This window comes from Gymnoscopelus microlampas, assembly GCF_963454915.1.
Source record: "Gymnoscopelus microlampas genome assembly, chromosome: 1".
NCBI classification, from domain to species: Eukaryota; Metazoa; Chordata; class Actinopteri; order Myctophiformes; family Myctophidae; genus Gymnoscopelus; species Gymnoscopelus microlampas.
Window position 1 is genome coordinate 60,405,292 of NC_139962.1, and position 144,179 is coordinate 60,549,470.

The window sequence follows — 144,179 nt, forward strand, 5'->3', positions numbered from 1 at the left end:
CAGGTCAGTCACACACACACCTCATGTGTGTATTAAAGCAATAAGCCACACCAGGTCCTGGTTCACAGCAGTGGTTCTCATCCTTTTGAATTTCAAAGACCCCCAGGTTGATATGCAATAGGCCATAGCAGTGGCAGAGGCCATTTTGTGGTGTGGGAAAAATGAATGGGCTTTCGAACTGTGGTGCCACACAATGGCCGCCACTGCCTATGCCCTATTAGGCCGCAGACACTGATTCGCTGAAAGAAAAATACATCTCTTGGACCCCAAGAGATGTATTTTGTTGGAGACTGGGCTAAAACAGCAGACAAATTGTGCAATGTAATAATTTGTAACCCTTCAGATCACACGTCTCCGCGCGTCCGTTGAATTGGTGAAATTAAAAGCAGACAAGACTGTTAAAATTAAGTGTATTTAATAATTAAGCAGTAAGTTAAACTAATTACAGATTGAATATAGAAATGTACTTAACAGAGATCTCTGGGCTCCCAATCAACTGTCCTTAACAGCAACAAGTTACTTCGAGGTCAGTTCATCAGGTCTGAGCCCCGCTATCTGTCCCTGGAGCCTATTTATAATATCCTATACATGTTATACTAAAAGTTATCAAAAGAAGTCGCTGTATGTGACCGCAAAAATAGTATGTGACCGCAAAAATTCTCTGCACTTGGGTGTTTTGTTTTTTGGAAAATGGCCGTTATTATGATGTGTAGGTTAGCAGCTACAGTATAAGGATGTGATTATTGCACCATGGGGTGTACTTCTTACTAGACTGCATGTTTGTCTATGTTTTTGTTATCATTACACTTCTGCTCTGCGTCTTTAATTTGGGCTTTTAGAAGTCTGATCTTTAGATCCTTCTGTGTTTCATCATCAACTTTAATTTTCGCTCTATGAGATTTTAAGTGGTGGACTACATTCAGTTGCCATTCTGTGTAGGGCATAGCCATAAGGCCTGGGGTGTCAATTAATTTATTTTTAACTGTAACGGGGAGTCCAGACATCACTGCTTGTTGAAAGACTATAGTCATTTGATCTCCTCTAGTCGGATTCGCTCCTGTATGATCTTGCCATGTTTGTTTGGCTCTGAGAATAAATTCATCTGCTGTCTCATCTGTTTTAGGTTCAAATTGTAGCTGACTACAGGTGGAGATTTGCACAGGGAACTTGGTACGGAGTACCGTTCCCCAATTGTTTCTATACACTCCCCATGGCGTGTCATTCAGAACCATAGATGTTCCGGCATCCCTCTCAATGTCATGCAGATCAGAGGGGCTAGTGCAAGAGGCTACTATAGCTCTGATGTCTCCCAAAGCTAATGTGTAACCTTGGGTCTGTGCATCAAACTGTCTAAGCCAGGGAGTGGCACCATTTCTAAGTTCAGGAAGTTTGTCTTTTAACATCTGCATGTCAGTCATAGTCCACGGTTGGTACACTGGGAGTTTGCCTTGCTTGGTTTGTACTAGTGGAGCCATAATGGCTGGCATTTTCTTATCATGTGTGTGGCGTCGAGGTGGAGAAAGGCTGTTGTTACGGGTATAGGGTTCTGTATGTGTACTGCTGCGGCCATGCAATGTCATGTTGTGTGTGGCTGTCCGTGCACCCTGACCTCTGTCATACTCTGTCATAGTGCCTTCTAATCTCACCTTTCTCTGCCTTCTCCGCTGGTTCTGCTTAAACCTGTAATCCTCCTCTTCCTGTCTTAACAACTGTTCTTCCTCACTCGCTGTCGGTCCTGTGTGTGACCTGTGACCAGCGCTTTCTATGTCTGACTCCTCAATGTATGATTTATGCATTCTATCTGTTCTCAGCCTCCGCTCCTCCTGGTTTCTCTCCCAACTCGTTTCACTGGCCTGATCCTTCTTTGACTGTTGCCTCATTTCTGACTGAATCTGTATTGTGTGTTCCTTTTCCTGTTCAGATGTCATGCGGTCCCTATAGTGAGCAACTGTATCTGCTTCAGTTTGTTCTAAGTCTATCATTCCTCCTTTCTCGTCTACTAGTGGGGCCTGCATGTGTGCGTTTGCGTATGGGAGTGGAATATTGGCTAACTCGCCTAACCCTGGATAGATTGAGGCTGTCGGGATGGGGTTAGGCCCCTTCTCTGAGCTGGCTTGTTTTTTGGGTGACATAATCAATTTGGATCGAGTGTGTACACTGTCATGTGCAGACACAAGAGAGAAAATCAGAGCCTTTCTATTCTCCATAAATTGTACTAATTCCCTAAATTTACCTCTTTTGATTAGAGATGCAGATTTTAACACTTCTTTAGCGGCCTCAAGTTTTTTCTCAGCCTCTTTGTACTCTTTCAGTAATATGGCTGTTATGGGCGTGACACTGTCATCTGTGGGGAAGATTTTCTGAGTCTGCCATTCCTCTTTTAGGGCGTCTAATTGTTTAGCTACTTTTTCCTTTTTATCAACTGAGGTTGCCATGAGGACAAACCTCCTGATTTCAAACCATGTTTTAACAAAATGATGAATCTTGCGTGTTCTTATGCTGGGCCAGCTAACTCTAGCCAACACCAAACAGTCACTTCTGGTTTCAGGTGATTTTTTTTATCTAGGTCTGTTTCAACCAACGCTTTTATAATATAATAAGATTCTCACTACAATTGCCAATTTTATGAATCCACACGTTACAATGTCTCCCTGTTTCTCTCTGAACTGCAAGTGCGGCCATATAACCAGACAGTTTCTCTCCTCTCTTTATCTCCCTCTGACTCCCTGTGTGAAACTTCCAAGGCCTGGCTTACAAAGTGATATACTACAAGCGACCTCGCTCAGTCTCTGTGTGGGTGTGTGCATGTGTATGTGTTTGTGTGGGTGTGTGGCTATATGGGCTCGAGTGTGTATGTGTGTATGTATGTGGGCTGGGGCGTGTGTGGGGGTTTGGGTATGTGGAGGTATAGGCGCGTGTGTGTATGTATGTGTGTGAGTGCGTGCGCTTGGGTGTGTGTGCTTGTGTACGGGTGTGTGTATGTGTGAGCGTATGTGTGGATAGTGCACAAAAGTACTCAACTTGTTTTACTCAAGTACAAATATCCCTACCAACGTGACAAAGTATACTCCTACCACCAAACGTTTAGAGTACAAGATTTTACTTGGATAAAAGTACAACCAATCTTAATTTCAAAGTATTCTCAAAGCGCCAAGAACACTAGTACTAAACAGTATGGAAACAACAGGTTAACAATTTCACACAACGCACAGCAGTGTCTCGTTCTGATTGGTCTTGCCCAAAGTGCGCATTCGACCTGGAACCTTCTACCACAAATCGATTATTATAGATATTATAGATTGTTGAGGATTTAACCCAATGTGCACCTTGTTTTAAATCAGTTGAGAATCACTGCTGTCACTAAACTATGCCTCCCACAATGTGCCCCACAGAAACTCTTCAATGATATACACTCTTAATTTTCTGATGAAGAGCGAACCACCCTCACAATATATCCCCACAGATAAAATAGTTACAACGTTTAATCATAAGTCATTTTGTACCATCGCACGGGACCTGCCACCCTTTATTCATAAGTCATTTTATACCAGTGTACGGGACCTGCCACCCTTTATTCATAAGTCATTTTATACCATTGTATGGGACCTGCCACCCTTTATTCATAAGTCATTTTGTACCATTGTATGGGACCTGCCACCCTTTATTCATAAGTCATTTTGTACCAGTGTACGGGACCTGCCACCCTTTATTCATAAGTCATTTTGTACCATTGTACGGGACCTGCCACCCTTTAACATAAGTCATTTTGTACCATTGTACGGGACCTGCCACCCTTTAACATAAGTCATTTTGTACCATTGTACGGGACCTGCCACCCTTTAACATAAGTCATTTTGTACCATTGTACGGGACCTGCCACCCTTTAACAACATTTTATAAAATGTGTTCTACGTTCAATCTGTTTATGTCCTAAATTTGGATTAACAACATTTGCTTGCGTGGGGAGACAACAGATTTGAAATATGTCCAATCACAGAATTTTTTAAAGGCTTCTGCTCACCTGATTTTTATGCCCGGGCTTATTGTCTCTCCCAGCAGTGAATGTTGATCGGTCAGTTGAGTCCTGTCCTTGGTTAGCTCCTTTTCACCAATCACGTCGGGAAGGTCACCATGTTGTTGGAGACTGGGCTAAAACAGCAGACAAATTGTGCAATGTAATAATTTGTAACCCTTCAGATCACACGTCTCCGCGCGTCCGTTGAATTGGTGAAATTAAAAGCAGACAAGACTGTTAAAATTAAGTGTATTTAATAATTAAGCAGTAAGTTAAACTAATTACAGATTGAATATAGAAATGTACTTAACAGAGATCTCTGGGCTCCCAATCAACTGTCCTTAACAGCAACAAGTTACTTCGAGGTCAGTTCATCAGGTCTGAGCCCCGCTATCTGTCCCTGGAGCCTATTTATAATATCCTATACATGTTATACTAAAAGTTATCAAAAGAAGTCGCTGTCGGTCCACCATGGTTTCTTCATCAGAGTAGGCAAGTGGTCCCCCCCTGGCTGATTTACGGACAGAGTGCCTTGCACCTATGGAATGCAGCACATCCTCCCTACAGATAACAGTCTGGGCATACTGTCTCAATGCATCGGCCGGCAGTAAGCATCTCCATTGGTCCAGGTTCTCTTCCCAGGGTGTGCAAGTGGCCCCACTGATTTACCGGTCCAGCCGACGGTCTTGGTCTCACCAGCCTAGTCTCAGCACCTGGTAATGTCAAAATAGACGCAGCGGACACCATTGTATTCTCTCTCTAACCGTGACGGTCCTAGACATAGAAGTGAATTGTGTCTTCTGGGAGATAACACAGCGTTCTGCCATGCGAATAGATCATGTTTATCACAGTGACTGTATTTCTAAGGACATAATTCCAGCAAGGCTATAATGATTTCATAAGTTAATAATGTGGTTTCTGTTAGGGTCTATGCGAACAACAATACAACAGTACAAATGAAGACACACACATTTGCTCTTAGTAACTGGGACTTGAAAAAACAGTAATAGTAAAAACGCACACATTGGCTCTTTAATCACTAGGGCTAAAAAAGGATATACATTGCCATATAAGGATATAAGTCATTTGCTCATAATAACTAAGGCTTAAAAAGGATATCAGTTGCCATATAAGGATATAATTTGCCAACAATTTACACTGTAAAATCGTCAGTGTTCATTTAACATTCAAGAGTGTACAAATGGAACCAAAAGACCCTGGTGGTCTCCGGATCTCATGTCGAGACCCAGTGGTTTATAGTGGAATTTGGAACAGTTCGGGGCGTTGTGTGACACAACGCAGAGTGGAGTGTCTACAACACTGAGCTGGGCAAATTGCTTTTATAAACTGGTTACCAAATATAGTAGCACGAACATCATGCTACAAGAATAATATCTACAAGAACGTAGTCCCGCACCTCTTGTACAAACAATGATGTTGCTTATTGTGCTTTGTTTTAGTGATTTAAAAAGTAATTTATTTGTTGCAAAACATTGCACACACACGGGACAAAATGGAGCAGTCCTCTTACCTTGCTGTTGAGGAAAAGCAAAATCACCAACAGTTATACATCCATGGAAAATTACGGTGAAATATTCTAAACCGCGTAGCGGCCCGAACTTTTAGTTTCTTATACAAAAATGTTTCCTACTATTCATGCACCGGTAAACTTAAGCAAAATGAATAACACATTATTAAAGTAAAATGCATGTGCATGCATGTGACGCGTGAAATAGCGTCCCAACAGTTAAAAAAATCAACACTACAACAATCAAGCAACGGGACTATCTGTTTTGTAATATAATTTATAATGACTATCTAGAAGAACTAGTTTCAGTGTGTTTAACTGAACCACAACAGACATAGGGCTATAGTTGTCCACCATCTAAGCAGAATGCATTATCTCAAAATTCTATAAGGCATGGCAGCCTTTTCTATCGCACGTTGACAATCTTGCACTTGATCCCCCAACGGAACCTGAATGAGGATACCTGCTTATCACCTCACTGACATGTATAATTGCTTTCAATGACCATACCTGTGCTTAACTCAATGTAGCGTTTATAGACCATGGACTGTTTTCTATATACACACATGTTTTTGGAGATTTTACGTTGTGTATTTGTTTTGTTGTCTGTTGTTGTTTTCTTTTGTGAGTGTTGTCTGTTTGTTTTTGTTTTGTTTTGTTGTTGTTTATATCTTATTCAATTTATCTTTTTTCTTACTGATATTAGTCTATCCTGTTACTTAATCATTTTCTTCACTGTTTGGAGATACTCTGTTTATTTGCTTATTTGCTTCAGTAATGACTGTACTACCTATGAGTATGTAAAAGAACAAAAATAGATAAACAAAACGTTTTTTTTTTAAAAGAAAAAGAATGCATTCTAGGTCTATTGTGCAGGTTAATATCAGTAAAAACCGAGCTCTTCTATCATCTTGCAGGTCCATCTCGACGCAGTGACCTGCAGTCTCTGGGCTACTGTTTGCTCCACTGGCACACAGGAACACTACCGTGGATGGCCTTGACCAATGCTGACCAGATAGCCAAAGAGAAACACAGGTGAGAGCACAAGTTGTATAACGACAGCAATTAAGAACTGATGGCGTAAAACGAGAGAGACAGAAATGGTAAAACGTTTTTTTTTTTGTCAAAATAGCCGATCTACAGCTTGCATGACGCCGTGTTCTTAGCTTGTAGATTGGCTGTTTTTGGGCTTAAGTGGTTAAATCATTATAAAACTCCTTTATATTTTAGGTACAAGGATGACGTCGCTGCACTCTTGAGTCACTGCTTTGGGAAGAAGAGAGTTTCAGGTGAGTTTAAATACGCATTTGTTTGTTTGATTGATTGATTCAATGCTTTATTAGTCAGACGTGTAAACAGCACGTGGTACAGTAAGACATTTAGGCTAAAAGGATAAAACAAAAAAAAAGTACTGGGGACTTGTTTCCATTGTGGTCCGATATGTATTCAATTCATCACTATATGTACAAAGGAGGAAAAAGGAGAAACGGCGGCAGTGAATGACACCTCCTTTATATGGGAATTTACCTTGTGGTCTGATGGATGTGTTTTCAGGCCAGTTTTGAAAGAAACCAGTGATACACGTCCTTTAATGGATGGTGGCAGGGCATTCCACCTTTTGGTGACAGAGTAGTTTAACAAGATGTTTGTGTGGTTGCCTGTATAATTGATACTGTGTGTGTGTGTGTGTGTGTGTGTGTAGCTGCTCTGCAGACCTATGTGAGCGCTGTGATGGCTCTGGACTATTCGGAGACACCAGACTACACTGGGCTGAAGGCGGGCCTCAGTGGAGCATTGCTGCAGCTGGGGGGGTCGCTGGAACAGCCGCTACATTTCTAGGTGAGACCACCACCCACCACACACGCAAACCTGCCAAAAAGCAGCGCTTCTCAAACTCCTTCACGTCAAGGACCCTCAAAATGATATGTATTTGGCTGCGGGGCCCCCCATGTCTAAAAAAAGGGTTTGTGCCAGGGACCCCCGGAAGCAAAGCTTTGAGTTAAAATGCATATATTCAAAGAATTAGCACTTAATGTTCACGATCGAAAAGAAATGGCAGATCTACAAGCTCATAAACGAGCTATGATTATTATTATATTCAATTATTGTGACGCTGTATTAAAGGGATAGTACACCCAAAACATTACTTTTTTTCTATCGATTAGTCACCCCATGGAGGTTTTTGTTTTTGACCAGTGGACCGGTAGGCAGCGGTTCCGGTAGGAGACACAAAGGAGACTCTTTGTGTCTTTTACCGGAACCGCTGTCGGTCATCAAATGATTGGCTTAAAAAATATCCTTGAATTGAAGTCTCCATGGGGTGACTAATGGGCCTTTTGCAAAACAATTTTTTTGACAGTACTCCTAGAGATTTTGTCCAAACGTCACGCAAATCGGTACACAGTATCTCTATAGTCATTAAACGAAACGGGTCTTTCAGATTTTTCATATTCCATCCTGATTGGCTAAGAATAGCTTCCAAAGTTTTCAGGACTGCTTCGTTTTGAACAAAATGCCTCAAATCATGAACACAGCATGCATTTTCCGTGAAATTTTGCACACACATTCCCACTATGCCGAGGAAGAAATTCCACTTGAAATTTTTTAAATCAGGCTCATGGTGGCGCTATAACAGGCCGATTTGTGTTTTTACCTATAATTGCACCGATCTGTGTAAAACTTTGTATGTGCACTCCCTAGAAGCCAAGGAAAAACCCTTGCCCTGCATTTTTCCACATCTGCCTTTTATAGCGCCACCAGGAGGCTGACTTATGTAAAACACGTTTTTGGATATTACTCCTTCAGATTGTATCTAAATCTCACACAAATCGGTATACACATGATCTCTATAGTCATGTGATCTGTTAGAGTTTTCATATTCCATCCTGATTGGCTAAGATTGACATCTAAAGCTTGCAGGAGTGGCCCGTTTTCAACAAAATGCCGCAAATCATGAACGCAGGGTCCGATTGCAGTGAAACATGCACAAACATTTGCACTACAATGAGGAAGAAATGCCACCCTTCCACATTGCCCTGTTATAGCGCCACCAGCAGGTCTAATTAGCAAAACACATTTTTGGAACAAAATGCCTCAAATAATGAATGCAGTGTCCGATTGCCATCAAAGGCCTAAGAAGAAATGCCACACTTTTCACATTATAGCGCCACCAGGAGGCCACGATAACCTACCTGACCTGGCGGAGACCTGTGCTCCGAGGATCACTTTTTCTAGTTTGTGTATGTTTTGTTTTTTTCTTGTTTCAGGTCTCGACTTGTGGAGCAGACGGCGTGTGTGCTATTGGCAGGATAAGGAGCGTCGTTGCATTTCAATGAAGTATTGCTGTCTTTCTAACGGCAAAAATGTTCCTTCAAAACAGCAACGTTGCCGTTCAACACATCAGCCTAAAACACTTTTCAACATGTGTATGAAACTTGGACATCAGTGTTGTTGTTGTTGCCGTCCAGATATTTGTGGTTCCATTCATGTTCATTATATGTACTGTAACCATGCTATTCCATCGACTGTTATACTGTAGGTGCATAGTGAACTCAGGCCACTTTGTGGCACAACGTATGTTCTATCTGCTGAATGTCACTGGTTCTCAATGTCAGGTTCGGGGCCCACCAGGGACCAAATGGACCCTTGCAGGTCTGTAACTCTGAGTGAGTGTGATCTGCTGCTTTTGAATTAGAATCCTGAATCGTAACAGTTGGTACATATGCGGAGACGATATTAAACTGGTGGTCCTTGAGAATCACTCTTCTATGTCAGCAGAATGTAAAGTACGTGAAGGACTGATATAACTTATGAATGCTGTTAGAATGTTTCTCTAACTTGTTTGTGGTGATTAAGTGGATTGTCCCTTTTACTGCGTGAGCGGCAGGTTTGGTCAATGTTTTCTACTCCATAATGTCATGCACTATACAGTTACTAAACACATTAACAGGACCGTTGGATGTCACATATCATTTTAGGGTGATTTGTTATGGTTTATTATTAGTGTTATTAAAGTTACAAGTGTGCTACAAGTTAGTTTTTAGGAATTTTAAACAGCTTTTTTTTTTTCTCCCGCTATTGTTGTGACTTCAAGATGTTCAGATTAAAATGTTTTACATGAATATACCTTCCTGTGTGTCTGGTGGTATCCCACACTGTGTGTTTGAATTACAGTATGTATAGAACATAATGTACATTTGCATGGCATTTTATCCATGTAGCCTGACCTTAGATCACTAGAATAGGTCACTGGTTCTCTTAACATGGGGTCTGGGGACCATGCAGGAGTGCAAATGGACCCTGATGGGTCTCTGAGGGTGAACATCTACAGTGTACAGAGAGGGTTTTAATATAACTCTCAGGGTTAAATTAACGGTAGGCTAAGTGATATTTTTCGGTCAAAACAAAGTTTTTTGTTAAAAGGTTATAGTAATCATTGCTATAGAGTGTTTGTTCAGTAACAGAAGTCTCCATGTCTCTTTAATAAACAGAAAATACATTTTCAGGTAGGTGACAACATTTCAGCCAATCAGGAGAGAGTACCCATTTATCAGCTTCATTGTTATAGCATTCCAGTTCCAATTGTGTGTCTGCTCATTTCTTTGTGTCATCACTTCCAATTTCACTTGTTTAATCTGTATCCTGACTGAGTTCTCTATCCTGATTGGACAACATTGGTATCCTGACCTGAAAATGTATTTTCTGTTTAATAAAGAGCTGGAGAGACATGGAGACTCCTGTTACTGAACACATACTCTATATAGTCATGGGATAATTAAAATATCTGGGAATACATTCCTTACCAAGACATTTCTTCACCAATGTTTGTAAAGGGGTCTTGTAACACATCTCATAAAGATTGAAATTCAATTTCCCTAGGGACTTTTTTGACAGCTGCTGAGAGATGGGGTAACCTTAACCTTATGCGGGAAAAACATTCAAAATGTAATTCTGTTTTAAGTAGCATGTGAGGGGTCAAACTAGTTTTTTTTTTTTTTATGATTCTGAATCCATTGCAACCATTTGTTTGGCACCCAAACCACTCCTTGGGCTAAAAGCTGCCAAAACGGCCATAATCATATTTCCTAGTACAGGGGTCTTCAACGTTTTCAGGCCAAGGACCCCCTAGCTGCAGAGAGAGATGAAGCAGGGACCCCCTCTATATTGTATAAAATGATTGTGTTTCAGATAAACGCGAAAGCGCGAGGCGTTGTGAGCTTGTAGATCTGTTTGGCTAAAGTTCTCCTCAGAAAAGGGATGCTAGGGTTCAAGTGGTTAAGGTAAAACAAAAACATATCACACAAAGATTTGGCGGACCCCCTGTAGTAACTCTTAGGACCCCCTAGGGGTCCCGGACCCCCTATTGAAGACCCCTGTCCTAGTATATAAATCATTCATGATGTGGTTTACGGTCGAAAGCAGGCTGACTGGATGAGACCTGCGTGGTATTTGACTGGAGGCTTATTCTCGTATTCATCCATCTCTTCCCAAGCTGCAGGCATGAAACTCAAGTTCACACAGAAGGTAAAAAACCTGCATGTTTAGATAAACCTGATTGAAAGCTGCTTGCGGATGTTGGAGCGGTGGGTAAAGTTATATATGTGAATTGCTCAGTGTGTAATAATCTGCTGAGCTGCAGTCTATATTTAGCACCGTGATGACAGCATAGCCTAATGGTTTGTCACGCCATGCCTGTTACTGCAAAGTTGTTGGTTTAAAATCCCTGGATTGCACTAGAAATTATTCTGAATGGATACAATGCTTTCCCTTGAGGGAGGCATTTCCCTTCTTAATATTATAATGTGAAACACGTTTTTTGATTGATTGTTTTTTGTTGATCAGGTATAAATGCACATCAAACTGGGGGTAATTGAAATAGACTCCAGCATGTTTGCATCAAGGTTTTATGCTCCCTAATGTCATGCACTATACAGTTACTAAACCCATTAATTATGTTATGGTTTATTATTAGTGTTATTAAAGTTACAAGTGTGCTACAAGTTAGTGTTTAGGAATTTTAAACAGCTTGTTTTTTTCCCTGCTATTGTTGTGACTTCAAGAAGTTCAGAATAAAATGTTTTTTTTTTTTTTTTTTTCCATTTATTTTTTATTGGATTTTTCAGAACATAAAAACAAAAATTTACAGAAAAGAAAAGACTAACACATTAACAACAAACAAACCGAACATACAAAACATACAATTACAAACATATAAGGGGAGGAAACTGTCTCTCTTCTACTTGGTCACTTATTGACTACTATGCATAGGCATAATCCATACACTTGGTCACATTTCAGAAAATAGAAAACAAAATGTCCATTAATGGGACAAATCCAACATACACTTTGTTCATTATGGTCAATCAAAGAAGATAAAGAAAATTAAATTAACTGAATTCAAATAAAATCTGGTCTTAATGTAGAGACATACATAAGCCATTTAAACCAGTTGTCCACAAAGACTTCAGTCCGACCTCTAAAGCTGAATGTAATTCTCTCCATAACAAATATATTATAGATTAAATCAATCCACTCATTTATAGTTGGTATAACATTTGTAAGCCATTTTTTAGTTAAGGCCTTTTTTGCCGCTACTAGTAATACCCTTAACAAATATTGATCTTGCTTAATACAATGCAGATCTTCTAGGTCAGCAAGATACATGGTTTTAAAATCAAAATTAATTTCGATTCCTATAACAGCTTCCAGGACACTGTGGACACTTCTCCAAAATGGGACAACAGAAGAGCAACCCCAAAAAATATGAAAATGGTTCGCCATCGTCTCCCCACAAGATCTCCAACAATCAGATATTGAATATCTTCTTTTCTGCGCTGGAGTGCAAAAGAAACGAGTCACATTCTTCCAGCTGAATTCTCTCCATGTGGGGGAATTAGTCATTTTCCATTGATGTTTGCATATCCTGTCCCATTCTTCCGTAGTTATTGTAAGGTTGCTCTCTGTTTCCCATCTTGCCTTAATATTCAGAGTGTTATCTCCTTTCAAATTTTGAAGGATCACATATATTTTTGATACTATCTTTTGATAGGTAGAGTCTTCATACGCATTTTGGAAAAGATCAATGATCTCTACTCCCAGTGTACCTTCTCTTCCTAATAGTTTCCTATTTATAAAGTCTCGAATTTGCATGTACCTGAAAAGGTCATGGTTCTGTAGATTAAACTTATCTTTCAGGTCCTGGAAGCTCATAACATTACCCTGCTTTAAAAGTGTACAATATGCAGAAAGGCCCTTCCCAATCCAACCTTTAAACCTCATGTCATATGTACTAGGCCTGAAGTCTGAGTCATGTGCAAACCATTTGAAAATTCCAATTTTATCCTTCAACTGATACCTCCTAATTATTTCCCTCCACACCCTCAATGAACCTGCTATCATCACATTTTTAGGATCTGACAGGTGCTTAATTAAGGATGGGTCTCCTACCAACATGTTAATAGGTAGACCCCTCCCCATCGAACCCTCCATGTCCTTCCATCTTGATCTATAACTCGGCTTACACCATCCAATCAGTGGTCGGATTTGAGCTGCTCTGTAGTAATCCCTCAAACATGGAAGGGCCAATCCCCCTTTTTCCTTTGGTAGTTGTAATGTTTTGAATCTCACTCTCGGTTTTTTCCCCGCCCAAATGAATCTAGAGATAACTTTATCCCACTCAGAGAAGTACTGCTCTGGTTTTCCAATAGGAACCGAAAGAAATAGATATAAAAGTCTTGGTAAAACATTCATTTTTACCGATTCTATGCGAGAGCTTATATTTAAATATGGAATTAAATCCCATCTATTGATATCGGCTAATATGTCTCTCCTGAGGGGGTCATAATTTAACTCTTCCAATTTGGATAAATCTTTTGGTAGTATAATGCCTAGATATTTCACAGATTGTTTATCCCACCCAATTTTGTACCTAGAGCGAAGGTATTGAGGGGGATTGTAATACATGCAGAGAGCCTGTGTTTTTTGTTCATTTAATTTGTACCCTGAGTATGACCCATATTCATCCAGCACAGACATCAATGCAGGCAAGGTCTCTGTCGGGCACGACAAATACAACAAAATATCGTCCGCGAACAAAGCCAATTTTTGTTCACCTGCTGGCATTAATATACCTTTAATCGAATTATTCTGTCTAATCCATTGTGCCAAAGGCTCAATAAAAATTGCGAATAGTACTGGAGAAATCGGACAACCCTGCCGAGAAGACCTCTCCAACAAAAAAGAGTCTGTGAGCTCACCATTGATTTTCAGTCTAGCTGATGGTCTACTGTAAAGGGACTCTACTGTCTTAATAAACACCTGGTCAAATCCAAATTTTTCCATAACTGTAAACAAAAATTTCCAACGAACTGAATCAAATGCCTTAAACGAATCAATGCTTATCAACATAGCTGGTATCTTATTCTGATTTATATGATTAATAACATGAATGGATCTTCTAATATTATCATGTGTTTGACGGGATGAAACGAAACCTGTTTGGTCCAAATGAATAATTTCGGGTATAATATTTTCAAGTCTTCGAGCCAAAATTGATGTGAACAGTTTATAATCCAAGTTTAATACACTAATTGGTCTATAATTTCCACAATCTGATTTGTCTTTACCTCCCTTTGGTATGACTGAGATAATCGCTTCATTCCATGATACTGGAATCTCGTTTTTTGTCAGAACCCAGTTGAAGGTCTTTTGTAAAATAGGTGTCAGAACCTCTTTCAGGGCTTTATACCATTCTGAAGTATATCCATCCGTTCCCGGGGACTTATTAGCTTTCAACCTGGTTATAGCCGAACAAATCTCTTCTTCTGATATTGGTGACTTTAAATTCTTGTTTTGATCAGCTGTGAGAGTTGGTAAATTTAGTGAGTTGAGTAATCTATGCATCTGCTCATCATTGGCGACAGGAGGCTGGGAGTAAAGTTTTTTATAGTAGTCTGTAAAACATGTCTTTATTTCCTCTAATCCATGATGTGTAGCCTTGGTACTTGAATCTGTTATTTTATATATTGTATTATCTGCTTGTTGTTTTCTGAGTTTATATGCCAATAGTTTTGTGTATTTGCTACCTCCCTCATAGTATTTTTGTTTAGTATACATCATTTTCTTCTGAATTTCTTGGTTATATAATTGGTCAATCTGATTTCTTTTGGTTGCCATTTCCACTTTGATTCTAGGATCAATTGAATCTTTATGTTTTGTTTCAAGGTTTTTCAACTCTATTTGTAATGTATTGAGTCTTTCTGTTCTTTGTCTTTTAAGATAAGATGCTAATGCAATCACCTTACCCCTCATTGTCGATTTGCAGCAGTCCCATAAAACTGATGGGGACACCTCACCATTATCATTGAATTCTAGATACTCCTTTATATCCTTCGTAAACTGTTCTATTCTCTGTTCATTCAATATACTTGGATTGAACCTCCAAAGCGTGTTCCTTTTTCTGTTTGTTGTAGCCAGGGAAAGATACACTGGGCAATGATCAGAAAGATCCATTGTTCCAATTTGACATTTTTGCACCTTATTTATATCTGTTCCAAATAATAAATGGTAATCTAATCTACTATAGCTCGAATGTGGGGAAGAAAAGTGGGTATAGTCTCTGAGTGATGGATTCATATGTCTCCAGACGTCCACCAGTCCTAATTCTGAAATTACTGAGTTTATCTTTTTTGTTATTCTATTAGATTGCGCTGGTCTCCTTCCTGATGAGTCGAGGGGGCCCAAAGTTATGTTCAGATCTCCCGAACACACAAGGACCCCCTGTGCCTCTGTTGCTATCCTGTCAAATATTTGCATATAAAAATCTGAGTCTGAATTTGGGGGGATATATATATTATAAAAGGTAAACATATTTCCATCGATTCTTCCTCTGATCATTACAAATCTCCCTTCTCTATCCTTGATGGTTGAAATATGATCATACATTACTTTCCCAGAGATTAGTATAGCTACTCCTCTAGTATGTCTTGAACCGTTTGATGATGCAAAAACATATTTAAATCCCTGTCTTTTGAGTTTTTCATGTTCCAGCCCTGTCATATGAGTCTCCTGAAGGAAAGCTACATCTATGTTTTCTTTTTTTAATTTTGAGATTGTTTTCCTCTGTTTAACCGGATTAAGAAGCCCATTGACATTCAAAGAGATGAAGTTTATCATGTTATATCAGTAATTAGATGCAACCAAATATTTCCAGTGCTATGTTGTATAAGATAGTAACCATCATGAATATGAATCACATTAAACAAAACAAAATAAAACAGAACTCCCCTTATTGAAACAAAAAACAAAAACACACATGTATGACAACACAAAGCTTCCTTGTGTGACAGGTCTTTAAACCTGACAAATCCCCTGTTGGAGGGTGGAGGGTAAAAGCCCTTCCAAAAGGTTGGGGCCCTCCCTAGTGGTGGAATGCCAAAATCACACCCACATTCCATTCCTACTAGAAAAGTCCAACTAAACTAAATCAAAACGCTAATCCACTCAATCATTGATCATAAAGATAAACGAAAATCAAAGGACATGTTGCCTTACTTAAATTACCAAGAACGGGTAACCTCTGGTGTTTCATGCTTGAACTCCCAACTCTTCTCCTATTTGCAGCTGGTTGCCTCCAGTCACAGCTGGTTGCCATGTGAACGCCCTCTGTATGACCCCTTCTACGTCACCGTCAGGGTCCTCCACTGGAACGGTCATTGGGATACCCCTTCGGATCATCTCTTGTGCTGCTGCCCTGGCGTCTTCATATGTCTGTGTCCCGTTGCTCCATTTAATTCGGATTTTTGTGAATGGTGTTTGGTATCCTATGCCATTCTGTTTGAGCACTTTTCTGATTTCTCCATAAGATCTGCGTTTAACCATCACCTCGTTTGGATAGTCATGGTCAAAGAAGCACTGCTTGGCATTAACGTGAACCTTGTTTTTCCAGGCCAGTTGTAGAACAGTTTCCTTAACCTCAAATTGCAAAAAGTTCACAATAATAGACCTTGGTTTGTCACCAGGTGCTGGCTTCTTTGCCAAAGATCTATGGGCGCGCTGGATCTGGAGAGGCACGTCTTTTAATGGGAGCTGTGTAGTTAACATATTTTCCACAAACTTGATCATTGAGTCTCCTTCTGATTCTTCATCCACTGAATAAATTCTTATATTATTTCGACGGGACCTGCCTTCCAAATCGATAACCTTTTCCCGTAGCTTGCGTTGTTCTTTTAGCAGACCCAGGAGCACGTTCTTGGTCACGGTGCCACTCGCTTCCACATCCGAAATGCGCTGCTCTGCCTCGGCTATTGATTGACCGTGAGACTGGAGCGTCTCCCCCACCGTTGTTAGCTTGCTGTTGATTTCTTGTTTTAGCGCCGACATCTCCTCCTTAAAGTCCTTTCTCAAGTCATCTTTAAGCTCAGAAATCGACGCCAGTATTTCTCTTCTGAAGTCGCGGAGATCTTTTGAAAGCGAGGTCATTTCGTTACCGTGTCCGGAGGTTTCCCCAGCCGCATGGGAGCCGCCATTATCCGCACTTTCTTGTACTGTATCCATCGGGGTTCTTTTTGGAGTAGTTATTGGTTCAGTTACCCACTGTTTCAGATTCCTTTGACTTCTCCTAGATTTCCCCCCACTCATATCTTTTCCATTCGAAAGTTTCTTATCACCATTTATTCGAGTGGGGAGATTAATTTTAACTTGATTGAGGGAGAGCAAACGATTACACGTCTGCCTCAGACATGGCTACTACCGGAAGTCAGAATAAAATGTTTTACATGAATATACCTTCCTGTGTGTCTGGTGGTATCCCACACGGTGTGTTTGAATTACAGTATGTATAGTGCATGATGTACATTTGAATGGCAGTTTATACATGTAGCCTGACCTTATGGTCACTGGTTCTCTCAACATGGGGTATGGGGACCTCCCTGTCTCTCCAGCTCTTTAATAAACAGAAAATACATTTTCAGGTAGGTGACACATTTTCAGCCAATCAGGAGAGAGCAATTTATCTGCTTCATTTTTATAGTGTTCCAGTTCCAATTGTGTCTGCTCTTTTCTTTGTGTCTTCACTTCCCATTATAAGGATAAGGATAATTCCTTTTAACAGGTCGTTCATGAAAGTCCTTGCGGTCTTGTTTCCAATGAGAACCTGTGAGCAATTAGGGGTTAAGAGTCTTGCTCAGGGACAAATTTCATTTCATCGACTCATATGCTGGCGTGGCCTGGAATCGAACCTGGGGCAACCAGGGCCTCTGGCTCCCTAGGCGGGCTCACTAACCACTCAGCTATGGCCGCCCCATGTTGTTTAATCTGTATCCTGACTGACTTCTCTATCCTGATTGGACAACATTGGTATCCTGACCTGAAAATGTTCTGCTAAAGAGCTGGAGAGACTCCTGTTACTGAACAAACACACGAGTACTATCAGAATATAGAGCTATTTAACACTTATTTTAACCAAAGAAAATCACTTACTTAGAAAATCACTTACCCTTACCTTTAGAACTGATGATTCTACAGTGTATTGGGGTCTCAGAGATGGGGGAGGGCATAAAATGGGGGGAGGGGGGGGTGCTGGGGGGGGTGGCCTAATGCACATCAAATGGGGGTAATTGAAGTTGAAAAGGTTGAGAATCACTGGAACAGTCATAGATCAATACCTGATCATTTGGACCTGTAGCCTTCAAGATGACTGCTTTCTCTATTTTTTTTTTAAATAAACAAGACATAATGAAAAAGACAAATAAAAAATAAAGACGAGATACACAAAAAACACCACAAAAAGAAACTCAACATGTTCAGTTTCACCAGAAGTTTTGTTTCCAGTGCTAATGAAACAGCCTGTTTGGGGATTAGAAAATGTTCAGCCTTTGACAGTCAAACCACAGCACACTCCTAATGGCCATAATTACATTTAACTTCACTCAGTTACTATTAATTCCAAGAGCTGCATAACCTACACAGTATTTGGGTGTTTCTCAAATGGGGGTACCCCTAGAGGTGTTCAGAGGTACTGCAGGGGGCATGTGAGAACGTGGGAAGTGAAAATAACAAGAAAAAAGAAAATAAAGATATGTTTAATGCTAAAACATTGACAAACTTTGAGTAAAGCTGCTGATCTGTCGAGTGTTAAGCCACGTTTAATCACAAACTTCAAATTCAACTGTTATTGAATAGAAAGACATTTATTTGCTGTTATATGCTTATATGTTTTATTTTGAACATAAAAACTGGACTTACTTACTGAAATGTTATGGTCACAGTTTAATATAAATCTGCTCAGGACAGGGGTCATAATTCAGAAGAATCAGACAATCAACTTTATTGTCCCATCACATCACAGGTTCACAGATGAAAAGTAGTGGATGATTATTATAATTTTTTACCCCTCCATTTTGTAGCCTACTTTTTTCATGAGAAGGGAGAGGCTCTGGTAGAAATACTGTAGAGTAAGATCAAAAAAGCACTTCCTATACAGTATTTGCGTCAAGGTGCCAAAACCCAAGAAACTCAAGAATGTTTTTTATACAATGGCAACCCCTTCTTCCATCTTACTGTGAGCACCACACCTGCAATTATGAAGCTGATTAAAGCAATGACCCCCAGCCCTATACCTGCCTTCACCCCATGTGCATCAGCAGAATCTGGGGCATGCATCTTGATCAAGTCCTCAGCATTATCTGTCTCAGTGCTTATCCATGATTTAGATGAACTCAGTTTGATCCAGGTTTTGTTCCCTTCTGTCATCACTGCGATTGTGTTGTGTAGCAAGCTCATCACTGGAGGTTTAGTGAAAGGAGGTAAACGGATTGACAGCGAATAGGTAGACGGATTGTTTAGGAACTGTTCTGACTTGACGCAGTAGAGAATCTCACAGCCGTCAATGACTGCGGCTTGATGCTGGCTGAACTGGGGAGGACAGTGAGTCTGATCTCCTGCCAAGGGGTTCGTTGAGTCACAGCTGAAAAAACCGCCAAAGGGCACCGTGTTTTGGGCACGTTCATAATCATCACTCAAACAGATCATTAGATCAGCCGAAAGAGTCAGGAATTTAATTGGGGTGAAGTATTGAGGACAGCTCCTTTTTTTGGTGATAGGATTCTCAAGGGAGTTGCCATAGAGACCTCCAAACAGAAGCCCTTGGTCCACTTCAGGATCATTGGAGTAGCACCAGTATGTACGGACTTTCATAGAGACAAGAAAACCTGACGTATCAGTGTGTAATAACATTGATGTGTAATGTGCACCGCAAGAGTAATCACCTGTAAGTGGGTTTTTCTGACGCGGTTTCTCGCAGTCTATAGGATTTATAGCATTTGTCTCACATGTCTGGTAGACTCCACCAAAACCGAGGTGTGTGGCTGCCCCCACACAAGACTGGTCATCAACGTTAGCCTGAAAGTTAAAGTTTGGCGAGTCAATGTCAACACAGCCAGGGTGGGTGTTGACTGTATAGTAGCGCTTTATGGCCTGTTGCAGATAGAGAGCCACCTTGTTAACGGTGGGCTCTGGCAGATCGGGAAACGTGTTGGTGTTTATGACATAGTGTAGTGGCAGCCCAGACCGGTCAATAGCAACAAGGTTATTTTTGGTGCCTTCTTGCCACACGTCAAGACTCATGTTAGGGTAGAAGGGTGCACCTCCGTGGCTCTCGATGAAGGAAGAAGTGACGCTATTGTCATATTTGCTCTGCTCCGATGAGTCATGTTTGAACCCAATATCTACACTAACTGAAAACAATAGCAAAAACTTATAGCCAGCTGCTGCTTTGACAGAAGTCATTTGGGAGTCACTGCTTGAGACATAGGACGACTTGATGTAGTCGTCTTTAACTAAGGTAGCCCCAGCATCAACACTAGTTACCACATGGGTTCCATAGTCGGCCACTATCTTCTCTGACAGGTAGGCGGCTTGTCTGCTTTGGTTATTTGCAATGGCGTCTGCAACGTTCTCTACTTGTCGAACAAAGTGGGGATCCAGAGTGAAATCAGGATAAGCTTTAACTGTGTAAATGTTGTTCCGTATCTAGGAAAATGAAAGCATGAGACAAAGGGAAAATGTATATTAGTAACTACATAATTTACCACATTTGCAAGACCACATAAAAAGAAAAAGAAAAAAGAACATAAGTGAACTCACTTGTACTCTGCATGTGTCAGAGCGGTCTTTGACTTGGTTGGTTTTCATCCTCTTATGTTCAGCAGAGAATTTAGCAGTCACTCCATGTTGTACACCTGTAAGACATAAGATTAATTACCTATCATTAATGAAATAACAAAAACTAGAATTGAAATTATGGAACTAGAACCAGAATGAAAACAGTTTAGTTTACTATGCTAAAATCATAGATAATTCCTTCGTTTTTGTCTTTGTCAATTCATTTCATACATAAGCCTAGTATTTTTGGGTAGATCTATCTTGTAATTTTGTAGCTGTGCCAGTTTTATAACACATTACACGGCTTGGTTGAATGCTTGATTCTGATTGGTCAATCACTGAATTCAGCGGTGTGTTATTTCTGGATAATGACCGATGAGGGGTGCGGAGAGGAATGCAGCCGCTCTCTCTGAACCTCCAGATGAGACGCAACTGATATATACTTCTCCATACAAAGGTGTTTTACCGGATTTGTGATGCTGTTGAAAAAGCGCTCTCTCCAGTACAGGTAGAGTTGAATGGTGATGGTCCTCTGTATGTTAATGACCTTGGCCTTGACCTTGGCTTGGTCATTGTTCTCACAGAACAAGTTTGTCTAGTATTCTGACCCTGCCTCAATGCATTAGAAGCTGCTGCCAGCCACTTTTTTTTTTTTTTTTTTTTTCTCTCGTTTTTTTTTCCATTAAAAGGAAGTATTAAATGGCGTTTTCTAAAATCACATCGTGGGCCAGATTTGATGACGTTGCGGGCCAGAATTGGCCCGCGAAACACCAGTTTGACATCAATGTGCTAGACAGACGGCCGCTGCACCTGGCATAAACCTTATCGAATACTTTAATTACCGTAAGTAAGGAAATACTACGTTTTGTTGTTACATTTAGGTCAATGTATTTATTGAGTAGCCGTGTAATAAGCGGGGTTCAATCATCCTGTCAGGGTTTATTTCTCAACAATGACCGCTGCGCAGTCAATTATCCCTTGAATAAATGTCTTGCTCTATACAAATAGCCCATATTACAATAAAAAACAAAAACTAACACAAACGTAATTAAAAACTAAACTAATACTTTGCAATAAAAAATAATAATAAACTGGCAAACGTGCTTCAAAATGAGTAAAAACTCAACTGAAAACAAGTTGAAATAATAATAAACGGTAAAAAAATAATAATTATAATAACCTTGGTAAGACGCCTCTACATTGATGGATTCAGCTGTGGAGCTGCTGTGCTCCAGCCAGGAACTGATGATCTCTGCGTAGGTTTGAACATTTGTCACTTTCCGGGGGATGACAAACACCTCGTCAGGGACCAGGTAGTACCCGTCCTCGGTGGTCTGGCACTGGGTGTAGCTGAAGTTCATCACCCGACCCATGTCCAGGTTCCTCAGGTTGTCCCAGCCTCCGCCAGGCAGGACCTCCAGGGCTGTGATGGAGGGGGCGGTGGAAGAACGGCAGTGTTGAAACCAACTGGCACGGAGAGGGAGGCGGCCAGGGGAGCAGACATGTAGGAAAAAGAGAAGCAGCAATGTTGCTGTTCTCTGGGCCATGACTGAGTGAGAAATGAGCAACCTCTTTTTTATCTTCACTTAAATATGACACATACAGTATGGCACGCCCACTTAGGAGGGCGTGCACAACATCCCCTATGTGTAAATGCATTACTTTCCATTTCAAAGAAAACGTTTCCTTGTGTTTGTTTGTACTTGGACTGACAAGATAAATACGTATAGGCTAAATGTTAATATTGTTTATACATTTATACTATACCTTATTGTAATATCCTCTTTTAGTCTATTGCTGCTGGTTAAGCTCTGTAGCTGTTCTTCTAAAAACAGCCATGCTGTCAGTATTTGTAACAATTAGAGAAACCACATAATGGGGACATTTTAAGTGCTTTAATAACAGTTTGATGACATAATGAATAGGATGGATCCCACTGCTGTATTTCTGTTGTAATAAAACAAAGAAGCTACCTGAAAAGCTGTGTTTTCCATTTCATATCGGGTTCTGCTTGATTCATGGTGCAGATGTTGTTTATGGGGAGGGATTTGTCTCAAAATTATTTGTGAAACCAATACCATGATGCACAAATATTCCATGACTAACAAATGTATTTCCATGATTTACAAATGTGTTTTGCATTCTACAAACACAAATTATTTATTTGTGATTTTTATAAATATGAATTCATAATTGTTGTAAAAAAATATTATAATTATACTTGTGTGTGAATCTATCATAAAATATCATTTGTAAATCATCAATTCTGCGTGTGAATTGTTGAATCTGCATTTGTGAGTACACCAACACACGCATTCAGTTTTGAGACTTCACACTCTTTGGGTGAGATTCACTCACAAGTCACAAATACCTGCAGATCCACACGTGTGCTTGGACTGCCCCTTGGACTGCCCATAACCCCATGGCAATTACAGCCAGGTGGGCACTGCCACTAATCCCTTAGACAGGAGGGATTTCAGAAAAAAAAGAGGCATTTGTGGGTGAAAAATGTGAAGATGAATATTTTACATAATTCAAGGACGCTGAATCTGAATAACATCGTTCCCAAACAAATGTTATTGTTTTCAACCTTCTAATTTGCATTAAAGAAATCGCTGCCAATGTTGAACAATTTCTTCAATAACTCTATAACAAGGCAAGCAAAACTGAAAAATAAAGTGTCTATATCTATGTTCTGAGGGTCAGACAATGTATGTGTGTAAGGTGTTTTTTTTAATGTAATTTGTGGTAAGCCTAGTCTAAAAAAAAAAAAGAAGAAAAAAAAAAAGAAAAGCCAATTTTACATCAAGGTGCCCAGATGTCCCTAGTGCCCAGCTATCCTGTTATCCCTGCATCATACAGTACCACAAACAGCCTAACACGTTAACTTTAAAATGAGGGCAAAGTAACTACAATTTCATTTGACAGCTTCAGTCCATGTAGGACTTTCTTCAGTGCAAATTTCTGCCTTATCAAATAAAACAGATAAGGCAGGTGAGGATCAAAATGTACTAAAATATGTACCTGAAAACATTTGAGGTGAGAACAGCTGATGCAGTAACATGCATGCTTCAGCAGTAACAGACAGAGGTCATCAACATGTCCGTACACGGACAAACGTGTCCGTGGCAAGACGTGTATGTCCGTGGCACATTTTATAAAAGTCAACGGCATGTGAGGGACCACAGTGAGAAAATGGTGCAGGAAAAGAGCAAAAACAGAAGGCATGTCATCTGTTCAGAAGGAGCTATTTGCCACCAAGGCAAAGGAGGGCAGAACTGGACGAGTAAAGCTGGTGTCGTTAGCTGAGAGACAGTGTTTCAAAGTGTCCACTAATGACAATAACAACTATAATAACACTCAATCAGACTGGTTCCTTCTCCAACCTAAAAGTTAGCTCACCTCTGATCAAAGTTAGGTGCCTTCGCATTAAACTATTGTGACACTGCATTCAATTAAAACCCTGGCATGCCCTTAAATCACTCATCATGTAGGCCTACATATTATACATCATATGGTTAATAGAGATTGCTGGCTTTTCAAAAGACTCCATTAAGGTGATCGGGTATTCTCTGTTCATGAGAAAGTCCATGGCATGCACACGTAACAATGGAAAAAACACACCCTACAAGCTACACTTGATTTGTTTTGATTTATTAGACATAATAATTACATGTTAAATGCTTCTCACGGAAACGTCAAGGATACATGATGAGTGATTAATGAAGGGCATGCCAGGATTTTAATTGAATGCAGTGTCACAATAGTTTAATGCGAAGGCACCTAACTTTGATCAGAGGTGAGCTAACTTTTAGGTTGGAGGAGGTCCTAGGCTGTGGATGGAGGGTTTTGGTTTATTACACATAATAATGACATGTTAAATGCTTCTCACGGAAACATCAAGGATAAAATACTAATGGAACACTGCAACAAGGAAACTTGAGAGACGAAAAAGATATGCACATGATGAGTGATTTATGAAGGGCATGCCAGGATTTTTATTGAATGCAGTGTCGCAATAGTTTAATGCAAAGGCACCTAACTTTGATCAGAGGTGAGCTAACTTCTAGGTTGGAGGAGGTCCTAGGCTGTGGATGGAGGGTTACCATGGATTATGATTGTGAGTGTTATAGACACTTTGAAACATTGTCTCTCAACTAACGACAACCAGCTTTACTTGTCCAGTTCTGCCCTCCTTTGTCGTGGTAGCAAATAGCTACCACACACACACACACACACACACACACACACACACACACACACACACACACACACACACACACGCATGCACACACATATATATATATATATATATATATGCCAAGAAAATGCAATACCAGGTCAGAGTATTTAATAATGATGCAGCCACAGGTTAAGATGTATCACTGTAAGTAAGATCAATTTACTTCTACAGGGCTCACTGCCGAGGCTTACCAAGGGACAGGGGGGACTGGCTAACCAGCCCAAGTAGTCAGGCGATATTAGCAGAATATTTTCCAATCTTGGAATAAATTCCTTACCAAAAAAGATATTCACCAATGTGTTTGTAAAGGTGTCTTGTAACACATCTCACAAAGACTGAAATGCAGTCCCCCTAGGAGAATTTTTGACAGCTCCTTAAAGTTGGGGTACCCACCATAACCTTGGTTAAAAAAAAAGCCCCCCAAAAAAAAAATCAAAATTTAATTCTGTTTTAAGTAGCATATGAGGGGTCAAACTAGGGTGTTTTTATGATTCTGAATCCATTGCAAGCATTTGTTTTGCACCAAAACCACTCCTTGGGCTAAAAACGGCCATAGCCATCCTTTTCCAGGTATACTTTTTGTGTAAAAAGCCCATTGAGATTGGGCCGTTTTTAGCCCAAGGAGTGGTTTTGGTGCAAAACAAATGCTTGCAATGGATTCAGAATCATAAAAACACCCTAGTTTGACACCTCACATGCTACTTAAAACAGAATTAATTTTTTTTTGTTTTTTTTTTAAACCAAGGTTATGGTGGGTACGGTACCCCAACTTTAAGGAGCTGTCAAAAATTCTCCTAGGGGGACTGCATTTCAGTCTTTGTGAGATGTGTTACTAGACACCTTTACAAACACATTGGTGAAGATTTTTTTTGGTAAGGAATTTATTCCAAGATTTTTTTTGTATCCCCTGACTAAAGGCAGTGGCACCCCAAGCCACAGCACACAAAAATGAATAGGGTAAAATAATCTAAATATCACACAAAAAGGAATGGGGATACCACCACCACTGGAGCGGGCGTTGCCTGGTCCGGACTTGGGGCCTCAGCAACAGAACCCTAGGCAAAGAGAGAACAATAGTGAGGACCAGTATAATACATTAGGCTAGTTAAAATACATTTCACAGTAGTCAGTGTATGACCGGGGGTTTCACGCAACATACAGTAATCAGTAAAAATAAGCCCGACACCAGGGCTGACAGTCAGGGGGTGAAATGCCCGAGGCAAAGCAGCAGCGCTGGGTTTCCTCCTCACCAAGCCCTGGAAACACAAGCAGCAGTGTGTTAGCCTACTATTAAATAGTACTTAAAGAGTCTACACCATGAATTTTTAACTTTTTCTTCATTTTTGTGTGTTTTTGGTCTCCCCCACCTCTCTTCTGTTCCAACAAATACCCGACTTCGAGCATGCAGGCTTTCATAGGCTTTTATGTAAATTGGTCTGAAAACAGTCCGTCAGATTTGTTCCCCCTGCCTACGTCACGTCTGGGAACAATTCCTCCCGTTTTTCAGTTCCAAACAAAAAAAAAATAGTAAAAAAAAAAAAAAAAAGTTTTTATTTTATTTTTATTTTCATATTTTTTCATATTTTTTCATTGTTTTTGTTTTTCCACACAGAACCAGGAGATAACATGCATACAAACTGGCTACAATTGCATCATATGAGACAACAAGATTCCCTGAAAATGTAAAAACCTCTGTTCAATCCTTATATATATATATATATATATATATATATATATATATATATATATATATATATATATATATATATATATATATATATATATATATATATATATATATATATATATATATATATATATATAAAATTTAAGACAATGGATTAATGGAGTGTATGAGGTGTGTCAGACAATGAAACAATTAAAGTCAACGGTAATGTGAGTGACCACAGTGAAAATGGTGCAGGAAAAGAGCAAAAACAGAAGGCATGTCATCTGTTGAGAAGGAGCACCGAGGCAAAGGAGGACAGAACTGGACAAGTAAAGTTCATTTATGTTAGTTGAGAGAAAGCGTTTCAAAGTGTCCAATAATCAAATAATCAAGGTTTTATACTCCATAATGTCATGCACTATACAGTTACTAAACACATTAACAGGACCGTTGGATGTCACATTTCATTTGGGGTGATTTGTTATGGTTTATTATTAGTGTTACTAAAGTTACAAGGTGCTACAAGTTTTAAACAGCTACAGTTTTTTTTCCCTGCTATTGTTGTGACTTCAAGATGTTCAGATTAAAATGTTTTACATGAATATACCTTCCTGTGTGTCTGGTGGTATCCCACACTGTGTGTTTGAATTACAGTATGTATAGAACATAATGTACATTTGTATAGCATGTTATACATGTATCCTGACCTTAGATCACTAGAATAGGTCACTGGTTCTCAACATGGGGTCTGGGGACCACGCAGGAGTCCAAATAGACCCTGAGGGTGTACATGTACAGTGTACAGAGAGGGTTTTAATTGAACTCTCAGGGTTAAATTAAAACCATTTAACTGTCAGAGTTAAATTAAAACTGATGATTTTACAGTGTATATTTGGGTCTCAGAGATGGGGGGGGCATAACATGAGGGGGGGCTTTTGGCCTAATTGCACATCAAACTGGGGGTAATTGAAATTGAAAAGGTTGAGAATCACTGGAACAGTCATAGATCAATACTTGTTTTTCACTGTTCATTTGGACCTGTGCCTTCGAGATGAGTATTTTGGACACATTTATATACCTAGGGTATTGTATCTGTGAAACTAAACATTTCTGTATTTTCAGTTTCACCAGAAGTTGTTTAGTTTCCAGTGCTAATGAAACAGCCTCTTTGGGTATCACATTGACAAACTTTGTGTGATCTGTCAAGTTTTAAGCCAAATGTATCACAAACTTGACTAGTAGCCAACTGTTATTGAATAGAAAGCAATATTTATTTTCTGTTATATGCTGTTTTACTTTGAACATTCATAAAAACTGGACTGAATGTTATGGTCACAGTTTAAACTAAATCTGCTCTGGACGGGGGTAATAATTCAGAAGAATCAGAATCAACTTAATTGTCACATGTGACTTCAATGCAAGACTCGGTCAAAAGGACACACCTTACACATTCCATGAAGACACAAACCGGAATGGAGCATACCTTGCCGCCCTACTCCTGGAACAAGAACTATTGGCTGCAAACACCATGTTCAGGAAAAGAACTGGCAAAAGATGGACCTTCCAGGACCGGCCTACTGGTTTGAGACGTCAACTAGACTACATACTAGTGAGGCGAAAATGGAGGAATTCCATCTTGAATGCGGAACCCTACAACACCTTCAACTCTGTGGGTTCTGACCACCGGGTGCAGTATCCATGAGAGTGAGGCTGAGCCTTAGGATCCCAAAACCGAGCCCCAGGGTACGCCATGACTGGAGGACTTTCTCCACAAACCCTGAACTAAAAGCTAGATACACAGCAGAGGTAATGGACCGTGTTCACATACAAGATGTTAACTCACTTCAGGAACCTTCTTGGTACACACCAGACAGTGGAAGATGCCGAGAAGGAAATACCTGCAGTCCTGAGGGATCTCAACATTGATGACGGCCCTTTCACAGCTGGGGAATTTGCCAAGGTCAAAGCCTCCCTGAGGCAGGGGAAGAGTGCTGGACCTGACAGCATTCCACCAGAGGTAATCAAGAACTGCAATCTTGATGATGTCATCTTGGAGATCTGCAACCAAGCTCTGATGGAAAAAAACATGCCAGAAATATGGTCTCTCACACATCATGCCGGTACCAAAATCTGGGGATCTCTCAAAGCCTGACAATTACTGTGGTATCAGCCTGACCTGTATCATCGTGAAAAAGTTCAACCGCATGATACTGAACAGGATACGGAGTGCTATCGACCCCCACCTCAGGGAAAACCAAAACGGGTTTCGAGAGGGGAGAACCACCTTAGCCCAGATCCTTGCGTTACGGAGGATCATTGAGGAGGTAAAAAGGAACAACCTGGCGGCGGTGCTGTGCTTCATCGACTTCAGGAAGGCCTTCAACACTATCCACAGAGGAATGATGGTGAGAATACTTAAGGCCTACGATGTTCCTCCCAACCTACTCCGAGCCATTGGGACCATGTACACGGGAACGAGAGCCCAAGTGACCGACGGTAACAGCGAGGAGTTCAACATCCAAACCGGAGTGCTGCAGGGTGACACCCTAGCCCCCTTCCTTTTTATAACAGTACTGGACTATGCTCTGAGACAAGCTATGAAAGGAAGGGAGCATGAGCTCGGCTTCACTATCATGCCCTGAAGGTCAACGAGACACCCTGCAGAAACCCTGACAGACCTGGACTACGCTGACGACATCTGCCTGCTATCTGACCACGTAAAGCAGGCACAGGAGCTCTTGTCCAGAGTGGAGTTAGAGTGTGCTAGGGTTGGCCTCATGCTAAATGCAAAGACAACCGAGGTCATGACCTATAACATCCCCCAAGAACATCCGCCCCTAACAACAACAGAAGGCACTGTGCTAAAGGAGGTCAGTGACTTTAAATACCTGGGCGCATGGGTCGGCTCCACAGAAAAGGACCTTAAGGTAGGAAAGCACTGGCCTGGAGAGCTCTTAATGGCATGCCCAGTGTGTGGAAATCCAACCTCCCCCGACGCATCAAGATCAGTTTCTTCTCTGCGACTGTGGAGTCCGTTCTCCTCTACAGCTGTGAATGCTGGACACTAAAGCAAGCCCTACAGAAGTCCCTGGACGGGTGCTACACGAGAATGTTACGTGTGGTACTGAACATCAACCAGGACGAGCACATTACCAACAAGCGTCTGTACGGTAGCCTGGTAAACCCTCCCTCCAGAAATCTCATTTCCATTTGATTTCTGGAGTGAGTCTGGCATGAACGCCCATTCTGCAATATTGGCTCTGTACGCCAAACTGACGAGCCTATTAGCGTCGTCGCATATCGTTCTGTGATTGACAGCGACAGTTGGCCAATCAGGTGGCGAGTTTGAGTGAGCCCGAATGAAGCCGACTGCAGCCTGAGTGCCGCCGACAGAAGACGAACGGCAGCCATTGTTGTTGTCCGAGTACCTTCACTTCTTAGTTTCGTTCTTAAAACGGTCTCAAACTTCTGTTTTGAGGCACGGAATTTACTATTAAGATATCGTTTGGATAGAATTTAGTTGTTTAACTTCATATATGTGGTCAATTAATCATGACAGAGCCTATTTAAAAATATAAATTTAGAGAACCGGCAGGGGCGGGGAGTGACACGCATGTATCCCAATAAGGCAACGTATTTTGGGCATGGCCGTCTCAAAAGTCCCGTTGCGTCACATAGTCTGGAGGTGGTAAAAATGAACTGCTGATTGGCTGAAGGGGAAAAACGATCATTGGCTGAAGGGGTTGTCAGTCAACGGTATTACTCCCGGGGTTAGGGTTCGGGTTAGGTATAGGGTTAGTATAGTAAACGTCGGAGGCATGCGCTGTCGGAGGAATGGTCTGTCGGACTAACGTATTGCACCCATTACTCCCGCCCAACTCCAGCCCGCAGCCAATATTGCAGAATGGGCGATCATGCCAGACTCACTCCAGAAATCAAATGGAAATGAGATTTCTGGAGGGAGGGTTTACCAGGCTATCTGTACGGGGCACTACCAAGTGTATCAGAAAAGATAGCAGTCAGGAGGATGGATAGCCGGCCACTGCCACCGGCACCGAGAATTCCCGGTCAAAAAGCTCGTACTGTGGGAACCCCTCAAGAGGACGTCCCACACCTACCTACGTGGATGTACTAAAGAAAGATGCTGGTGCAGAAAGCACAAAGGAGCTGGCCAGATGTATGGAGAACCGAGATGACTGGAGACTCCGATGGAGGGCTCGTCTGAGGACGACGTAGAGAGAGACATCACAGGTTTACAGGTGAAAAGAAGTGGGTGATTATAATTTTTACATTTTTTTGTAGCCTGCTTAAAGGAGAGGTAGATCAGCTGTAGAGTAAGCAGGATTAAAAAAAGGATAGGAACAGATCCAATAATGAAAAAGATGCAGTAGGCCTATATAGAAATAGCAAATTGCAATTATTTTGAATTATTCTTTAAAACGTTTGTTTATCATTTATTCATCACATCATATGCTAGCTATGGTAAAGGGTGTACTTGGATTTAGAAATCGAACCCCACTGATCTACTGTATATCTCTGCTGTCGGGCAGAAACCAGCCAACTCCAAAATGTTCATTTTTCACGAAATAACAAAAACAAAACAAAAAGTGGAGTTAGGAGGTTTTGTTCATCATTGATAAGAACAGCTGAATGGACCTCCAAGCTCACAATGAGGTTGGAGGTCAAAAGGGGGTGGAGCCTGGAGTCAGCTAAACCAGCTAACTCCACCCCCCTTTGGTGGACTTAGCTGGTTTAGTAGAAAGTTTGAGAATCCAATGGAGTTAGCTGGTTTTGTGTTCAATAGCACTGATTTATGGGAAAAAATGCAAAAGTGTCAAAATGGAGTTAGCTGGTTTCTGCCCGACAGCAACGATATCATATGTGCCACAACAATAACATAGCTCATGTTATTTGCCTGATTAATGCATCTTTGGATAACACCTAGCCTCTAAGAGAGATGTGCAATTAAGCACTTCCTATACAGTATTCGTGTCGAGATACCAAAACACTCAAAAAGACACTCAAGAATGTTACTCTTGTGTATTTATGATACGATGAACAATAAAACATCTTGAATCATTCAAAATAATAAAGTTCACTGTATGATCTTAAACAGAAATGATTTAGATTCTTTGTGAAGAAAAAAATAAACAGTTCAATTTCCCAGTGTTCATTTATCCTCTCACTGTACAATACATGTCTGTGTAGGCTACTTGATAAAGTTAATTGTTGCTCCCAAGCAATGGAAGAGTCTCTTCCTCCCTGTGGCTGTCTTTTTTACACAATGGCAACCCCTTCTTCCATCTTACTGCGAGCACCACACCTGCAATCATGAAGCTGACTAAAGCATTGACCCCCAGCCCTATACCTGCCCTCACCCCATGTGCATCAGGAGAATCTGGGGCATGCATCTTGATCAAGTCCTCAGGATTATCTGTCTGAGTCCTTATCCATGATTTAGATGAACTCAGTTTGATCCAGGTTTTGTTCCCTTCTGTCATCACTGTGATTGTGTTGTCTAGCAACCTCATCACTGGAGGTCTAGTGAAAGGAGGTAGACGGATGGACAGCGAATAATTACCTCGGAACAGTCCTGACTTGACGCAGTAGAGAATCTCACAGCCGTCAACGACTGTGGCTTGATGCTGGCTGAACTAGGGAGGACAGTGATTCTGATCTCCTGCCAAGGGGTTTGTTGAGTCACAGCTGAAAAAAACTCCACAGGGCACCGCGTTTTGGGCACCAAGTTCATAATCATCACTCAAACAGATCATTAAATCAGCCGAAAGAGTCAGGAATTGAATTGGGGTGAAGTATTGAGGACAGCTCCTTCTTTTGGTGATAGGATTCTCAAGGGAGTTGCCATAGAGACCTCCAAACAGAAACCCTTGGTCCACTGCAGGATCATCGGAGTAGCACCAGTATGTATGGACTTTCGTATAGAAAAATAAAAACCTATACTCCTCTGTGCGTAATAACACATTGACGTGTAGTGTGCACCACAAGAGTAATCACCTGTAAGTGGGTTTTTCTGAAGCAGTTTCTGGCAGTCTGAAGGATCAGCTGCCTCACATGTCTGGTAGACTCCACCAAAACTGAGGTTTGTGGCTGACCCCACACAAGACTTGTCATCAACATTAGCCTGAAAGTTAAAGTTCGGCGAGTCAATGTCAACACAGCCAGGGTGGGTGTTGACCATATAGTAGCGCTTTATGGCCTGTTGCAGATAGAGAGCCACCTTGTTAACGGTGGGCTCTGGCAGATCGGGAAACGTGTTGGTGTTTATGACATAGTGTAGTGGCAGCCCAGACCGGTCAATAGCAACAAGGTTATTTTTGGTGCCTTCTTGCCACACGTCAAGACTCATGTTAGGGTAGAAGGGTGCACCTCCGTGGCTCTCGATGAAGGAAGAAGTGATGCTATTGTCATATTTGCTCTGCTCTGATGAGTCATGTTTGAACCCAATGTCTACACTAACTGAAAACAATAGCAAAAACTTAAAGCCAGCTGCTGCTTTGACAGAAGTCATTTGGGAGTCACTGCTTGAGACATAGGACGACTTGATGTAGTCGTCTTTAACTAAGGTAGCCCCAGCATCAACACTAGTTACCACATGGGTTCCATAGTCGGCCACTATCTTCTCTGACAGGTAGGCGGCTTGTCTGCTTTGGTTATTTGCAATGGCGTCTGCAACGTTCTCTACTTGTCGAACAAAGTGGGGATCCAGAGTGAAATCAGGATAAGCTTTAACTGTGTAAATGTTGTTCCGTATCTAGGAAAATGAAAGCATGAGACAAAGGGAAAATGTATATTAGTAACTACATAATTTACCACATTTGCAAGACCACATAAAAAGAAAAAGAAAAAAGAACATAAGTGAACTCACTTGTACTCTGCATGTGTCAGAGCGGTCTTTGACTTGGTTGGTTTTCATCCTCTTATGTTCAGCAGAGAATTTAGCAGTCACTCCATGTTGTACACCTGTAAGACATAAGATTAATATAGATAGTTACCTATCATTAATGAAATAACAAAAACTAGAATTGAAATTATGGAACTAGAACCAGAATGAAAACAGTTTAGTTTACTATGCTAAAATCATATAGATAATTCCTTCGTTTTTGTCTTTGTCAATTCATTTCATACATAAGCCTAGTATTTTTGGGTAGATCTATCTTGTAATTTTGTAGCTGTGCCAGTTTTATAACACATTACACGGCTTGGTTGAATGCTTGATTCTGATTGGTCAATCACTGAATTCAGCGGTGTGTTATTTCTGGATAATGACCGATGAGGGGTGCGGAGAGGAATGCAGCCGCTCTCTCTGAACCTCCAGATGAGACGCAACTGATATATACTTCTCCATACAAAGGTGTTTTACCGGATTTGTGATGCTGTTGAAAAAGCGCTCTCTCCAGTACAGGTAGAGTTGAATGGTGATGGTCCTCTGTATGTTAATGACCTTGGCCGTGTCTTCACGGCTTGGTCATTGTTCTCACAGAACAAGTTTGTCTAGTATTCTGACCCTGCCTCAATGCATTAGAAGCTGCTACCAGCCACTTTTTTTTTTGTATTTTTTTTTTCTCTCGTTTTTTTTTCATTAAAAGGAAGTATTAAATGGCGTTTTCTAAAATCACATCGTGGGCCAGATTTGATGACGTTGCGGGCCGGAATTGGCCCGCGAAACACCAGTTTGACATCAATGTGCTAGACAGACGGCCGCTGCACCTGGCATAAACCTTATCGAATACTTTAATTACCGTAAGTAAGGAAATACTACGTTTTGTTGTTACATTTAGGTCAATGTATTTATTGAGTAGCCGTGTAATAAGCGGGGTTCAATCATCCTGTCAGGGTTTATTTCTCAACAATGACCGCTGCGCAGTCAATTATCCCTTGAATAAATGTCTTGCTCTATACAAATAGCCCATATTACAATAAAAAACTAACACAAACGTAATTAAAAACTAAACTAATACTTTGCAATAAAAAATAATAATAAACTGGCAAACGTGCTTCAAAATGAGTAAAAACTCAACTGAAAACAAGTTGAAATAATAATAAACGGTAAAAAAAATGAAATTATAATAACCTTGGTAAGACGCCTCTACATTGATGGATTCAGCTGTGGAGCTGCTGTGCTCCAGCCAGGAACTGATGATCTCTGCGTAGGTTTGAACATTTGTCACTTTCCGGGGGATGACAAACACCTCGTCAGGGACCAGGTAGTACCCGTCCTCGGTGGTCTGGCACTGGGTGTAGCTGAAGTTCATCACCCGACCCATGTCCAGGTTCCTCAGGTTGTCCCAGCCTCCGCCAGGCAGGACCTCCAGGGCTGTGATGGAGGGGGCGGTGGAAGAACGGCAGTGTTGAAACCAACTGGTAGGAGGACGGAGAGGGAGGCGGCCAGGGGAGCAGACATGTAGGAAAAAGAGAAGCAGCAATGTTGCTGTTCTCTGGGCCATGGCTGAGTGAGAAATGAGCAACCTCTTTTTTATCTTCACTTAAATATGACACATACAGTATGGCACGCCCACTTAGGAGGGCGTGCACAACATCCCCTATGCGTAAATGCATTACTTTCCATTTCAAAGAAAACGTTTCCTTGTGTTTGTTTGTACTTGGACTGACAAGATAAATACGTATAGGCTAAATGTTAATATTGTTTATACATTTATACTATACCTTATTGTAATATCCTCTTTTAGTCTATTGCTGCTGGTTAAGCTCTGTAGCTGTTCTTCTAAAAACAGCCATGCTGTCAGTATTTGTAACAATTAGAGAAACCACATAATGGGGACATTTTAAGTGCTTTAATAACAGTTTGATGACATAATGAATAGGATGGATCCCACTGCTGTATTTCTGTTGTAATAAAACAAAGAAGCTACCTGAAAAGCTGTGTTTTCCATTTCATATCGGGTTCTGCTTGATTCATGGTGCAGATGTTGTTTATGGGGAGGGATTTGTCTCAAAATTATTTGTGAAACCAATACCATGATGCACAAATATTCCATGACTTACAAATGTATTTCCATGATTTACAAATGTGTTTTGCATTCTACAAACACAAATTATTTACTTGTGACTTTTGTAAATATGAATTCATAATTGTTGTAAAAAAATATTATAATTATACTTGTGTGTGAATCTATCATAAAATATCATTTGTAAATCATCAATTCTGCGTGTGAATTGTTGAATCTGCATTTGTGAGTACACCAACACACGCATTCAGTTTTGAGACTTCACACTCTTTGGGTGAGATTCACTCACAAGTCACAAATACCTGCAGATCCACACGTGTGCTTGGACTGCCCCTTGGACTGCCCATAACCCCATGGCAATTACAGCCAGGTGGGCACTGCCACTAATCCCTTAGATAGGAGAGATTTCAGAAAAAAAGAGGCATTTGTGGGTGAAAAATGGGAAGATGAATATTTTACATAATTCAAGGGCGCTGAATCTGAATAACATCGTTCCCAAACAAATGTTATTGTTTTCAACCTTCTAATTTGCATTAAAGAAATCGCTGCCAATGTTGAACAATTTCTTCAATAACTCTATAACAAGGCAAGCAAAACTGAAAAATAAAGTGTCTATATCTATGTTCTGAGGGTCAGACAATGTATGTGTGTAAGGTGTTTTAATGTAATTTGTGGTATGCCTATTCTAAAAAAAGAAAAAAAGAAAAGAAAAGCCAATTTTACATCAAGGTGCCCAGATGTCCCTAGTGCCCAGCTATCCTGTTATCCCTGCATCATACCACAAACACCCGTTACACACGTTAACTTTAAGATGAGGGCAAAGTAACTACAATTTAATTTGACAGCTTCAGTCCATGTACTGTAGGACTTTCTTCAGTGCAAATTTCTACGTTATCAAATAAAACAGATAAGGCAGGTGAGGATCAAAATGTACTAAATTATGTACCTGAGAACATTTGAGGTGAGAACAGCTGATGCAGTAACATGCATGCTTCAGCAGTAACAGACAGAGGTCATCAACATGTCCGTACACGGACAAACGTGTCCGTGGCAAGACGTGTATGTCCGTGGCACATTTTATAAAAGTCAACGGCATGTGAGGGACCACAGTGAGAAAATGGTGCAGGAAAAGAGCAAAAACAGAAGGCATGTCATCTGTTCAGAAGGAGCCATTTGCTACCAAGGCAAAGGAGGGCAGAACTGGACGAGTAAAGCTGGTGTCGTTAGCTGAGAGACAGTGTTTCAAAGTGTCCATTAATGACAATAACAACTATAATAACACTCAATCAGACTGGTTCCTTCTCCAACCTAAAAGTTAGCTCACCTCTGATCAAAGTTAGGTGCCTTCGCATTAAACTATTGTGACACTGCATTCAATTAAAATCCTGGCATGCCCTTCAAATCAATCATCATGTAGGCCTACATATTATACATCATATGGTTAATAGAGATTGCTGGCTTTTCAAAAGACTCCATTAAGGTGATCGGGTATTCTCTGTTCATGAGAAAGTCCATGGCATGCACACGTAACAATGGAAAAACACACCCTACAAGCTACACTTGATTTGTTTTGATTTATTAGACATAATAATTACATGTTAAATGCTTCTCACGGAAACGTCAAGGATACATGATGAGTGATTAATGAAGGGCATGCCAGGATTTTAATTGAATGCAGTGTCACAATAGTTTAATGCGAAGGCACCTAACTTTGATCAGAGGTGAGCTAACTTTTAGGTTGGAGGAGGTCCTAGGCTGTGGATGGAGGGTTTTGGTTTATTACACATAATAATGACATGTTAAATGCTTCTCACGGAAACATCAAGGATAAAATGCTAATGGCACACTGCAACAAGGAAACTTGAGAGACAAAAAAGATATGAACATGATGAGTGATTTATGAAGGGCATGCCAGGATTTTAATTGAATGCAGTGTCACAATAATTTAATGCAAAGGCACCTAACTTTGATCAGAGGTGAGTTAACTTCTAGGTTGGAGGAGGTCCTAGGCTGTGGATGGAGGGTTACCATGGATTATGATTGTGAGTGTTATAGACACTTTGAAACATTGTCTCTCAACTAACGACAACCAGCTTTACTTGTCCAGTTCTGCCCTCCTTTGTCGTGGTAGCAAATAGCTCCTTCTGAACTCAGGGGTCATCAACATGTTCGTGGCAAATATATATATATATATATATATATATGCACACACACACACACACACACACACACACACACACACACACACACACACACACACACACACACACACACACACACACACACACACACACACACACACACACACTTATTTTCCATTATAATGTAAAAACATATTCTAAAATACACAATTGAATCTTTAAAAAAATGTGTTTGAATAATTTGTGTGACTCATGAAGTATGATTGTGCAAGAAGGCGGTATAAATTAAGGTATAGCCAACTACGCCACCTAGGGGACTGCACCCTAGGAAATAGTGTTTAGAATCTAATTACATTAAACCACCTGAAGACAAGGATATCACTCCCCACAAGGTTCGTAAATAATAAAGGCAGATACAGTATGTGGATCAATGCAAATGGTACTCAGTTTTATTCTCACACACACACACACACACACACACACACACACACACACACACACACACACACACACACACACACACACACACACACACACACACACACACACACACACACACACACACACACACACACACATATGCCAAGAAAATGCAATACCAGGTCAGAGTATTTAATAATGATGCAGCCACAGGCTAAGATGTATCACTGTAAGTAAGATCAATTTACTTCTACAGGGCTCAGTGCCGAGGCTTACCAAGGGACAGGGGGGACTGGCCAACCAGCCCAAGGCAGTGGGGTAACCGTCTTCCATGCCGACATCTCGCCACTCCGACTAGTGGCTTCCGCGTGCGGTTAGGGTTAGGGTGAGGGTTAGGTATAGGGTTCGTTAACGTCGGAAAGGCGACATGTCGGAAAGCCGCCATGTAACCGGCAGTGGCACCCCAAGCCACAGCACACAAAAATGAATAGGGTAAAATAATCTAAATATCACACAAAAAGGAATGGGGATACCACCACCACTGGAGCGGGCGTTGCCTGGTCCGGACTTGGGGCCTCAGCAATAGAACCCTAGGCAAAGAGAGAACAATAGTGAGGACCAGTATAATTAGGCTAGTTAAAATACATTTCACAGTAGTCAGTGTATGACCGGGGGTTTCACGCAACATAATCAGTAAAAATAAGCCCAACACCAGGGCTGACAGTCAGGGGGTGAAATGCCCGAGGCAAAGCAGCAGCGCTGGGTTTCCTCCTCACCAAGCCCTGGAAACACAAGCAGCAGTGTGTTAGCCTACTATTAAATAGTACTTAAAAATCAACGACGCAACAGGAGAGAGAGAGATTTAAAACATACCGCGTCAAGGCAAAACACACAGTTAGTGCCTGCGGACACATTTTGCGTGGTGCAGTGACACATCCACCGCCAGGGGTAGACAACCCGAGGGGGGAGTGCTCTCGTGGAGAGACAGACACTTGGATAGTTGCACAAGACTAAAATTACATAAAAAAACGATCAATTTCATGACCATAACATAACTAAATCAACAAGAAACATACCTGTGCTGATGCATGGTGGACAAACAAACAAAACTGAAGCCCAACGGGCCAGCTTTGTTTGAGGAATTTACATGTCATTGAGGACACGCACACACCGGTGACAAGCGTGGCAACGGCACTGAAGCCCAACGGGCCAGCATTAGAACCCGGTCAGTGAGGACATGCACATAAATGAGGAGACAGCTAACACGGGCAGAGTGTGTGCTGCTTATGTACAGTAGGCTACTGCAGGTAATCAGCCCACTGATTAGTATGAGGAGGATGGGCCATGGGCAGTGTGGGAGGTGTTGTGTATTTGTATTATGGACATTATTATTGAACAGAAACCATATGAAGATGTTTTACCCAGTCTAGCTGTTGCCATCTTTGCTGGGCCTGGCACCTAAAATATACCACAGAGACAACACTCATCCTGCTACAATTGCATCATATGAGACAACAAGATTCCCTGAAAATGTAAAAACCTCTGTTCAATCCTTTGTGGGATACTAATATATATATATATATATATATATATGTTTTAAGACAATGGATTAATGGAGTGTATGAGGTGTGTCAGACAATGAAACAATTAAAGTCAACGGTAATGTGAATGACCACAGTGAAAAATGGTGCAGGAAAGGAGCAAAAACAGAAGGCATGTCATGTGTTGAGAAGGAGCACCGAGGCAAAGGAGGGCAGAACTGGAAGTAAAGTTGATTTATGTCAGTTGAGAGAAAGCGTTTCAAAGTGTCCAATAATCAAATAATCAAGGTTTTATACTCCATGATGTCATGCACTGTATATACAGTTACTAAACCCATTAACAGGACCGTTGGATGTCACATATCATTTTAGGGTGATTTGTTATGGTTTATTATTAGTGTTACTAAAGTTACAAGGTGCTACAAGTTAGTTTTTAGGAATTTTAAACAGCTACAGTTTTTTTCCTCCTGCTATTGTTGTGACTTCAAGATGTTCAGATTAAAATGTTTTACATGAATATACCTTCCTGTGTGTCTGGTGGTATCCCACACTGTGTGTTTGAATTACAGTATGTATATAACATAATGTACATTTGTATAGCATGTTATACATGTAGCCTGGCCTTAGATCACTAGAATATGTCACTGGTTCTCTTAACATGGGGTCTGGGGACCATGCAGGAGTCCAAATGGACCCTGATGGGTCTCTGAGGGTGAACATGTACAGTGTACAGAGAGAGTTTTAATTTAACTCTCAGGGTTAAATTAAAACCCTTTAACTGTCAGAGTTACTGATGATTTTACAGTGTATATTTGGGTCTCAGAGATGGGGGGGGGCATAAAATGAGGGGGGGCTTTTGGCCTAATTGCACATCAAATTGGGGGTAATTGAAAAGGAAAAGGTTGAGAATCACTGGAACAGTCATAGATCAATATTTGTTTTTCACTGTTCATTTGGACCCGTAGCCTTCGAGAGGAGTATTTTGGACACATTTATATACCTAGGCTATTGTATCTGTGAAACTAAACATTTCTGTATGTTCAGTTTCACCAGAAGTTGTTTGGTTTCCAGTGCTAATAAAACAGCCTGTTTGGGGATCACATTGACAAACTTTGTGTAAAGCTGCTGATCTGTCAAGTTTTAAGCCAAATGTATCACAAACTTGACTAGTAGCCAACTGTTATTGAATAGAAAGCAATATTTATTTGCTGTTATTTGCTGTTATGTGCTGCTTTATTTTGAACATTCATAAAAACTGGACTGAATGTTATGGTCACAGTTTAAAATAAATCTGCTCTGGACGGTAATAATTCAGAAGAATCAGAATCAACTTTATTGTCACATCACAGGTTTACAGGTGAAAAGAAGTGGGTGATTATAATTTTTACATTTTTTTGTAGCCTGCTTAAAGGAGAGGTAGATATACTGTAGAGTAAGCAGGATGGAAAAAAAAGGATAGGAACAGATCCAATAATCAAAACGATGCATACAAATAGCAAATTGCTATTATTTTGAATTATTCTTTAAAAAGATGGTTTATCATTTATTCATCACATCATATGCTAGCTATGGTAAAGGGTGTACTTGGATTTAGAAGTCGGGGAAATTGGGTCCTGACGCCCAAAAAGTTTGAGAACCCCACTGATCTACTTACTGTATATCTCTGCTGTTGGGCAGAAACCAGCCCAACTCCAAAATGTTCATTTTTCACGAAATAACAAAAACAAAACAAAAAGTGGAGTTAGGAGGTTTTGTTCATCATTGATAAGAACAGCTGAATGGACCTCCAAGCTCACAATGAGGTTGGAGGTCAAAAGGGGGTGGAGCCTGGAGTCAGCAAAACCAGCTAACTCCACCCCCCTTTGGTGGACTTAGCTGGTTTAGCAGAAAGTTAGCTGGTTTTGTTAGAAGCGCTTTTTAATACTTTTCATTGGTTCCATAATTTTTTTTTTTACCAACACACAGACTTAAAGGGTGTTCAATAGCACTGATTTATGGGGGAAAAAATGCAAAAGTGTCAAAATGGAGTTAGCTGGTTTCTGCCCGACAGCAACGATATCATATGTGCTACAACAATAACATAGCTCATGTTATTTGCCTGATTAATGCATCTTTAGCCTCTAAGAGAGATGTGCAATTAAGCACTTCCTGTACGGTATTCGTGTCGAGATACCAAAACCCAAGACACTCAAGAATGTTACTCTTGTGTATTTATGATACGATGAACAATAAAAACATCTTGAATCATTCATACATGACCTACATCATCGAAAATAATAAAGTTCACTGTATGATCTTAAACAGAAATGATTTAGATTCTTTGTGTAGAAAAAAAAATCCTCAGTGTTAATTTATCCTCTCACTGTACAATACATTTCTGTGTAGGCTACTTGATAAAGTTAATTGTTGCTCCCAAGCAATGGAAGAGTCTCTTCCTCCCTGTGGCTGTCTCGTTTTGGGCACCAAGCTCATAATCATCACTCAAACAGATCATTAAATCATTAGCCAGGAATTTAATTGGGGTGAAGTATTGAGGTATAGAAAGAGCTGTCTCTTTCTTTTGGTGATAGGATTCTCAAGGGAGTTGCCATAGAGACCGCCAAACAGAAACCCTTGGTCCTCTGCAGGACCATTGGAGTAGCACCAGTATGTACGGACTTTAGCCTCGTTGACATGGCGACGATACTCACAGACGTCATGATAGCATGTAAAAAATAACCAGGTATAGGAAACTGATTCACAATGCCTAATAGTATAGTCTTCTGTTTTCACCTCAGTGCGTAATAACATTGGCTTGTAGGGTTCGTGGCAAGAGTAATCACCTGTATGTAGGTTTTTCTGAGCCAGTTACTGGCAGAATGTAGGGCTACCACTATATGTCTCACATTGCTGGAAGACTCCACCAAAACTGAGGTTTGTGGCTGCCCCCGCACAAGACTTGTCATCGACGTTAGCCTGAAAGTTAAAGTTTGGCGAGTCAACGTCGACACAGCCAGGGTGGGTGTTGACTGTATGGTAGCGCTTTATGGCCTGTTGCAGATAGAGAGCCACCTTGTTAACGGTGGGCTCTGGCAGATCGGGAAACGTGTTGGTGTTTATGACATAGTGTAGTGGCAGCCCAGACCGGTCAATAGCAATAAGGTTATTTCTGGTGCTCTCTTGCCACAGGTCAAGACTCATGTTAGGGTAGAAGGGTGCACCTCCGTGGCCCTCGATGAAGGAAGAAGTGACGCTATCTTCATAATTGCTCTGCTCTGACGAGTTATGTTTGAACCCAATATCTACACTAATTGAAAACAATTGAGAAAACTTAAAGCCAGCCTTGACAGAAGTCATTGTGGAGTCACTGCTTGAGACATAGGACGACTTGATGTAGTCGTCTTTAACTAAGGTAGCCCCAGCATCAACACTAGTTACCACATGGGTTCCATAGTCGGCCACTATCTTCTCTGACAGGTAAGTGGCTTGTCTGGCTTGGTTATTTGCAATGGCGTCTGCAACGTTCTCTACTTGTCGAACAAAGTGGGCATCCAGAGTGAAATCAGGATAAGCTTTAACTGTGTAAATGTTGTTCCGTATCTAGGAAAATGAGAGAAAGGGAAAATGTGTATAAGTAAGTACATCATTTCTCACATTTGCAAGACCACGAAAAAAAGAAAAAGAAAAAAGAACATATTAAGGGAACTCACTTGTACTCTGCATGTGTCAGAGCGGTCTTTGACATGGTTGGTTTTCACCCTCTTATGTTCAGCAGAGAATTTAGCAGTCACTCCCACATCGGCACCTGTTAGACATAAGATTAATATAAAAGGTTACCTAATACCTATCATTAATGAAATAACAAAAACTAGAAGGCGAGAGGGAATGCTGTCAGACGGGCAGTTTGTGGGTCGCAGGCAACTGACTGTATCTGACAGTGGAGGGAGCAGTGGTGGAAAAGTACTCAAATTCTTTACTTAAGTAAAAGTACCAATACTGCAATATAAAAATACTCTGTTACAAGTAAAAGTCAAGAATTAAAAATGTACTTGAGTAAAAGTACAAAAGTATTGGCATCAAAATGTACTTAAAGTACCAAAAGTAAAAGTACTAAATATTTGAAAATAGCAGATCTACAAGCTCACAACGCGTCGCAATGCGGCGCGTTGTGAGCTTGTAGATCGGCTATTTTCAAACAGCCTATGTATAAAATATGTATAAAATAGGTCTAAAGTGGTTAATGTATGTTTCATTATATACTAATTTACATCTGAAAAGTAACTAGTAACTAAAGTTCTCAAATAATTGTAGTGGAGTAAAAGTACAATATTTGCCTCTGAGATGTAGTGGAGTAGAAGTAAAAGTATTGGAAATTGGAAATACTCAAGTAAAGTACAAATACCTCAAAATTGTACTTAAGTACAATACTTAAGTAAATGTACTTAGTTACTTTCCACCACTGCGGATGCGGCAAAGGGAAACGACTCACGAGTACAGGCTACTAATCCTACATACTTACTGCTAGTAACTCCATTCATACTTTAAAATGTTCATCTTACTGTGGACATGTTTGCCTGAAAAGGAATCTTTGAAATGTTGCATAGTTTAAGAATTGTACTCCTTTAAAAGTTCAGAGATTTATAATGGAGGCGGATGGAAGGTTTTGGGACCTAAAAAAAACACTTTCACCTAGAAACTCCTTTCACAGTTCAAAAAAACCACCTTACTGTGGACATGCATCCTTGAGATGTTTTACTTTGAAATGATTTGTAGTTTTTGAAATATTTGACTTTAAGCGCCCCATGCATTGTCAATGGCAATGGATATTTAAAGGGAAAAGGGTACAACATTTGATAGGCTAAGTTGACAAAACAAGTCAGAACCTCTGTGGTGCAATGGTTTAGATACAGGACTTGCAACCAGAAGGTTACCGGTTCAAATCCAACTAGGACAGATTTCCAACTATTACCTGACTCTTGCACCTTTATCTGATCTTTCAGTGAAGAGCGTGCAAGAGACCATAGTAAGTATGTAGCATGGTGGAGCAGTGGTTAAGATTCAGGCTTTGCATACTGAAGGTCCTGAGTTTAAATCCCGCAAGGACATCTTTCTAACTTTTACTTGGGGCTTTTACCTTTATCTAATCTTTGAGGAAATTCCACGCAAGTCAATAACATAACAAAATTTGATAGGCTAAGTTGACAACACAGGTTAGGACCTCTGTGGTGCAGTGGTTTAGATACAGGACTTGCAACCAGAAGGTTCCCGGTTCAAATCCAATCGGCGCACTTTTCAAACTTTTACCCGACTCTTGCACCTTTATCTGATCTTTCACTGAAGAGCGTGCAAGAGACCACAGAAAGTATGAACATCAAATTTCTTTTTTGGGCCTTGAGTCCCAAGACTCAAGACCCAAAAGAGTCTTGAGTCGAACGCATTAGATCCAAGTAGACATCAAATTTCTCTTTTGGGCCTTGAGTCTTGGGACTCAAGGCCCAAAAGTACCCAAAAGTACCAAAAGTAAAAGTACTAAAATGTTTGAAAATAGCAGATCTACAAGCTCACAACGCGTTGCATCGCGACGCGTTGTGAGCTTGTAGATCGGCTATTTTCAAATAGCCTAGGTATAAAATAGGGCTAAAGTGGTTAATGTATGTTTCATAATGTAATAATTTATATCTGCAAAGTAACTAGTAACTAAAGTTATCAAATAATTGTAGTGGAGTAAAAATACAATATTTGCCTCTGAGATGTAGTGGAGTAGAAGTAAAAGTATTGGTAATTGGAAATACTCAAGTAAAGTAGAAATATCTCAAAATTGTACTTAAGTACAGTACTTGAGTAAATGTACTTAGTTACTTTACACCACTGGGAGGGAGGGATATGGGATCAAACTTATGCAAGGATACATGACACAGTGAAGGGACAGCAGGTGTGTGAGCTGACCTGAGGGTTGTGATTTTATCAATAAAAAATGTTTAAAAAACTCTCGCAGAGCGTGGGTGAAGGCACAAAAGAGGGTAAAGTGTGAGGATTTATGAGGGAATTAAACACATTCAAAATAACTTGGGCTTTATGGCAATTGTTTTAGACTAGGGTGGGGAGATGTGTGTTTTGGCACGTTTGACGGCTTTCTAGTAATTGGACAGGCGGCCTCGTAGGATCTCTAGTGAGACATGCAGTTTATTATTCCGCCATTTTCTCTCTGCTTGCCTACGTGCGCGTCTGAGAGAGCGGGCTGAGTCGTTGAGCCATGGCTCAGAAAGTGCTTTGGTGCGTGAGATCTTGAGGGGGGCAACAGAGTTCAGGATATCAGTACATGTGAGGTTGAACCTATAGAAACCCTCATAAAAGCCTCATAAATCCTTGCACTTTCAAACTGGTCAAATGAGTACCTCTGCACTGAGAGCACCGATGTTAACAAGGGCGTGGAGCTATGAGCCGTTAAAAATGGCAGAGAATTGTGATGGAGTTGTGTGGTTAATCGCACGTGAGTAGCGTGCGGGGGCAGAAGAAATAAGCTCTGTGCAGGGAATAGAAACCGAGAATAAAATGGGAATGTGGTCGGAGATGGTTTTAGATAAGGGGCACAATACAATGGGGGAAACGGATAGTCCATAGGGACAGAACAAGGTCCAGTGTATGGCCCTTTATATGAGTCGGGACAGTGACGGACTGGGTGACTAACCAGAACAGCTGGGCTACCGGAGTCCACAGTTAAAAGGACTAACCCCTTCCCTCAAAAAGTGCAGTTCGCTGGGCTCTTTTTACAGCCCTGAAAATTCACCTTTCAGGAGGCCAAGAAAGGAGGTAGTACTATTTTCCTGTTAGACAGACGACCCCCCCTGTTCTTGTACATATAGTTTTTTATTTCCCCCTTTTTTATTTTTTTGTTGTACATAATGTTATCTTTTTCAGTTGTTTTGTATTGATATTTGAACTCTGGTGCCACTATATATGTCTATGAATTGAATATCAAGGACCTCGTTGGAAACAAGACTGCAAGGACTTTTATGAACATACCTTTTAGACAAAGTAACTGTGCTGTTTTACATTTTTGCCTAATAAAATATTCAAACAATCAATCAATCAGGTTAAAACAATCCAAGAGATTTAGGACGTCTTTGACTAAAGGTTTTGACTCGCAACATACATGAACATTAAACTCGTCTGATAAAAGTATGTGGGGGGGCGGGTATATCACTGCACAAAAAAAAGGGTGACAGATTCAATTCGAAAGACTGCAGTTGGAAGCTGGAGTAGCTGGGATAAGGCACGTCTCAGGGGGCAGAGGAGAGTTTTATGCAAGGGATAATGCATGGGGAGGTAGTCATTATTGAAATTTAAAGCCCGACAGGGCGATTAACCACCGAGGCGAAGCCGAGGTGGTTAATCGCCCTGAAACACTGCTACACCAGTGGGGCTACACCAGTGGGTCTAAAATTGGGGTCCAGGGACCCTCATGGTTCCTTGAGGGTGTTCCAAATGTCCTCTTGCGGGTGTGTAACTCTGAGAGTGTACAAATGGACCCGTAAGGGTCCATTTGGTTCCATCCCTTCCTGAACTCTTTCTCAAAACTACTGTCTCGTTTCTCATTAGCTGTTAGCTGTAGTAGCCTAGTAGTACTAAATAGGTTAGATTTTTTGGCAGGTTCCCAGGTGACAGTGGAGTGACAATTCAAGGACATTTAAGATCTTTTTTATTCCTAAAAAAAATAAGAAAGAAAAGAAAAAGACCATTACTGCACCAAAGTAATCAACAAACTATACTATAAAATCTGGTCAAACACTGGCCAACATTTTGAAAACAAAAAACGTCTCGCAAAGTGAGGCGTTTTGAGCTTAGATCTGCTATTTTCACAATATTTATCTGTGGAACTGAGTCAAACAAAAGTCAAAGAAAATTCCAGTTCAAATATGAATATTTGGGGGGGGTCACAGCCTGAAAAGGTTGAGAAGAGGTAGAGAAGTCCTGGGATGATACACTGCATAACCTCTACGTCCAACTGATGAACATCGATGGTCAATAACTAGGTTACACCTAGTGCTGCACTCTCTCCCCAAATGATACAAGGTGCCGTGCCACCCAGACAGGGAAGGGTCTACCCAGTTGTCAGTGCCAAAAGGCCGTCGGGAAATAGCCTGGGATCCAGCCTGCTTCACTACGTTCGGCGGATTTTTTTTTCTCACTTCGTTTCTCAGTCTGGAAAAGCCTCCTATCTACAAGAACAGGGCAGAGCCTCACAGCATCTGTCTAAATCATTGGTTCTCAAAGTGGGGTCCGGGGACCCCCGGGGGTCCTTGAGGGAGTTCCAGGGGGTCCCCAGCTAAATGATGGATAGTATAGGAACCAAATGGACCCTCATGAGTCTATAACTCTGAGTGTACAAATGGAACCAAATGGACGGGTCCATTTGGTTCCATTTGTACACTCTCAGAGTTAAATTAACATTGATCGGCTTTGCCGACATATCAAAGACTATAAAAATGGGACTCAACGGCTCCCTGCTCGTCACTCAGCATCAAGGGTTGGATTGGTCTAACCCAGTGGTTTTCAACCAGTGGTCCTTGGGGGGGTACCAGGGGGTCCCCAGCTAAATTAGTTAACATAGCGTCACAATCATTTTAACTATTTAGCTTTGGCCATTAAAAAATAGCAGATCTACAAGCTCATACCGCGGCACCAAGTGCCGCGCTATGAGCTTGTAGATCTGCTATTTTTGAACCCCATGAGTATGCAAGCCAACAGTACATTTACACAATCGGTATTATTCAGTAGAACCAATCCTTTCCAAGCCCTCATGTGTTGACAATGCATATCAGAGTCACTACAAAGTAAACATTCTACATAGATGTACATTTCTGCCTATTTCTCCCATCTCCTATCTCCATTCAGATATTGACATTCTTTACTAGAATGTAGAGAGATATCCTGACTATTATGGCCAGTTTTAAACCGCTCAGAGCTTCCATTGTGAATCTACACATGAGTTTATATGCCTCAACCCCCAGACAGCCAGGCATTCTTTTTGGTTGGGGTTATGTAACAATATCTATTACACGGCTTGGTTGAATGCTTGATTCTGATTGGTCAGTCATCAGTCATTATTTCTTGATAATGATAATGATGCTCTATAACGGACCGCTGTCCGACTCAGAGCACCTGCTCATGTCAACCTGCGCTGCTTGGTTTCATGCTGTAATCCAACATGACAGCCATGTAAAAAACAAACTATGTCAACTAAACGTTGCTCTCAAGAATGTTTTTGAAAACATTTGAAGTGAGAAATAGACGATGCAATAACCGAAAAGTGATTCCATTTGATCCACCACACTTCCTTGTTTATCGTGCCGCAACAACGCAAGAATACCAAAACACAGTCGCCCCGGGGCAAATAGGCAAATCCAGCGGTAGGTAGAATGGGGGCAAGTGTGTTTTGGGTTACCTTAGACTACTGTCATTTGTTTTCCGAGGGGAACTTGTCCGCCCAGTCCAATACTTATGGAATACTTTCATTGCCGTAAGCAAGGAAATACTTCGTTTTGTTGTTACTTTTGGGTCACTTTATTTATTAAGTAGGAAATGTAAAGCCCTTCAGGGTGATTATCCACCTCCGCTCCGCGTCAGTGGATAATCACCCTGTTGGGCTTTAAATTACAATAATGACCACCTCCTCATACATTATCCCTTGCATATACATTTCACCACTTTTGCAGTAAAATAATTTCCTGTATGGAAGGCCTTTATTAGAGATGAGGAAAAACACTTGTTTGGTCTTGGTAGAGACATCTCCGTCTTGTCACTCACTAGCCTAAATGTCACTACACGTAGATCTGCTATTTTCGGTGACGACACTCACACACAACTACTGTAAGTATAAATCATGCAATAATAGAAAATAATACCTTTTTCTTTCTTGGCCATCAGAAGCTTTGAGGAAGTTCACCTACAGTATACATTGTAGTAACATTATCATGCATAATGTACATATTGGTGTTTTACAATCACACATCTTTTGACTGTTTAAATATAACTTTCAGACATACAGAGATTAGATTCAAATGCTGAGAACTCACAGAACTCACAGCTTCCAAACAACACATTGAACTCCTCTTTTCCAATGATCATTTTATTGGTAACTTATCGGTTGTATAGCTGACATTTAAACATGAGATCCTATACATTTAAGATGTCACAGAATCGGCAATGCTTTTTTTTATTCCACAGCAAGCATTGAAGGGGCTGAGAACCATCGATGTTATGCGTAAAACAAAAATATAATAATAGTTTCTGTTAATATTCTGACACAAAATTAAGTAACTTCATCAAGTTGCATTAAATTTCACAAGTTGGATGCAGCCAATAATGACATAAAAAATATCAAATGGGAGCAGTTTGTTACAATGAATGCATGACAGAGATGAACTGAAGCATTAATTAGCAGGTTTTTTAAACAGAAACATAATTTATTTACGTTAGTGATTGGGCGACCCAATTACCGAATTGTTAGCATACTGTATACCACATGGAAGCATTCCTGGCTGGCCGGACTATTTGCTTGCATTTCAATCGCCTACTCTATGTTTCGTGTCTCTGTACACTGTTTACCTATCAATGTCAGAAAAAAACTATAATGATGGATAACATTGAACTATGTCTAAATGAAGTAAAAAAAACAACAACAATATAAAAAATACAGCAATAAAACGCTAAAAACATTCAGATACATGAAACCAGTGCAGTCAATGTTGACTTGAGAGACATCTAAAAATAGAAAATATTTACAGGACAGAGGTTCTAGAAGTGGAAAGGAAAGTATTCCAATCAATCTTGAGACATCTAAACATACACAATATTTACAGGAGAGGTGTTCTTAGAATCATATAGCTGCCTTTTAGTGAGATGCAGTGATATAAGTGTTAAGGTCATGTTACTGTGTTTTATATTACCGTTATTACGGTGAATTATGCTTGGGCAGAAATGTGACGCATAATGTTTGGCGATTGTTGTTAATATTGGTACTATAGCAAGCAGACACAAAGCCTAGCAGAGACGTATTTACATTTTGTACCATTACACGCCAACCCTTTCACAGGAGCATACTTTAGGCTTGAATGTGTTACAGCATTGGTTCTCAAAGTGGGGTCCAGGGACCCCCAGGGGTCCTTGGGGGGGTTCCAGGGGGTACCCCAGCAAAATGTGTTAATATAGCATCACAATAATTTTGACCTTTTATACTTTTGGCTATTCAAAAATAGCAGATCTACAAGCTCATAGCGCGGCACCGAGTGCCGCGCTATGAGCTTGTAGATCTGCTATTTTTGACGAATCGTGAAAATGTGTGCAAATCTTTGAATATATATATATATTTTTTAAGCGAACATTTGTAGCACAAATCTTTGCTACTGGGGGTCCCTGGAACAAAATATTTGAGATGGGGGTCCGCGGCCAGATACATATAATTTTGGGGGTCCTTGACATGAAAAGGTTTGAGAACCACTGTATTACAGCATCACTGTGTGTTACGACTGGATTTACAAGAGGCAGCTCATGTTGTTCGTATCGTGGCTGTCGAGCAGACATTTATTATTTTCATAAATGAATGCCCCATGGTATACTTCGTCGTACAAAAGTAAAGAAAACAGCCTACCTGCAAGCTCACGACACTCAGTTGTGAGCTTGCAGATCTGCTATCTTCTGCTTCTTTCGCGACATGTTCATATAAAGGACATAGTTTTCCTTTAGAGACATGCTGTGCTGGTTGAAAGTGGTTACGTCTGTCAGTGGGTTTTATAAATATTTAAAAGGTGAAGCGATATTCTTTGCTAAAATAATTGTTCTTTAATAGCTCTTTATTCTGATAGCAATCACTCCTATAGAGTGTGCGTTCAGTAACGGGTCGATCCGTCTCTCCAGCTCTGTAGTAAACAGGAAATACATTTTCAGGTCAAGAAATCCAAGAAACCAATCAGGAGAGAGAATTTACACCGGATAAATAAAAGTGAAATTAGACGCGACGAAACAAACAAGTGAGCAGACACACCAATGATACCGGAACACCGGCTGATAAGTGATATTTGTGGGGTTCTCTCTCCTGATTGGGTAAAATTGGTATCCCGACCTGAAACTGTATTTTCAGTTTAATAAAGAGCTGGAGAGACGGGGAGACCCCTTTTTACTTGAACAAGCACTCTTTAACGATGATTATAACGATCAGAATATCTTCCCTTTATAACAAAAAAATATTTTAGTTTGAACCCAAAAATATCACTTACTATATGATGAGTATGACTAAATTATCGCTATATTGGATCCATTTCGGACACGGGTTCTTTTCCCGCCCACTTTAACCGTTTTGGGGGGAAATACAAGGCTTCCAACCGACAGTGCCAGGTTAAATCCTAAACGGTATGGAATGTTCCAGATGTGTTTGTGTGTTTACTGAACGTGACAGTTCTCCTCCTGGCCCCCGTCTGGGTCGGCTTTCCCGCCATCCTCACAGCCGTCAATCCCAGGGGTTACCATGGCGACGGAGGAGGGACTCTGGAGGGACAAGGACCCCAACACCTGGAGACGGAACAACAAGGGACAGAAAGAAACATTTAAGAAACAGAAAAGTCACGTTCTGCAGAACTGCAGTGGCTCTCAAATCGTTTTCATGTCAAGGACCCGCACCCAGTGCCGCGCTATGAGCTTGTAGATCTGCTATTTTTTTTTGGAAAAATCGTGAAAAATGTGTGCAAATCTTTAGTTTGAATATATACTTTTTTAAAGCGAAAGTTTTTAACACAAATCTTTGCTTCTGGGGATTTCACAAATGTCTTCTAAATCCTAAAGTACTTTTTTGATATATTTTTTTTACTTATGTTGCTATATTATCAATGGTTTTCAAACATGTCAAAGGCCCCCAAAATAATATGTATTTGACCGCGGACCCCCTCCCATCTAAAAAAAATATTTTGTTCCAGGGACCCCCAGAAGCAAAGATTTGAGTTAAAAATGTATATAAAAGATTTGCACACATTTTCAGGATTTTTCTAAAAAATAGCAGATCTACAAGCTCATAGCGCGGCACTCTGTGCCGCGCTATGAGCTTGTATATCTGCTATTTTTTAAATAGCTAAAGACATTAGTAAAAGGCACTTCCACATTGCTGGAGTGTGGAAGTGCCTGGGACGGCCCCAGATGACTTGGAAGGGAAGCCCCTTTATAGTCATCGTTTGACGTTTGGTTTGCTAAATATAGGCTGGTAATGGGACATAATATCCGGTGGCGAGTATGTCTGTGGTTAAAGACGGCTTTGGGAAAGTTGATTAAGCTTTTTTGTGGCCTTCCCACACTCTGGTACACACACTGCACTGTTTCTCAACCAGTGGTTCACGGACCTCTAGTGGTCAATGGCATAATTTCATGTGGTCCAAAAAAGATATTGTTAAATATTGTACTTTTTACTCCAGTCCAGCTATTTGAAAACTTTAGTTACAAGTTACTTGGTAGGTTTAGATTAATATTACAAAACATACAGTAGCTAATTAACCAATATTTTATACATACTTCATATATTTGAAAATAGCAGATCTACAAGCTCACAGTGCATCACATCGCAACACGTTGTGAGCTTGTAGATCGGCTATTTTCAAATGGCCGAAATGTATATAGGGCTGAAGTGGATAATGTATGTTTTGTAATAATAATCAAAGTAACTAAAGTTTTCAAATAATTGTAGTGGAGTAAAAGTCCAATATTTGCCTCTGAGATGTAGTGGAGTGTGGAGTGGGGTGTAGTGGAGATGTTGTGAGCTTGTAGATCGGCTATTTTCAGCGCGCAACCAAGTGTAAAATGAGCCGTCAAGGCACCGCCAAAATCATTTTAGTCGACTAAATCAACTGTAGATTTAGTCGACTATAATCTTATGATATTTAGTAAGACTAAAACTAGACAAAAGAGTAAGAGTATTGAAAATTGGAAATACTCCAGTAAAGTAAAAATACCTCAAAATTGAAAGCACTTTTTTACGGTGTATAGTGTTGTATATCGTCTCCGTCAGGTGGAAACCTGATATGTCCAAAACTATATACTGTACTTTTCAGGATTCAAATTCAAAAACAGCAAAAGTAGCAGATCTACAAGCTCGAATGATCCACTACTTTTGTGTGAGGCTGTAGTATGATCAAGTAGGGCGTTCATTTGCAAAAACAAACGCAAAAAGTTAAAATATGGAGATAAGAGGTTTCTGCCGGACAGTGACGATTTGATGTTCATTATTAATGGAGTCTTTTACATGTCAAGGACCCACACATTGATTTGTATTTGGCCGCGGACCCCCATCTGAAAATGTTGTGTGGCAGGGACCCCCAGAAGAGAAAATACAACAACCCCTGGACCCCTGGGGGTCCCCGGACCCCACTTTGAGAACCAATGCAATAATGGCCTTACCTTATTTGAAAAGACGTTGTGGCAGGGAGACCCACCATAAGAGAAGATTACTTACTCTTTGAAGATTTTTCACAACTTCTAGAGAAAATATCATTGTGGAATAGCCCGATCTGCAAGCTTGCAATGCCCGGACACAAGTGTTGATTTCGTCGACTAAAACTATGACGAAAAATGTTCGTCGACTACCTTTTTCCACTGACGAAAACTAGATAAAAATGACTAAGCTAAGCTACGATGACTAGAACTAAAGACTAAATATATTGACAATTTCGTCAACAAATAAAAACTAGACTAAAATGTTAGTGAGGGACGAGTGGAGGAGAGATCCGGTAGAACTAAAAGACAAGTCATTTTATGTTTGGTTACGATCGGGTGTAGCGCTCTGAAAATAGCAGATCTACAAGCTCACAACGCGTCGCAGCGAGCTTGTAGATCGGCTATTTTCAGCGTGCAACCAAGTGTAAAATCAGCCGTCAAGGCACCGGCAAAAACAAATTTAGTCGACTAAATCAACTGTAGATTCAGTCGACGATAATCTTATGATATTTAGTAGACTAAAACTAGACAACTAAAACATTTCAGATGACAAAAATATGACTAAAACTAAATGGAATTTTATTCAAAAGACTATGACTAAAACTAAATCTGCTGTCAAAATCAACTATGTCCGGACCCCACTTTGAGACCCACTAGGAGGGAAGTCTCACCTTGTTGTCAGATGAACGAGGACTACGTCTCTTCACCGTGGTTCTCCTCATGATGAACGGACTGGCCTCACCCAGAGGGATGTCAGCGAAACCTGACCCCACGCGCACACACACACACACACACACACACACGTTAAAGGAGCACTCACTAGAGCACCGAAGTCTGACGTGATTTACACATCCTACCTGGTTTGCGGTTTTCCACCCCCGTTCTGAATCCCCATAGGCGTCTTTAATATCGCGTCAAATAAGAACTGTGTTCCAAAAATAAACAAATGACCCCGGCGGTTTGACTCTTATGGATATGAAGCATCAACTGACGGTGAGAAAACGATAATGTTACTTCCGCCGAATTAGTTACATTTTTGCCAGAAACAGACTGTATCAAATATGAGTGACTGACTATCATAAACGATACAGAGCCTCCTCTCTGACAATATCGCAGAGACAGTTTGTTTATTTTTGGACCACAATTCTTATATGAGACGATTCTAAGATGACCCAATGTTATTCTCCATAGAGAAATGACTTTACGAACCAGGGGATGAACGAGTGACGTCAGGACCTCTGTACTCTCGTTGCTCACTTTTGATCAGTATTCTAAACCACTCTTATCTCATTGTTGTCATACAAGGACGTAGAGCCTTTGTCCTACTCCTCCCGCCAAACACTCCCCGCTGACAGGTGCCGCCCCCCCCCCCCCCAGCCCGTAGGAGTACGTGCAATGGCCAATTGTGTTTGTGTAGACGCTCGACAAAGCCGGATGCACCACGGTGGATTCGAACCCACAACCTCCGTGGTGGTGGGCAGTGACTTTACCACTGCGCCACCCGAGCGCTACTTTTGGTACTTTAAGTACATTTACTACTTTTATTACATTTATTACTTTTCTTACTCAAGTACATTTAGAATTGCACTCTCTTACTTGTAACGAAGTGTTTCTACATCGCAGTATTGATACTTTTACTTAAGTAAAAAATGTTGAATACTTTTTCCCACCAGTGCTCAGTACTGACCTCTTTGCACCAGCTCGGGAAGTCCTTCCGGCCGGAACTCGTCGTCGCCCGGCTCACTTCCTGGCGGTCGCGGCGTGGTCGCCGTGGAGACGTTGTCTCGGATCCTCTTGGCGAGGTCGTGCAGGGCCTCCTGGGCTTTGGTCGGGGTGTTCTTGACCCCGTGACCCCGTTTCCTTGGAGACGACCTCTGAGGAGGGGGATGGCGATCGCCCCCGGCCACCGCCGCCGCCGGAGCCGTGTTTTCGGCGTTGTCGTCCTCCAGCGCCCCCTGCCGTTTGGAGGCCGACAGCCTCTCTGAACGCCGGCGTTTGGCGCCGCTGGCGCTGCCTGTCACGATCATGACATTAACCCATTAATACCTGGAGCGCATCTGTGTCACTTTAGATTTCTTTGGCTATTCAAAAATCTTAATACATTTTTTTTTTTTTTTTTTTTCAAAAAACTGTTAGGATTTAGAATACATTTTTAAGAATGGCCTCAGGTCTTAATGGGTTAGACTTTGTAAAGTAAAAGTGCACAGGGCAGACATGACAAATAACCTAAATACACAAAGATATCACTCAAAATGACTGGTACCAATAATGAAAATAAATAATACCCATAAGGCCATCATCATCCATCATCATCCTACATCATCCTATAATTCTACAGAGCTCTGTGAGTGAGTGAGCGTGTCCCCAAAATCTCTTCTGCCCGGTTCTCCTCAGCGGCTCGAGTAATGGATCTGCATTTTGCACACAGCCATTGACCATTACCATGTGCACGGAACAGCGAAGCCCGTTTTTCGCTTTCCCCAAATGTCAGCTGTTTATTAGCGTTTTTGTGTTCGCTGGCTCCCGGGTTGCCAAATGATGTGCGTGAAACAAGCGCCGCTGTTGCCACATCCGTGAAACAAGCGGACCATGACGCACTTTGGGTGCTCATATCCCTATCCCTGGTATACTTAAAATGGTAAAAAGTTTCTTGTTAAAAGGTTACAGCACTATATTGTGTATGAGGGTTTGTTCAGTAACAGGGGTGTCCCGGTCTCTCCAGCTCTTTAATAAACAGAAAATACATTTTCAGGTAGGTGACAACATTTCAGCCAATCAGAAGAGAGTACCCATTTATCCAATTTTGCCTGCTAATTTATTTGTGTCATCACTTCCAATGTCACTGTATCCTTGTCTGAGTTCTCCATCCTGGTATCCTGACCTGAAAATGCATTTTCTGTTTAATAAAGATCTGGCGAGACATGGAGACTCTTGTTACTGAACAAATCATTTAGCCTACCTTTAATTAAATGTGTGGGACAAAACTAAAATAGCAGTTCTACAAGCTCACAATGTTTGTAGCTGGTAGATCTGCTATTTTTGAAAATGTATTCATTTTTCAACAGATGAATTCACACAGATGAATGGAAGCGATTATGCACGACTGCAATCATCACAAATAATTGCGATCAGGCAATAATAATAAAAAATAGGGCTGGGACTCGATTTAAAAAAAAATCTAATTAATTAGAGGCTTTGTAATGAATTAATCGCAATTAATCTTATTTTAATCGCATATCAATATTTTACCTGAGAACAGTAAAAAGCAAGTTTTCAAATGGATTTTGGCATACGTCTTTAAGTACATGTACTGTACTTAAGTACAATTTTGAGGTATTTGCACTTGACTCTCGAGTATTTCCAATTTCTAATACTTTTACTTCTACTCCAGTAACTCCACTATATCTCAGAGGCAATTATTGTACTTTTCACTCCACTACAATTATTTGAAAACTTTAGTTACTAGTTACTTTGTAGATTTCGATTATTATTATAAAACATACAGTACCATGTAACCATGTGAAAATAGCAGATCTACAAGCGCAAGGCATTGTGAGCTTTACGGAGGCTGGTAGAGTGTGTTGTTGTTACTGATGTTTTCAAGTAGTTTAATTCATTATTAATAAAAATCGCGTGCATGTGACCCCCCACCGCATCGTGGAATAAAGTCCCGGCCCTAATAAAAAATAATGATAACTGTAATAACAAAGTAATAATTCGTGACAGGCCGCACCGTTAGCGCTGCCCGGCTGGATGCCGACGGCGTTAGCCTGTTGGCTAGCCGTGAGGTGCTCCAGACGCGCCGTCAGGCTGTCGTTGGTCTCCTCCAGGCTGTGGACCCGGAGCATCAGGCTGCAGTATTTCTCCACGCTCTCGTCCGACTCTCTGCTCTTCTCCTCCAGCGCCTCCCTCGCCTCGTCCAGCTCCTCGCTTCGGTCTTCCAGAGAAGACCTCAGTTCTGCCGCCGCGCGCTCCTTCTCCTCCAGGGAGGTCTTCAGGTCGTCGGCCTCCCGGGTCTTCTCCTCCAGGGAGGTCTTCAGGTCTTGCACAGCCTTGTTTTTCTCCTCTTTCTCCTGCTTCAGCTGTTCCACTTCAGCCAGCGCCGCCTCACTGCTGCTGCCGCCTGCTGGAGCACAACAGAAGATGCTTTTAAAAAAGGGAGAGTTTGTGTTTTTTTTTGGCACAATGATCACCCTCCTCGCCAAGCTTCCCTTTGTGTTCGTATAGAGTCTATACGAACACCTTGGTGCAGCCTGTTTGGCTGAGAGTCTATGCTATTGACTCTCAGCCTAACACAGTGGTTCTCAAACCTTTTCACGTCAAGGACCTCCATATCAAAACATTTTGTTCCAGGGACCCCTGCAGAAGCAAAGATTTGCACAAATGTGCTATATTTTTCAAAAAATAGTAGATCTACAAGCTCATAGCATGGACGCTCCATTATGGAGTGATCGCGCGCCGAAAATGGCTCGTTTTCACCACGTAAAAAAAAAAAAAGGAGATCCGGAGGTTTTTCTCAAGGAGATATAATGGGAGTGGACGGAAGGGAGTTTTTTTGGGGACGGTGATCCATCTGTCCCTTCCATTTATGAGGCACCGTGGGTGATTCCAAAGTTGCGCTAGCCCACCCCTTGTGGAGAAAAAAAAAAGGGGGGAAAAAAATGCCTCACAGAGATCTCCGGTTACGGCACTCAACGTGCGTCTTTGCAAAACCGAGAATTCGCGGTTTTGGCACTCAATGTGTTAACTCATTTTCCTGGGGACCCCCTGGTACCACCCCCAAGGACCCCTGGGGGTCCCCGGACCCCACTTTGAGAACCAACGGCCCAACAGACTGCACCGCGGTGGATTAAAACCCCTAGCTGCAGGTTACTTTGTTTGTTTGTTTTGAGTTAATGCCCAACTGTCCAAAAGAACAGATCTACAGTTTTGTGTGTGTGTGTGTGTGTGTGTGTGGAGCAGGGCCAGACTAAAATCGCACTGGCAGATTCGTCTGGTCCCAGGCTAGTGTTGTGTGTTTGTGTATACTTGTGTTGTGTGTTTGTGTTAGCCATGGTTCACATGACGCTTGTATACAAGCGTCATGGTGCCATGTCCCCCAGGTTTATCGGTTTATTTATTTTTGTTACATTGCCAACTCTCACATGTACATAAACGTTCAGATTTCAAATATAAAGTGCTTACCCCCGAGCCACGGATGTTACAAGGCGATGCGACCTGCAACAAGTACCCTTATCGCCCGTATTGTTCAATAAAAAGCATTTTAATCCGATCGCCGGCCATTTTCTCCAAATTTTCTCCTATACTTTCAACCATGCGACACCTAATGGTTGGGAGGTGTATTGCACTCTGATACATTACAACAAAAAAAGAAACCAAAAAAGAAAATGGCCGGCGATGGGATTAAAATGCTTTTTATTGAACAATACGGGAGATACGGGTACTTAATGTGGTCCGCATCGCGAGGTAACATCCGTGGCTCGGTGGTAAGCACTTTATATTTGAAATCTGAACGTTTATGTACATGAGAGAGTTGGCAATGTAAACAAATAGAACACCGCGAAAAACCAGGGGGACATGGCACCATGACTGTCATGGTATGACAGTCATGTTTCAGGGCTATGTTTGTGTATACCTGTGTTGTGTTTGTGTATACCTGTGTTGTGTAACAGCGCGTCCTTCTCTTCTTCCACTTGTTTACAGCGGTTCATCCACAGAGACATCTTACTGTTGGCAGCGTCTCTCTCTTTAACCACACAACTCACCTAAAGACACACACACACACACACACACACACACACACACACACACACACACACACACACACAGACGAGGCTATAAGATGGGAGACAGAGACGGATGTGTGCGTCTAGCCGACTAGTCTATTAACCACTTAAACCCTCTATACTTAGTAAATTAATTTGACCAGGGTCAGCTCTGTACTTGGTCCAATCTCTTTCCCCTCTAAACCGGATATGGGGGGTATGGGGGTTTCAGTTACAGTGTCTTGAGAGTTGAGACAACTGAATTGAATAACCCATCATCACAGAATGCCCTCTTTTTTCTACAGCATTTAATACAATATTTAATACAATATTTGGTTATTTTTTAATATGATCTTATTAACCCATTAAGACCTGAGGCGATTCTTAAAAAAAATCTAAATCTCAACAGTTTTTTGAAAAAAATATGGAAAATATTTTTTCAAGATTTTTCAAAAATAGCAGATCTACAAGCTCGTAGCGCGGCACTCGGTGCCGCGCTATGAGCTTGTATATCTGCTATTTTTGAATAGCCAAAGAAACCTAAAGTGACACAGATGCGTTCCAGGTATTAATGGGTTAAGCATTGCTCAATGCCTTTTATATGCTCTTTGGCCTTATAGATTGACGTATATTCAGTTTTGTCTGTATTCTGAGTGTTCCCTTATATTTTAGATAAGTCATGTGGTTGGTTATTATAATCATCTTTTAACCCATTAAGACCGGGAACGTGTTTGTGTCATTTTAAGATTTCTTCGTCTCTTCAAAAATAGCAGATCTACAAGCTCATCGCGTGGCACAGAGTGTGGTTCTCAAACTTTTTCATGTCAAGGACCCTCAAAATGATATGTATTTGGCCGCAGACCCCCATTAGAAAATATTTTTTTCCAGGGACCCCCCAGAAGCAAAGATTTGAGTTAAAAATGTTTGCTTTAAAAATATATATATATTCAAAAATAGCAGATCTACAAGTTCATAGCTTGTAGATCTGCTATTTTTGAACAGCCAAAGTATAAAATATGGATATTAAGTGGTTACACAGATGCGTTCCCGGTTTGAATAGGTTAAACGTCAGTGAAATCGGACGGACAGACAGACAGAGTTTACCTGCTGACAAACAGAATGGTTGTAAGTGTGCGCCTGTTGATAAGACAGGTTGTGTGTGTGTGTGTGTGTGTGTGTGTGTGTGTGTGTGTGTGTGTGTGTGTGTGTGTGTGTGTGTGTGTGTGTGTGTGTGCGTGCGCGCGTACCCGTTGTGTGAGCTGCGAGACAGTCAGGTCGCGCGCCTCCCTCTCCTCCTGCAGGGTTAGCTGCCGCAATCGTTCCTTCTCTTCGTCCGTCCTCCGCCTCTCCTCCTCCGCTCTCTCCTTCTCTCGTTCCGCCGAAGACAGAGCGGCGGAGAGCAGCCTCTCTCTCTCCTCCTCTTGTCCGTCCAGCGCTCTCTCCAGCTCCTCCAGGCGACTCCGCAGTCTCTCTCTCTCTTTCTCCGCCTCCTCCAGCTGAGCCTGAAGACCGTCCGCCGTCTCTGTCCGTCTCTCCAGGTTCTGTTTCTCCTCCAGGAGAACTCGCTTCTCCTCCTCCAACTGGACAAAAAACATAAAGAGGAGGAGGAACCACAGAGGAAGAGTGAAGGAGGAGTAAAGAGAAAGGAGAAATCAGTGGTGTACTGTAGCTAAGTACTGTACTCAAGTAGAATTTTGAGGTACTTTTACTTTACAGAGTATTTACAATTGTCTATACTTTTACTCCGCTACATCTCAGAGGCAAATATTGTACTTTTACTCCACTACAATTATTTTTAAAACTTTAGTTAGTAGTTACTTTTCAGATATAAATGATTACATTATAAAACATACATTAACCACTTTAGCCCTATTTTATACATAGGCTATTTGAAAATAGCTGATCTACAAGCTCACAACGCGTCGTACCGCGGCGCGTTGTGAGCTGGTAGATCTGCTATTTTCAAACATTTTGGTACTTTTACTTTTGGTACTTTAAGTACATTTTGATACCAATACTTTTATACTTTTACTCAAGTACATTTTTTATTTCTGACTTTTACTTACTTACTCTACATTGCAGTATTGATACTTTTACTTAAGTAAAACATTTGAGTACTTTTTTCCACCACTGGGAGAAACATATGTCAGATCAGTGATTCTCAAGAACTTGCAGATGAGCTACTTTTTGCTACATTTGAATCCTGAACACAGTTTTGATGTTTCCACCCAACAGAGGCAGACATATCACAGCTACAGGTGCCAACAACACCACTAGCTGGTGATATAATCACAATATTTGACCATTTCTCTCATATCATTGATTACGAATCAAACAACAGGACATTATATAACATATTGTTAACATTGTTCTCGTACCTTTCTCTTCTCCTCTTCGTTCTCCTCTAGCTCAGCCTTGGCCATCTCAGCCTGAAGGAAACACAGGTTTAACACATTATGAATGAACATAAAGAAACACAGGGTTTAACACATTATGAATGAACATAAAGAAACACAGGGTTTAACACATTATGACATGAACATAAAGAAACACAGGGTTTAACATTATGAATAAACAGAAGAATGAATTCATTTAGCCTGAAAGACACATCAGCTCAGGGATCACCTCCTGCTGAATGTCATACAGCGCCCTCCTCTGGTAGGAAAGTATCATGGCTGTTTTGTTTAAAATGTGATCTAAACTGACACCAAGTTAGAAATAGAGTGCTAGAGCACCAATTTGATTACTGATAATTTGACCCACATTTGATCAAAAAGCACAATATATTCTATTGAATTTGAAAAACCCAGATTTTATAAAAGTGTAGATTTGAGAAAATTTTACTTGCAAGCCAAAAAAAAAACAAAAAAAAAAAGACTAAATAACTAAAACGTTTAATTGTTGATACAGATGTTGTAAAAAAAAAAAAAGGCAAATAAGGGGGCCTGGGCCGGCGGTCCAGGCACACTAGGCTGCAATGTAGCCTGAGAGCGTGTCGCGGGTTCGAGTCCCGATCCCGACGGCCTTTGCTGCGCGTGTCACTCCCCATCTCTCTCCCCATTTCCTGTCAGTATACTGTCCTATAAATAAAAGGCATAAAAGCCCCCCCCCCCCCCCCCCCCCCACAAAAAAAAAGGCAAATAATGACTGATATATATATATATCCGCCGAAACCGTTATAGTGGTCTGCCTCTAGTTAGAATAATCTATATTTAAATCATTGTGTGTGATTGAATACCTGTAAGACAGCCTCTTCCAGGCCGTTTTCAGCCTCCTCTCTCTCTCTCTCCAGAGCATCAATTCGGTCCTGCAGGGTGTCACACTTCCTCTGGGCATCTAGAGACGCACACACACACACACACACACACACACACACACACACACACAGAGTTATGTTTACATTTGACTGAACGTTGCACCGTTTTCACTTGGAGATAAGAGGTTTCTACTGGACAGCGACGATATATAAAGACCGAGCGAGAAGCTGGGTAGAACATCGAACCTTTCAGCAGCTCTCCCATCGTCTTCTTCTTCCTCTCGTCCGACTCCATGCGGACTTTCAGCTTCTCGATGCCGTCCCTCATCTGCTGCACCTCGTCCTGGGTGGAGTTGAGGCGAGACGCGATCTCTCCTTTCTCCAGCAGAGACGACTCCAGGGACTGAGACAGACGACTCACCTCTCCTTCCAGAGTCTGGGGAACAAACAATAATGTTGTGCAATAATGTCTCATTTAAAACACTGTAGCTGTAAATGTTTAGTCACGTGATGGTGTCACACAAAAATAGCCGATCTACAAACTCACAAGGCGTCGCAACGTGACGCCTTGTGAGCTTGTAGATCGGCCATTCTGGAACATTTTGATAATGACGTGCCCAAAACAGGGATACCAGACTGAAAGTTGTTAAAGGGCAAGACCTCTTTGGTAGAGGTTTGGGTTGTGTAGTTACCTTGCCATGATTTAACTCCAAAGGTGGACAAGAAATCTAAAATAATTGCTCCATTGATTAGATGCTCCTCATTGACTTACATTGTACGCACACTTGTGTGCTGTCGCTGCTGTTGTATCCTACTGGCTAACCTGCCAGTGAGGACAGGCACTTAAATAATAATGCTAAAAAGGATAGCACCAGAAGCCCTAAGGGCTTGTTTCCATTGTGGTCCTGTGTATTCAATTCATCAAGACATTATAAAGACATACAGCACTACTAGGGATCATCAATACTAGGAGCAATAAAAGTATATTTACAGAAAAACAGTGAGAGTTTGTTTATTTTGGCAAGCTAGAAGACGTGTCTAGGTCCAGTTGCAAATTGCAGACAGGTGCTCTTTTATGGTGGTTTTGAAGGAGGGTAAGGACTAGGGAGTCACACTTTCTGATGGCTGGTGGTTGGGCATTCCACATTTTGGTGGCATAATAGTAGAATGAATTCATCCCCATGTTTGTGCCGAATCTGGGGGGAATGAGATCACTGGAGCTTCCTAGGGCTGTCACGATTACAAAATTTAAGTTGACAATTAATTGTCATACAAATGATTGTGATTAACGATTCAATCGTTTCTGTCGTTGAAAACTGGAGCATATGAATACAAATTACATTTATGTTTGCCGTTTAATCTTCGGAATCAAAAGTAACTTGACTTTACAAAGAAATTACTGACATATTTAATACATTTATAAATTGAAAAGAAATGTAAAGAAAAGCTGAAATAGCAGGTCTACAAGCTTACAACGTTGTAAGCTTGTAGATCTGCTATATATTTTTTTATGTATTTTTGATCATGGAAACGATTTTGACAATTTTGCTAAAATAATTGCGATTTATCTCAAATAATTGCGATTAGACGACAGGCTTAGAGCTCCCTATGGTGTTATTCACTCTTTTGAAGCAGGGGCGTAGCCACGGGTGGGCATAGGTAGGCCTGGGCTCACCCATTTGGTTTTTCTGCCCACCCAAAAAAAAAAGGAAAAATATATATGTAATTTTATTTTTTAATATCATATTTAGCCATTTTGATAACAGTGTATATAAATTGGTATCCGAAATCCATCACAAACCCGCCAAAAAAGTATCAAAAAACGCAAAAAAAACCACACATTTTCTTGCGCGCATGCACTTTTGAAGTAGTTTGACAGGTACATGGGCACTGGTCCCTTGAGTATCTTGAAGACCAGGTCCATTGCAAGATGCTGTACTCTGTCCTCTACCCTGAGCCATCCCACCCTAGCATAATGAGCAGGGGTTTCATATTCATTGTTCACCTGTATTTTGGTCAGCATGGTCTCAGAGGTGTAGCTGGCGGAGGTTTCGTCTTCTCTGACCGTGTGAAGTCGTTTGACAAGTTCCTCCATCTCTCTGCTCTGCTGGGAGATGCTCTGCTCCAACAGCGCCACCTGCTGTCCCAGCTGCACAACAACACACACCACCATGCGTCATCAATGGGCGATGTATCCATATTATCTCTCTATTATGATATGAGACTAGATATATATTTGATGTAACTGTAATGTGAATTAATGCAATTTAATGTTGTAGTTTTTTTTATGCATTTTGTAATGTTAAAGGGATAGTTCAGCCCCCAAATAGGCTCTATGCACAGCAGCCATAGTGTGAAGACATTCACAGGTGTTGCCAATGATACTAATGAAGGCTCTGTTCCATTCTGGTCAAACAGTCAGGGTGCTGATGTTGTGCAGGTTGACTCAATGAGCCCCTTGCGGATGTGTAACTCTGAGAGTGTACAAATGGAACCAAATGGACCCGTACAGGTCCATTTGGTTCCATTTGTACACTCTCAGAGTTATGGGGGTCGTGGAAACCACTGTGCTGCACTAAATGGAACAGAGCCTTCATTAGTATCATTAGTAACACCTGTGAAGGAAGTGATAATATGGCTGCTGTGCATAGAGCCTATTACTTATTTTCTATCAATTACAAACCCCATGGACACTTGAATTCATGGAGATTCTTTGTTTTTTGTCGCATTCCTAAGCCGCTACTTTGATGAGCGGCGGCGGCTCCGGTAGGAGACACAAAGTGTCAACTTTGAGTCTCCTACCGGAGACATTAGCGTCTTTCTGCTGGTCATCAAATTATTGTCTCAGGAATGCGACAAAAACAAAAGAATCTCCATGAATTCACACGTACTGTAGCAACATGACCTATTGTGAACCTTTCTGAATAGGGCTTAAGTGGTTAAATAAAATGAAGTCGACTTTGTGTATTTTAAATGTACTCGTTTGCATAAATGTTGTCAAACAGAAACTTGAATCAAATCAAAGTTTTTCAAATCGATTAGAAAATGAAAAATAAGAATATGTAGTATACTATGCATGTTTCAAGAAACACAAACGGCACCTCCTGGTTCTCCTTCTCCAGTTTGTCCAGGCTGGTCTGGGAGGCCTGGTAGCACCTCCTCTCGGCGCGGCGGTCCTCCTCCAGGCCGGAGAGGAGCAGTCTGGTGTGTGCGTTGCTCTGCTCCAGGCCGTGGACCTGCTCCCTCCACTGCTCGGCCGCCTGCTGCATCTCCTCGCGCTCCTCCATGCAGGAGGCCAGCTCCGACCGCAGCTCGCCCGTCTACACATTACACACGTCTTCTGGTCAAGCTCCACATAAAATGCCTTTTCTCGTAATAGACCATATACACACGGCGGCCATTTTGCTATTAAGCGGACCTATTTTGGGCGGGAAACCCTTTTTGTAACTACACCTTTCAGGACGGGAACCCCTTTTTGGGGTTCTTGTTGCTATGTACAGTATATAGCAACATACATTTGTTGTAATTTTTGTGGGGCGGCGCCCCCTATAAGTGAGGTTTGGACACTGACCAATCCTGCACCGTGATTGGCCAATAGTCTACAACGCAGTCTACAACGCTAACCCTTCCACAGTCAACGCAAATCTATACTTTTGCAAAGTCAGCCAATCACATGACAGCTAGTGTCATCACCACTAGCTGTAATGTGATTGGCTGACTTTGCAAATTCAGGACTGTGATTGGCTAGCGAAACACATGACACATGTGCAGCCCTATGAATAGCAGTATGGACTTAAAAAAACACATTTATGTTTTTTTAAGTGAGTCATGTTGTGATGACCACACACCGCCCACTTCACACTGTATGTGATTTTCTTTTTAAATATTTGAAGTTTTTCAGAAAACTTAGGTCAGGATTTAGAAGGCGTTTTTAGAATCGGCCTCAGGTCTAAATGGGTTAATGAAATGCCACCCCGTTGCCACCCCGTTTCTTCAATGCAAAATGCCAAAATGGCCGCCGTGTGAATATGGTCTATACCAGTGGTTATGTCAAGGACACCCAAATTGACACTTATTAGCCCGCGGACCCCCATTTCAAAAGATAAGGCATGAACCCCCATAAGAGACGGCTCTAGCAGTGATTTTCAACCATTTTCATTTCAAGGATCCTGAGTTTGACATGCATGAGGCTACGGACCCCCATTTAATGACATTTCTATCTCTTGGATCCCAATTTATATTGTAAAATCTGTTAATTTAACTCAGAGAGTGTACAAATGGGGTTCCATTTGTACACTCTCTGAGTAACAGACCTATAAGGGTCCATTTGGTTCCCAACTATCGATCATTTAGATAGGGGGACCCCCTGGAACTCCCTCAAAGACCCCTGGGGGTCCCCAGACCCCACTTTGAGAACCACTGCTCTATACCAGGGGGTCTTCAACGTTTTTCAGCCCAAGGACCCTTTAGCCGAGAGATGAAACAGGGACCCCCCGCTACATATTGTATCAAATTGTGTTGCAGATTAGATTTTTTCATAGATAGATTCATAGACTTGTGAAGCCATCATGGTGGATTCATGTTAATGAGTATTTTCAGACATTTTACCAGTTAAACCGTCAATAATTTCTATACTTGGTCTGCTCTTTACACCAAACTACTTTGCCGAAAATAGACGATCTGCAAGCTCTGTGGGCTTGTAGATCAGCTATTTTTGGCTAACGTTCTCCTAACAATAGGGATGCTAGGGTTCAAAAATAATCCTATCACACAAAGATTTGGCTGTAGTAACTCTGAGGACCCCATAGGGGTCCCGGATCCCCCCCCTGTTGAAGACCCCTGCTCTATACAGTAAATTGCTTTATTCCTTTATACCAGGGGTCTTCAACAGACAGGAGGTCCGGGACCCCTAGGGGGTCCCCAGAGTTACAACAGGGGGGGGGGGGGGGGGGGGCGCCAAATCTTTGTGTGATAGGATCATGTTTTTTATATGAACCACTTGAACCCCAGTATCCCTATTCTGAGGGGAGGCATGCGTTAATCCGACAGACCTTTTCTCCGACTATGTGGCATCCGCGTGCGGTTAGGGTGCGGGTTTGGTTCGGGTTTACTGTTTAAAGGTGTAGTGAAATGAAAAATATGTTTTTCACACTTTTAGAGCATATCCGTGGTCATCATATGGGCATACCTAACAATAGATGCCCAAAAAAATGAAAAAAAAACATTTTTGTGTATTTTTATATCTAAAGTCCCTAAAAAGCCAATCTTAATTACTTCCTGTAAACGAAAACGTGCTGCGTGATGACATAACGCAGCCTTCATGAAGATAAATGAATCTTGATTACATGCACCTGTTTGATTCCCATAGCTGCACGTTCTTCAAACACAGCTGATTTTAATTACAGAGATACTCCGTTTTGAATCTCAATGGCCACAGTTACATGGACAGTTGTATTCGGAATGAATACACTTCTATTCGGAATGGATGAATGGATGAATTCATTCCGAATAGATTTGCTCATGTAAACACCCCAATTGGAATAGAATATTCCATTCCAGTCTGACCCGAATGCATTTTCATTCGGAATAGGAGGGGTGGTATAGACCGTTTGAATCGGGTTAAATCAATCGAAATTGACCATGTAAACACTTTATTCCAAACGCTCCTGTCCGTTTGGAATACATGCATTCCTTTGCGCATGTCTGTGCCTAGTAGGGCTGTCAGAATTGTCCAAAAATGACCTATCAAATCTCTAATTCAGCCACGGTTGGTGCTGAGAAGCGCTCGCTCCTGCGGGATAAAATGAATGATTCTAATAGCGTCATTTAATAAGCCTGTAATGGTTAAGCCCAGACTTGTCCAGGAGAACGGACGCTCAGAGGATTGCTGGCCTAGGCTACACTTATATATGGATCTTTTTCTAAACAGGTATTTTAGTCCTCAGTTTTTAAAAAGAATCCCTGGCCACATGACAAAGTTTTAAAAAAAAATCCCTATCCACACGTAAACGCAGAAACGCATTGATCATAGATTGTAGTGTTGCGCTCTCTCTCTCTCTCTCTCTCTCTCTCTCTCTCTCTCTCTCTCTCTCTCTCTCTCTCTCTCTCTCTCTCTCTCTCTCTCTCTCTCTCTCTCTCTCTCTCTCTCTCTCTCTCTCTCTCTCTCTCTCTCTCCATTTATTATTATAACGACCATGTGCGAATGCGCGATGACATCATCGTACGGTACCTACATGAGAAATGTGACAAATACTATAGGCTAGCCTACGTTTTACCGTGTCTGGTACCAATACAAAAAAAGAAACTGGTCTGAACTTGTAGATCTGCTACTTTTGCATTAAAACGGCGATGACAAAGGAACACAGGCTTGCACCGCATACAACGCTGCCTGGCCAGGAGTCGGTGCGTTGCTTACCGGCCTGCCTATACGACCGATAGACCTCCGCCGCGGAGGCACAAGGGGGCTATTGCCTCCTCCCATGCCCACCAGGGGAAGCTCTGCTCCGGGTAGTGGCCCCTGGTCCATGCCCGGGCGTAGGCGGGAACCACTTTGCGCATGTCAAAAGTTATATTCTGAATGAATGCTTTGGTCGTGTAAACGAGGAATACTTTTATTTAGGTCCCATGTAAACAGGTGAGTGGATCAGATTCCTCTATTCAGAATGAGTTCATTCGGAATGAATTCATTCTGAATGAATACATGAGTGTCCATGTAACTGTGGCCATTGAAGATGAGTGTATTACTCATTTTAAACTTCATCTGCACACTAAAATATGTATCTCAAAACATTATAGGTTAGAAATAAGCCAGGTAGTAGCAAACGTGCTTCACTGGCCGGTGGCCGTCTCTCTCTCACTTGTAAACAAACACTACTGTTGCGCACGGCTGAAGTGATTGAGATCCAACGTCCCATAGCCTGAAGAGATGGGACCTTCTGATTGGTTTAGAGTCGGTTGAGCCGGCGTTTCAGGCTGAACCTTCAAAATAAAATGACCGAAAATGTCACTGCAGTGCGTCTTTAATGTCGGAGCACTGCGCTGTCGCCCATTCTGAGAGGAACATTAGCCAAAAATAGCAGATCTACAAGCTCACAACGCCGCGCAGTGATCTGCTAGTATCTGCTATTCAAAGAGGTTTGGTGTAGAGGGGAAAACAAAGACTAAATATTGACGGTTCAAGTGGTTAAATGTCTGAAAATACACATTAAGGCTCTATTCACAGCAGCCATATTATCACTTCCTTCACAGGTGTTACCAATGATACTAATGGAGGCTCTGTTCCATTTAGTCTAGCACAGTGGTTTCCACGACCCCCATAACTCTGAGAGTGTACAAATGGAACCAAATGGACCATTTGGTTCCATTTGTACACTCTCAGAGTTACACACCTGTAAGGGGCCATTTGGAAGCCCATGGGGGTCCCTGGACCACAACTGTAGACCCACTGGTGTAACAGAGTGTTTCCCAACATGCACAATATCAGCACCCTGACTCTGTTTGACCAGAATGGAACAGAGCCTTCATTAGTATCATTGGTAACACCTGTGAATGTCTTCATAATATGGCTGCTGTGAATAGAGCCCATTGAACATACACTGATGATAGTGCTGGCAAAGTCTATGAAGCTGTCTAACAAATCTATGAAAATGTTTAATTTACAACACAATGTTATACAATATGTAGTAGGGGGTCCCTGCTTCTTCTCTCTCTCAGCCAAGGGGTCCTTGGTCGGAAAACGTTGAAGACCCCTGCTTTATACAGTATCATGTAAACATCATGTATGGTACCATCGCACAGGGAACCCAACGCCTTTAAAGGCCCTGTCGGCAGGAACCACGCTCACTCTGTGTGGAGTCATATTGGTTCCTGCACACTGCTCAGTGCTGGAACCACAGCAAGACTGACACACACAACCACGTCACACACACACACACACACACTTTTGTAGATTATTTCACAAACTACACTGTGATATAAGCCTAGATATCCTGTGGGATTTTGAATATCTTAAAGGGATAGTTCACCCCCATGGAGGCTTGAATTCATGGATATTTTTTTTGTTGTATTAAAGGAGGAGTTCACCCAAAAAATACTTATTTTCTATCAATTACACACCCCATGAAGCCTTGATTTCATGGATTTATTTTTGTTTTTGTGGCACTCCTAAGACAATAATTTGATGACCGTGTGTATTTCCGGTAGGAGACACAAATCATCTACTTTGTCTCTCCTACCGGATACATTAGCCGGTAGGAGACGGGAATCAAATTATTAGCTTAGGAATGCGACAAAAACAAAAAATAATCCATGGATTCAAGACTTCATAGGGTGTGCAATTAATAGAAAATACCGGTAAGTCATTTTTTGGGTGAACTCCTCCTTTAACTCTGAGGACCCCCTAGGGGTCCCGGACCCCCCTGTTGAAGACCCCTGGTTTAGTTAGTTAGTAGTGAAGTATAAATCCTCACCTCGGTGTGGAAGGCCTGTATCTGCTGCTCCATGGCTGAGCACCTCCTCCGCTGGCTCTCCAGCTCCGTCTCCAGCCGGCCCTTCTCCTCCTGCAGGGCCTCCAGTTCACTCTCCATGCCCAGGATGTGGCGCTCCAGGTTGGCCTTCTCGGAGCGAACCCTCTTCAGCTCGCTCTGCTGCTGGAGGAACCTCTCCTCCCAGCCACCTGCACGTCATGGACCACGGATCACACAGTCACCAGAGAGCCACAGTTGAACACCCACCTCACACTAGTGAGGTGGGTGTTCAAAACACACACAAGTTCAAACTTAGCCTAGTTATACAGTAGCTTAAAGGAGTAGTTCACCCAAAAAATGACTTATTTTCAATCAATTGCACACCCCATGAAGCCTTGAATCCATGGATTTATTTTTGTTTTTGTGGCATTCCTAAGCCAATAATTTGATTCCCGTCTCCTACCGGCTAATGTATCCGGTAGGAGACACAAAGTAGATCATTTGTGTCTCCTACCGGATACACACCCGGTCATCAAATTATTGTCTTAGGAATGCCACAAAAACAAAAATAAATCCATGAATTCAAGGCTTCATTGGGTGTGCAATTGACAGAAAATAAGTCATTTTTTGGGTGAACTCCTCCTTTAACCTTAACCCATTCAATCCGGGGACGCATCTCTGTCATTTTTGAGCGGTGTAGCCACTCTTATAAGTGGGGTTGGGAATTCGTCTTTCCCTGTACTGTGATTGGCTGACTCTATTCACACCCTTTTCGCCGCACCGTGATTGTCTGACTCTTTTCAGACCCTTTGCTTTGATTGGCTAGCGAGACACATGGTGAAATAATAACCTCTAAATAGCACCACGCACTTCAAAAAATCATTTTTTTAAAAAGTGAGCTTCCATCACTGTGATGACCACTGTTGTTTCTAAATAACACCGCTCACTTCACACTGGGTGTGATTTTTTGATTTCTTTGGCTATTCAAAAATAGCAGATAGATGCCGCGCTATGAGCTTGTATATCTGCTATTTTTGAAAAATCTTTAAAATTGTGTGCAAATCTTTGAATATGAATATTTTTGTTCAACTCAAATCTTAGCTTCTGGGGGGATCCCTGGAACAACATATTTTGAGATGGGGGGCCCGTTTTTTGGGGGTCCTTGACATCAAAAGGGTTTGAGAACCACTGGTAATACTGTACATTCAAAACGGTTCAGAAGGTCACGGTGTCCAGCTCCAATATATTTACCCGTCTCCATCTCCACACCTCCTGGCCTCTCCATGGCATCAGAGAGCTGGGATGTGGCCGTCTGCAGCTGTAACGTCAAATCCCCCTTCTCCTCGGAGAGCTCACAGACCTATAACGTATGAACACACAGCACCGCGTTAAGTGTCACGCATCTGTGTCACTTCTTGATTTGAGCTATAAAAAAAAGCATTATTTTACACTTTGGGCTATTCAAAAATAGCAGATATACAAGCTCGTAGCGCGGCACCGAGTGCCGCGCTACGAGCTTGTAGATCTGCTATTTATGAAAAATCGTGAAAATGTGTGCAAACGTTTGAATATATATATTGTTTTAAAGCGAACATTTTTAACTCAAATCTTCGCTTCTGGGGGGGTCCCTGGAACAACATATTTTGAGATGGGGGTCCGCTGCCAAATACATAATTAATTTTGGGGGTACTCGTCGTGAAACAGTTGGAGAACCACTGATTTATATAGCAACATATTTTTTTTTTAAAAAGTAGGATTTAGAGGACATTTGTAGAATCCCCAGATGCAAAGATCTGAGTTAAAAATGTTTGCTTTAAAAAATATATATACGTTAAAAGATACATATTTTTTTAGATTTTTCAGAAAATAGATCTACAAGCTCATAGCGCGGCACCGAGTGCCGCGCTATGAGCTTGTATATCTGCTATTTTTGAATAGCCAAAGTATAAGATAATGGTTAAAGTGGTTAACATCTAAAATTACGTATGCTTTCCCGAAAGAATACATTTCCTGTAAGTTTCTGACGCCTAACCGATATATCCACCAGGCTCCGTTTCTAATATGGTAACATCGTCAGTCAGTGAAATGCTGTTTTTTTTTTCATACCTGATCCGTGAGTTGTTCCCTCAGCGCCAGCGCGGCGTTCAGTTTGTCCGACATGTCTTCTCTCTTCTCCTCGGCCGCCCGCACCTCGGCCTCCAGGTCGTGGACTTTGGCGTCCAGCTCGGCGCCGAGCTCCTTCCTCAGCGTGAGGTCGGAGGTCAGGGCGTCCAGCTGAGAGCGCAGCTTCCGCAGCTCCGCTTCCAGCTGCGCGACCGTCTGTCTGCTCTGGTCCAGGTCACACTGTGTGACCGCGTGGTGACCGCTCTGGTCCAGGTCACACTGTGTGACCGCGTGGTGACCGCTCTGGTCCAGGTGGTCACTCTGGAGCTGGGCGCCGTCTGCGGCTGATCAACACATGCAACATTGACATCGTTTAGAACAGTGGTTGTCAAACTCAAACCTTTACATTTCAAGGACCTCCCCCCTTAACCCATTAAGACCCTGACAAATGCCTTCTACATCCCAACAGTTTTCTGAAAATCGTTCGTTTCTATGTGGTGCTCAAACTTTTTCATGTCAAGGATCCCCAAAAAATGATATGCATTTGGCCGCCAACCCCCATGATCTCAAAATATTTTGTTCCAGGGACCCCCCAGCAGCAAAGATTTCAGTAAAAAATGTTCGCTTTAAAATAATGTATATATATTCAAAGATTTGCACACATTTTTTTCAAGAGTTACAGACTTGTAAGGGTCAATTTAAAACCCCCTAACGGAACTCCCGAGAGTCCCTGGACCGCACTTTGAGAACCACTGGTTTAGCTCAAGGACTAATGCTGTCACAATAATGACATTTTAATTAGCGATTAGTAGTCTTAATTTTTTTTTTTCAATTGAACATGGAAACATGGAAAATATAAATACAAATAACACATTTCTGTTTGCCTTTTAGGATTTGTAAACAAACATTGCACAATGCACAGGGAAGATGTGACGAATATACAAAGAAATGACAAATGACAATGACCGGTAGAATAATGAAAATAAATAATCTATTACGTCATGTCCTGCCTCCCTATCCCGTTTCACTCTGAAATATGTCACGATATGGAAGTTAGATACTATGCCTGCCCTGGACTTTAAGGATAAGGCGTACTAAACATTTACTTGGTCTCTTAACAACTACAACCTACTCATTATAGGTTGCAATATTGGCATACTTCATCAACTCTAATGTTACACCTACATGATGATGACTGTAAATGATGACACATGTCAACGGTAGTTATAACATGGTGATGACAGGCCATGGAGTTTGGAACCACACTTACCACTAAGTTCCATTACTTTAGTCTCGGTGTGGTCGGACTCCTCAGAGAGCTGCGGGAGGAACTCCTGGCTTGAGCTTGTATGTGGGCTAACTCGTAGTTGGACCTTCTCAGTGATGTGGTCAAGACTAGCTTGTAGATGGGCTTTCTCTTTGGTGATGTGCTCCATGCTAGCTTGTAGTTGGACTTTTTCTTCAGTGATGTGGTTGAGACTAGCTTGTAGATGGACCTTCTCCTCAGTAATGTGGTCAAGACTAGCTTGTAGTTGGACTTTTTCTTCGGTGATGTGGTTGAGACTAGCTTGCAGTTGGACCTTCTCTTCAGTGACGTGGTCCATGCTAGCTTGGAGTTGGAAGTTATCTTCGGTGATGTGGTCCAGACTAGCTTGCAATTGGACCTTTTCTTCAGTGATGTGGTCGATGCTAGCTTGTAGATGGACCTTCTCTTCAGTCAAGTGGTCAAGCCTAGCTTGCAGTTGGACCTCCTCTTCGGTGATGTTCTCCATGCTAGCTTGAAGTTGGACTTTTTCTTCAGTGATGTGGTTGAGACTAGCTTGTAGATGGACCTTCTCTTCAGTCAAGTGGTCAAGACTAGCTTGCAGTTGGACTTTCTCTTCGGTGATGTGATCCATGCTAGCTTGCAGTTGGACTTTTTCTTCAGTCAAGTGGTCAAGACTAGCTTGTAGATGGACCTTCTCTTCAGTAATGTGATCCATGCCAGCTTGAAGTTGGACGTTCTCTTCAGTGACATGGTCCATTCTAACTTGTAATTGGACCTTTTCCCCAGTGATGTGGTCACGGTCAACTTGTAATTGGACCTTCTCTGCAGTGACACGGCCCATGCTAGCTTGCAGTTGGACCTTCTCTTCGGTGATGTGGTCGATGCTAGCTTGCAGTTGGATGTTCTCTTCAGTCAAGTGGTCAAGACTAGCTTGTAGATGGACTTTCTCTTCGGTGATGTTCTCCATGCTAGCTTGTAGATGGACTTTCTCTTCGGTGATGTTCTCCATGCTAGCTTGTAGATGGACTTTCTCTTCGGTGATGTGGTCCAGCCTAGCTTGTAATTGGACCTTCTGTGCAGTGACATGGTCAATGCTAGCTTGTAGTTGTCCCTTCTCTTCGGTGATGTGGTCCATGCTAGCTTGTAGTTGTCCCTTCTCTTCAATTAGCTGATTCAAGTGAGTTTCCAGTTGAACCTTCTCTTCAGTTATTTGTCTAAGGTCAGTCGCCATCTCATTTCTCTCATGATTGAGTAGCTTTAGATTCGCCTCAAGATGGACTTGTTTCTCAGTTAACCGTGTCCTCGCTTCAATTTCCTGCTGTTTCTCTTCAGTTAGCGTGTTCAGTTTAGACTCCAACGTAGCGACGTTCTCCTGAAGGAGGTTCACTTTGTTGGACTCTTCCAAGGTCCTCTCCAACAGCTCCTCTCTGGCAGTGACAAACTGAGACTCCAGGATGGAATTCTGGGACTCGACATCTAATAGCCGGGCCTCCAAGACAGAAACCTGAAAACAAGCATTCAGGATTTAGAATGATGATTAGGATGATGAATGAAGATATTTAAAAAAGTGTTCATTTTGCACTGCGAATTGGACTCCTATGAAGCTGGTCTAAAAACGTCTTCAAGTGTGCGTGCGGTTCGGGCCGGTTCTGGAGAACCACTCATCGGATCAACTTAACACTCGACACTGAACGGAATTTTTAGATAGATAACGTTTATTTTAGGGATGTCCGATATTATCGGCCTCCCGATATTATCGGCCGATATTAGCATAAAAATTGATATCGGGAAAATATCGGTATCGTTTTTTGGAAAAAAAAAATGTTGTTTTTTTTTTGCTTTATAAATAAGTTACAGGAGTTCTTACTGTATATGGTGTGTGTGATATGAAATTTGAGCTTACCCTAATCACAATAATCCCCGCATATATCCGTATCGGTTGATATCGGTATCGGTAATTAAGAGTTGGACAATATCGGTATATCGGTTATCGGTAAAAAAGCCAATATCGGACAACCCTAGTTTATTTGTTTGTCTACTTATATAACAGCATGAGTTGGGAAAAAGTCCCATGTCCCGGACTTGCTTTTTCCACCACACGACGATATTCACCACACGATGGCTGAACAGATTTTAGCAAAGTGCTTCTTCTTTGCCACTAGAGCGATCGAGTCACATTTGACATCCCCGCAGGTGATGTCATCGCGGATGGGTGCATTTTCAGAATCAGAATCACTTTATTGCCAAATGTATCACAAGGACACACAGGAATTTGTTGTGGTGTAGCACAGCTCAACGGATAGAAAAACAGACAGCACAACAAGACAACATACTCAGGATATGATACAATTCTAAAAACTACAGTGAACATTTCTAAAAGGCCAAATAAACACTGTGTTTGTACCTGGGCCTGACTGTCCTCCACCTGGGCCTCCATGGCAGACCTCAGGGCCTCCAGAGAAGATACGGTTCCATTCAGCTCCTCCACCTGACTCTCAAAGGCATTCATGGCCGTCTCGTTGTCCTCTAGATCCATCTGTAACATCTCCATCTGAACCTGCATAGGAACAACATGCATAGTATTTGGACATTATTTCCAAACAGTGGTGTAAAGTAACTACGTACATGTACTCAAGTACTGCACTTAAGTACACTTTTTGAGGCATTTTCACTTTACTGGAGTATTTCCAGTTTTCAGTACTTTTACGCCACTACATCTCAGAGGCAAATATTGTACTTTTACTCCACTACAATTATTTGAAAACTTTAGCTACTAGTTACTTTTCAGATATAAATTATTGTTTTATGAAACGTATGTTAACCATTTCAGCCCTATTTTATACATAGGCTATTTAAAAATAGCAGATCTACACTGTACAAGCTCACAACGCGTCGCATGGCGGCGCGTTGTGAGCTTGTAGATCTGCTATTTTCAAACATTTTAGTACCGGTACTTTTACTTTTGGCACTTTAAGTATATTTTGATGCCGATACTTTTGTACTTTTACTCAAGTAACATTTTGAACACAGGCCTTTTACTTGTAATAGAGTATTTTTATATTCTGGTATTGCTACTTTTACTTAAAGGGCAAGACCACTTTGGTAGAGGTTTGGGTTGTGTATTTACCTTGCCATGATGTAACTCCAAAGGTGGACAAGAAATCAAAAATAAATGCTCCATTGATTAGAAATTGATAATTCTAAATTTGCTCCTCATTGACTTACATTGTACGGTAAAACAGCTCTCAAAGTCACTCTATAAGCACATAAACGAACACGAATAAAGCTGATTCAGATAATCAGGGGGCGGCCATAGCTGAATGGTTAGTGAGCCTGCCTAGGGAGCCAGAGGCCCTGGTTGCCCCAGGTACGATTCCAGGCCAGGTCAACATATGTGTCGATGAAATGAAATTTGTCCCTGAGCAAGACTCTTAACCCCTAATTGCTCACAGGTTCTCATTGGAAACAAGACCGCAAGGACTTTCATGAACAACCTGTTAAAAGGAATTATCCTTATCCTTAATATAGAACATCACCAAACCCAGTACTGTTTTTTTTTTTTTAAATAAAAATGTTAACTTCCTGCTGATTTTACTATTTGATGATCCGGATCCGCAAATCCAGTCCAGGTTTTCTTCTTAATAAAAATAGTAAAATCATCATCATCATTCATCATCATTTCTTGTCCACCTTTGGAGTTAGATCATGGCAAGGTAAATACACAACCAAAACCTCTACCAAAGTGGTCTTTCCCTTTAAGTAAAACATTTGAGTACTTTTTCCAACACTGTTTCCAAACAAACTAAAGTCAAGTGGCCAAAAAACACAGGCTGATGAGTCTAACGAGGAAAAATATACGTATGTGTATTATCATTGGTTCTCAAAAATGTTCATGTCAAGGACCCCCAAATAATGATTTGGCCGTGGACCCCCATTTGAATGATTGTGTGCCAAGGACCTTGATAAGAGAAGATTTGTGTTGTTAACATTTTTCGAAATTATACCATATCAACAATACAATATCATATCTAGAAGCTCAGATGTGCCATTTTTGACTGGCCAAAGTATGCAATAGGGTAAAAGTGGACCCCCTGGAACCACCTCAAGGAACCCCGGGGCAGTGTTGATTTCGTCGACTAAAACTATGACGAAAAATGTTCGTCGACTACCTTTATTCACTGACGAAAACTAAATAAAAACTAAATAAAAACTAAGCTACGATGACTAAAACTAAGACTAAATATATTGACAATTTCGTAAAAAAAATAAAAACTAGACTAAAATGTTAGTGAGGGACTAGTGGAGAAGAGATCCAGTAGAACTAAAAGACAAGTCATTTTATCCAAGGAACCGACTTTCGAGTACCACTGCTTTACAAAACCCATGAAGCACACACCTTGATCTTGTGCATGGAGACGCTCTTCTCCTTGAGGGAGTCTGAGGCTTTGTTCTGCTCTGCCTCCGCCGCGTTCAGCTTCTCCTTCAGACTCTTGATCTTGGAGTCCCTGTCCTCCAGACCGCGGGACGCGGCGGACAGCGTGGTCTTCAGCGTCTTGATCTCCGTCTGACGAGAGGACAGCCCTCGTTTGGCGGAGCTCTCTGCCAGCTTGGCGGCTTCCAGCCGATCCTTCAGGTTCTGCCGTTCGTTGAGGGAGTTCTTCAGCTCCGACGCGTGCTTCTCCGACTCCCTGCTCATTCTGTCGGTTATAGGGTTAGAAAGAAAGGGAGGACGTTATTATCAATGCTGGAAAAAGTACTTGGATATTTTACTTAAGTAAAAGTACAAAAAACATTATAAAACATTATGAAAATACTGTTACAAGTAAAGGGCCTGTGTTCAAAATGTTACTTGAGTAAAAGTACAAAATGATTGGCATCAAAATATACTTAAAGTACCAAAAGTAAAAGTACTAGCATGTTTGAAAATAGCCGATCTACAAGCTCACAACGCGTCGCGATGCGACGCGTTGTGAGCTTGTAGATCTGCTATTTTCAAACAGCCATGTATAAAATAGGGCTAAAGTGGTTAATGTATGTTTTATAATATAATAATGTATATCTGCAAAGTAACTAGTAACTAAAGTTTTCAAATAATTGTAGTGGAGTAAAAGTACAATATTTGCCTCCGAGATGTAGTGGAGTAGAAGGAAAAGTATTGAAAATACTCCAGTAAATCAAAAATATCAAAAGATGTTACAGTACTTGAGTACATGTACTTAGTTACTTTACACCACTGGTTGGTTATTAGTCCCACGGGGGGGGGGGGGGGGGGGGGGGGGGCTGCTCAGGTGTTTATGATGAGCGCTCGAAGAAGAGCGGTTAGGGTTTGAGTGTCACTTTGACACATAAGACGGGGCCAGGACGCGAACCGAGGACATTCTGTACATCATGACATTTTTGTGGACGATTAATTGTCAAACTAATAATTGCGATTAAGGATTTAATCGTGTTTTTGCCATAAAACTACATAAAATACACAATTACTTTTCCGTTTAACTTTCAGGCTTTCGAAAAAAAAACGGCACATGGCAGATATAACAAATAACTTAAATACACACAGACTGACAATGACTGGTACCAATGATCAAAACAGATAATGCACCATGGACATAATATTTAATAATTGTATGCTTTCAGACGATCTACGTGAACTTGTAGGTCTTCCATTTCCGCAATTTTCCAGCAGATGAGTTTATACATGAATGGGAAAGATTCTGACGATAATGCGAAATAACTGCGATTATCTCAAAATAATTCAGGCTATAGAGGGTTCCCACAAATTTTTACCAGTGAATTTCCAAAACATTTCCAGAATATTTAACCCAATTTCCAGGCCTATATAACAATTAATCAATTCAGCGCAATAATGAGTCTCTTACTCCTATGTACAATGCCCAAGGACAGGCAGTGTAGCAAAAATAAAGCATAATTCTATTCCAAATGTCATGCCAAATTTACTAACTAAGCATCACGCTGCAGCACGTTGTGAGCTTGTAGATCTGTTCTTTTTGTCACGTCCGGTATGCATTAGGCTGCAATCACACAGCCCATTCTGCAAAAAACTACTTATGTTATTTATTTCCTGTTTGTTATACATGTTTGTTTGATTGATTGATTGATTGATTTATTGATTGTTTTGGAAAATGTTTTTTATTAACTAAATCAAAGCCCAAAACAATGCATAGCCAAATATATCTTCCAGGACCCTTGATAAATTCCAAACCTTTTCCAGGACTGGAAAAAGTTTTTTTCTAATTTCAAAATATTTCCAGGAATTTCATGACCGTGGGGGACCCTGGCTATAATATAATAATTGTGAGAGGCCTAACCTATCGGTGATCTCTTGGACGTCTCTCTCCAGAGCGGACATCAGGCCACGTCTCTCTGTGAGGGTCGTCTCCAGAGCGTCTTTAGACTTCTGGAGGTCGGTGAAGGCCTGGTTGACGGCGTCCAGCTCACTCCTCAAGGCAGGGAGCGTCTCTGCTGCAGCTTCGCTGGTGACGAGTTCCTCTCGGAGAGAAGAAATCTGACCCAGAAGATCGTCTTTCTCCTCTGCCTGGGAATGCTGGAGGCTCTGAAATCAGTTGATTTAGTTGTTAGTCAGGAACGTAGAGACACAAGTATTGCAATATCTGTACATTTTTTAGAAACTAAAACAAAAATAGGGGTACAGTTAAACTAATTGATTATATTTGTATAAAATAATACATTTTCAAAAACACATAAAATAGCAGATCTACAAGGTCACGACGCATCGCTGCTGAATCAGCTTGGAGATCGGCTATAGAACACCGAAGTCTGACGTCACTGCCAGTAGAGGGCCAGTAGAGGGTGCTGTTCCAGGGTTCGTGGCTTTATTTTTTGTGTTGAAATCCCCATTTGGGAATCTTAGATCACGTCATATAAGAACTGTGTTCCAAACATAAACACACCACCCTGGCGTTTTTGTCAGGGGGGTGGCTCTGCATCGTTTATGATATTCATTCATATTTGATGCAGCCTGTTTCCGGCGAAAATGGAATTAATTCTGCCTTAAAAGTCTTAAGAACTACTACTTCCGGGTCTGAAATCACTGTCCCCACAGCAGCCGCGTTCATGCGAAATGTAGTCTTTGGGTTGTTTGACTCGTTTCTAGTGTTTATATTGTGTTACTCTTTGGGTAAATGTGTACATTTACACCTTCAGTCGATGCTTCATATCCATATGAGTAAAAATGCAAGGGTTTTTATTTTTGGAACACAGTTCTTCTATGAAGCGATCTAAGATTCCCCAATGAGGATATCAATACAAAAAGTAAAGCCATGAACCTGCGGAAAGTGCCCTCTACTGGCAGTGACGTCAGGACTTCGGTGCTCTATTTACGAAGTATAAAATAGGACCAAACTCATCAATGTCGTCAATTAATAAAACATCTTATTAGAATGTCTTTGTGTTGATTTTCATTTTACAATCAACAAAAAAAAAACTTGCTTCTTGGTTATTCGATTATTCAAAAAAGTATAACAACAGCATAATTGCTAAGAAGATAATTGACCGTCGCAGCCCTAAACATTAGGCAGATCAACGAGCTTGTAGATCTGCTATTTTTTGAAAAATGTTGAAAAAGTGTGCAAATCTTTGAATATTCAAATTCAAATCTTTGCTTCTGGGGATTCTACAAAATGTCTTCTAAATCCTAACAGTTTTTTGAAAAACTTATGTTGCTAAAATATCAGTGGTGCTCAAACTTTTTCAACTTTTTCGTCCCAAAATGATATGCATTAGGCTGGCTGCGGACCCTCCCATCTCAAAATATTTAGTTCTAGGGACCCCCACCCCCGCAAAGATTTGAGTTACAAATGTGAGATTGAGTTACGGTACAAATATATTCAAAGATTTGCACACATTTTCATGATTAAAAAATAAATAAATAGCCGATCTACACGCTCATAGTGCGGCACTTGGTGCCGCACTATGAGCTTGTAGATCTGCTATTTTTGAATAGCCCAAAGAAATCTAAAATGACAGAGAGGCGGTTATGTCACAAGAAAGAGGTGGTACTTTACCTCCGCCTCCTCCTTCATCTGCTGAACTTTGAGCTCCAGCTCGGCTTTGAGTTTCTCTAGAGCAGAGAGGTTCTCCTCCGCCTCCCTGCTCCTCCTCTCCTTCTCCTCGGCTTGCTCCTGCAGCGCTCTGAGCTCCTCCTCCATCCGTCTGAGGCTTTCTGAGGAGGCCTGAACGAATGGAATGTCAACGTAACTTAACTACTATTACTGTAAACTGTAAGTGCAATTGAGGTACTTTTACTTTACTATTTTTTACTTTACTATTTTCAAATTTTTTTTTAACTTCTACTCCACTACATATTGGCGGTAAATGTACTTTTTACACCATTACAGTTATTTGAAAACTTTTGTTAAGACATCGGGTGCCAAACACGGTAAAAAAAACGTGTTTTCAAATAGTAGCGCATAGGTGCCGAACACGGTAAAAAAACGTGTTATCAATCTTTTTGTTTTTTTGTTTTTTTCTACAAGGGGGGGGGGGGGGGGGGGCTAGCGCAGCTCTGGAATCACACACGGTGACTCTGAGAAGGAAGGGACAGATGGATCACCGTGCCAAAAAACATGGCTCCCGTTCTATCTCCTTGATGAAAACCGCTGCAGCTCCGAAACGTTTTACGTGGGAAAAAAAAAAAGTCATTTTCGATGGGCGATTACTCCGTAATGGCGACTCGCGTGAGAGATGTTATTGTTCCAGGCGTTAGCCAGGACCATCGATCGTCGTGCACGCATCCATTGTCCATTGTCCACAGCTATAAACAGCACAGCGTTACAAACGGTGAGATCTCTGGCACTCAAAGTAATCTGTTTTAATAAAACGCAGGCACCCGATGTGTTAAGAGTTACGTTGTAGATTTTCATTATTATTATTTCAAAACATACGGTACATTAACCAATTATAAGCTCTTTGGCTATTCGGAAATAGGCGATCTATGAGCTCACAACGCGTCGCAATTGGACGTGTTGTGAACTTGTAGATTGATTGATTGATTTTTTTTTTAGGCAAAAAAAAATGTAAACATAACAATTACATTTATAATACTTTGTCTAAAAGGTCCGTCCAAAAAAGTCCTTGCGGTCTTGTTTCCATTGAGGTCCTTGGTATTCATTTCATAGACATATATAGTAGCAACCAAACAGTTCAAATATCAATATCAAAAAATCAAAAATATGTTGATATTGAAAAAAAAACAATTAAACATAAAAAAAAAATGGCACTTAAAGTTTATTTTGAGGAAGTTTCCTACAGTATGTGTGTAGGACCACATTGGAAACAAGTGTTTCAGTACGCTTTCATGTGTATATCCTGGGTTTAAGTTGTATTGTGTTCACTTATATTTCTTTTGCCAAAATCAAATCAAATCAAATCATAATACTCCTGTATACCTCAGCCTCCCTGGTCTTCTCCTGGGCTTGCTCCTGCAGCGAGCTGAGCTCCTCCTCAACGCGTCTGAGGCTTTCCGAGGAGGCCTCCAGGGCTCTGCTCTGCTCCTCCTGGGCGGAGGTCAGGGTCTGGACCTGCCCCTGCAGCTCTGCCGTCAAACCCCTCTGCACCTTCAGGAGGGACTCTAACGAGCTCACCTGAATGAAGGGAAGTAACCCATTAATACCTTAAAATAATAATAATAGTGTGTGAGCACACACACACACACACACACACACACACACACACACACACACACACACACACACACAAAATAGCAGATCTACAAGCTTGTAGATCTGCTATTTTTGAATAGCCAAATAAATCTAAAATGACACAGATGCGTTCTCGGATTGAATGGGTTAACTCAACGTTCTCATTAATTCACAGACATTCAGGTTTGAAGGGGTATTTCACCTTTTTTTTTACACTGCTAGGGTCATTTAAGTCATTTAATGTCTACTCATTAGGCCTGTTACAATTATTACATAATCAACACATTTTCTCATGAGTGTCATAATCGCTTCGATGTTGAAACCTTTTCAAATATAAATAAAAAATAAATGTTATTCCCAAAAATAGCAGAAATGGCTGCACATTTTTTTGAAAGTATAAAATGATTAAATATGTCTGTAATTTCTCTGTATATTCGGTGTAATTTTTGATTACGAAGCCTAAACGGCAAACAGAAATTAATTTGTATTCACATCAAATCGTTAATCGCAATAATTTGTGTGACAATCGTCAACTTCAATTTGTAATGGTGACAGCCCTACTACTCATACTTCTGCGTGCACTGTGGTCCGTTCCGTAATCCATAAGGGAAAAAACAACAGATTCAACAGTTTCACAAACACATGGGAGACCACGGGAGGTTCCCCCACTGGAATGAATGGACATGGGTTATATGGAAACCAGGCTTGATTTTGTTTGTTCCAACCTGATCTTTAGCAAACAGGAGCTCCTGCTGCACTGTCTCCACACCCAGTTTGACATGTTCCACCTCCAGGTTGTTGGCGGTGACGGTCTCCTCACAGTGTCTGAGCGCTGCAGCCTTCTCCTCACTCAGCCTGAGAGACGAGACCAGAAAACACCTCATTCATTCATTCATTCATGTACCTGCAGGTCATTGAGGTGAAGGTTTGGTTAAGTATTGATGTGTGGGTAAAGGATCTTATTCAAGACAATATAAAAGGAAAGCTTGAATAAAAAGAGCTCCACTTCCTACCTAGTAGGCTACTTTCTGGTGTTATGCAGGTAATCAGTGTGTTGCCAGATTTAGCAAAATAAACAAGTGGCCAGGTAGAAGCAACTCGGCTCAGTTTTACCACTTTACATCGGCTATTTGAAAATAGCAGATACACAAGCTCACAATGTGTCACATCACGGCATGTTGTGAGCTTGAAGATCTGCTATTTTCAAAAAATATTGGGAGAAAAATATTTTGAATATTTTTGAAATACAAATCTTAAATATAGCTGCAAGCAGCGATAATACGGGGCCAGGAGAGAGAAAGAGAAATGATAATTCCTTTAACAGGTCAGTTCATGAAAGTCCTTGCGGTCTTGTTTCCAATGAGGGCCTGTGAGCAATTAGGGGTTAAGAGTCTTGCTCAGGGACAAATTTCATCGACACATTTGCTGACCTGGCCTGGAATTGTACCTGGGGCAACCTGGGGAGCCTCTGGCTCCCTAACCACTCAGCTATGGCCGCCCGAGAGAGAGAGAGAGAGAGAGAGAGAGAGAGAGAGAGAGAGAGAGAGAGAGAGAGAGAGAGAGAGAGAGAGAGAGAGAGAGAGAGAGAGAGAGAGAGAGAGAGAGAGAGAGAGAGAGAGAGAGAGAGAGAGAGAGAGAGACAGATACTGGAGAGAGAGAGAGAGAGAGAGAGAGAGAGAGAGAGAGAGAGAGAGAGAGAGAGAGACATGGAAACTGGAGAGAGAGAGAGAGACATGGAAACTGGAGAGAGAGAGAGAGAGAGAGAGAGAGAGAGAGAGAGAGAAACGGAATAGATTGGAGAGAAAGAGAGGGAGAGAGACAGACATGGAAACGGAATAGATTGGAGAGAGAGAGAGAGCCATGGAAACGGAATAGATTGAAGAGAGACATGGAAACGGAATAGATTGATGATTGAGAGAGATGGAAACAGAATGGATTGATTGGACATCTCAACCTATTGCCATTAACAGGAATCGAACTCTCAATCTTCGGACTAATAGGCTGCAACACTAGCTATAGTGCTATAGCTTTGTCCAGGCTGATGTTGTCTGTTGAAGATCATAAACTCTTATATTCTGTCATGAACCAAGCCAACACTAAGACCACTCGTTTAGTGTGGCAGCGGTGGCCTAGTGGTTAGAGGGGCGGCCTTGATACCGGAAGGTCCCTAGTTCGATTCCCCAATTCATCACATCAATCATGAATCACCGCTGAATAGCCCTTGAGCAAGGCTTCCATGCAGGGTCCGGCTGGAAACAAGCTTCGTGCTTAGTCCGACACCCTGGGTAAACAACAAACTTTGCTTTGCTTTGTTCACAAACCATTTACCAATAGAGAAATTGTATGTCTCCTCGCAACCGAAAACAGTGAAAGCAGCCGATCTACAAGCTCAGAAACACGTTGCTATCTGAAAAGTTTTGAGATTGTAGATCGGCTATTTTCAGAATGAATATGTCATACATTGAAAAAACGTACTCTCACATGAGCATTTCAGGTTATCTTTACCATTTGCACATGTATTCATTGATACAGTCATGTTGTTTGCAATTCAACTTAAATGAAGTCTGCATCAAGTGAGGCTTGAACTGGCGACCTTGAGATTGTGAGGCACTTATTTAAGGGAGACGCCATTGGACCAACAGTTAAGGAACTGTGAAAAAGGAGATCACACAGATGATACAGTTTCACGCAAAGAGAGAGAGAGAGAGAGAGAGAGAGAGAGAGAGAGAGAGAGAGAGAGAGAGAGAGAGAGAGAGATAGATACGGAATAGATTGAAGAGACAGAGAGAGAGACATGGAAACGGAATAGATTGAAGAGACAGAGAGAGACATGGAAACGGAATAGATTGAAGAGAAAGACATGGAAACGGAATAGATTGAAGAGAGAGAGAGAGAGCCATGGAAACAGAATAGATTGAGTCATGTTTTTTGCAATTCAACTTAAATGAGTCTGCATCAAGTGAGGCTTGAACCGGCAATCTTGCGGTCATGAGGCACTCTTAGGTAGCTGCATCACTACCTATAGTGCTATAGGTTTGTCCAGGCTGATATAGTCTGTTGAGGATCACAAACTCTTGCCTTCTGTCATGACCCAAGCCCCTGTTTCACTAACACTAAGATCACTCGTTCACAAACCATTTACCAATGAAGAAATTGTACATCTCCTCAGAACCAAAACTAGTGAAAGTAGCCGATCTACAAGCTCACAAACCATTAAAAGTTGTCAGATTGTACATCGGCTATTTTCACAATGAAGTATGTTATACATTGAAAAAACAGACTCTCATTGCAATCTGAAAAGTTGTAAGATTGTAGATCAGCTATTTTCACAATGAAGTATGTAAAAAACACTCAATTAAGTATTTCATGTTATCTTTAACAATTGCAGATGTAATCATTGATAGCCATGTTGTGTGAAATGCAACTTACATGAAGTCTGCACCAAGTAAGGCTTGAACCTGTGACCTTGAGGTTGTGAGACATACACTTAAGCGGGAAGCTATCTGACTAACAGACAATCCTCTGAAAAAAGAGATCACACTGATGATACAGTTTCACGCAAATAGCTGAAAAATCCTGGGTTTAAGTGTTTTTCAAACTGCTCAAGATTGCGGACAATCTAAGGGCGGTGCTTACTGGTCAACGTGATAGATGTGTTCCTCATTAGTCAAGGCACATGTGTAAGCAGGTCTAATGGCTGTCGGCCAAACGAGGCATGACTTTTGCCTGTTTAAAGTTTGCATTTTCAAAAAATTGCTATAGCGCCCCCGTTTGACCAATTGGAGTAAGATTGGTTTCAGTGATATTTGGAATGGCCCTTTACATTTCTGCAAAGTTTCAAAGAATGGTAAGTCTGCATGTATGTGTTAGGGGCAGATGAATAATTGTCATAAAACTGCAATATTCATTGGCTCATTAAAGCTTCATTTTTTCACTTATGGAAAATATTTTGCAAACGTGTTTTGGCATAGGTCCAAAGTTCATGTGTAAAAAGTTTCGTGTAGATTACTCAAAAATCCCAGGAGGAGATAGGTTTTAACTGTTTTTCATATAATTCAAAATGGTGGGAGATCTAAAGGTCAGAGGTCAAAAGTCAGAGTGTGAAAGTTGTTAGGCATGAGGAGACGCATGTGTGCATCGAAGTTTCATGGCTGTAGGTCAAACAGGGCATGAGTTGTACCTGTTCAAAGTTGGCATTTTCAACTGAGTGCTATAGCGCCACCTTTTGACGAAAGATTGTGAGATTTATTTTTTGATCGTTTTTCCTGACCATCTATCATATGGCCGAGTTTCATAAAAAGCGACTGCACGGTTCAGCCAGAACTGGCAAAAACGGCAGAAGAAGAAGAAGAAGAAGAAGAAGAAGAAGAAATGGAAATATAGCTGCAAGCAGCGATAATATGGGGCCAGGAGAGAGAAAGAGAAATGATAATTCCTTTAACAGGTCAGTTCATGAAAGTCCTTGCGGTCTTGTTTCCAATGAGTGCCTGTGAGCAATTAGGGGTTAAGAGTCTTGCTCAGGGACAAATTTCATTTCATCGATACATTTGCTGACCTGGCCTGGAATCGTACCTGGGGCAACCAGAGTCTCTGGCTCCCTAGGCGGGCTCACTAACCACTCAGCTTTGGCCACCCCTGAGAGAGAGAGAGAGAGAGAGAGAGAGATAGAGAGAGAGAGAGAGAGAGAGAGAGAGAGAGAGAGAGAGAGAGAGAGAGAGAGAGAGAGAGAGAGAGAGAGAGAGAGAGAGAGAGAGAGAGATACGGAATAGATTGAAGAGACAGAGAGAGAGACAAATGGAATAGATTGAAGAGACAGAGAGAGACAAATGGAATAGATTGAAGAGACAGAGAGAGAGACAAATGGAATAGATTGAAGAGACAGAGAGAGAGACAAATGGAATAGATTGAAGAGACAGAGAGAGAGACAAATGGAATAGATTGAAGAGACAGAGAGAGAGAGACAAATGGAATAGATTGAAGAGACAGAGAGAGAGACATGGAAACGGAATAGATTGAAGAGAAAGACATGGAAATGGAATAGATTGAAGAGAGAGAGAGAGCGCCATGGAAACGGAATAGATTGAGTCATGTTTTTTGCATTTCAACTTAAATGAGTCTGCATCAAGTGAGGCTTGAACCGGCAACCTTACGGTCATGAAGCACTCTTAGGTAGCTGCAACACTACCTATAGTGCTATATCTTTGTCCAGGCTGATATTGTCTGTGGAGGATCACAAACTCTTGCCTTCCAAGCCCCTGTTTCACTAACACTAAGATCACTCGTTCACAAACCATTTACCAATGAAGAAATTGTACATCTCCTCAGAACCAAAATTAGTGAAAGTAGCCGATCTACAAGCTCACAAACCATTAAAAGTTGTCAGATTGTACATTGGCTATTTTCACAATGAAGTATGTTATACATTGAAAAAACATACTCTCATTGCTATCTGAAAAGTTGTGAGATTGTAGATCAGCTGTATGTAAAAAACACTCAATTAAGTATTTCATGTTATCTTTAACAATTGCAGATGTATTCATTGATAGTCATGTTGTGTGAAATGCAACTTGGATGAAGTCTGCACCAAGTGAGGCTTGAACTGGTGACCTTCAGGTTGTGGGGCACACATTTAAGCGAGAAGCCACCAACAGACAAGAACCTGTGAAAAAGGAGATCACAGAGATCATACAGTTTCACGCAAATAGCTGAAAAATCCTGGGTTTAAGTGTTTTTCAAACTGCTCAAGATTGCGGACAATCTAAGGGCGGTGCTTACTGGTCAACGTGATAGATGTGTTCCTCATTAGTCAAGGCACATGTGTAAGCAGGTCTAATGGCTGTCGGCCAAACGAGGCATGACTTTTGCCTGTTTAAAGTTTCAATTTTCAAAAAATTGCTATAGCGCCCCCGTTTGACCAATTAGAGTAAGATTGGTTTCAGTGATATTTGGAATGGCCCTTTACATTTCTGCAAAGTTTCAAAGAATGGTAAGTCTGCATGTATGTGTTAGGGGCAGATGAATAATTGTCATAAAACTGCAATATTCATTGGCTCATTAAAACTTCATTTTTTCACTTATGGAAGATATTTTGCAAACGTTTTTTGGTATAGGTCCAAAGTTCATGTGTAAAAAGTTTCGTGCAGATTACTCAAAAATCCCAGGAGGAGATAGGTTTTAACTGTTTTTCATATAATTCCAAATGGTGGGAGATCTAAAGGTCAGAGGTCAAAAGTCAGAGGGTGAAAGTTGTTCAGCATGAGGAGACGCATATGTGTATCCAAGTTTCATGGCTGTACGTCAAACAGGGCATGAGTTGTACCTGTTCAAAGTTGGCATTTTCAATTGAGTGCTATAGCGCCACCTTTGGACGAAAGATTGTGAGAATTATTTTTTGATCGTTTTTCATGACCATCTACCATATGGCCGAGTTTCATAAAAAGCGACTGCACGGTTCAGCCAGAACTGCCAAAAGTGGCAGAAGAAGAAGAAGAAGAAGAAGAAATGGAATAATGCGAATAACAATATGGGTCCATGCTGGAAGCCTGGCCCCATAATAATGCCAATAACAAAACGGGTCCATGCTGGAAGCCTGGCCCCGTAACAAGACCGCCATCAGCTGGCAATTTCTGGTACTGAGGAACTGTTTGCACTCTCCCCTTGAGTGAGGACATATTTTGTTGTGTTTCTCATACAAACATTTTTGCATTATTGTTTGATGTGTATAACACTTTTTTTCATAATGTTACTTGTGTTTATTATTCATATTACTATTAACTTGTTCTTTTAGGTTTAAAAAAAACCCCCTAAAATTACATGTAGGATTATATGTAGGATAGGCTACTTTACCAAGTCACATGTAAAAGAAATGTTATTCAAAATACTTTTGATTACCAATATATATTAAGACAAAATTACATTGAAACATTTCTTATTTTCAATGCAAGTTTCAACAATGTTAGGGGAGATAAATCAGAATGCAATTTAATTGTTCTGAGAGGATATTGATGACAGAGTAAATCAGATCTCCATAAATATCAATCTGGGAAATATAGACGTAAAATTAAAACTTTAGATGAATGTGTAAATAAGGACATTTTAGAACCTTCACATTATCATACACGAGAATCTAAATCAACTTTATTGTCTCAACATGATTACAGGTCTAAATGAGTGGGTGGAAAAAAAATTGGTAATCTCTCAACATTGCAATTTCAGGAAGAGTTCGAATAGAATAAATGTTACAAATACACTGTTTTGTATTGAAGAAAATGCAAACAATTTGTATTTCAAATGATCTTTGTATAAGATGAACCACTCAGATCATATTTTCTACCTCATTACTCCACTAGGAAGCATAGAACAGTATCACTACTCATCATCGTGGTTAGAGACTAAACACTTTAGAAACTCATTTCTCCAGTCCATAACTATAGAAATGATCCCTTTTAGTATAGTCTTAATGAAACAGTGGCTGAAAGAGGCAAGACACTTGTTGAACTGTTGTTCACACTTGTGGTTGCTCTCATTGTCTGATTATAAACTACATTTGTCTGTCCTAGACATTGGAGTTCATATCAATACAGAATGTACTAAATTGTTTCTCCTTTATTGAACAAGTGAAGACGGTGTTCAGGTGTTTGTTTGTTTATTTATTTAATCTGTATGCATAGGCTACTCTACCAACACACCTGTCACAGACATTTTATTCAAAATACTTTTGATTATTAAGACAAAATTGCATTGAAACATTTCGTATTTTCAATGTACCTTTCAACAATAATAGGGGAGATACATCTGCATGTAATTTAATTGTTCTGAGAGGAGATTGATGACAGAGTAAATCAGATCTCCATAAATATTAATCTCGGAAATATAGACACAAAACATGGAAGTTCAAACTTTAGATGAATGTGTGAATGAGGACCTTCAGAACTTTCACATTATCATACTGTACCTGAGAATCGAAATCAACTTTATTGTCTCATAACACGATTACAGGTCTAAATGAGTGGTTGAAATAAAACCACTCAGATCATATTTCCTCCCTCATTACTCCATCAGGCAGCATAGATTAGTCATCAATGACAGAAAACATGTGAAGTAATTCATTATTTAATGTCTGTTTAATGCTCAGGAGGAAATATCACAAATCAGCATCATCATCAGCATCATCATCATGGATAGCAAGATTAAACGCTCTAGAAACTAATTTCTCCAGTCCAAAATTATAGAAATGATCCCTGAAAGTATAGTCTCGAAGAAACAGAGGCTAACTGTTGTTCGCACTAGTGTTTGCTCTCATTGTCTGAAACTACATGGATCTGTCCTAGGCATTGGAATTAACACATGCATTGCCAGGTATTAATCAATTAATTCATCCACCACTGCCAGCGGTTTTACCTTATTTTGAGTCTTTTTGACGATCCACTGATCTCTTTTTTGAACCCGGATGTAAACAAACGATGTCTCCATGGAGACATTATTCATTATTTATTATTAATGTATTATTATATTTCTAATTATTTATAAATACCAGCTCAGTGCAGTGGCCTTGTGGTTGAAGTGTCTTCCGGCGGCCTCGGTCCGCGAAAAAAAATTGCCGTGAGCGTGTTTTGGGACGAGCGTTCCGGTTACTACCGGAATGGTAGGCTCTCATCAATGAGTATAGAGGATATGCGTGTGACATCATCATCAAACCCGGAAGTTATGCAGGAATGCCTACTGAGTGTCAAAAAAATACTTTCTGGCCTTGACAGCCCATGCATCCAAACAGAAAAGTCATATCTGATTGCATTAAACAACATTAAACAATGTTAAACTCATTTTGCATGTTTCTTTGCCACACGATTTGCCACTCGATGTGCCATTCACTTTAAGCATGCGCATATCCTCTATTGTGGAAATAATCTGAATACTACTATGGGGATATAATCCTATAGGCTATACATAATATAATGGAAATAACAAAAATAAATATAAGGCAGCTATTTTTATTTATTAAAAACATAAATTAATAAACCTAAATTAATGAATGAATCCCCTCCTGGAGGGCCCCCTTGCGTGGAAGTCCCGTTTATGGGTTCTCATAACCCAGCAACGGGACTTCCACGCAAGGGGGCAAATTACACCACTGCTTGGATATCAGATATTTTGGGCAGCAGTAGCTTGTGTCTTTGGTCCTTTCAATGTGAGTTTAACGCTAAACGCATGGACAATAGCACTGTGTCTTGCACTGATCTTAAAGGGAATGGCAGCGGGTATTCTGATTGGATTGATTAAAGTAACGCCCAATGACTAATTCAGGGCTGTTTATCGCAGATTACCACACCCATAATAGCAAAATGGCATTGGTCACACCTCCACGTCTTAAATGAAGGAACAAGACCTGCCGGTAACTAAGACGTCCTTAATAGAGCCCGAGTCATACTAGTCCAGGGGCCAAGCCATATTTTGGTACCACCTAAGGTGACCGTAAAGTTTTTGTATTTTTGTCTTCCTACATGTCTCTAGTTTATATTTTGGTATGATAACCCTTCCAATCTTGTAGCTTAATGGCAGTTATCACTACCTACTGGCTAATGTATCCGGTAGGAGACACAAAGTAGAATCTTTGTGTCTCCTACACCCGGGCATCAAATTATTGCGACAAAAAACAAAATATATCCATGTATTCAAGGCTTCATGGGATGTGCAATTGATAGAAAAAAAATTTTTTTTTGGGTGAACTCCTCTTTAAGTTTCCCAGGGGGACTCTCTACCCATTCAGCTATGACCACCCTAGACCGAAGGAGGGTCAACTTTTACAAGCTTATGGAAAGCAGTCTTTTTGCAAACACCAAAAATCTGAGAAGTTATCAATTGCACACCCCATGAAGCCTTGAATACATGGATATATTTTGTTTTTTGTCACAATAATTTGATGCCCGGGTGTATTTCCGGTAGGAGACACAAAGATTCTACTTTTTATACCAAAGTCTATGGTCCATTGGTCCCCAGCAAAAGTAGTTAAAGGGATATTTCACTTTCATCAAAACGTTTGGTCATTTGATCGTCTACTGAGCCCCCCCAGACAGTTTTTAAGTTGCTTCAGTATTTAGATATTAGATTTGTATTTTTTATTTTACATTTTATCAGACACGCTCACTTCCTATACAAACCTGTTACAACTTCAAACTCCATGTTTAACGTGGAGTAACGTTAGATTCATCAAAAACACCTGTCCTTCTTCTGGAGACTCATCCTGCCCTCCTAATATGTAGAGGCCCTGTATTGTTTTCAAACTTTTTTCATTTCTTATTTTTCAGCTTGTATATCTGCTATTTCTTAATAGCCAAAGTATAAAGTGGTTACACAGATGTGTTCCCGGTTTTAATGGGTTAAACAATTGGTCTCCCATGTGTCTCCCTGCTCTTCTATTGAGACATTTAGATTGTGTCAAAGGTCATTTCTCATGATTTTTTACCTGATGGTCAAGATTCAATTTATCCCCTGAGCAAGCAGGCAGGCTCTAATTAGCTCGATAGTCAAACATTCAGTACTTGGGTTCAAATCTGGGGTAAAAGAGGAAAGTTATATAGTGCAGCCTAAGACATATTTGGGATTTAATGGAAGAACAACCAAAGACAACTGTACTGTAGTAGATTGCAGCTCATTTTATTCAGACAGAAATATTTCAGGTTACATGCTATTATACCACAATATACTGTAAGAACACTGTGCCCAGGAACATACTGAATATATTGTAAATGTATAGTTCTTTTTTTTTTATTGCCCCCAAAACATCACTTCAATCACTTAAAATAGCTGTAGCACTTGTTGATTCAGGGCCCTGAATCCAACATACATTTGATGCAGCTCAGCTATTAATCATCCATGTCTGTATTTCCCTACATATATGTATATATAATTGCAGTGCAGTCCTGAAAGTGGGCATTTTAAAGTGGAACATGTGTTCATCATCGCATTTTGTTTTCTCAAACAAATATGTGACATGGCCCCAAACCAGTGGTGGAAAAAGTACTCAAATTCTTTACTTAAGTAAAAGTACCAATAATGCAATATAAAAATACTCTGTTATAAGTAAAAGCTTATAAGTAAAAGCTTATAAAATAGCCGATCTACAAGCTTATAAAATAGCCGATCTACAAGCTCACAACACGTCGCGATGCGACGCGTTTTGAGCTTGTAGATCTGCTATTTTCAAATAGCCTATATGTATAAAATAGGTTTAAAGTGGTTAGTGTATGTTTCATTATATCATAATTTATATCTGAAAAGTAACTAGTAACTAAAGTTTTCAAGTAAATGTAGTGGAGTAAAAGTACAATTTTTGCCTCAGAGATGTAATGGAGTAGAAGTAAAAGTATTGGAAATTGGAAATACTCAAGTAAAGTACAAATACCTCAAAATTGTACTTAAGTACAGTACTTAAGTAAATGTACTTAGTTACTTTCCACCACTGCCCCAAACACTGATCTAAACACCAGGGAGGTGATAGATCTCTGGAGATCCATGTACTTCTTCACCAGTCACATTCTCAGGTGGCAACACTCCACTGTAAATAGAACACAAATGGACACGTTTTAAACTGCTAATCATAATGGAATGCACACAATGTAAGTTATCCACTCTTAAGTTCTATTTTGGTTCACTATCCACTATCCACTATATTAAGTGGTTAGGATGTGTACTTAAATATTCCATGTACCAAATACCATGTATGAATTACTTTTATTCTATAAATATTCATGTATGAACGCTGTACAGTATGCTTTATTTTATTATTGTATTAAATGTGGTTACCTTTTCATAGGCAATTGCAGACTTGTATCCTATGTTCATCGTTTTCATTCGTGTAGCCCTTGTTTTTAATCCATGAAGTAATGTGATTTAATTCTTTAGTTGTCATGACACCCTTGCTTATAAGCATCTTGGACCATTCCTGTACCAACTTTGTTTCGTGCTGCTGAAAACTCTTTTGAAAAACGGCAAGCCTGGTTTTGCTCTCCTTGTTGTTCTGAAAGTTTGGGAAGTTCTTTTTGCTATTCAACTCATGTCTGGTCATTGAACCAAGGATTGTAAGTTTGAAGGTGCCCACAACATCATCCTTGCTTAAAGCCTTAGCCACCAGACTTCTGTATGATGCTGATGTTGTACTGGGAAACTCTCGATGCACCTCTTTTGGCACAGTAGCAGTTAGAAGGCTATGGCCATGATTTTTGTACACACCAGCAGCAATCTGGACCATAGTAGCATTTTTTTTTTTTTCATTTTTTGTCAGAGGTTTTTTAGCCACCCAAAGCGGGGTGCTGCTTCGACATCTCGCCACTACTCTCCCCACGACTCCTGGCTTCCGCGTGCGGTCACCCACTTCAAGCATGGCATTAGCTAATTTGCTATTCTGGTTCATTTCCCTAGCTTTCAATATACAGCTCACAGCTGGTTGGTGATCTGCTTGGGTGATTTGTCCAATACCTGGTAGCTTAATTAGAAATGTTTTCCTATCTCCGTACACTTGTATTTTTCCAACCACTTCTTGGAGCACCTTTTGGTTTTCTTTGATCTTTTGAACTTTTGCAGTCCCCCCCTCTGCCATATACCAGTCCCCTCCTCTGATTGTTTCAGTCCACTCTTTGCGCTTGATAAAAGGCTCCCATTGGCCAGGGTGTTTGAGCAGAGCATCAGCCTCCACGGATCGGAGGCGTTGTGCTTCAGAAGTGATCTCTTCATCACTGGCCGCTGGTTTCCTCCCTCGCGCCAAAGCGTGATACAGGCAGCTCTTGTCTTTGCTGTTTACCCCCACTGTCTGGTTATTGATTCGTACATCGTAATGACCGTCTGGGTGTTCAGCACTCTTTGGTCTGTGGACCAGTTCAACAGTTTGACTGGCAGGTTTACTGCCTGGATTCAGCTCCTGGAATTTTCTAAGTTTGCCATGTCTGTCTTCTGTGAGGATTACAACCTTAGTGCCAGTGATTTCTGACAAGACTCTGATATCGAGAAGGGTACCCGCCGTTGTGGGTTTCCTTATTATTTCAGCATATGACTGTGAGCGTTTAACTGCATCTACTGTTTGTTCAGACTTATGGTCTACAGGCTTGTATGCAATGCTTCTGTTGTTCCTTCCAGCTTTGAGTAATTCCTCTGTTCTCTTAGTCTTTAATCCAGTTCTTACATGACGACCAATTAAGCCATTTACTTTGCCTTGGGCATAAGAAACAAGGTGACTGGAGAACTTCTGGCGGAACACTTCCACAAAAGCTTCGGCCAGTAAATCATTGATGGTGCCGGCTAAATCCTGCTTGAATTCTTTCAGCATCTCAGTGTCTGACACAGACAACTCATTTACTTTCACTTTCTCTGAAAAAACGTTTTCTTCTTTAAATGTATGCAGCTCTTTGTTAAGTTTTGAGAAGAAACTGCTGGAGAGGCCCGTCATTGCAGCACTGGCGTCTGCTGCCAGTACAACCATGTGGATACCTTTTAAAGTCGTCAAAATTGCACGTGTAGCAACTTTTCCCGATTGTTTAGCTGCTGCTTTAGCTTTGTCCATCACATTTACGATGGATTTGTTAAGCTGGTTCTGCCAGCTGAGGTTTTCATAGAATGGTCGTATTGCACATTCACTTAACTCTTTGAAAATGTCCAGCAGTCGGCTCTTGTCCTGGAGGTCAGAAATGTGTTGTTTATCCTTAATGTGGGACAGTATAATGGAGTCCACTAATGCAGCCGTGGGTTCTTTTTCCATGTTGGATTTCACATCATCAAGAATTCCCGTTTTCACATCATTTTCAATGGTGTTCATCATTTTTTCCAGTATTTTCTCTTCTGCCTTCCCAACTCCATACATAGTGATGTCCTCTACCATTGTTTTACCAGTGAGTTTTACTGAATTCTTCAAGTTTGTCTTTGCGACCTGACTTGCACCATCTTTAGCCTGTTTGGAAAGAAACGTTGGCATTGACTTCAGCTCTTTGCCTAATCCTTTAATTAACGTTTTACAAGTTTTGAAGCCCTTTGCAATCAGCTTTCCAACTCCAAACCCAATGAGAGATACAACAATTGAAATGGCTTTCCCTATGGCCCATGATTTCCAGCTGAATTCTCCTGTCACCATGGCCTCTATGCCAGCGATGCAGTCAGATATGCCTTCAGAGATTAATCCTACGCCGAGTGTACCATATGTAAATGCAGTGAGCAATGTCCCTGCAATAATCTGTGAAACTCCTAGCAGGAACACCACCAGCCCTCCCCATGCGAATTGAGGCTTTTCTTCTACAGAAAAGACATATTTCAGGCCTCGATTGTAGAGATTGTTAGCTTCCTTTTGGAGATCTTCATCAGTAGTCAGGGAGAAAACTGGTGATTTCTTGACCACTGCATCCCTCCCTTTTTCTTTTATTTCGTCCAGTTTTTTGATGGCCTCATTGATGTTTTCATCCAAGTATGCAAACACGTTGTTCTTGGCTGTGAACTGTTTTTCGAGACTGGTTGGGCTACTGTTGGCTGAGTCTTGAGAGGACATTGTTATACATTGCAGACAAACCTCAGCTTCCTCGCTGAGGTACTTCAGAGATTTCTTCGCCTTACTTAGATCTTCTCTGGCCTTAGTTAGGTAATCCGCCTTCTTCTGCATAACAGTGCAGTACGCATGATTGTAAAAAGCTATGGCTGCCCAACTTTCATCTTTCATGGCTTCTTCAAAAAGCCTGTTGCTGTCATCCCAACGTTTTTCACTCAGTGCAATATTCCCAAACTTGATGTAGTGATAAATGCTAGAGCACGGTGAAGTCTTATTTTGAGACTGACGTTTGGCCAGAGACAAATCACCTTTCAAGCTCTTTTGCAATTCATTTCTCTTCAACTGATCAATTTCCTCTGATTTAGTTTGCAGCCATATTCCCCAGAATTCATTCATGATGTCAACAACAACCCTTCTTTCCAATGTATCTGTACTCCTGTGGATGTCTTGAAGAGTTTCGCAGTACTCTGAAAACAGATCCTCCCGCAGTTTCATCTCATCTACATCATTCATCATTTGATTTATTTTGTCTTCTGCAAGTCTGTCCCTTGTGCTCTTAGCTTCTTCCAGAGAAGACACTGTCCTTAAGGACTGCTGTAGATGATCGGTGGACATGATTACCTGAGCAGATCCTGGTTTACCTTTTCGTGCGGTACGGCCAAAAGCCTGGAGTTCCACTCTTCTGTTCTCAGAAAGGAAGGAGAGGATCACAAATAATCCTCCATTGTTGTTCACCTCGTTGGAAACTTTTATGTCTGTGCCACGCCCAGCAAGGTTTGTGGCAACAATGACATCACCAGGAAGCAGTTCCTTATCTATTTGACTTAAACTGTCCATGTCACTGCGGCAGTAGAGACTGATTTTTTTTTTTTCTGGGATGTTGCTTTTCAGCTCTTCGTAGATCTCTTCGGCTTTGTTGATAGTTTCACAGATCACCAGGGCTGCTCTTCCATTTCTGTATGAATTTGGGGAAATTTCACCCATAACGACATGTTTTATTTCAGATTTCCACTCTTCAGTAGAAGTCTTCACTTTGCCTTTCACCTCAAATAATTTCTTCCTGTTGAATGTTGGCATTTTGCAGGCTGAAAGATTTGGATATAGATCTTGTAAAAACAGAATGTCTGCTTTGCTCCCAAGTGTCCCTGTTGTTCCATATATTTTCCCATGGTACTTTTCAAAAAAGGCAACGTTAGAAACATAGTTTGTCACTGTTGAAATTGTGCTCAGTTTGATTTGATGTTTCATCTCAACAAACTGCTGCAGACCATCACCCCATTTTTTATTCAGTTCTACAATACCAGTGGATCTGAAGTCCACAGGACAGACACTGTCATTTTCAACAACATATTCCCGTCCTTGCTTCAGTCTCAATGCCAGAAATGCATTCTGGACCCACACTGACACTTTCTTCTCTGTCAGATTTCTCAGGAATCCAGGGATGCAGAGTTTGTCTTTATTGTCTGTACTGGTGTACTGAATCTTTTCTGATATTAATTCTGCAATGGGCTTGATGAGAATTTCTTCTGAATCATAGAGGGGACAACACAAACCTTCTTCCAAAACAAGGAATTTAAGGTCTGGAATGTCCTGGTTGCTGTATTGGCTGGACTTTTCAAGACAGAGCAATCCATTGTCATCTAATGTGTAAACCGTAAAACCATAAGGCAAATACTGTTCAATTTCATGAAAAAAGAATACCATGGCATCCTTACTCACAATTTTCAGTTTTGTACCTAGTTCATCTTTTCCACTTAGTCCACGATATTCCTCTGTAAATCCTTTTGGTACAATGTTGGATTCTTCAGCAATATGTAAAATGTCCATTGGGTCTTCAATTTTACTTTGTTCTGTGTCAATTGACTCAAATGTGGCCTTGAAAAATGGAGCAAGGGGACCCTGTACAAATGTGTGGTCTCCTGTAGACAGGAAACCATATCGGCTGACATGGCCCCAGATCATGGCCAGAACAACGTTCAGGTGCTCCATGGAGACCATGGGGCTGGACAGGTAGGTCAGCTGAACTCCCTGGTCCAGCAGCAATGAGTCCACTTCATCGATTATGATGCACTGGTAGCTGCGATCAGGCCTCACATCCTTCATCTCAAATATCTGGCGAAGGTGATCTGCAGCAAAGGCTTCGATAGTTCCATAGACCACATCCTTCAGGTAGCATTCTTTTCGATCTTTATCTTCAGTTTTATTTGTGTTTGTGTCGGCTGTGATGTTAAAGTACATATAGAAGTCGTTCCATTCTTTTACATCTCTTTCACATAACACTGATGAGCTGGACACCACATCTACTTGTTCACCTCTAAGTGCACGCAGCACTGCAAACATGGCTATGACACAAGATTTTCCTTCTCCAGTGCCCATCTCCAACAGCTTTCCAGTGCCAGACAAGGCCAAGAGGCACCAGCTTATAAACTGAGTAGATCTGGGCCACCACTTCCTTTCAGCCTTGTGTAGATGTACAGCATTGCATAAGACTGCCAGGATCTCTTGAAGGTCTTCTGTGTCCATGCTGTGACTCAGATTTCTAGCTAGCTGTACATCTGTGTGGTTTTCAATTTTACCGGTTTCAATCAGGTTTGATACATGGTTTACTACTACTTCTACTTTCATCAATGTTGGTTCATCAATGTCTTTCATCTGCCTTATTTCATCAAAAATAGCATCTATGCTTCTTTTCTCAGCTCTAAGACTTTGTTCTAGTTGTTGGATCATCTTATCTGTTCCACATGAAACTAAAATCTGAATGAGAGATTGTTTGTTCTCATCAGTCCACTTGGAAGAAATCTGATATGTTGCCATCATACATAAAATCTTCTTGATGGAAATACAGCCTTCATCATGATGATGGTCAATTAATGCTCCAAGGAGGTTTAAGGCCTCTAATGGTGACCACAGTTCTCCAAGATTTGAAGCCAACTGGAAGAGTTCTTTTGTAGTTGCTGATTCTTGGAATTGCACTGCAGAGGCAAATAGAATCTCCAAACACAATTTGCCTTCAGGGGATGGTCTGTTTTCCTCAGCTCCTGTTTCTGTGGAAACCAGTCTCAGGAGATTCTCAAGAAACGTCAGCAGAATGACCTCATTAGAAGGCAATGCCTTTCCAGTATTCTTTTGCAAAATGGTGACAATTACGTTGCCAGTGTTTGTGTCACTATTTAGATTGATGAGAATAACCTGAAAAAGAGCCATAATTAACTTGTGTTTCACTTCCATATTCTCACTGTGAAATTTACCCATTAGGCTTACCAGGGCATCATTGTCCTTGAGCCTCAAAAGCTCAAGATTATGGGAATTATTGAGGCTTCTTTCTTTGATGACAAATTCACGACTGGGCTGAGGGTTCCCTGTTTCCATCACCTCTAAGCCATAATGAAAGTAATCAGTGACAAAGTCATCCATGGTTCCATACACAATGTCTGCTTTGTAGACATCCCTGTGTAATGCATTAGGTTTCTTCATGTTTGTGTTAAGAGAAATTTCAAGATGCTTGTAGAAGTCAGACCACTCCTTATTAGTTTCCTCCTCTGCGTGAACGTCAGAGGACAGCACAACGTTGAGTTTGTTTCCCATCAAGACTTGTGTGGCTGCAAACATTGCTGTGACACATGGGTCCTCTTCCAAACCAACCAGATGTAGCGCTCCACTCTTTTCAGTCAGCACCAGCACACACCACTGTAGCATCTGCTTCACTGTGGGCCACCAGCCTTTCGTGTCAAAAACTGCCTTGCAGAGCTGAGACAGAGAGTTTTGCATGGCATCTGCATTCAGGTTTACACATTTAAAGGAATCTTTCATAAATGGCACATTTTTAGGGGCATTGTCTGAATTTTGCAGGATGTTCTTTATCATATCAATCGAGGAATCATCCACATTCCTGATAATTTTTAATTTTGCTAGAGCGACTAGTGCGACTAGACTGCTCTCATCTTGCTTTCTGAGAGACTTTTGAAAATCCAGCTGGAATCTCTCCTGGCCATCAATGTCAATAACCTGGATGAGAGAGTGCCCAGAGTCATCTGTCCACTCTGGTGATATGTCATACATTTGTACCCACGTGAGGACTTCAGTTATTGGAGCATCATCTGCATATTTCTTTGACAGCACTTTGAGCAGAGTCAATGCTTCTGTTGGGGCCCATTGGTTTGTTTGCACAAGTCTGAGGAGCATTTCAGTGGATTCTGTGTGGGACTCATTGCCATTTAGATGTGTGAGTGTGGACAAGAGAAACTTCAAACACTGGATTTCCGTTGTTAAAATCAATGCAGAGGCTCTCTCAACGGCACTCTGTAGTGATGATGTGAGGTTGCTGAGGAATTCGATCAGAAAAAGATGCTCAGTGGAAAGCTCATCCTTAGCCCATGCTTTGGCTATGAGGGCTCCATCAGTGTCACAGCTGCCATAGTCAGTGAAAAGGTGCATGAGGTTTAGATATAGGGCTTGAGTCAGCAGGAAACTCTCAACATCATTACAAGCTGATTGGCTGATTGACCCCACCAGGGACTGCACATGCTTGGAGATGCTTTGCAGGGAAACTCCCTCAGATATCTCCAGAGCCAGAGCACACAGCTCTGTGATGAACACTTGGGTGTGTTGTAGTGTGCTGAGGGACGGAGGAGCACTGATCCATTCATCAAACAGAAGTTTGTCCAGGGCTGACAGGACGTTCCGCAGCTCATCAGCAGTCAGCTGAGCCAGACTGAGCTTTGGAACTGGGATGCTGCATTTTGACGAGATGATTTCTAGAAGGTCATCTCTGCCACTGGCTGATACAGAACTTCCCTCAAACTCATTCAGATGGCTTATCAGAACATCTCTCTTGAACATCAGTTCCTCTGAAATGAAGCCACTAAGTTGTTGTTTCTCTTTGGCTTGATTGTGTGACTCTTGTAGTCTTTGATTCAGTTCTTCTTGCCTCTTCTCTTCATCTTGCTTTCTGAGAGACTTTTGAAAATCCAGTTGGAATCTCTCCGGGCCATCAATGTCAAGAACCTGGATGAGAGAGTGCCCAGAGTCATCTGTCCACTCTGGTGATATGTCATACATTTGTACCCACGTGAGGACTTCAGTTATTGGAGCATCATCTGCATATTTCTTTGACAGCACTTTGAGCAGAGTCAATGCTTCTGTTGGGGTCCATTGGTTTGTTTGCACAAGTCTGAGGAGCATTTCAGTGGATTCTGTGTGGGACTCATTGCCATTTAGATGTGTGAGTGTGGACAAGAGAAACTTCAAGCACTGGATTTCCGTTGTTAAAATCAATGCAGAGGCTCTCTCAATGGCACTCTGTAGTGATGATGTGAGGTTGCTGAGGAATTCGATCAGAAAGAGATGCTCAGTGGAAAGCTCATCCTTAGCCCATGCTTTGGCTATGAGGGCTCCATCAGTGTCAAAGCTGCCATAGTCAGTGAAAAGGTGCATGAGGTTTAGATATAGGGCTTGAGTCAGCAGGAAACTCTCAAAATCATTACAAGCTGATTGGCTGATTGACCCCACCAGGGACTGCACATGATTGGAGATGCTTTGCAGGGAAACTCCCTCAGATATCTCCAGAGCCAGAGCACACAGCTCTGTGATGAACACTTGGGTGTGTTGTAGTGTGCTGAGGGACGGAGGAGCACTGATCCATTCATCAAACAGAAGTGTGTCCAGGGCTGACAGGATGTTCAGCAGCTCATCAGCAGTCAGCTGAGCCAGACTGAGCTTTGGAACTGGGATGCTGCATTTTGATGAGAGGATTTCTAGAAGGTCATCTCTGCCACTGGCTGATACAGAACTTCCCTCAAACTCATTCAGATGGCTTATCAGAACATCTCTCTTGAACATCAGTTCCTCTGAAATGAAGCCACTAAGTTGTTGTTTCTCTTTCTGCTTTATGGCTTGATTGTGTGACTCTTGTAATCCTTGATTCAGTTCTTCTTGCCTCTTCTCTTCCGCTTCTTTTTCCCTTTGCTGTTGTTCTTTAACCTTTCTCTCCTCTTCTCTCCTCCTCTCCTCTTCTCTCTTTCTCTCCTCTTCTCTCCTCCTCTCCTCTTCTCTCTTTCTCTCCTCTTCTCTCCTCCTCTCCTCTTCTCTCTTTCTCTCCTCTTCTCTCCTCCTCTCCTCTTCTCTCCTCCTCTCCTCTTCCCATCTCCTCACCGCCTCTGTCTTTCTCTCCTCTTCTCTCCTCCTCTCCTCTTCTCTCTTTCTCTCCTCTTCTCTCCTCCTCTCCTCTTCCCATCTCATCAACGCCTCTGTCTTCCTCTCCTCTTCTCTCTTCCTCTCCTCTTCTCTCCTCCTCTCCTCTTCTCTCTTTCTTTCCTCTTCGCTCCTCCTCTCCTCTTCTCTCTTTCTTTCCTCTTCGCTCCTCCTCTCCTCTTCTCTCTTTCTTTCCTCTTCGCTCCTCCTCTCCTCTTCTCTCTTTCTTTCCTCTTCGCTCCTCCTCTCCTCTTCTCTCTTTCTTTCCTCTTCGCTCCTCCTCTCCTCTTCTCTCTTTCTTTCCTCTTCGCTCCTCCTCTCCTCTTCTCTCTTTCTTTCCTCTTCGCTCCTCCTCTCCTCTTCGCTCCTCCTCTCCTCTTCTCTCTTTCTTTCCTCTTCGCTCCTCCTCTCCTCTTCTCTCTTTCTTTCCTCTTCGCTCCTCCTCTCCCCTTCCCATCTCCTCAACGCCTCTATCTTTCTCTCCACTTCTCTCCTCCTCTCCTCTTCTCTCTTTCTCTCCTCTTCTCTCCTCCTCTCCTCTTCTCTCTTTCTTTCCTCTTCTCTCCTCCTCTCCTCTTCTCTCTTTCTCTCCTCTTCCTCTTCTCTCTTTCTCTCCTCTTCCTCTTCTCTCTTTCTCTCCTCTTCTCTCTTTCTCTCCTCTTCTCTCTTTCTCTCCTCTTCCTCTTCGCTCCTCCTCTCCCCTTCCCATCTCCTCAACGCCTCTATCTTTCTCTCCACTTCTCTCCTCCTCTCCTCTTCTCTCTTTCTCTCCTCTTCTCTCCTCCTCTCCTCTTCTCTCTTTCTTTCCTCTTCGCTCCTCCTCTCCTCTTCTCTCTTTCTCTCTCTCTTTCTCTCCTCTTCTCTCCTCCTCTCCTCTTCTCTCTTTCTTTCCTCTACGCTCCTCCTCTCCTCTTCGCTCCTCCTCTCCTCTTCTCTCCTCCTCTCCTCTTCCCACTCCTCTTCCCATCTCATCAACGCCTCTATCTTTCTCTCCACTTCTCTCCTCATCTCCTCTTCACTCTTTCTTTCCTCTTCGCTCCTCCTCTCCTCTTCGCTCCTCCTCTCCTCTTCCCACTCCTCTTCCCTTCTCCTCAACGCCTCTATCTTTCTCTCCACTTCTCTCCTCCTATACTCTTCACTCTTTCTTTCCTCTTCTCTCTTTCTTTTCTCTTCTCTCCTCCTCTCCTCTTCCCATCTCCTCACCGCCTCTCTCTTTCTCTCCTCTTCTCTCCTCCTCTCCTCTTCTCTCTTTCTTTCCTCTTCTCTCCTCCTCTCCTCTTCCCATCTCCTCACCGCCTCTCTCTTTCTCTCCTCTTCTCTCCTCCTCTCCTCTTCCCACTCCTCTTCCCATCTCATCAACGCCTCTATCTTTCTCTCCACTTCTCTCCTCATCTCCTCTTCACTCTTTCTTTCCTCTTCTCTCCTCCTCTCCTCTTCTCTCTTTCTCTCCTCTTCTCTCCTCCTCTCCTCTTCTCTCCTCTGTCGCTCCTGTCGCTCTTGATCTCTGATTGACTCATTAAAGCAATGGACACACATGTATGCATCTTTACCAACTTCGAACCAATCTTGATGAAATTCACATTGCAATTCACTCCAGTATTGAGCTTCAGTAAACAAATCTCCGTATATGGCAGTATCGCCAACTTGTCTGTAGTATTCACCTCCATTAAACACATATAAGTCTTGGCCATTAACGACACTTCGGTACAAATCTGAGAAGGAGTTGCATGGAGAAAGTTTTTTTTTACACTCCCGACATCTCAGTTGGTTTCCACATGCCCATTGACTTTCTATTGGTGTTCTAACGATGTTCCCCATTTTGGCAGAATTCTTCAGCATCTACCGTAAGAGTGATTTTCATGTGTGACCTGAAAGATACAACCAACATATGACAGAAACTATACGTTAATGTCGTAACCCTGGTTAAATGAAATACGAAGCGAGAGGTCTCACTATGGGGAGAGGGCCCTCTAGCGCGAATACAGAAGCATTGATTGATATACCTCCAGGCAGGCCATACCCTGGCTGGAAACCTGATTCGTTCCCTTGAACCTGAAGTCCCGCCTTCTGCTCTTATATATTCAGTTCTACCACCCGTTCTACCTTTCAGTATAAGACTGTCTCTTCTCGTCGCCACAACAAGAAGGGTGTCTTTCGCGAGACCTCTCGCTTCGTATTTCATATAATCGGGGTAACAGTAACAGTAACCTATAATTATATTTCTAATACTCCGCTCCAGGTCTCGCTATGGGAGAGGTTTAATGAACTCCCTGATTGTTTAATCTGAAGTTTTTCAGAATGTACCAGCCAAGGCATCACATGCCTGGAAACAACACCTAGGATCGTGCTTGCCACTAGGGGCGCAGCGCACAGAAAACCAGGCAGGGCTCAAGCACCGCAGGAGCCCGCACTGCTCATGGCTCACTGACACCACCGACTCTTTTGGGCGGGGACTGTATGGACCTTTGTCCCTGGCTCCGCTGGGATAAGGGCACCAAAGTCGATGTATGCCAACGGTCTGTGTCAACCCCTTACCGGCCAAGCCCAGAGTGCCAGGTGCTCTGGGTGTGGGCAGAAGATTCCACCCTGTGCCTGCGTCAGCTTATCCATACGTGACGGCAACTGCCAAGGGTGATCGTATAGAAGAGGTGTGATATCCGAGAGCCAGCGATGCCATCGCGGGGCTACCAGTATCACACTCAGTCCCTCGTCCCGCACCCTAGCAAGTGTGGGGTTTATAAGGGACAACGGGGGGAAAGCGTAAAGCAGTGTCCTAGGCCAGCGATGCGCCAATGCATCCAGACCCAGGGAAACCCCCTTTATAGAAAAGTACAAGTCGCACTTTGTGTCGTCTTGTGAAGCGAACAGATCAATCTGTGCTCGTCCGAAACGAGCCGAGAGAAGTTCTGTTATGTCCGGGTTTACTGACCATTCAGCATAATGGTAATAACCCCTGGATAGGAGGTCCACTCCTATGTTCTGGATCCCAGCCACATGTGACGCCCTAAGCGTATGAATCCGTGGCTCGCTCCACAGTAGAAGCTTTTGTTCCAGGCTGTGCAGCACACAAGGCCTCGTTCCTCTCCCGGATCGACCTGTGAGGGGTCTGGAGAGAGAGGCGAGGTTGCATCGGGGAATTTATTAAGCCGCTTGCAGAGAAACTTGGTGTCCGTTTCCCCTGAGATAGGGCAGAAGGCCGCTCCCCTAAGGAGCCCCCGTCTGGCGTGGTTGATTCCCAGACAGGCCACACATTGTGTGTGTTTGTCGAAGCCAGACATCAGGCTCTCGCAGGACTTCTGCAGGGGAACGGTGGTGGACCGGGTCTTCTTCCTGGTCCCCGACGCCATTGCTCTTAGCGTAAGCCTCTAGGGCATCAACTAAGGCGTAGGCGTGGTGAGGCTTTCGGCTCTCGGCCTACTCGCTGTGGACTGGGCCTGCCAACCACAAATTTCCCGTCGATGCTAGCTTTGATGCTAGTAGGCCGCAACACGGGGAGTCAAGGCTATAGCCGAGCAACAGTGGTGAGCTTAGCCAACAGCTATCACACGTTAGCCTCTTGGTAGTGTTTGTGCTAACAAGGGCTACTAGGCTAGGCTGTAGTTAGCAAGGCTAATGGTTAGCGTCAAAGCTAGTCCAGAACAGTCAGTGCCGGAGCGGAGCTGTTACATGGGTGCCGTATTTCTACGGAAATAAAAATGAAATAAAAGTTTTAATCGCCTCGAAACGTCAGCGCCTCGCGGCCGCAGAAGCTCAGTCCTGGCTTTTAGAGACTTAGTTAAGCTAACCAGGGACTGCACATGATTGGAGATGCTTTGCAGGGAAACTCCCTCAGATATCTCCAGAGCCAGAGCACACAGCTCTGTGATGAACACTTGGGTGTGTTGTAGTGTGCTGAGGGACGGAGGAGCACTGATCCATTCATCAAACAGAAGTGTGTCCAGGGCTGACAGGATGTTCAGCAGCTCATCAGCAGTCAGCTGAGCCAGACTGAGCTTTGGAACTGGGATGCTGCATTTTGATGAGAGGATTTCTAGAAGGTCATCTCTGCCACTGGCTGATACAGAACTTCCCTCAAACTCATTCAGATGGCTTATCAGAACATCTCTCTTGAACATCAGTTCCTCTGAAATGAAGCCACTAAGTTGTTGTTTCTCTTTCTGCTTTATGGCTTGATTGTGTGACTCTTGTAATCCTTGATTCAGTTCTTCTTGCCTCTTCTCTTCCGCTTCTTTTTCCCTTTGCTGTTGTTCTTTAACCTTTCTCTCCTCTTCTCTCCTCCTCTCCTCTTCTCTCTTTCTCTCCTCTTCTCTCCTCCTCTCCTCTTCTCTCTTTCTCTCCTCTTCTCTCCTCCTCTCCTCTTCTCTCTTTCTCTCCTCTTCTCTCCTCCTCTCCTCTTCTCTCCTCCTCTCCTCTTCCCATCTCCTCACCGCCTCTGTCTTTCTCTCCTCTTCTCTCCTCCTCTCCTCTTCTCTCTTTCTCTCCTCTTCTCTCCTCCTCTCCTCTTCCCATCTCATCAACGCCTCTGTCTTCCTCTCCTCTTCTCTCTTCCTCTCCTCTTCTCTCCTCCTCTCCTCTTCTCTCTTTCTTTCCTCTTCGCTCCTCCTCTCCTCTTCTCTCTTTCTTTCCTCTTCGCTCCTCCTCTCCTCTTCTCTCTTTCTTTCCTCTTCGCTCCTCCTCTCCTCTTCTCTCTTTCTTTCCTCTTCGCTCCTCCTCTCCTCTTCTCTCTTTCTTTCCTCTTCGCTCCTCCTCTCCTCTTCTCTCTTTCTTTCCTCTTCGCTCCTCCTCTCCTCTTCGCTCCTCCTCTCCTCTTCTCTCTTTCTTTCCTCTTCGCTCCTCCTCTCCTCTTCTCTCTTTCTTTCCTCTTCGCTCCTCCTCTCCCCTTCCCATCTCCTCAACGCCTCTATCTTTCTCTCCACTTCTCTCCTCCTCTCCTCTTCTCTCTTTCTCTCCTCTTCTCTCCTCCTCTCCTCTTCTCTCTTTCTTTCCTCTTCTCTCCTCCTCTCCTCTTCTCTCTTTCTCTCCTCTTCCTCTTCTCTCTTTCTCTCCTCTTCCTCTTCTCTCTTTCTCTCCTCTTCTCTCTTTCTCTCCTCTTCTCTCTTTCTCTCCTCTTCCTCTTCGCTCCTCCTCTCCCCTTCCCATCTCCTCAACGCCTCTATCTTTCTCTCCACTTCTCTCCTCCTCTCCTCTTCTCTCTTTCTCTCCTCTTCTCTCCTCCTCTCCTCTTCTCTCTTTCTTTCCTCTTCGCTCCTCCTCTCCTCTTCTCTCTTTCTCTCTCTCTTTCTCTCCTCTTCTCTCCTCCTCTCCTCTTCTCTCTTTCTTTCCTCTTCGCTCCTCCTCTCCTCTTCGCTCCTCCTCTCCTCTTCTCTCCTCCTCTCCTCTTCCCACTCCTCTTCCCATCTCATCAACGCCTCTATCTTTCTCTCCACTTCTCTCCTCATCTCCTCTTCACTCTTTCTTTCCTCTTCGCTCCTCCTCTCCTCTTCGCTCCTCCTCTCCTCTTCCCACTCCTCTTCCCTTCTCCTCAACGCCTCTATCTTTCTCTCCACTTCTCTCCTCCTATACTCTTCACTCTTTCTTTCCTCTTCTCTCTTTCTTTTCTCTTCTCTCCTCCTCTCCTCTTCCCATCTCCTCACCGCCTCTCTCTTTCTCTCCTCTTCTCTCCTCCTCTCCTCTTCTCTCTTTCTTTCCTCTTCTCTCCTCCTCTCCTCTTCCCATCTCCTCACCGCCTCTCTCTTTCTCTCCTCTTCTCTCCTCCTCTCCTCTTCCCACTCCTCTTCCCATCTCATCAACGCCTCTATCTTTCTCTCCACTTCTCTCCTCATCTCCTCTTCACTCTTTCTTTCCTCTTCTCTCCTCCTCTCCTCTTCTCTCTTTCTCTCCTCTTCTCTCCTCCTCTCCTCTTCTCTCCTCTGTCGCTCCTGTCGCTCTTGATCTCTGATTGACTCATTAAAGCAATGGACACACATGTATGCATCTTTACCAACTTCGAACCAATCTTGATGAAATTCACATTGCAATTCACTCCAGTATTGAGCTTCAGTAAACAAATCTCCGTATATGGCAGTATCGCCAACTTGTCTGTAGTATTCACCTCCATTAAACACATATAAGTCTTGGCCATTAACGACACTTCGGTACAAATCTGAGAAGGAGTTGCATGGAGAAAGTTTTTTTTTACACTCCCGACATCTCAGTTGGTTTCCACATGCCCATTGACTTTCTATTGGTGTTCTAACGATGTTCCCCATTTTGGCAGAATTGTGTCCTCTCCCCTTCCCATCTCCTCAACGCCTCTATCTTTCTCTCCACTTCTCTCCTCCTCTCCTCTTCTCTCTTTCTCTCCTCTTCTCTCCTCCTCTCCTCTTCTCTCTTTCTTTCCTCTTCTCTCCTCCTCTCCTCTTCTCTCTTTCTCTCCTCTTCCTCTTCTCTCTTTCTCTCCTCTTCCTCTTCTCTCTTTCTCTCCTCTTCTCTCTTTCTCTCCTCTTCTCTCTTTCTCTCCTCTTCCTCTTCGCTCCTCCTCTCCCCTTCCCATCTCCTCAACGCCTCTATCTTTCTCTCCACTTCTCTCCTCCTCTCCTCTTCTCTCTTTCTCTCCTCTTCTCTCCTCCTCTCCTCTTCTCTCTTTCTTTCCTCTTCGCTCCTCCTCTCCTCTTCTCTCTTTCTCTCCTCTTCTCTCCTCCTCTCCTCTTCTCTCTTTCTTTCCTCTTCGCTCCTCCTCTCCTCTTCGCTCCTCCTCTCCTCTTCGCTCCTCCTCTCCTCTTCCCACTCCTCTTCCCATCTCATCAACGCCTCTATCTTTCTCTCCACTTCTCTCCTCATCTCCTCTTCACTCTTTCTTTCCTCTTCGCTCCTCCTCTCCTCTTCGCTCCTCCTCTCCTCTTCCCACTCCTCTTCCCTTCTCCTCAACGCCTCTATCTTTCTCTCCACTTCTCTCCTCCTATACTCTTCACTCTTTCTTTCCTCTTCTCTCTTTCTTTTCTCTTCTCTCCTCCTCTCCTCTTCCCATCTCCTCACCGCCTCTCTCTTTCTCTCCTCTTCTCTCCTCCTCTCCTCTTCTCTCTTTCTTTCCTCTTCTCTCCTCCTCTCCTCTTCCCATCTCCTCACCGCCTCTCTCTTTCTCTCCTCTTCTCTCCTCCTCTCCTCTTCCCACTCCTCTTCCCATCTCATCAACGCCTCTATCTTTCTCTCCACTTCTCTCCTCATCTCCTCTTCACTCTTTCTTTCCTCTTCTCTCCTCCTCTCCTCTTCTCTCTTTCTCTCCTCTTCTCTCCTCCTCTCCTCTTCTCTCCTCTGTCGCTCCTGTCGCTCTTGATCTCTGATTGACTCATTAAAGCAATGGACACACATGTATGCATCTTTACCAACTTCGAACCAATCTTGATGAAATTCACATTGCAATTCACTCCAGTATTGAGCTTCAGTAAACAAATCTCCGTATATGGCAGTATCGCCAACTTGTCTGTAGTATTCACCTCCATTAAACACATATAAGTCTTGGCCATTAACGACACTTCGGTACAAATCTGAGAAGGAGTTGCATGGAGAAAGTTTTTTTTTACACTCCCGACATCTCAGTTGGTTTCCACATGCCCATTGACTTTCTATTGGTGTTCTAACGATGTTCCCCATTTTGGCAGAATTCTTCAGCATCTACCGTAAGAGTGATTTTCATGTGTGACCTGAAAGATACAACCAACATATGACAGAAACTATACGTTAATGTCGTAACCCTGGTTAAATGAAATACGAAGCGAGAGGTCTCACTATGGGGAGAGGGCCCTCTAGCGCGAATACAGAAGCATTGATTGATATACCTCCAGGCAGGCCATACCCTGGCTGGAAACCTGATTCGTTCCCTTGAACCTGAAGTCCCGCCTTCTGCTCTTATATATTCAGTTCTACCACCCGTTCTACCTTTCAGTATAAGACTGTCTCTTCTCGTCGCCACAACAAGAAGGGTGTCTTTCGCGAGACCTCTCGCTTCGTATTTCATATAATCGGGGTAACAGTAACAGTAACCTATAATTATATTTCTAATACTCCGCTCCAGGTCTCGCTATGGGAGAGGTTTAATGAACTCCCTGATTGTTTAATCTGAAGTTTTTCAGAATGTACCAGCCAAGGCATCACATGCCTGGAAACAACACCTAGGATCGTGCTTGCCACTAGGGGCGCAGCGCACAGAAAACCAGGCAGGGCTCAAGCACCGCAGGAGCCCGCACTGCTCATGGCTCACTGACACCACCGACTCTTTTGGGCGGGGACTGTATGGACCTTTGTCCCTGGCTCCGCTGGGATAAGGGCACCAAAGTCGATGTATGCCAACGGTCTGTGTCAACCCCTTACCGGCCAAGCCCAGAGTGCCAGGTGCTCTGGGTGTGGGCAGAAGATTCCACCCTGTGCCTGCGTCAGCTTATCCATACGTGACGGCAACTGCCAAGGGTGATCGTATAGAAGAGGTGTGATATCCGAGAGCCAGCGATGCCATCGCGGGGCTACCAGTATCACACTCAGTCCCTCGTCCCGCACCCTAGCAAGTGTGGGGTTTATAAGGGACAACGGGGGGAAAGCGTAAAGCAGTGTCCTAGGCCAGCGATGCGCCAATGCATCCAGACCCAGGGAAACCCCCTTTATAGAAAAGTACAAGTCGCACTTTGTGTCGTCTTGTGAAGCGAACAGATCAATCTGTGCTCGTCCGAAACGAGCCGAGAGAAGTTCTGTTATGTCCGGGTTTACTGACCATTCAGCATAATGGTAATAACCCCTGGATAGGAGGTCCACTCCTATGTTCTGGATCCCAGCCACATGTGACGCCCTAAGCGTATGAATCCGTGGCTCGCTCCACAGTAGAAGCTTTTGTTCCAGGCTGTGCAGCACACAAGGCCTCGTTCCTCTCCCGGATCGACCTGTGAGGGGTCTGGAGAGAGAGGCGAGGTTGCATCGGGGAATTTATTAAGCCGCTTGCAGAGAAACTTGGTGTCCGTTTCCCCTGAGATAGGGCAGAAGGCCGCTCCCCTAAGGAGCCCCCGTCTGGCGTGGTTGATTCCCAGACAGGCCACACATTGTGTGTGTTTGTCGAAGCCAGACATCAGGCTCTCGCAGGACTTCTGCAGGGGAACGGTGGTGGACCGGGTCTTCTTCCTGGTCCCCGACGCCATTGCTCTTAGCGTAAGCCTCTAGGGCATCAACTAAGGCGTAGGCGTGGTGAGGCTTTCGGCTCTCGGCCTACTCGCTGTGGACTGGGCCTGCCAACCACAAATTTCCCGTCGATGCTAGCTTTGATGCTAGTAGGCCGCAACACGGGGAGTCAAGGCTATAGCCGAGCAACAGTGGTGAGCTTAGCCAACAGCTATCACACGTTAGCCTCTTGGTAGTGTTTGTGCTAACAAGGGCTACTAGGCTAGGCTGTAGTTAGCAAGGCTAATGGTTAGCGTCAAAGCTAGTCCAGAACAGTCAGTGCCGGAGCGGAGCTGTTACATGGGTGCCGTATTTCTACGGAAATAAAAATGAAATAAAAGTTTTAATCGCCTCGAAACGTCAGCGCCTCGCGGCCGCAGAAGCTCAGTCCTGGCTTTTAGAGACTTAGTTAAGCTAACAATCCTTTGGTGAAAAATTGAGGTGCGTCTGCATTAGTCGACAGAAGAGACGAAAAGGGTAGAACGGATGTTGTCCCCTGAATATATAGGAGCGGAAGGCGGGACTTCCGGTTCAGGGGAACGAATCAGGTTTCCAGCCAGGGTATGGCCTGCCTGGAGGTATATTAATCAGAAATGCTTCTGTATTCGCGCTAGAGGGCGCTCTCCCCATAGCGAGACCTGGAGTGGAGTATTAGAAATATAACTGTTGCTGCTGTTTAATTGTTGGTTACAAAAAAAATATTAGCAAATAAAAACGTCATTCAACAAAAGATTACAACTATTTTATGCATGATATTTATATTGTTATCAGTTACAGCCTGTCAACCGGTATCAACATTTGTGTCTTCTATGAACGGACTGTATGAAGTAGCACATTTTGAAAACAAAGATGGTGGTACAGGTAGTCGGGTGTGTGTGCTTCGGTGGTTGATAGTGGGCCATATAGCGAGACCATCAGCTTGGGAAAGCGGCTCTGAATTTGTGAACAGTCGTGATTGGACTGATGGTGGTCCACATAATTGATTGTTAACTCTTTGCCACTCCTGCCACTGACGAATTCCCTTATCAGATTCTGCTAAGGTGCATTTTGCAACTGACGAGGCTGACGAGTTTTCAGTGGTTTTCCACCAGATGGCACTGTTCTCTACCCCAGTGGTTCTCAACCTGGGGGTCGCGACCCCCAGGTTTTTTTTTTTAACAAAATATTTTTTTATGTTATCATTAATTCATGTTTTATCAGTTAATTTACTCAATTTACCCACTTTTTGGAAAAATGTTTTGAAAATAAACAATTATCAAATAACCTATTATAATTCAATAACCTTCGCGCGCGCGAACGGGACCGCGCGCGTGCACGCGGGGGGTCGCGGGAAATAATATCATTATTTTGGGGGTCGCGGCCTGAAAAGGTTGAGAACCCCTGCTCTACCCTATGAATGATGCTTTCACTGCCAGATGACGACAGACCCGGAATTGACACGGAATTGGAAAGAAAAAGTCTTGTTTGCTTCCTGTTTATTTCCTGTGGGGAAATGGCTATCCTCCTGCTTTATGGTAAAAACAAGCCACATTCAAATGGCCACAGCTTTGCAACGGATTACCACGATCAAATTCATTTTTTCCCCTATACTACGAGACCCCCTTGCGTCTAATGAGGCGATCCCCGTGAGGACGGCGATCATGTATAATATTCCATGTTTTTTGTTTTCAAAGGTAAGTAAAATTGCTTATTTTCGCTGGCAGTAGTGTCACACTATTACACTTAAGTGTCTATTAGTACTATAGACCAATTATTTGTTTACAAACATTGAGACTGGACGCACAAGTGACTGTTTCATGTAATCAATTCCCAACAGATAACAGATATAGGGCGGTGAGGCAGGCGGGCACGGGCCCGTGAAATTCTCGCGCGCATGCTCGTTTGTGACAATGATCGCGGCACGATCACCGCTGATCCGAGCGGTACCGCCCACGTGAACCGATTGCCGTGTGTTACGACCTTAACACATTAACCCATCTTATTTCGATTGTGGCACTTTAACATTTTACACAACAAAAGAAAAGAACATTGCTGTGGTGTCCTTCATTCATATTCAAATTAAACTATTTAAGTATTTCAATAATGCATTTCTAGTAACTTGACTTCTCACTGACCACATCAGGGGTGTAGATATAGACAGTGCAGCAGTGCAGTCACACTGGGCCCCCTAGGGAGTGGGGGGGCGGGGGGGGGGTCGATGGGCCCTCCAACGGTGTGTTTCAGATCAGCCTCCTCGAAAGTACACCTGTATTCACAGAAAATCACACATTAAAATGCAAACAGTGCCATACTGCCATTTGCTATAAAGTATATTTCTATACCCTAATTTATTTTGTCAAAATAGTATTTAGAAATTTAGAACAAAATAATATGCTTATTTGTTTGTAGATGTTATCAAGTATCTATGTTGTCAAGTCTCTATTTGCAATGTTCTATCTATGTATATATCTATCTATCTATCTATCTGTAGTGAACCTGCACTGAGTGACATGGACATTAATGCGTGTCAATCACAGGCTGATGGCACGCACCTGATTGTGACTGACAGACGCCGATCAAGCACGGCTGGACATGATTGTGTTGAGGGTGACGGGACACTATAAAACTGTGAACTCAGAAGAGACTAGACGTGTCTGGAGAGCGGAGCTCATTCAAGTTCAAAGACGAAGCCAGCGTAGCTTCTGTCTTGCACTCACTGCGGGGGGTGGTTGCTGCTCGCATGCCGGTTAGGGCTGCCGGCAGTGAAGATAGATAGGAGGGCAAGGGACAGGTTGCTGTGTTAGGCAGGGCGAGATATTAGTATAGTGGGACGAAATAGGAGTGCTTCATCATCCCGCTCTCCAGTTGTGCGAGTGGTCTCCTAAAGCCAACGGAGGCTGCTCACGGCGTTGGACGAGCAGACGCAAATCACACAAACTGTCAATCAAAGTCTGCTGACCCAGCGCCAAAGTCCAGACCCGTTGGGGGTCGCCTATCCTTGGAGAGTTAAGTAGTAGTTTTAGAGTTTCTAGTACATGTATGTGTTTGATTATTATATTTAGGTCTTTATGAATTCATGCTCGAACTGTTTTAAAAGGGGACAATCTTATCTGCTGATTTAATTAATTGTAATGTGATGATTTGCCTATGGTTACCTATCAGTATTTTATTAGTGTTTGTCTGCTTTAGTATAGTAAATAAATAAAGTATCCGATTTCTATTAATGTCCATTGGAAGTTCTGCCTCCGTTATTATGCTTACAGTAGAAATATTCTGTGGGCGGGCTCTTTACAATTCTCATACCTGAGACAAGGTTTATTACTGGTGGCAGCGGTGGGATCTTGTATCTCCCAAAATTTAACACTTGGTAAAGTTAGCCCTTAGAATGTTGGAGGCAGACAATAACCCGTTGTTGGGGGGCAGTAATGGGGAGGGTAATGAGAACGCACCCTCTACTAGCACTAATCACTCTGTGCGTCCTGTGGGTGGGCAGACACCTCGTCCGATCTTTATGCCTGAGACATTCACAGGAGCAGGCCGTGAGTGGTCTGATTGGTCAGAACAGTTTGATCTGGCAGCTGAGGTTAATCATTGGGATGAGGCACTTAAGCTCAAGTTCATGTCCCTCTTGCTGTCCGGGCGTGCCCGAGACATGTAGGCCTACCTAGGGAAGCTAAGAACAACTATGTCCTGTTAAAAGCAGCTATGTCACGGTGTTTCGAGCCGTCTGATAGCGATGATTGGGGCAGGGCTAGCTTCACTGCCCGCCGTCGTCGCCCAAATGAGACGGCCAGGGAATTTGGTAATGCATTGAGGAGACTTGCAAATAGAGCATATCCATCAGCTGATGACTGCACCCGTGATATGTTGGCCAGAGACCAATTCATATTACATCTAGCTACAGGTGATTTTCGAGTCAGCTTACGAGCTGCAAAGCCTAAAACATTAGAAGAGGCCATTGAATTGTCAGCTGAAATGGAGCTGCTTAGAAATCTGGAACAGTCTCATGTGACTCCAGAAGCTAAAGTGATGGGTGTGTCGGTTGCAAAATCCAGCAGCGAAGAGCAGATGGGTGTGTTATTGGGGGTGGTGGAGGGGTTGAGACAGGATGTTGCGTGTCTTCAATCAACTGTTAAAAACCTGCCACTAGCTCCAAGGGCACCAAAGCCCTCCCAGTCCATTGAGCACCCCAGTGGGGACCGTGGGCGTAGTGCGCCACCTAGTGGGGCCGCCAGTCAGGGGTACAGGGACTATGGAGGGGGGTGTTGGGAATGTGGGTGTACCAGACACATCAGACGTAATTGCCCATACCTACAGGGAAACTAGAGGGGGCAGGTACCGCAGGCCAACTGCCTGCCCCCGAGTGCATTAAGACAACTGTGGCCGTTGCAGGTAATCATGGGAGTTCTGGGTATATCTCAGCAAAAATAGGGGGGGTAGACTCACTCCTATTAGTCGATAGTGGTGCAACATTCTCTGTGATTCCAAAAGGAATTTGGCTAAATATCACTAATGGGGGATCAAAGTTGGGTGGGCACCAGGGGGAGGTATCTGCTGCAAATGGTGGGGGGATGGGAATCCTGGGGAAGTGGCAAACAGTCTGTCAACTTGACTCACTGGCAGTAGTTGCTGAGTTTTTGGTTGCTGATGTGCCCTCTCAGGAGATCTTACTGGGGTTTGACTTTCTCCACAAGTATGGAGCTGTAGTGGATTTTGAAAAAAATGAATGTAGAATACTGGGGAAACGCTTTCCCCTTATTGTGCCAGCAGACCTGGAGAAACCCCAAGTCGTCACAGTCCCTGTGGACACAATAATTCCCCCCCGCAGTGAAACAATCATCAAAGGTAGAGTAGGAAGCATTATGGGTTCTGGGCGGGAGGGGATGTTTGAGCCTGTTGAATCTGTGTCCGAACATTGTAATGTCATGGTGGCCCGGGTAGTTTGTAGGGTAGAACAGGGCTCCCTGCCAGTCCGGGTCATCAATGTAACTGACGAGGCACTCACTTTGAAGGGAGGGGTGAAAGTGGGTATGTTACATACTGATGTGGAAGTGGGGAAGAGGGCAGAACATTTTGGGGTGGGAGACAAGGGGAGTGGTTCACCTGTATCTTGGTCAGCTGACTCACTATCAGACCATCTGGGGTTAAAACAGAAGGGTTTCGAGGCCCCCGAGTTGGCAGTTATCCATGATTTACTGTACCAGAATTTAGCAGCATTCAGTACAGGAGATAATGATTTGGGGAGAACTCACTGCACTGCGCATCAGATTGATACAGGTGAGGAGAGGCCGGTGAGGTTACACCCTCGTCGTGTCCCACTCCATTTACAGCATGAAGTTTCAGAGCAGGTAAAGCAGATGCTTGAGAATGACATTATTCAGCCCTCTCACAGCCCCTGGGCAGCCCCTGTAGTTCTGGTTCGCAAGAAAGACGGCAGTCTCCGTTTTTGTGTTGATTACCGTAAATTGAATGATTTGACTCGAAAAGATGCGTACCCCTTGCCCCGCATTGATGATGCCCTTGACATCCTGAGTAAGTCGTGTTGGTTTTCCACTCTCGATTTAGCCAGTGGGTACTGGCAGGTCGAGATGGACCCCCAAGACAGACCTAAAACAGCATTCACTACGCGCCAAGGCCTTTTTGAGTTTAATGTCATGCCTTTTGGCCTTTGTAATAGTCCGGGTACATTTCAGAGGTTGATGGATCTGGTGTTGGCAGATCTGCAGTGGGTAACCTCTTTGGTGTACTTGGACGACATTATTGTGTTTGGCCGGACATTTCATGAACACGCTGCACGCTTGGATGAGGTGTTAACTAAATTACGGCGGGCTAATCTCAAAGTAAAACCAGCTAAATGTAACCTATTTGCTACTCAGGTTAAATATTTGGGCCACATCATTTCCGAGCAGGGTGTGGAAGCTGACCCTGCCAAGATAGAGAGTGTGAGACAGTGGCCTGTACCAAAAACCCAGACTGAAGTCAGAAGTTTTGTTGGGCTAGCGTCCTATTATAGAAGGTTCACAAAAGGTTTTGCCGACATTGCCCGCCCCCTTCATCAACTCACCGAAAAGGGTAGACGGTTTAAATGGACAGACGGCTGTCAGGCAGCATTTGAATCCCTAAAGCTCAGTTTGATGTCAGCCCCCGTTCTGGCGTACCCTGACCCCCACAAACCGTTCATTTTAGACACAGACGCTAGTGATACAGGCATTGGGGCAGTATTGTCACAGGAAGAGGATGGGCAGGAGCATGTCATAGCCTACGCCAGTAGGGCTCTATCTAAACCAGAAAGGAAGTATGCAACCACCAAGAAGGAGTTGCTGAGCATGGTCGTGTTTACTCAACATTTTAAACACTACTTGTTGGGCAAAGAATTTGTGCTACGCACAGACCATAACTCTTTGAGGTGGTTGCATAATTTTCATGGAGTAGAAGGACAGCTAGCTAGGTGGCTAGAACAGTTGGCCAGGTTCCAGTATAAGATTGTGCACCATCCTGGACGAGTACATTCTAATGCAGATGCACTCTCTAGGTTGCCTGCATTTATATCAGGAGAGGCAGGGGAGTCTCGAGTGACTCAAGCCATACGTGCAATACATCATGCTCGTCCTAAGGGGCCATCAGTTCCAGATGAGGGAGATGAGTTGGCGCAGGCTCAGAGAGAGGATGTGGAGTTGCAACAAATCATTGCTCTTAAGGGGGGGAACAAGGAGTGTGTGCAACCCCCCAAAGAGTTACAGAAGTTTGCACTTGTATGGGCGCAGTTGCAGGTGCAAGGTGCCAGGTTGGTGAGGGTACCTCCCAGCAATTCAGACGCAGCCAACCAGGTTCAGGTTGTCCTCCCAAGAACCTTGGTACCAAAAGTGTTAGAACAGTTGCACAATTCAGTTACGGCAGGCCATTTGGGAGTACAAAAATTACAAGCTGAAAGACCAATTCTACTGGCTGGGGTGGTTTGGGGACGTGAAGCGATGGTGTCAGGAGTGTCTAGACTGTGGTTCTCAAAAGACAACTGGACCACAGCGGCGCGCTCCCCTGCAGACTACAGTAGTCTCCAGGCCATTTGAGCGGGTGGCACTGGACATCTTGGGGCCACTGCCAGAAACCTCTAATAAAAATAAGTACATCTTGGTTATTAGTGATTATTTTTCCAAATGGACAGAGTCCTTTCCCCTCCCAAATCAGGAAGCTAAGACAGTGGCCAAGGTGTTGGTAGAGCAGTGGGTTTGTCGCTTAGGGGCCCCCCGTACTATTCACACAGATCAAGCTCGAAATTTTGAATCTAATTTGTTTCAAGAGGTGTGCCAGCTGTTAAAGATGCACAAAACACGCACGTCACCCTACCACCCTGAGTCTGATGGAATGGTAGAAAGGTTTAATAGGACATTAATCTCCATGTTGTCCTTGTTTGTGGAGGACAATCAGACAAATTGGGATGTGCTGTTACCTTATGTAATGTTGGCTTATAGGAGCAGTGTGCACTCAAGCACAGAGTTTACGCCCTATAAGGTAGTGTTTGGGCAGGAGATAATTCTCCCAGTGGACTTGATGTTGAATCTGGGTGGAGGGGAGAGGTTTTCTACAGCTACTGAATATGTATCTAGATTGGCTGACACACTGTCCACAGTGATAGGTGCTGTAAGAGGACATCAGGCCAGGGCCTCGGGTAGGCAGAAGGAAGGCTTTGATGTTAGAGTCAAGTGGCAGTATTATTCAGAGGGGGAGTTGGTATGGGTCCGTTCCAAAGCCAAGAAGAGAGGCGTTTGCCCGAAATTGCAGAGGCGATTTAAGGGCCCCTATAGGGTCCTAGAGAGAGTGACAGAAGTATTATATAGACTTGTGTTGGTTGAGGGAGGACCCGAGGTTGTTTTGCATTTCAACCGACTCAAACCCTGTCCTTCCCCCTTACCAGAGAGAAACGACCAGGAGGGTTCACCGAGGCAGCAGACTGTGCCTACACAACCTGGGGCGTCTGGTGGTGCTGGCTGGACCCGTTGGCGAACCTCGAGTTCTTCGGCAAGGTCGGCAGGGGCAGACGTCCATCAGCCAGAAAGGGCAGCAGCCCCCAGTCGGACGGTGGTGGAAAGAGAGAGACAGACGGGAGGAGCCCCGGTTGGGGACCAGCCACCAGCAGAGTCAGAGCCGGTGACTCCAGGAACTAGCGGCCATCCTGCCCGAGAAGGGGAAAGGCGGAGTATGGGATCAACATCACACGAGAATGCAGTGACCCCCAGCCCGGTTGTCGGGGGAGGCTCGAGGGGACAGCAGGTGTTTTCATCCTCTCGTCAAGGACGGCAAAGAAGGTTACCTGGGTGGGCCAGTGACTATGAATTTTGGTGACTCAGGGACGAGTCACATTTAAGGGGGGGGAGAGTGTAGTGATCTATCTATCTATCTATCTATCTATCTATCTATCTATCTATCTATTGACCCATAAAGCTCTGTCCTACTGACTGTGCTGATCACTGCTGCTTTTTAATCACTTTATGGTTGTGTTCAGTGTTGGGACTAACGCGTTACTAACGTAACGCAACTACTTTTTACGGTAACTAATAACATAACTAGTTACCTTTTCCCATTCAGTAACGTCGTTATAGTTACTGTGATATAGATAGGTGCGTTACTGCATTCTCTTTTCCTTTCTCCTTAATATACTCACTATGGGACAACATCGCCCCCTGGCGATGCACAGAGCACAGCACACATGGACTCCCACGACAATTCTGATTGGTTAGGGTCATGTTACGCGTTCCGGCAGTCCGGAAGGGGTATATAACCACTTGTGTAACTAAACCACGCCCTCTTACTTCACTCTGCTACGCGAATGCGCACGCACGTAAACACACTCCGTGATTACTTTACAGAAAAACCAGCTTAACCCAAAGCGAAGTTACTTGTAACCCCTACAGGCTTTTTCTTAGTTAATTTAATCTAGCTTTAAGCTCGCTCCCGCGGCTTTTTCTTTCTTTCTTTCCTCTTAGGTCCCCCTGGACCAGCATAGGGCTGGGTCCCGGGGGAGGAGGCCCTGTTTTCCCTCATTTGGGGTTTGGGATAGACTTGTGTCTGTCCGTTAGTTGAATGAGGCAGACCTGGTGGTCTGTCAGGGTCTTTCCTTTTGGTACTTATCCCGCACCCATGCCCGGAGGGCTGGGGCGCCCGTGAGGCCGGGATCTGGCCTGTGGGGCGGGACCTGAGGCTGAGGGCGTGCAGGTCTGTAAGGGTCGTGTGACTTGGTGCCCCAGGGGGGTTTATGAGTCCCATAGTGAGTACATTAAGGAGAAAGGAAAAGAGAACTAGAGGTTACGTATGTAACCCCAGTTTCTTTACTTTCGTAGTAATATAATCACCTAACACCCCTTATGTGCGCATTTGGCGTGCAGAGGGAAGTTGTTAAGAGGGCGTGGTTTTACACAAGGGGTTATATACCCTTCCGGACTGCCGGAGCGCGTAGCATGACCCTCACCAATCAGAATTGTCGCGGGAGTCCATGTGTGTTGTGCTCTGTGCATCACCAGGGGGCGATGTTATCCCATAGTGAGTATATTACTCCAAAAGTAAAGGAACTGGGGTTACATACGTAACCTCTAGTTACATTATGTGTTCCAACTGAACTGTGTTTCTGTTTCTTCCTGCGGAGCAGCCTGCCACGCGGGGTAAACTTTCAGGATAGGCTAAGCCAATCAGAGACAGCGTTGGGCGGGTCTTGCCTACACACACACACACACACACACACACACACACACACACACACACACACACACACACACACACACACACACACACACACCAGGCCCGGCGCCAGGATGAAATGACTGAGGGGGCAGTTGAAAATTGTGGGGGGGCACACCAGTCGCGCAGCACGCAGCACGACATGCACGCGCGCACAGCGCGCGTGCATGTCGCGGGACCCGCGGTTAATTGCGCGGATTGTGGACGTTTTTGGGCGTTTTTTTGTTACTTTATTTCGGGTTTAGGGTTAGGGTTAGGCTTATGTTATTTAATTCTTATTTTTGCCTGATTTCACCGATTTTTTATCCAAAAATTAATTATAAACAAATACATTTTCATTTATTTTTTTCACCCCAAAATAAACTGAGGGGGCACAATTTGAAACTGAGGGGGCCATGCCCCCTCAGGCCCCCCCGTGGCGCCGGGCCTGACACACACACACACACACACACACACACACACACACACACACACACACACACACGCCCACCACCACCACCACCTCGCAGGCTCGCACACACTCACACACACACAGTCTTGGCAACAGCACGGAGCGCAGCATTAGTTTGCAGCTTGGATAACCATTATTTAGAATTTGTGGGGATAAAGGACGCTAAAAACACAGTGAAATGTAAACTGTGTGCAGGACAGAAAACATTGTCCACATCGAGTAACAGCAATGCTAATCTCCTGAAGCACTTAACTAAAGTATATGGGGTTATAAAACTAGTCACCAAAGAAGACCTCTCCGTCTCTATCACCGGCAGTGACCCAGATAGCTACTCCATCTAAACAGTCAAAAAATAAATATTTTTAAAATCGCCACAGCATGTCACCCAGACTCAACTAAACAGATAGATTGCCATTTGCCAGGTATGTTGTTGAGGAGGACATGCTTCCTATCGCAACGGTTGAGTTTGTTGCCTTCAGAGAAGTAGTCATCAAAATAGCATTGCAGAAAGACGTTTAATTGTTCCATCACATTTCATATAGTAGAGGACCTGGCTAAGATATGTATGCACTTAATTTAGGAGAGATTATCTCAACTGTTCTTGGCTAATATGATCCCTGGGAACAACTTAGGAACTATGAGAAATTCTCTATCCGGGGCGAAATACCCGAAAATGACCACGCCCTTTTTAAAATGACCACACTTCCAACATGGCGCTATCTTCTAAACCGTTGGAGCTACAGATTTTATGAGGTTCTCAAAATGTTCAGAATACTCAAGTTTGAAACCCGTGCCCGAGCCAGCAACCCTACAGTTCATCATAGTGGCCAAATCCAATATGGCCGCCACCTGAAAAAGGTTTTATCTATAACTTTTGAACCAGATGAGTTATGAATGCAAACTTGGTGTCTAAATCATGTTTTTTAACAATTAGAAACATGTTGGAATGCTTATCTTTATGACTGGGTGTGGATGGACCTCTATTTTGCATATTTCAAAGATGGAGATTATCTGACAATTAGTTTTACTTCCCTTAATCATCTTCATTTTTGCAAACTTGGTGTCTATTTTATACTTTTTGAACATTAAAAACACCTTAGAATGCTCATATTATTGATTGAAGCCATCTAGAGCACTCTGATTTGCTTATTACAAATATATCCTATATCAAAAATGTTATGTAACATAACGTTTCATGCAGATTTGAGTGTAGAGTTGTTGGAATGGGTTAAGATAAAACTGAGGAAAAGAAACAACCTGTGTACAGATGTTGAAACAATAGAATATGAGTTGAACCCAAAGTATATGCAGAGCGATGCTCAGTATAAATTGAATAATATTATACTAGTCTAAAGTGTATAGAATTGTAACAATATTATGTTTAAATTAGAATCACAGATTTGTTTTTTGTTCTAATCATACAACTTCTATATCGAGGTGCAACGGACTCCAGCTTCACATTATTTGCTTTATGTCCACTACATGACTTTTGAAGCTACGGTGGAGGAGGATGGCGCAAGCTTTACTGGCATCTGCAAGACGGGTCCAGTAAGGTTCCCAAGTCTTAGTTATGGAGTCCCAATACCACCCCAACATACTGAAATCTGGGATGTAATGGCATTTTGACATGCTGAATGTATGTATCGGTTCTGTTGCTGTTATAACACCAAGACAATTATGTGCAATGTACAATAATACTGTTCAAATTCTATACATCCTATGATAGGATTACATTTATGCTGTACATTGTTGCACATACTGTACTAGCTGTAGCTGTATAATTAGGAATGAGTTCTACTCTAATTCATTTTAGTTTCAATAAAATTACCTCTATATGATACTTTGGTTGTTTCATATAGTGGCCATATATGTGATATGCACATTAGAGTCCTGTAGATAGATTAAGTAATTAAGATAAGCATTCCAACATGTTTCTAATGGTCTAAAAACATGATTTAGACACCAAGTTTGCATTTGCAGCTCATCTGGTTCAAACATAGCCAAAACCTTTTTCAGGTGGCGGCCATATTGGATTTGGCCATTATGATGATCCCGAAGGTTGCTGGCTCGGGCACCCTTGCTACATCATCAGAGCATGCCCTGGTTATATCTGGGACACATTTGGTGCTTTTAGATTGATTCACGCAAAAATATTCTTATGGCCCTGGACTGTAATAAGTTGACCTTTTTTTTTAGCTGATCTCTATAATAAAATATAAAATTTGACATTTTACACTTTTCTATTTTTCCCTAGACATGAGTATTGTGAACATTTTGAGCACCTCAGAAAATCTGTAGCTCCAACGGTTTAGAAGATAGAGCCATGTTTGAAGTAGCGGTCATTTTAAAAGGGGCGTGGTCATTTCCGAGTATTTCGCCCCGGATAGAGAATTTCTCATAGTTCCTAAGTTGTTCCTTGGGGTCATTTTAGCCAAGAACAGTTGAGATAATCTCTCCTAAATTAAGTGCATACATATCTTAGCCAGGTCCTAGACTAATAATGACAATTGCTACAATGGTCTTTTCTCTCACTGTGCCACAGAGCAACACTGAAACTCTCTCTCTCTGTGTGTGTGTGTGTGTGTGTGTGTGTGTGTGTGTGTGTATGTGCGTGCGTGCGTGCGTGCATACGTGCGTGTAGTGACATGGCCCCTCCCATGCAGTTCTCCTTCCTTGACAAACTGACACCTATTAATCATCCAGCTCCGCTCTCCTCTCCTCTCCTCTCCTCTCCTATATTTATCATATACAACCTGGGTAGAGATCGTGTTGATAATGATTTTCTAAATATCTCAGTATTGGACAGAACTAGAATAAATCAAATAAAATAATTTGATTAAACCTGAGCTGCTGATCCATATTTATCATTACGTATTTACACATCACTCAATAAAGTAAACGATACACAACCCAGGATGAATATGAATATAAATCATGTTGTTCATTTATTCCATATTTTCCATTCTAAGCACATTAAAGGTTTTATGACATTCATTTTCACTTTTTTTTATTTTTCATGTTTTTTGGGGGGTTTTATGACCTCAATTACACCCCAAAAAACTGAACTTTGAACATTCAGTGGATTTTCTGTGGTCTGGGGTTTTCTGAATTATTAGGCTGAAAAGGCTTTGCCCTTGGGCAGTGAAGTCACAGGCCATTAATCCCGCCCACTCTCCTCCTCGCCCCTCCCCTCCCCTCCCCTTTGGGGGGGGGGGGGGGGGGGGGCAGAGGCGATGATTGACAGGCAAAATCCCTCAACAGCGACACCCACAGGCAAAGATTTATTTTTTCATTGTAGTTGAAAAGGCTTTAGAAATGTGAGAGAAAAACACCTGCCATGGATCACTGGAGTGGATTTTTTTGTTAAAACTTTTTATACACGTTTGAAGGACCATGACAAAGACTTTTAATGTGTTGTAAAACTGAATGTCATGAAACCTTTAATTCTTACCATGTTCTTGTGTTCAAAGAAGTCTGTAGAGTGTCAGATAATTGGATACAGGACCTGTCAATAAAGACAACATATTATCAGTAGAGATTGTGATAGGCTTAGAGCTCTGATCCACACATGACACACGGATAACATGTACAAAGTTTATCAATACGTCAAACATATGAACCATAAACCGGCGTATATTTTGGTCGCAGCACAATTTACGGTACACTAATTTGACATAATAAGCCGTTATTACAAATAATGTGCATCTTATTAGCAATAATGTTTTTTATTAGAAAGAAACAAACGTTGTTATACCCTTATTTTCCACTATTATCCCTTAATTATGTTCTAATTAGAAATTGAATGAAACGTAACAAAAGGCAGTATTAGAAAGGGTGTTCTCTGCTATTAGACAGAAACAAACACAGTTATACTCTAATTAGTTACTAAGCAGAGCTGCCAACTCTCACCCATTGAGAGTGAGAGTCACGCAATTTAACCTTTTCTCACACCTCACGCCACACTTGCCATTTCTCACGCTTTTTTCCCCCTCTCAGAGAGAGAAAAAAAAAAAGGCAACCGGGTGGAAAACGGAACGCTCGTCCTTAAACACACTGCCCCATTTTTTTCACGGACCATGGTAACCTCGGTCCCAGCCTCACTCATCTGCGAAAAGAAGAGCCTGGTCACGACCTAAAGCAGCGAGTGTCTAGGAAGTCCTGAGTGGACAGGATTTCCGTTTCCCCCGGAAACGATATTTTTTGACCAATCACAACACTCGTTTCATTCACGGAGAATGTTAACAGATTTGTAAAGCATCAACGTCATTTCCTTGGGTGGTACTTCCGCCAAATTCAACCATTTCCGGTTGTCAACTTCCTAGACAACCAACGTCCCAGGTCTTGCCCAGGGTGGGACCATGGCTGCCGTATTAGACCGGAGTGAGGGTGTTTTAGAACGACGGTTGAACCGTCGTCCTTAAACATCCTTGCAATGGGTCAATCCACACATGAGCGTATGCTCAGGGCTGAGGACAGGATTCTTTAGTAGGGTCACAAATGGAGGTTCCGTGACCATCCTTTGGCAAGGATGGTTTGACGATTGATTTGACCTCTATGGACCCTTTAGAAAAGATTTAGCCCCCAGGTCCCTCCCAAAAATCCTGGCATTTTTTGCTAGACAGCCAAATTCAAAATGGCGCCCGGCGCCATCTTTAAAAATTAACTTTTGATCTGAATGACCTAGAATCATGTATGAAGGCACTTTTCCATACAAGTCAACCATGAGGATTCCAAATCTGGCACAATTTTAATTGTAAGACCTCGTTTTGACTCCGAAATTCAAGATGGCCGACATCCAGTAGAGTAAAAACTTATACCCAGGGGGCAAAGGGGGTATGCTGCATTTGCCCTGCCATTGGCCACCAGAAATAATATCTATGACCCAGTAGGATCACAACCTATATGGACAACCCGGTCAACTTGCTGCTGGAAATCCAATATGGCCGCCTCAATATTATCAGAAATAGCTTTGGCAATAACTTTTGAACCAGATGGGCTAGAAATAAAAAACTTGGTGTCTATTTCCTGGTTTCAGAGCATGAGAAACTCAATGGAATACTTATCTTTATGATTGGGTGTGTCTGGACCTTTCATTTGCATATTTCCAAGATGGACGCCATGCGAAAATTTGATTTGTTTTACTATGACTTTTACAGTGACAGCTGACTGTTATGGCAAAAAGTCTTCTTTTTAAGCAATATGAACACATTTGGTCAGTTTGCTTTACATTTATATGTTGTCAATATGGCAGACCCACACCATGAGTTTGGTCAGAGTCGTGTAATCCGGGATGCAGAGATGGTAGTCAAGGTCATGGCAGCAGTGGAGACTAACCCATTTACAGTGAGCACATCATTCATGATCAACATATCTACAGGACAGTGTGCTGATTCCACAGTCAAGGACGACTTGATGAGTGTGAAAGAACTGGGTTTGAAGGCACTGTGTGAGTCACTGTCCAGTGAACAGAAGAAGACAAGCATAATGAAGCTTAACACTTTCTACACTCAAAACACAAAATCTAAAAAATCTAAGGGGAAAACCTCAGCAACTGGCAAGAGCAATGAAATTACTGCCCTCCTGCGCATGACCCAAATCATAGCCAGTGGTGGAGAACTCAACCTTGTTGACTTTATAGGCAACCACGAGTGCAGTGACTTCCCCCTTCCCTCTTCCAGGAATATGGCAGGATGAGAACAGGTACCAAGGCAAGCCTTGTGAAGGCCCTGAAAGAGGAGACCAAAGTTGCATGCATCCCTGACCTGCCTACAGAAGACAGAAAAACAGCAGTAGTTATTGATGCCATGTATGCCATACGCCATTGGTCGTTCCTGAAAGGTGAAGCATTTGGAACAATCGCTGAACGATACCAATGTCTGCTGTTGAATGATGTGCCTGCTGGCACAGAGATCATTCACTTCTGTTTTGACCGGTACAGTGGACCTAGTCTTAAGACAGCTGAGCAAGAACACAGATGTGCTCGACCAAAACCTACCAAAGAATATGAAGTCAGTATGCATTACACAGCTCCAGATCCTCAGGAGTTTTTTGCTGTGTCAGCTAACAAGGCAAACCTATTGAGTTTCCTCTGTGACGAATGGTGTGAAAATTAGAAACTTAAGTCGACCCTTGGTCCAACACATCTTTACCTGGGTGGGGGGTTTAAAGAAGAGACAAGGAGTGTGGTGATCAAGGAGGGGTCTATTGAAGATGTCCCTGCATTAGAATCCACACAACAGGAGGCTGATACAAGAATAATACTCCACACCCTGTACAGTGTCTAGAATGACAAAGTTGACAGAGTTGTCATCCATGCCAATGACACAGACATCATCATCATGTGCCTTTACTATGCAGCAACCCATCTCAGATGCCTTCCAGAGCTGTGGGTGAGAACAGAGCAAAATTCATACCTTCCTATCCATCAAATGGTATCAGCACTGGAGCTCGCACAGTGTCGTGCCCTGCCCTTTATCCATAGTTTAAGTGAATGAGATACTGTACCACCAGCTATCCCTTCTTCACTGGGAAGAAGGCATGGTTCAAGGCCATCATGCGTCTGGATCTCTGCACTTGAGGAGTTTGGTGAAAACTCTTATGATTCCTTCTCAGATGACGTCCATCAATCAGGCACGAGACCTCACAATTGCTGTATATACTGTACATCCAAAGCGGACCACCAGGAGGATTTTGACCTGAGTAAGCTCAGGAGGATTTTGACCTGAGTAAGCTCAGAGTGTACAAGTTCCTCAATAATAGATCAACCCTCTTAAAGCTGCTGCCCCCGACAGAGAATGCCTTTGACCTGCACCTGAGAAGAGCTGATCTAGCAACCATAATAGATAAATGTGCACATATCGCCAAGCCGGATATTCCTTCTTTCACAGAGTATGGATGGTCTCTCAGTGCTAGCAATGCAGTCCCCCTTGCATCTACCGAGCCAGCCTGGCCTGTGTCAATGAACAAGGCAATATCATGCAGCTATATCAAAGGCTGCCAGAAAAACGGTTCCTGTGCAAAGAAAGCAATTCCATGCTACTTCGGATGCCGTTGCCAGGGACTGGAGACACGATGCAGCAGGATCAGTGCAACACATGACAACAGTGACAGTGAATAGCATTGTACCATAGTATCATTGGCTTTAGAAGCAGGCAAGACAGCACCATAGAGGTCAAAATGAACCTTTTGTAGGCAACCTCAACTCCGCCTTTACTCTATTTGTCACTAAGTAGTCTATCTTTTGTTATGTTACTTGAATGCATACCACTATGTTAATTTGTATAGCCCTAAAGTTGAAGTATTTGGCAAGTCTTGGAGTGTGCATGTGTCTGTTTAATTGTATTTAGTTTATTAAAATGATACATAAGATACATTGTGGGCTTTTCCCCCGATTTTTCTCTGCAATCATCCCCACAACTATAGATCTATAAATCAATAAATCTGAGGGAAAATGTAATACCATACATTATTTATGACTGCAGCCATATTGACAACATATACATTAAAGCTCAAACTGACCAAATGTGTTCATATTGCTTAAAAAGAAGACTTTTTGCCATAACAGTCAGCTGTCACTGTAAAAGTCATAGTAAAACTAATTTCCGCGTGGCGTCCATCTTGGAAATATGCAAATGAAAGGTCCAGACACACCCTATCATAAAGATAAGTATTCCATTCAGGAAATAGACACCAAGTTTTTTATTTCTAGCCCATCTGGTTCAAACGTTATTGCCAAAGCTATTTCTGATAATATTGAGGCGGCCATATTGGATTTCCAGCAGCAAGTTGACCGGGTTGTCCATATAGGTTGTGATCCTACTGGGTCATAGATATTATTTCTGGTGGCCAACCTTTTATGGCAGGGCAAATGCAGCATACCCCCCTTTGCCCCCTGGGTATAAGTTTTTACTCTACTGGATGTCGGCCATCTTGAATTTTGGAACGAGGAAATTTTGAACGAGGTCTTACAATTAAAATTGTGTCAGATTTGGAATCCTCATGGTTGACTTGTATGGAAAAGTGCCTTCATACATGATTCTAGGTCATTCAGATCAAAAGTTAATTTTTGGAGATGGCGCCGGGCGCCATTTTGAATTTGGCTGTCTAGCAAAAAATGCCAGGATTTTTGGGAGGGATCTGGGGGCTAAATCTTTTCTAAAGGGTCCATAGAGGTCAAATCAATCGTCAAACCATCCTTGCCAAAGGATGGTCACGGAACCTCCATTTGTGACCCTACTATTGGGTGGGGGGACAGGTTTTTTGAAAGTGCCCCCCCCCCCCATGCCCCATGCATGGGTTTTTCTCATGGGTTTTTCTCGGTTTTTGAATTCATTTATTATTATTTTTTACCTCAAAACATTAAGTCGGGTGTCTTTGCGCGATTTCACGTTGGCCACTTTAGCCACCTCAAGACAATATATCGTCAGTTATGTTCATAACCAGTGGTGGAAAAAGTATTCACATGTTTTACTTAAGTAAAAGTATAAATACTGCAATGTAGAAATACGCCCTTACAAGTAAAAGTCAATTCAAAATGTATTTCAGTAAAGGTACAGAAGTATTGGTATAAAAATGTACTTTGAGTAACAAAAGTAAAAGTACTCCAGTCCTTGTGAGTACTTTTACTCGAAATGTAGCCTTTATAGGGCTGAGATCTACAGCTCACAGAGCTTGTAGATCTGCTATTTTCGAAAGGTTTTTATACATTTGAAAACTTGAAATGGGACATTCTGCATAATGAGTACTTTTACTTTTGATACGAGTGCATTTTATACTTTTGCACTTTTACTTAGGCACGGCGGCCATTTATGCACATTAAACATTCTGTACTCACAATAGATGTCCCTCCAACGTCCAAACATCTCCTATATTCATCCTTTCTAGTTGAAAACATGCTATTTTCTGTCTCATCATAAATCCTGTTTACTTTTCTCATCCGAGAAATGTTGCCATGTATTCTGTGAGAGCAATAAGCAACCGGTCTATGAATATTATATGTTTATGAATTGAATTGAATTAGGTGGCAGCGGTGGCCTAGTGGTTAGAGGGGCGGCCTTGATACCGGAAGGTCCCTAGTTCGATTCCCCAATTCATCACATCGATCATGAATCACCGCTGAATAGCCCTTGAGCAAGGCTTCCATGCAGGGTCCGGCTGGAAACAAGTTTCGTACTTAGTCCGACACCCTGGGTAAACAACAAACTTTGCTTTGCAAACTTGGGTTTGACCAAAACCAAAGCCATTGAAGAGGAGGACACAGAGAATATTTCGGCCATCAGAGATCAAAGGATTTAGTTGCTGCCATTCTGATAATGTCAGGAGCAACCAGACAACACTATGATCAGGTAGGGCAGTGGTTCTCAAACTTTTTCATGTCAAGGACCCCCAAATTGACACTTATTAGCCCGCGGACCCCCATTTGAAAAGATATGCCAGGGACCCCCCATAAGACACGATTTTTACGGCTCTAGCAGTGATTCTCAACAATTTTAATTTCAAGGACCCCCAGTTTGACATGCATTAGGCTACGGACCCCCATTTAATGGCATTTATCTCTCTGGGACCCCAATTCATATCGTAAAATCAATGTTAATTTAACTATTGAGTGTCCAAATGGAACCAAATGGACCCGTTAGGGTCCATTTGGTTCCATTTGGACACTCAGAGTTACAGACCCATAAGGGTCCATTTGGTTCCTATTGATCATTTAGCTGGGGACCCCCTGGAACCCCCTCAAGTACCCCTGGGGGTCCCCGGACCCCACTTTGAGAACCAATGAGGTAGGGGGTCCGTCCAAGTGTTTCTGCAGACTGCAGTCTACACAGAACCCTATATCCATCAGATCCAAAGTAGACTTGTTTTTTTTGCAGTGGTGTTCTCGATTTTTTTGGAGGTTATACTATAACAATTCCCCCCTTAGTTCCTCCCACACACACGTATAATTAATTAATGTAAAAATGTTCTATTTCTACTGTTTCTAATGTTAATCACCCTGTAACTCAACCACTTCGGAGCTGCTTTTAGCCTTAGATGCATTTTTTTTATTTTTTATTACAATAGAAGTGCAAGTACTGTTATAAACAAATTTACTAATAGTCTACTGTAAGGGTTTCGTTAGAACAAATGTGTTCTTTATTAGGCATTTATTTAATGTTATTTCCACTTACTTCAAGTTACTTTACTTCTAATCTAACAGAACTGTACCGTAAATTGTACATCAGCCATTCCGGGCTAACTTCATGACACATTATACTTCTACCTACCTTTTTACTTAATAAAATGTATTATGTTGTTATTAGGAACAAATTACCTCTCATTACTACAGAACTGTACCGTAAGTTGTACACCAGCTATTCCGTGCTAACGTCATGACACATTATACTTCTGCCTATCTTTTAAATTAATAAAAATGATTATGTTGTTATTAGGAACAAATGACCTCTCATTACTACAGAACTGTACCTAAGTTGTACACCAGCCAGTCCATGCTAACGTCATGAAAGGAGACTGCATGCTCGTTATATATCAATATTCGCTGATTATTAGTCTAATTTCTGACAAACTGTAGGCCTACTTCCAAATAACTTACCTTCTCCAGAAATGTTATGGAAGCCCATTGCACATGACTGCTATACTGCTCACTATTACATATTATAATAAAACATGAGGCTACTTCCTCAATACATTTGGCTAGGTGAAGACAAAATAGCCTAAACACGCCCTAGTGGCTGGTTGCTGTATAGATCATAACATCAACTCGGAAAGCTTAATAAATTGAAACAATTGCTGCAGCTTATTATTTTATTTTCACTCACTGCAAAATAAGCCATTTTATCAATGAAATCCAGTATTATGGACACATTTCTTTTAAGCTTTGCCACTCCAAGCACTTTAGGAAAAAAAAAATTAGGACACTAAAACAAACCTTGACAATTAATAATAAAACATTTTTCTGACAAATGTTGAATAAAATATATAAAACAAGTGTCCGAAAGTCTTTATATTCCAAAACGATCCCGGTGTTGCTTCTCACACTGGACGTTAGCTCAGCTAGCATGAGGCTAACAACAGTGTAACTCCAGACGCCTGCTTACTACAGTAACGTTAAAACCAGGACTCGTCTTGACTCCAAACAGGAAAAATATTAATCCCTATCAATACAGATGAGTAAACTCATTCATCACTTATGCACTAAGTGGTACGATTGTCCCGTAATGCTCCTGTTTAAATACACATGTGAGTCCTTTAGACACACCAAAACCTCTCCCTCTAAAATTGGCTAAGCACACACACATCCCAGCTCGTCCCGCCCCCCAACCAATCATATGCTTGGAAAAGTGATGGACCGTCATATAGACCAATGACAATCAGTCAACAAGTTAGATAGCCCCTACGGAACCTCTCCCTCTGCTGTATTAGCCTGGGCAGCATTCCATTTTCGGGTATATGATCCGGTCGGGAGCGGAAGTAAAAAAAAGAAAAAGTGGCCGGATAGGCAGAATCGGAAAGACGTCTCACCCCAAAATAGGTCCGTGCTAATAAAATCCTTGATACGGCATTGTTTAGCTTATTTTTTAAATGTAAATGTGCGTGCACTATCCGGAGACTATTTAGCGTCGGTATTATCCCACGGGGAAACTCTATTCCATTTAAACCGCAAAACCGGATAGGCAGAACCGGAAAGAGGATTCTTTTTTCTTTTTTTCTTTCAGTAGGCGTGGTCTAGACCGGATCATATGTTGTCTTCTGGAACGCAGACCAGGCTTTCCTCCGAGGTGGAAAGACTGGTGATGCGAGGTTACTGCTGTATAGCTCCGAGATGAGGTTCCTCGTTTTTCTGTGCCGTTTTAGCAGGACATTGTCGCACATTTCCACTTTACATGTTTCTTACCCCTTTCTGCACATCGTATCCAAAAAGTAAAGGTTTTCTGCCATGCTCTCAGATGTTTTAAGTTCTAGCGCACAATAAAAGCTATCCAACGAGTTGAAAAAAGTATTTCATAATATTTTGCATCAGAAGATGCAATTCAACATTTGACCAGTAGGGGAATCAGTAATGTTATCTCTACGGGCGCATGCGCAATGTCTAAAAAACATGTAACCGGATGAGGACAGAGGCGAATGTAGCAGATCTACAAGCTCACAACACGTTGCGATGCGACGCATTGTGAGCTTGCAGATCTGCTATTTTCAAATAGCCAATGCAGCCAGATCTGCAATCTTAACCGAATGACTGTTAAAGCGGTTTGTTTAAATTACTTTATAAAATGTTATATTTTCACAGGGATTATTTTATAGTGTAGATATACATTTAGGAGTGGATTATGTGTCCAGATGCCTGTCAGACAGTCAGACAATGCTGCTCCGCAGGTCTACAATGGAATAAACGGGCGCAGCCAAAGTCAACAACTGGTCTTCACCAGACGTGAGATCTCAGCGTACGGTAGGATGAAGCCAACGTCAGGATATATTGATAAACGCCAAAAGTTGCAGTGATCTCGCCGTACCCCCATTATTTGGTCTGCACCGCTTTGATAAATGAGGGCCATTATCTCTATAGTCATGTAATCAAGACGGATGTGTCCGATATTTCATATTGCATCCTAATTGGCTAACATCAGCTTCCAAAGGTTGCAGGATAGGTCAGTTTGGAACAAAATGCCTCAAATCGTGAACGCAATGTGCGATTTCCGTGAAATTTCCACTATTCACACTAGGCAGAGGAAGCCACAATAACCTACCTGACCTGGCGGAGACCTGTGCTCCGAGGAGCACTTTTTCTTGTTTTGTTTTTATTTTGACGTTTAAAAAATTATTTTCATCTTTTAATGAATGGCAGAGCAATTGGCTATTTAGTTATTTTTACTGAATGAATTACATCTCAATGGTAAACCTAGACCAAACAACAATGACCAAATTCACCAATGAGCCATTATCATCATTACACATTAATGTTCCTTACAGACAGAACAATGAAAACTACTCCCCTTTAATGACAAGGAGCCACCATTACATAGCACATCGATATGTGCTACTTTATTAATGAATTACATGTGAATGGTAAAGCTATGACCAATCAATGACTAAGTCTCACACCCCCAGCAATGAATCGGTGTTTCAAACACTGGTGAGACATTCGATTTAAACGCACTGTCATTCAATATGCGTTTGCATCTTCAGTTTTAAAATATGTAAACGTTATAATAACAGGCTACAGTAGTTATATAATGTAACATAGTTCAATAGGTTGTAGTTAAAATCCCACTAAATGGGGAAACTACGCCAGTGTCGGCCCTATGGGGGGCAGATTAGACTTTGTGCCCCCCCAGTTCAGATTGGCCAGAATATTTTTCATTTTTTAATTTTTTTTATTTAAAAATATTTTACAGACATATATTTTTTCGGGTGTTAAATATATGTTATTTGTATGTTCTTTGTGATTATTATAAATATTTAAAATTCCAAATAATTAATAGTTTAATGAAAATGCAATAATAAAAGGTACACTCTAACACTGGCACCGCCACTCCACTGCACCGAGTCGGATTTGTTTTGAGTAGACCACCTTTTTGATCACATCTCCGTGCGAGCGGTGCCGGTGCGACGTCACGTCATTACCTCTGTGTGTGTGTGTGTGTGTTGTTGTTGTTCTTCTCATGCACGTGAATTCAAATCCGAGACTGAGAGAGAACAAAAAAGACCAAGGTGAAGTTAACTTTTTTGTTTCTCCTCCCGCCGTGGAGATTGTGACATAAGACTCTTATGTTATGAGTGATAAGATACTAGCCTAGGCCTATAAATTAATGCTCAACGTATTTGTGTTGTTGGTGCATAGCCCCCCCCCCTTTTCCTCCCGCCGTGGAGATGGTGTCATTATAGCTGTAGAATACAACTCTCGTAGACGTATTTATGATTCTCACGTTTTCAATCTACGAGAGTTGTAGGGTTCACCCCCCATGGACACAGGGACTTTCAGCACTATACCCCATATACACTCCAAACATGTACAAATTGAAAATAAAGGTGCTTACCCCCACGCCCCAAATGTTAACTCTTGCTACGGGGTAGTAGTTTAATGTAATAATCCATATCTTTCAATAAAGAAGTGTTTTAATGCGGTCTGTGGCCGATTCTGTCGGAAGATCCCAATGGGCGGTAGTGACGCGCCCATCTGGTGAAACCCGGAATTACACTCAATGTAAACAGGAACTAAACGAGGGCGAAAAATGACAGCATTAAAACACTTCTTTATTGAAAGATATGGATTATTACATTAAACTACTACCCCGTAGCGAGAGTTAACATTGGGGGCGTGGGGGTAAGCACCTTTATTTTAACACATTAGAGTGTTATGTGCATACAGTATGTATATTATGTGATGTCATAAGTGAAAGCCCGCCTGTTATGTGCGCAGCAGCGCAGTAAATTAAGGTGACGATTTGCTTGCTATATATAGGGCAAGGTAAATTAACCGAATTAAGCGAAATAGAAATCCACGTTCTAGATGTTTGTAATCCTTCTTCATTGCCAACTATAATCCACGTTAATTTCTAATGTTAAACCACATTTAATGTTGTTTAACATTATAATTGGCTTTGGAGTTTCCATTGTGCTTTGAGTATACCGTCATGTTGATATTAACTCGATTATTTTACCATTTTTAACCATTAACCAAAGCGTTACGTTAATCGACAATATTTGATATAACAGGTGGATATAAATGAGTGGGTAAAATATGTCCAAGGATTCGTCGGTGACGTCATCGCCGACAAATCCTTGCAAAAGTTGCTATCTTTAAAACAACTTCGAACATGGCGTAGCGTCCGTCGCTACTTCCTTGTTGCATAGTGACATCACTGTCGAATCCTTGGTATTTTTGTCCTAGCTTTTCAACGTGTGTGTTCATCAGCGCCGTTAATATGCGCTGTAGTCTTTGCTCGTGGTAGTGAAACACTAAACAGGATTATTATCTCATGTCAACATTCAAGTACAACTATCAGAAGATGTAACTCAGGTAAAGTAATGCGCCTCTAAAGTTCTAAAGTTTTCCACCCCTGTCCAAATTGTTCCTAATACAGACAGAGCCTTCGGTCGAGAAAGATGATCATCAAGGCTAATACAGACATAAATATGTTTTAATCATCCTATCCTTGTTAATATATCGCCATTTAGGTCAATGATATAACATTATGTAGTGATATGATAATATAAATAGCAGCCAGTCATTGACTGCGTCACTGCCAGTCTGTCTTCTGAGCGACCGACCTCCCTCCCTCCACTCGGGTATTAATGGAACCGTGCATTTCACAGTCTGAGCCCCGAGAAACCCGCTCGCCGGGTCCACTCGGGTATTAGTGGAACCGTCCATTTCACAGTCGGAGAACCGAGACCCGAGACGGACTGTACCGGCTCCGACCCGGACCCGGAGTCACATCTTGTGAATGGACCCGAGACCCGAGACGGGCTGTACCGGCTCCGACGCGGACCCGGAGTCACTTCTTGTGAATGGACCCGTGACCGAGCCGGGTACGGGTCGGAACGCGGGTATTTCGGGTTACATGCCTAACCCGAAGACCTCTAGTGTGTGTGTGTGTGTGTGTGTGTGTGTGTGTGTGTGTGTGTTTGTGTGTGTGTGTGTGTGTGTGTGTGTGTGTGTGTGTGTGTGCTCCTCCTGCTGTGCAGCAAACATGACACGGTTAGAACAAAATACCAAGGATACGACAGTGATGTCTCTTACTTTTTGCTGTTACGCAACCCGGAAATAACACGGACTCGACGCTGTTTAAGCAGTGTCATGTGACATGACATCACTGACGAATCCAAACAAACAAACCCAGCGCGTTGCACACACACTACCCACCCGGCACACAGCAAGCATCTCTCCTTGACACATGCTTCCACTAAACTAGTAGAGGTGCTGCGATCAAGGTTTTTGCGATCCGATCCCGATAAGGCAGTTGCTCTGTAAAGCACTTTGGGCTGGATTTATGTCATGAAAGGTGCTATATAAATAAAGTTTATTACTATTATCTAATGTTGACCCCCCCTCGGGGCTCCGCTCTGACCCACCCCCTCTGCCCCCCGCGCTCAGAAAAAAAGAAAAGAAAAATATTTTGCTGCGTGTCTGAATCACTTTCTCTTTTATCCCAAATGCGTCCCCATCAGTGTAAAGAAGAGCCTCGATGGACAGCTTGGCCTACTATGTTGCAAAAGACGCCATCTAAGTATCCCTTTTATGTAGGCATTGTCTTTTTTAATAAGACGGACAATAATAAATCCTGTGGGTTAATGATTGATAACCAGGTTGGAGAGAGCAGTGGTGGAAAAAGTAGTCACATTGTTTAGTCTTATCCAACGATAACAAAATATTCTAGTTTTGGGTCTGAAGTCTAAATCTCATCAAATGGTGGGATCCGTGGCTTAAATGTGGAATAAATAATGGACCTTGATATGAAAAGGGTTGAAAACCACTGGCCTAGAGGAGAGGGGAAGAGAGGGGAGAATGAGGATGGAAGAGAAGGACAAAAACGGCAGAAGAAAGTGGTTGTCTCTAGTCTACACCATTGAAGTTTATTTTTCCCTCATGGCAAAGGTTATTATGTGTAAGTAGTAGTCTATGCTGTTCTACTCTATGCACCTGGCTTGTGAAACCTGCTCCCAAAAACAATCCAAATTCTTTGACATATTACACCTTTTTTTACGCAAATAGTTACTTTTCCTAGTAACTAGTTACTTTTACAATAGAGTAATTCAGTCACTAACTCAGTTACTTTTTTGGAGAAGTAACTAGTAACTATAACTAATTTCTTTTTTTAAAGTAACACGCCCAACACTGAGACATCTAACATCGGTCACACACACACACACACACACATATATATATATACTAGAGGTCCGGGCGGCCTATGGCCGCCCGAAACCCCCAGCCGCGCACGGGGCCCAGCGTGGGCGCGTGTATATATGGGATGAACATTTGGGAAAAAAAAAAAAAAAAAAAAAAAAGTTGTAATGTAAAAGTAAAAAAATTGAGAAAAAAATTGGGAAGAAATAATATTTTGTATGTTTCAGGGGGTCCGCGGACCCCCTGGTGGTCCGCGGCAAAGTCGTCGGATGAAAATCTCCAAACGGTAAAAAAAAAAAAAAAAAAAAAAAATCAAAAAAAAAAATCATGCAGGTTCTTGCTTGTTTCTGGCGTGGCATCCCAACCTGGCATCCCAATGCCGGCGATGTGTACTTCCGGGTTGCATAATGATGACATCACTGTCGAATCCTTTGCTGTCATGAACCTAGCCTGGTGTGTTGAGCAGTAATGATGACATCACTGGCTAATCCTTTGGTGTCATGAACCTAGCCTGGTGTGTGGAGCAGAGCAGAGCAACGTGCTGTTGTTGTTTTGGGGATTTTCAATGGCGGGCCGTCGTGTTGTGTTGGCCTCGGTGGTACGCACGGTAAGCGGTAGGAAGCTGCTTCCGTTGTGTCCGACATTTGGTGAGTAGAATTAATTATGTTGCGAGGTGGGAACGGTGTAGTGAGGCATGGCAGGTGCCCTACGCGAAACGTAAATTCAGGCCGCCCGCCGTGGCGACAGTGTTGGCGACATGTGGTGTGACGGTGTTGTGTTTAGTCGATAACAGAGCTGTGGGGTGTGGACACCGAGGGCACGGAAGTTGCTCGCCATTTATATAGTTATATATATATATATATATATATATATATATATATATATATATATATATATATATATATATATATATTTTTTTTTTTTTTTAAAGCAGATCTACAAGCTCACAATGCGTCCCATGGACATAATGAATTTAATTTGAAGGTTAAGGATGATTTTATTTAGTACAATAATAGTATAACGATCTGTGTAATATAACCCATTTATTTCACAAAATAATGTATTGGCAAATTACCAATATTTGTACTAAGTTATACTGGTCTCAATATTTGTCACATTCAGCCCTGGACTTCACTGACTGAAGTAGGGGTCATGTGAATCACATATTTCACAGATTTTATGTATTTTCCCCACAAATTATTTTCATTCAAATTAAATGTGATTGAACTTGCACTTACAATGACTTTAGTTGATTTTGCGCTATTTAAAATACAATATTTCTTAATTAATAATTAAAGGTTGTAGATTGGCTATTTTCACCATTTTAAATTGTTTTTAAATAATGATAAAACAAGGAACATACAAGGTTTCCACCCAACAGCGACGGTTCTGTATCAGTACATGAGTCAGTTTTAGCATATTTCATTCTAATTGGCTACTATGACTGCCTATGAATTTCACGGCCTGGGTAAGTAAACCTGGCCTGGCGGAGATATGCCCTGTTGCGCACGGCAGAACAACAGGTGAAGGCAATGAACTTAAACGAGGACTGTGCTGCACAGCAAAAACGGCTCAAACTATGTCAAACTGTCACATTCTAGCTGCTGAAATACACTTTCCATTAGATCATTGTTGACAAACAAACAGAAAATGGATGTTGTCTGCAAAAGGATTAATTATTTCTTGTCCATTTGTGTGTGAGGTGAGGTCACAGCTTCTCTCTACTTTTGTGTGATATTGATAGCCTATAACTTTGAATTTGTTTGCAGTTCATTTCTATTGCTTACTGGATATTAAGACTAATCATTTTTGGATTTCACTGTATTTTGTCAAATGTATTAATCTATATTTTGCTGTTGATCAAGCGTTGGGTTCTGTGATTAGATGCGCACACGCTCTGCCAGCCACTGACAACCAATAATGTGCGCAAGGAAACCTTACTGAAAGCCGTCTCTAATCATCTTTAGAGAATCTCGTTTATTAAAACAACCACAGGCTACACAGTGAACACACAATAAATAAATAAACACCTGGAAAGCTTTCGCTGTTAGTGGAAATAATTAAAAAAGAATATAAACTAGAGGGACATGGCAGAGTGTGTTCTGCTGCTGCTGCGCTGCGCTGTCAACCACGAGATGATGCGTGCCAGACAGCTCTCTTAGAATGTTAATGTGAATAGGCTCCTCATAATATGGGTATAATACAATTATTTCATTGCATTGTAGTGACTTGGTCTTGGACTCGAGTGGACTCGTGGGGGTAGAGTCCCGAGTCCCTTAATCCGAGACCGAGTCAAGACAGAGTCAAATTATGGGCGAAACCGAGACAAGACCGAGTAAAAAAAGCCTCGGTCTCGAGTACTACAACCCTAGCCAAAGTAATGAAATAGGGTTAAAGTGGTTCAACTATATTTGACTAATTCTGCTGGGGACCCCCTGGAACCTCCTCAAGGACCCCAATGGAAATGATGGTTTAGTTGGACTTGCAATAGTCGTCTATCCCTCATTGCATTAGTAATTGTTGTAACAGCAGGATTTAGAATGACTTAAAGGCAATCGGACGATGAGAGAGATCACAGTTTCTGGATCAATCACGGCATTTCT

At 42.2% G+C, this 144,179-nt stretch overlaps 5 protein-coding genes across 5 annotated transcripts in view; 1 reads left to right on the forward strand and 4 right to left on the reverse strand.

Annotated features, from left to right (window-relative positions):
* Positions 1-9,653, forward strand: part of vrk3 (VRK serine/threonine kinase 3) — a 19,811-nt gene extending 10,158 nt beyond the window's left edge. Inside the window, exons 10-14 of the mRNA XM_084057014.1 lie at positions 1-3; positions 6,461-6,578; positions 6,774-6,832; positions 7,246-7,382; positions 8,810-9,653. The exon at positions 1-3 is cut by the window's left edge and continues 130 nt beyond it. Of these exons, the coding sequence (XP_083913140.1) occupies positions 1-3; positions 6,461-6,578; positions 6,774-6,832; positions 7,246-7,382 (317 nt within the window). The 3' untranslated portion in view covers positions 8,810-9,653. The remainder of the gene's footprint in view (positions 4-6,460; positions 6,579-6,773; positions 6,833-7,245; positions 7,383-8,809) is intronic.
* A 9,402-nt stretch (positions 9,654-19,055) lies between these two features.
* Positions 19,056-28,366, reverse strand: LOC311045713 (macrophage-expressed gene 1 protein-like; the record flags this gene model as incomplete). Its single annotated transcript, XM_084057705.1, has 4 exons — positions 19,056-20,570; positions 20,685-20,779; positions 21,883-22,169; positions 28,296-28,366. The coding sequence occupies 4 exons, from the start codon at positions 28,364-28,366 to the stop codon at positions 19,056-19,058; spliced, it is 1,968 nt and encodes a 655-aa protein (XP_083913831.1).
* A 3,778-nt stretch (positions 28,367-32,144) lies between these two features.
* LOC311045778 (macrophage-expressed gene 1 protein-like) lies at positions 32,145-35,079 on the reverse strand (the record flags this gene model as incomplete). Its single annotated transcript, XM_084057829.1, has 4 exons — positions 32,145-32,320; positions 32,615-33,386; positions 33,501-33,595; positions 34,707-35,079. 4 exons carry the CDS (start codon positions 35,077-35,079, stop codon positions 32,145-32,147), a joined length of 1,416 nt encoding a protein of 471 aa, XP_083913955.1.
* A 15,952-nt stretch (positions 35,080-51,031) lies between these two features.
* Positions 51,032-94,929, reverse strand: LOC311045874 (uncharacterized protein; the record flags this gene model as incomplete). The annotated part of the gene is made up of 22 exons (XM_084057941.1): positions 51,032-52,249; positions 54,826-54,917; positions 55,842-56,168; positions 57,888-58,280; positions 59,811-59,919; positions 61,167-61,499; positions 62,298-62,348; positions 63,158-63,255; positions 63,422-63,611; positions 65,181-65,324; positions 66,277-66,495; positions 71,644-71,849; positions 72,892-73,000; positions 73,747-74,087; positions 75,014-76,514; positions 77,415-77,567; positions 79,407-79,707; positions 81,340-81,584; positions 83,056-83,223; positions 84,439-84,633; positions 85,416-85,545; positions 94,907-94,929. 22 exons carry the CDS (start codon positions 94,927-94,929, stop codon positions 52,121-52,123), a joined length of 5,457 nt encoding a protein of 1,818 aa, XP_083914067.1. The 3' UTR covers positions 51,032-52,120.
* A 4,366-nt stretch (positions 94,930-99,295) lies between these two features.
* LOC311048546 (protein translocase subunit SecA-like) lies at positions 99,296-101,734 on the reverse strand (the record flags this gene model as incomplete). Its single annotated transcript, XM_084061804.1, is given in 2 exon segments — positions 99,296-99,483; positions 99,485-101,734. Coding segments are annotated over 2 exon segments (2,307 nt in total). The 3' UTR covers positions 99,296-99,426.
* Between the last annotated feature and the right edge of the window lie 42,445 nt (positions 101,735-144,179).